This window comes from Psilocybe cubensis, chromosome 7 (genome assembly GCF_017499595.1).
Source record: "Psilocybe cubensis strain MGC-MH-2018 chromosome 7, whole genome shotgun sequence".
Taxonomy (NCBI): Eukaryota; Fungi; Basidiomycota; class Agaricomycetes; order Agaricales; family Agrocybaceae; genus Psilocybe; species Psilocybe cubensis.
This window is the reverse complement of record NC_063005.1, coordinates 3244867-3384644: the sequence shown is the minus strand read 5'-3', so window position 1 is coordinate 3384644 and position 139778 is coordinate 3244867. Positions and strand designations below refer to the sequence as shown.

Here is a 139778-nt window from a genome sequence, read left to right as displayed (position 1 = left end):
GACAGAAACACCCTCCTTTCAGGTCCCTTTCATCAAGCTTGCTCTTTCTTAACCCTGAGAGTAGCTTCTCGAGCTTACGCACGGGCTTGCTTTTAGGCGGCTCGTCATCGCGCTGCTGTTTTCCTTTTCCTTTATTTTTGGACTGGGTTGCGCTCGGAGACTGTTTGGGTTTGATTTTATCCGAAGGGAAAGATGAGGTTTGCTTTGTCCAGGGTGTCCGACTCATGGTTTAACAACAACCGCAATGGGTGTAATCGCTGTTGGATGATAAGGATGGTTGCGATAATATTAATGACATTCTGGCTTTACACGTAAATGAATCTCCGCCCCAAATATCAGCGCGAGCGGTAGGCGCCGGGATCATTGAGAGGACGGCAATTCGCATGTGTGCGTTCATCTCGCTGAGTATAGAAGGATGTTAGGTAGCTATAGATTCGCGGGTGGAGCAAGTAATAACATTATATCAATAATCAACTCCACAGAAGCTGTACAGCACCCAACAGATTACAAAGCCCAAAGGGCCCAAATTTTTTCGATTTTTTTTCATGGCGTGCACATGCTTCTATCGTAAGCCTAACTAGAGTATAGTACAGTACTACTGGTAAAGAGCAGGTGGAGGCCGGGTTATTCTAGATTTTATGGTAAACTGACAACGGGACCGAGACCGAGAAGCAGACCAAGAGCCGAAACACCAGACACAAACGGAGAAATAGAACGAGAACCGAAACACGAGGCACAAACCGAGAACGAGAACGAGACCGGGAACGAGACAGAAACACATGGAGACAAGAGCAAGAAACAGAAATCCGAGGGAGAGGGAGAGGGAGAGGGAGAGGGAGAGGGAGAGGGAGAGGGAGAGGGAGAGGGAGAGGGAGAGGGAGAGGGAGAGGGAGAGGGAGAGGGAGAGGGAGAGGGAGACCAATAGACCATTTCTACGGATGATTGGTGACCGTAAAAGCGTCCACCAAGAACAATTTCTTTCGAATTAATGGCATAACTCGTCTTCAACGAGTATGGATGATAAATAGACTGTAGTATAGCGAAAATTAGTTGTCATTCTCTCCCTTGAAGTTAAACAACTCACTGGTAAAGTCCACAATAGCATGTTGATGATGACTAGCCAGCTAGTTGAATGTACCAAGCCATCACAAAAACAACGACTCATGGAGAAGTGACCTTGAAGTAGAATCATCTCTGTGACTTTTGTGAATCGACATCATGATCAAGACGAAAATATCGTCGCTCATGACGGACTCGTCAACAGAGAATCCTCTAGGGCCAATCATTGTTTTCATGATGGTGGTGTGAAACAAACATCCAAGAAGGCTGAGGCATGGGATGGTTCTGGCGGTGGTTTGAGCTAGCATCTCGTGCATCACCCCAAGTGACATCGCAAGCCCAAGATCTGGACCGCTAGAGACATTTTGGAAGTATCCAAGATACCGCTAGCCACTGCAAAAAGCATCTAGCAAGGGGTTGTCGGACGATTCTCGCCTAATGTTACAAAAGGTCAACTAATGTACGTTGGAAACCGATGTAACAAGAATACGTACCAAAACAACGGTCAGGGCGCCAACCATTCCTCGGATGCCTATGCACACCAAGTACGAGAGAGCATTGAGCTATTTGCCTCGGATGCCTGGTCGTCCGAGGCAGGAAAATGTTATTCATCGAGCATATTAATGCCTTTTAAGAGAGAAGCGTAGTGTTATTCGAGGAAAATTGTGTGAGATAAACTGGGGCTCGCTGTGAAGCGATGGTCGTGGTATGAGGGAATGGAAGGGAAAAGGGCAATAACTTTTATACCTTCTTGATGTTCCGGCCTCCTGGTCGAATTTGAAAAGAATTAATCAGGCTCGATGAGTGCGGAACACGAAAAGACTCGATCCTAATGGGCTAGTCATAACCATACAAGTCGAGGAGTCAATATACATAGGTCAAAGCTGACGTCAAGGTAAGCCCGAACACAAATACTACTCACGTGTATACATATGCGCGTACCACAAATTTAATCCAACGCCAAGATAGAACTGTAAGAAAACATCAATTTTCTATGATCAGGTCAATTAAATGCATTCAAAGAGGTATTCCAAAGTGGTATGAATGATAATAACTGACATATATAGTGTATAAAAAGTTAAAGAACGACGGACTCAGTGTGAGTAGTGAATAAAATGAAAGTAATCGCAAAGTAATCAACTTTTACTCGATACGTCCATAACAAGTAGCACTGGAATCTAAAGGAACGGTTGTATGAAAAAGATACCTCTCACATTTCAGAAAGCATTTAGACGGAAAGAGTGATCTTGGCGTGCTTTGCGGTCTCTGCGTGGCTGTTACCATTGCTGATCTCGACGATGCGACCTTCAGAGTGGAAGCTCTCGCGAGACTCAGCGTGGCCCGCGGCGCGGAGGCTTCCATGAGCCTCGCGGCCCTCGACAAGAATATTTCCGCTAGCCTCGTAAAGGGCAGCACTGCCGTTTAATCCTCCACCGGCGTGAAGGCTTCCATGAGACTCGTAGTGAGCACGACCATTTAATCCACCCCCATAAGCATATGCATTTCCAATGGCAGACGAGTAGTATTGGCCAAGTCCATAGAGGTGGAGAGATTCAGCGGCGGTAATCGACGCACTGGCGCTAGCGTGTCCAGCAACATCTGCCACCAATGTTTCCATTTGAGCAGAGACGTGCTTCATGGCAGAGGCCGTAATGGCAGTTATAGCAGTCTCCATTGCGACAGTGAGCATCTTGTGCATCTCAACGGTGACGTGCTCGACGGTGGACTCTGCAATGCTGACGAGCGTCTGGCGCATGACGGGGTGGTTGGCAAATACGCTGAGATCAGGCTCGGCGATGACCTTGAATTTCATCCAGGGGACCTCGCTGAGCATAACAGAAAGCTTTTTGTTGAGCTCGACGACTATAAGAACACCGTTGGAGTTGCGGATGCGGGTGCGGAGGTCGATGCGAGCGACCCTGTGTTGATCACCGTGAACCTTGTATTTGACGACCAAGAAGAATCCGTCGAGGGTATAATCGAAGCAGTGGGTGCTGAATCCTTCGATGTCCCATTGAAGGTGTCCCTCAAAGAATCCAATGATGGTGTTAAGATCAATGCTAGAGTGGACGACGGACCCATCGATACGACGGCACTCGGCATGAAGGAAGGTGCCCTTGAGCTCAAGCTTGGTGCATGTCTCTTCAATCAATAAGAGTTGACTCTCACTGTGGGAATAAAACACGTTAGAGATGCCGTTGGACTGGTGAGGAATCAATGCCCACCTTCGGAACTTTGTAGAAGAAAATGCATTGTACGAGGAAGAAGACTTGGTCTCTGTGACAGAAGTTGTGGAGACAGAGGTTGAAGTCGAGGTGGCAGAAGCAGCCGAGAACATGCTGTTTGCACTGGTAGCACTAGCGACGCTGGAGACGCTAGCCATGGAGATGCCTCGAGATAAAGTAGGTGCTGCAAGATGCTTTCCAGACCTAATAGATACAATCAGTATACGGATAACATTAAATGGGGCTTGGGCTCACAGTTCAGAGACTGGAATAATTGCCAATGCACCATCCTGGTTGTGAATGTAGAGGTTCAAATCGAGCTTGCTTTCAACGACCTTGCCGCCAAACCTGACTTTGGCAGAAAGGACACCATTGTGGACGCTGATATCCTCTGCATGGTGGCTGAAGCCCCTGCCTCCCCAGGTGAGTTTGCCGTCAGTGACTCCAATGTAGTCGTTGAGGGAGATGGAAGAATGGACAGTGGTCTTCTTGTCGGCCTTCTTGCACCCAGCGGTAAGTACGCCCTTGGTGATGGTGATCTTCTCGCAGGTCTCGAAAAAGTTCATGTTGCTACCGATAATATAATTAGCAATTAACGGGAGAAGTTTGAACACTTCACTTACCTGGAGAGTGAAGCTGAGTGTGTTAAATAAAAGCTGTTTTGCGCTGTGGAGCTAAGTGTAGTACTGTAAGGTGTTGAATGTCGTCCAGAAAAGAGGGAGCTTATATACTGCTGCTCCCCAATCTCAGATCATTATTATGTTCTAAGACCACCGATGCTTAGAGACCGACCCATGCGTTACTTCGACATGGATCTCTCGGCGTACTCATACTCCCTGGCTTCATGTACACAGGAATTTCAGCTGTACGACTGGAATTCGACTGGACATAGACTTTCAAGCCTTCAAAGATAGAAAATAGTAAGAGCTCGACACGACGGCGCGCAATCTCGGTGATGTGTTGATTAATTAACAAATTGATTTCTATAATTAGGAAAGGCCTTACAGAACACCGGATACAAAGTAATGACTGTGAAGGCAGCGTGTGAGGAAAAGTACAGAGTGTTAACCTTGCATAAAATTTTTTCAACTCCCAGAATTGAAGTGCTTTATGTAGCTGATTGAGCTGTAAAGGCTCCGCTAGAGTCCACCAACATGCTAATGAAAATATTGTCAATGATATTCGAATTTTCTGAATAGTAAGGGGGAAACAACCGCGCCGTGCCTAGGGCACATCACAAAAGGTGTGTATCGGTCGACAAAGTTGTGCGGTGTAATCAAGCCCACCATTGGAGACCGGCCAGGCCCAACATACAGGACAAACCGTATGCCGACTGCAAGCATAACTGCTTGCCCGCGGTACTTCACACACTGCTTATTATAATTAGATTCTTCGCATTGGAACCTCCATGATGTTCTAATTGGAGATCTTTTACCGTCTCGCAGAGTGATTGTGCCGGAAACAAATAAACGTACGTCGGCGTCCTGTAAAGCAACCGTAAGGCAATACCTTCAGGTTTACTCTATCACTTTTTATTCCGAATTTATAAAACAATTATTGACCATTTATCATAGTCTCACAGGCGCCCATCTTGGGTGTACTGGAGAGTGTAGTTGATATTTGGGTTGGCGATTCGATTTCAAGGCGTTATACAGGTTAACTGTAGCACAAAGTATGTGTAAGAGAGTCTTTCACAGACACATCACCGCGGTTCCGAATTACGCACATGCAGCGCCTTGACATAATGATCTAACATTTCTAGATGTTGAAGTCGCGACCACTGTGTAGTTTCCACTCCATTGCATGTGGGTATAGTGCGGGTAGTAATTCTTCTAAATGTACGAGCGATGATCATTACAAAAAAGACATGAACAGCAAACTGTCGTGATACCAGACAATGCAGAGAAATTAGATAAATGCATCTGCCAGACGTCGACGTGAGCTTAAATCTTCAGCTTCGACTCCATTTTCAAGAATGAGAGACAGAATGTAACAAACCCTGAAATTTTTTTACAAAGAGGCCAGTGTCCTCAAGGTAGTCAGTGATGCATTGGTATCAAAACTTTCATGATCTTGAGTCTTGGTGGTGCTCCGGAGAGTGTTGTATCCGAAACCCAAATGATGACATTGTATCGGGTTCTCAGAAACTCAAAGTGAATGATGCTCATCGGAATAGCGGCTACGCAGCAATCCTTCTAAAGTAGAGGTGGCACGAGGGTGCGAGATACAACGCTCAAAGGTGGTCCATGGTCTCTTCTTGAAAGTTACACTCCGCCCGTACTTATGATGTTCCTTGCGCGCGGTATTGGTACACCAAAATTAGGCCCAGATTACCCTCGTGGAATGGGCACGACCTGTAGAGCAGTTTTGCCTAGATGATAAGTAGACCCAGGCCAAGAAAAAAATAACCAAGCATCCGTGCGCAGCCTAAGAATTGATCCATAGGTCACAGAATAGCGCGGATGACATGCAGATGGGAACGACACATAGGAAGGCAGATAAGAGTCTGCCGAGCCGACCTGGAAAGTGAAGTTGGATATACACGCAATTTTTCAATTAGTCGTCGTATTTTTGGAGAAGGCTTGCACAAACCGTCCCAGGGGTTTGCCCAAGCTAGAGCTGGTTCGTGTGGGGGCACAATTTCATGGACGAGAGATGTTGATGGCGAGATGTGGTATGCCTCCGTGCGCAAATTCTTCGTATTCCTTTTCATCCAGGAGTAGCAGAACGGTGACACCGTTCCATAATTAAATGACACCGTTCCATCATTAAACGAAAGCTGGGTCGTGTGTTCATCATGCTTCAGAAATACCTAGCCTGGGGAAAGATGGGGGATTGTGCAAAGCAGCGAGCCTCCGAGTAGGTAGTAACGTAGCCGCGTCTTGGATGCTTTGAACTGGGTGGTGGGATAGTGGTAAACACTGTAATATAAGAGGGGAGCAGGACAATGGTTGGTAGTTCGAAAAACTCACTCGATGTCTCGATCGCACTCGGACTTTTCTACCACCGAACACAATCCTCATGTCAATTCCTCCCTCTCCCTGCTTGCCACCTCGAATACATCTTACAGAACCTCATCAAGCGACCGAGGTATAGTACCACTGGAACCCTCACATCTAAAGGAATATGTCAACTTCAAGCAGTGTTGGGAAGAACGAGGGAGGGAACCCAGTCGGTTGGAAGATAAATAAGGCGGGGAGGGGCCACTGTTGCAAGGGTGGCCTGGTGTTGTGTCGGCGATTTAAGGTTTGCATGCATCCTGAGGCCTTGAGGAATGATCTTGAGTTTATGTGCATAACGTTGGGTTGGAAAAGAGATTTCTTCTACTGCTGGATGTGGTGGATTGGGATAATCAACGTCTGATATCTCATCGTACCCAATTGTTCCCAGTCGTTGATGTTGTGGGACAAGATTGATATGAAAGTGGATGAGGGAGAAAGGAGCAGTATGTTTGCCCTTGTTGTGTACAGACATGTGTGACTGGGCGTGGGAAGTCACGAGTCCCGGCACACTGAAAACCTCAGAAAGACTGGATAAAACTTATCTATTCGAGGTCAAACTTCCACAGTATTCTGGCCACACCTTGTATTAGTACAAACGCAATAAAATACCTAGAATATCGTTATCGTTGCCGTGACAGTGCCGTGATGGCTCGGCATCCACAATGAAATGCCGCCGTCACAACTTGGTCACAACGTTGTAAGTTGCGCGTTGGGCAAGCGTTGGGGGTCACCGGTCAATCCTCATGCCACGTTCTGCCATGATTTCTGTGTGCGTACATGCTTGTATGTGATGTTTTGCTTCTAGGGTAATACATCCGAAAATCACAATTTATTACACTGTCTAGGATAAGGTCCAAATGCCTAGGTCTACTGGTGGGTGGACCCGCCTCGCACTCTGCTAGTAGCAGACCAAACATCATCTAATATTTTGAAAAGATCTATTTGACGACTGCCTGAATAATAAAAGAATTTTCTGCGTCTGCTCGCTGGCCATCTTCGCGAAGTGGTATACTAATGTACATCCATTCCTTTGAGACTCTTCACTCAGGTCAATAAGCCGGTACTTGCCTCGGAACACATTGTGCAATATCTGTTTCCGAGCTCCATAAAAAGACGTCAATTTGATTTCGTTAGTCAATAATATAATTCATGTAGCAATTATAGCCCACGGTCTAGTGACGGAATCAATATTATTCATATCCAGGGTGGGCTTGCTCCTGGAAATTGTAGAGAATGGATTGTGGAGATCCAGGTAATGATGCTCCTACAATCTGGGGCCATCAAACATCAGTGGGTGTGTGGCTAAGTAATACACAACTACACCCCTGTCGACCGAATACTGTTTGTGAATCTCCCTTGTGCTAAAAAAATCCATATTTATCATCATCCACTATGAGATTGGTGTGGAGCAGTAGCTACCAGCTCGTCGAGAGGGATAGCCATTTCGGGGTCGACAGATAATGTCTGTGTTTGTATTATTTCAACGCTGATGTGTTGTCGAGAGGACTTCTTGGTACTATTTGCCGACAAAAGTGCCGTGGTGTTCATTGCTGGTAGGACTGCGAATGTCCATTCGAACTTCGATACGACCCCTTTTGCGTCCTTAGCGATCAACAGTCGGTTATTGAGCATCGCCAAAAATGTATTTGTGTACAGTTTTCCTAGCACGTAAGCTCTGTAGGTGGTCGTTAAAGATATTGTGCCTCAGTATGGTAGCGCATTCTTACGATGGGACATTCAATGTCGGCTGGTCCTATTCGCAGACATTAGGACAACGACGGCCTTGAGAGTTCAAAATATTTTTACCCGGAACGACAAGAAGAGTATCAGAGAAAGGACTGCAACTCCAGCTTCGGGATATCAGGCAAATTATAAAATAAAATATTTAGCGGAAGACATACCAGTGAGTGAATTTGTCTCTATTGTGATCCGTACCAGACGAAGAATTGTATGATTTGTATTGGAAAGGGTGCTTCGTGATCTCAGAAGCTGATAAAAGGTTTATCATAATCTAGAATATATTAAACGAAAGGTGTAAGAACCAGTGTCACCATGATCACCGCGATCATTGTGTCCGCCAACGCACTTCCAGCAAGCCACATCTGTTGTAAGCCAAGGTCAGTTCTCTATGTATGACCTATGTAGCAAAAATTCCACTCAACGCTCCCTGCAACGACGTGTTTCGATATATCTGATAGTTTCCCACTGACATGTGCCTAGTATACACATGAGAAATGTCAATTTAATGGCCACTTTCGAATACCTGAATTCCAACTGCCATTCCGGCCCCTGATCCAACCATTGATACCTCATATTGAACTATGAGTACATGTCTGCACTTTCAGAAACAAGGAACGTACAAGCACAACAGCGGCGACCGGAAGGTACGATCTCGTCAACACCCAGATTCTATATGCAAAAAAGAATTGAACAACCAGAGATATGATGCTGTCCAAGAAAGGGGAATCAAATGCAGAGATGTACGGCTCGTTTAAGGTAAGCACGTTTCCGAACCCAGCAGCGAACCAGTGGTATCCATCCAACGTCGCCAAAATTGTCTGGATAGCCTCAAGCACTCCCAGCCCAAACACTGCAACCAAACGATAAGTTTTTACGAGAATGCCTGAGGGTATATTGCTCACCAAGACTCTTGATAAATTTAGGATCATTTGGAAATGAATATCCATATATGTCTGCAGACCTACACTCAGTTGTAATTTTTCTAGGATATCAGCAATGCTAACACAGTTGGACGAATAGAATACCCATCAATCCCCAGTTGAGATTGATTCCTATGAGCTGCATAGAGGAGTTCAGGGCGTTTTTAGATATCATATACTGAACATTCTCTCACGGGAGGCCCAGCCCTATGACGAGATATTAGTTCTGTATAACTTCAAGGAGGTTGACAAACGTCCTGGAAAAATGGCTTACATGATGCTGATGTTAGCGGGGATTGGGGGCAATGAAGCCATGTTGACGGTTTGAACAAGTACAACGATCCTGGTATCTGACGCGATGCAGTTTAAGTACCATTCTGAGAGATTGGAAAGGATTAGCGTGATTTTATAAATGCATGCAGTGTAGAGCCATATGATGAGCATCAAAGTAGTTGCGCATTGTGTCGCAGTATTCAACAAAATAATAATAACTTTCATTATTCCTGTCAAGACCTAAATACAAAATAATATCAGTGAGAATTAATGTATATAAAGGTACAGCGATCAGAACGCGTACCAAGCGGTACTTGTCAAAATTTGGATTAACTTTCCCAGCTTTGCTTGAATCATAAGATCGCCGAGTCAGTGCAATAATTTACGCCCAGTTCCATTGATTATCATGATCGGGCACATGGCAACTCTCATGCGAGTCGATGACACTGAATGAAGATAAATATTCAATAGTGCCAAGTAACCTAGAAATAATCGTAGGTGAGCCCGCCAAAGTCCTAATTATTATTTACTGCCTGGAAATACTCTACCATAGCTCTCAGCCAGGTGCGGTGGAAATTGTACCTCAGCTAAACATCAGATCGCTACAAAGTGTTCTTGTTTTTGATGGTAGATTTCTCCATCAGATACGATTAAACTAGGCCATCATTTTCATGATGTAACGATACTTGTGAGAAGTATGAGTGAGACCCGCCAACATCAATTCTACCTCACCTCTTGGCCTTGGAGTTCCATCGTCCCACACAGGCCTGTAAACTCCTTTGTCGCCCTTCTGGAATCACACTGTCGATCTTTCCCAAAGAGACACCCATATAACCTTGAAATATATTGTGCCGATATCCCATCAGGCAAAATCATGACTATAGATGCGCGTAAGCCTGCTTTTCTAGAGGCACCATGGCGGTTGTTGTTGTATAATCGTATAAACTTGTACTAAGTATGTTTACCCAAACTTTCTATAAAATTCGAGACGTCCAACAACGTCACAAAACTTTCATGCGTATTATTCGAGCTTCAGCCTGACCTTGTTGATACCATAGAATTCTATGGCCTATGAATACGTAACGTGGCACAGGATTGCTTGAGGTGGCGGGATTCTAATTTCCCAGGACCGCTTTTCATTGGGCTCAGGGGCTCCTGACGTACCTATTTTCATCAAACACCATGGTCACGTACGACGAATGGGAGACATCCCTGACAGAAACAGTCAGCAAACTGAATGCTTCAACAGCAAGCCGGATATTCGAAGTGAGTGGTTTCCTCATTATACTTCCCGTTTCAGCTCATTCAAAAGTGTGGGCTATGCGATGAAGGTGGGAAATTCGCGTACACTCATCATCTTCGAGATTGGATCTGTTGTCGGAAGCGACCAAATGCGAGAGCTGATCACTGGAGCAGCCAGAGGAGACCGGGATGGAGTCATATATAATGCCAAACCTGGTATATGGGTACTGTTGGAGAGCTCTGGCAGTGAAGAAGCTCCGTTCTGCGCAACGTGGGTATCTGAGGGGCATATCGATTACGGCTCTTTGCCTCAAGAACCTCTCGTCTCCCCACTGAATTTGGATGGCTTAGAGTGGAGGAAGGTACACGAGGAATATTTTAATTCGACCGTTGGCTGCATCCTGGGCCTTGAAGTCGCGCAAGAGTTTGAAGAAGTGGGAATCGACAACGCCACGAGTGCATTTGCGGATCTGGGTGGTGTCATTCCCGGGGGGTTTATTTGTGAGTGGCTTTTGTTTTCAGCAAAACCAATAAAATCTCATCACAATGGTATGCTTACTTTCAGTTGGTCCACACGAAAGTGGACATGAGGTCCATGTCCGTGTAGACAGGAACCAAGTAGTTCAAATCAAGGTGTGCTGGGATGAATAGAAAGCTCGTGACTTGGTTACATATTAACGCAGTATTGATAACCCTCCATCATAACGACGCTGTAGTTTAAAACATGCATTTTCAAACGATTCAGAAAGCTGATAAATTCCCTTGTGAGCCAGTGCGATGGGTTCCCATTCAATGTCACAGATATTGAGTGATCATGCAATATAAGTCTTTTGAAGAGGCGGTTGCGGGAAAGTTGCGGGTGAAAACCACAGCTATATCTTCCATCCATCTGCGTTACTTTTCACGTGCCGATTGAGTACCGGTACCCTTATTGTCCGTCATGGAATCATCTTCTGTGGGACACTCCGTGTTTCTGAGTCGCAAAATCCATGAATTCAGATGTCCGAGCTCTGATTCAGGAAGCATCGTGGGGCTGTATTTCTGTTTCCGCGCATAAAATAAATATCTCAATACAAAACAAAAAGATTTCGTACCGTCAGGAAATCCATCGTTAGATTACAAAGTCGAGGTGGAGGTATTGGCTGATCATTGTGGTCCATTTTATGCCATAAATAATGCATCAACCTAATCATATTAAGGTTGTCCTCTGTCGGAATTGCGTGAGGCATCCACCAGATCAATTTTTGGAATGTTGTTGACGCAGTTGTTGCATAGGTTTCTTTAAATTCCGGATGCAGGATGCTGTAATAAACTCCCGAAAGGCCTTTAAGAAGGAAAGAAGAAAAATGGGGATACAAATCGGCGGGAACAATATGCCAATTCTCAGACGCAATTTTAATGAGATCAATCAGATGTATCCAAAGCCCAGGAGCCCCATACGTCGATTCGGAGACCTTTTCCTTAGACCACAAGTATGTGCCATCTGGTTTGGCAGATAAGTGAACAGAAAGGTCTTCAAAGGTAAAGCAGCAACTTCGCAGTGCAGTGCAATGCGTAGATGCTTCGATGTATAGCGGCAGGAGTGCAGAAAATGTGGCCTTCACAGCAGCCTCCATTTTTCCAATCATCGTATAATCGTTTTCCTCAAATACGAGCCTATTCGGACCTGTCTATATTCAAATGAGCATCTACAGAAAGAAAATTCAGAAACTCGATAAAAAACAAAAGCTTGCCATTTGTCTAGTAAGCCACTTCAATGAAGTGTACGCGTATTGTACCAAAAAATATGTGTCTTGAGGTAAATGCGGACCATTTAAAATATTCAGTATGGTCATCCTATTGGCGTCGTCCAGGTCATGCTGTGAACGGATGTCTGATAGTCGGGCATTGTCCAGGAATGCAGTTATGTGAATGTAGTTAACCGCTTCTATATGCAATGCCCTCTTCCCAAGGTCACTAAACTTCGAGGCTATATTAGCTAGGATTTGAGCTTCCCATGCTGATACCCGTAAAGCGTCAGTGTATTCACTCGGAATTGTGTGGATCTGGTGCTTAAAAAAATGAGGAATGATCTTCACCTGCCCAACACCATCATGTGTACAGCATAGAGTTACGACTCTATTAATTTTTTGAAGCTCAGTGAGAATGGTTTCATCATTCATGTTTGTTTCGTTGCATATTTCTGCAATGTCAAAATATTGGAAAGGACCAACCCAGCTTTGTTTAATCAAATGTCCAAAGACGGGCCCGTCCATGGGTGTGGTCACAAGGACCTGCTGCACAGATATGGTTAATGCCAATTTAACACGGTTGGAAAGTGCTTTGAATAATTTCATTCCAGGCTTGAATCGTTTCTTGGATTTCTTTTCCATCTCAAAGCGGAGTCTGAGTAAGGAATACCCGAGCTTGTCAAGGAGCAAGGAGGTATAGTCGGCATGGGAAATAGTATAAGTGTCTTCTTGAGACAAGATGTCGAGTACAGCCAGTAAATTTTTCAGCTCTTGAATCATGGTTGCGGTGCCTTCCTTCGGAGGATGCTCAAAATATTCTGGGCGCATTGTGGACGGCATGAGATCCAACCAATGGCGATATTGTGACATGCTAATACTGTGAAAATGAACCTAATCAGGAACAAACGATGGGATGTAATAAAATACATACCGTGTAACGATTCCTTCGATATCCGTGTCTCCTTGCAACAACCCCGCCAGATGCCGTATAAGCATGCACCATACAGTCATCTCTGCAGAAATTTGGGAAATGTTGAGTTCCCCTGATCTAGAACTATCGGTTATGAATTCCTTGAAGGAAAGGTGATGAAACGTCAGCCATTGTTGTTGGTATGCTGGGGCACCAAAAGTTGATTCCAATCTCTGCAAAAGTGAGGGACATTTCACTTCAGTTTTGTGAATTACGGGTCGCATAGATCTCAAAATATGGCGTAGCTCTGCAGGAGGAACATTGAAGATGTGCTCCATCACGGCTTCCGATATTGTACATCTCAATACAATGGCGGTAATAACACGTTTTAGAGTGTCCCAGCGTGGATAAGACGACAAAATGGCAGCATATAAGCTATCCAATTCGGAGAATGCAAATGCTTCATGAGGTCCCGCTGTGGTCAACAGGCGAAGCTGGTCAAGGGGATCGCAATGTGGGGTGTCTCCGACAAATTTTATGATTGTGGATGCGTATACATACTGTCCTGAAGCGGATGCGACAAAGCGTTCGATAATATGCTTCTCAGGCCATGGGAGAGGGGTGGAGTGCATCACTTCAATGTTCTCGTTGTAGATCCTGTTAAATTCCTCGCATAGATAATGTCTGATTCCCGCATCCGCTTCATGATCGTCTCTCAAAGAGAGGCGTTTAACGATAAATTTTAAACAGCCGGTTTCAAACGCGTCGGCAATCCAGTATTCTGCACGGCTGATAATCAAAAACCGTAGAGGAATGCGGTGCTGCATGATGGCATTGGAGATGGTAGACAGAATCACAACTTGCATACTGTTCCCCCCGGAGCACTCGTCAAAGCCATCGATGATAACTGTTGGATGATGTGAAGGCCAGTTGGACACCTTTCTAAGGGGTCTAATAAGCAGATTGTGAAGTTGAATGTTGACCAATTTGGTTGGGAGAGTAGGATTCTCCTGCATGACAGAGTCAAGTATGGAACGGTATGAGGGGAAGTTGACCGCGAGTTCATAGGCAATGGTACAAAACAGTTTATTCCCATCTCCACGGCCAGGAGCCCCCTTTGCAAAGAAAAAACTAGAGCCGTATTTTTGATTTCCAGACATCTCTTGCAGAATTGTGGCAATCGAGTGTCTAACTGCAGATTTCCCAGCACCTGGGGGACCATGGAGCCATAAGACCTGTTTATCTGGATTCGGTTCATTGACCCACACTATTATGGCCTCAATGATCCTCTCACGGGTGCCTGGGTGACATTGAGCTGGCGGGAAACGCTCCGCAGAATCGTATATGGCATCAGCGGCTATATGTTGTTTCAATATGTGTAGACCTAGCTCTCTCTTCCGAATCAACTTTTCTGCAAAATGTAGGATCCCGGCGCTCACCAACATCCCTCCCAGTCCCATAATTGTTCTGCGTCTGACAAAAGTTCCCTCCTGTGATCATCAAATGGTGTGCGTCAGGGAATTGCTGCATGACTGACAGACAACAGAACGTGTTCAAGGGGCTAGCTTTGCGGGCAAACACGTATGCAATTTGGTCAGAGGACAAACAGTGATGGGCGACGGAAGAAAGGTAACATGTCGGTGAAAACGCGCTGGTTATTTATAAATATAATAGAATTGATACGTCTCACATCTTTCCATTAACAGCGTGAAGAGCACAGCTATCTGGATATATACGTATTTGTTAAGCGCTATGTTGAGAGTCCCATATAACACATGGAGGGCATAGGTGTGGTCCACATCTGTACCAACATGCCCTTGGTAGAGCTCGGGAAGAGAAGGGTGATAATGCATGGGACGAACAAGAAAGACTGAGGATCTGCGAGAGACTTTGAACCCAGAGTAGGGCGGAAGTTGGGCATGGGAGTATGTCAAAGCTGACTTGAACCTTGAAACAACGATATGAGGTGGATGAGTGTGGAGAGTCTGCATTGGGTATGAGCGGCAGTGGAACTACAGAACGAAGGTAACGAAAAAAAAAATCCAAAAAGAGCTCGTTGGGGTTCACCTTATATCGTCTCGTTCTGAGAGAGAAGCGTCATATGGCATGTTCCATGAAGGGGAGGAGAAAAATAGGGCAGTTCTGGCCGTAATCTCAGAAAATTGAAGGGATTGTGCGGCCACCGCTTGTTCGAGAAAGGTTATAGGCGACGAGCAGTGACGATGTCTGGCGTTTGAGTTGCTGCAAGGAGCGAGGAGGTGAGATGTGGTATAGAAGGAATATACGCGTGTCGGGACGCGAATTGGCCGTAGGTGCCAAAGGGTCGATGATGGACGGCGGGCCTACAGTACTCAACAGGACTGTCGGTCAATCCCATCCACTTTTTAACTTCCAACAAAAAGCTCGTAGCAATTTTGAGCGTATAGATCCTTGATCATCCGTCCTGGATTCTTCTCAACGGTAAATTCGCCTCACAGTGAATACGACAGAGTACATGACACTGAGCCGACATAGCTCATGAGGTCCCTTGTTAATTCGACAATGTTAGTCCCGATGGATACTTTAACGACTCGGATGGAGAGAATTTGGGTATCGAATGAGTGGAAATGGGGTTGAGATTTACTGGATTTTGGCGCTGCGAGGGGACAGCTGGAGAGGGTCCGGCATCATGAGCGAGTGCGAATGCGCGACCCGTGATGAGTTATCAAGTTATATGGGTAGGGTAAGCATAAAAAAAGGGTAAACACACTAGGATAATACCACCGTCATCCGTGTTCATCTTGCATCCTGTTCAACTCCCTCAATGAGGATGGGAGTATCATGGATTCTATGTTTGGGCTTGAACATGGATAGCCTCAGACCCAGAATAGTTGATAGAAATTTATAGTCGACCGGATGCTGTGCCACAACTATATACGTGAAAAGCAGACCTGTCAGTAACAATTCAATAGACAGAGAAAAAGAGACGCGCTCATGCTCTTGGAGAAATCCTGCCTTACTTTCTTGCTACTCTGGTGTCTTTGGAGGCTCGAATACTATCTGCAGGCGTTCAAGTTAAAATCATGGATTAATAAGATCCGATACCAAAGCGACGCGGAAGTGGGAGAAGACGAGTCGAGAAAAAGAACGGCGATGCGTTTCGCGCATTGGTCAGCCAGTGATGCCGATGGAGTGTCTGAACGGTTTTGGAATATTATTCACGCGCTCGGACCATGCAAAGTGGTTACCCTATAACTCGTGTTGTCTCTATAGTGAACACGAAAATAACCAAAATCTCTGCAAATACTGTTATTTGGAACTATACGAAATCGACATAGAATATAGCAGTAAAGCAAGCGAATCACAGGGTAAGATAGGATCACAATTGGCGGTGGGTGTATAAAAGCGCCACTCTCTGGCTTGATACATGAGTTGTCTCGCAATGGTGAATCAAATAGTAGCTCATTAATATTTTCTACATTATTACAGACACATATCAGAAGCTTTAAACTGTCTGCACCATGAAAGGGACTTGTATAGTCTTGGATATTTTTAATTTCAACAAAGCCGTGACCAGAAAAATATCCCACGGTCAGTTTCTCTTTGATTATCTCAAGAGATATTGGCCCGACCCGATCCAAAATTTTATCTGATCTCTTATTTCACGCTGGACACTGTTCCTCTTTGCTCAAAGTCTACATCTATCAACCTATAGCAGTAAAGAGGCTCATTATTTTCAGGAATAGTATCAAGCACTGGGGTCTAAGGTATTATTTTCATGTTACATCTGAAGATTATTTATCTATTTAGTATTGGCTTTGAAGCGCCTGGATGGTGTACCGCGGGTTTCGCAAGCGGTAATCACCTGGAAACCGGTGTCCCTGCCGTTCTTGTGGTGGCGCTCCCGTTTATGCATCAACAGATGACTCTGTTGAAATGCAGTAGCCAGGCAGCTCGGCGCTGCTGGCGTAATCTGCGGGCGCGGTGCCACAGTCAGGGTCCCCGGGACCCTTTTCTTGCCCCCTCTTTCTCCCTCGGTGCACGCCACCGAGGCCATTGTCACACTGGATCCGGCCAGTGGTGACCGCATCCGTGGCCTTTTCACAACGGATGTGGGAGTTCCAAGCCTGGATGAGCGTTTGAAAGGAGTGAATGGGATGGAAAATTAACAAGGAGGTTAAGGACAATATGGTGCGTAAGACATACCCGTTGTTCTCCGGCGTGTGCTCCCTTCGCTTCCGTGTATACGCGGAAGTACTTGCGACAGATCTAATTTTGACAGATACACACAGTCAGCTGTTATGATGACTGGAGAAGTCATTAGCTCTTACATGTCGCATTCGGTGGTTCTGGAGGGAAGGTTAAGCTTCCTAAGAAAATATCAAATGGAATCAGCATTAGTTTTGCTCTCTGAAGATGAGAAAGGGAAATCAGCTATCATACCCTCCACCATGGCGTCTGAGCCGGGTATTGGGCTCTACGGGGGTGACCCCGGAGCTCTCTTCACGGATTGATTCCGCATGGTTGGATTTTTTGGTATACCTGATTTCCTTTTCTCCATTTCTGGAGCGGAAATCACTGGTAACCGAAACCTCGCCTGAGAGGTTGTGGTGCATCCTGGTCCCGAAGTATGACATGAGCTCTTCAACGCTTGAGAGCGTTGGATGTGCCTGCGCTTCTGGCCAATTGTTTTGAGTAACCGCAGGCCACATTGGGGATGGTCCAGCATTTCCGAACCAAATTCCACCGTGAGCAATGTCAATGTAACGACATTGCTCGGCTGGGATTTTTTTTGCTGCGTTTGATGACTTCGGACTCGATGTTGACAGATAATTCGTCAAGCTGAATACATTAATTAACGTTGCAATCTACATTGATCAAGATTGACGTACTGATTATCCAGGTGTAGATTTTGACTTGTCCTGCAATCGCCATTTTCAACGGGGTGTGTAAAATGCCCCGTCCTCGACGATGGTTCAAGGGGCATCGGTAGATGTTCGTGATCATTGTTCTGGAGGACATCATCATCGAAAAAATTGGGGATCAAGGGGTACGGGAAAGTGTTATCGGATTGGGACGGGATATCGAGGATACTACTGCCATGGTCGCTAGAAAATGGCTGGGCTTCAGGCTCGTAAAATGATGGAGGGGAATATCTGGTTTCAATTCCAAGGTCCACAGAGGAAAACAATTCTGACGGTGAGCTGAATAATGCTGAATTGCGCCGTCAGTAGCAATTTGTGAATGTATATAGCATCGGACGTACCATTTGTTTCCTCTGCATTATTGAGAGGATAAATAGCTGACGACAAAGCTGTAGATTCCAGACGAGGTGGAATGTTTTCTGGGTACATTTCTGTCATTTGGAGAGTGCTTGTAGAGGCACCGGGGGTCTCAGAACTGAAAGGAGCCGTTGCCGATGCTGCGGGCAACGGTGAAAATGTAAATGGTATCGTATCTTGACCACTTCCTGTTGGTAATATACCGTCTATGCAGTGATTTGGAATCGATTAGAAATCTGACTTGATCAAGAAAAAGGGAAACTATGCACCGTCAGAGGTGATCTCTGCAAACCAAAAATCTAAATCGCAGGTAAAATCAAGCCCTTGAGTTGCATCCATGTCGGTGAGCTTCGTACTGAGGGGAGGTGGGTAATGAAGGGAGGTTGATTTGGGCTTGCGAAGCAGAAGGGAAGAACAATGGTTGACAAGAGGTCTGTGGGTATTTCTTATTTTCTAGGTCCCTGTTGGGTTTAGTTTAGTATCATTCGTCGAATCCTCGTGTATAAAATGATGTCGCAGCTTTTTGACCAATAATCAGGTTCTGTTTTCCCATGAACAGGCACGATTGATGTGTTATGGCCGCAGAATATCCCTTACATCCCGGGAAACAACTCCGAGTCAGCATCCACCCGTGTAACGTTGTATATACTACCTCGAGGTTGAAAAAAATCAACCTCATGTATAAACGTTGTAGCCCTTAGCCAGACCTCGACTTTATAGTACTACGGCATTTTTTTCAGGGTGACATTCGTGGAAAATTATGTTACAATGAATCTTCCCATGAACACACACAATGGATCCCAAATCGATCCAACGCCACTCGTCGCCACTCATTTCATTAAGGGAGAGTGTCCCAACGGTAAACCTCATGGGTAGCCATTGTTTTCGGTTCGTTCCTCAACTGTCCATGCCTTGAAAGGTATATGTTCTTCGGATGATCCAGGAAAACACAAATTGCATTTATTCTGTATGTCCAATAGACGACATGTACCCAATGGCTTTGTGCTTGTTTGTGCATGCACACATCCGACACCGCAACCCGGCACACATTGGGCCGGCGTTTGTCGCTTTCAAAACTCTGTCACACTACTAACCTGCCCGGAGAGTTCTGTTGGAGCTGCTCAATGTGAAATCCGGTATAAATCACAAAAAGCAAAGGTCCATTTTTCGATATAAAAATAACAGAAAATGATCTAACATACCACCGGCACTAGCATGACCACACTCACCCTCAACCGCACCCACTCTTTCTTCTTGTAAATGTAGCAGCGTATGTGCGGTGCGAATCAAAGTTCGGAGAGCAAGTAATGTATTTCAAATTCGCCATTGAATACACTGAATAGAGGGTATCAGGTATGAACCATCCAACGTCTAACATCCATCGGTCGACAGAGGCAACAGGGGAGACGAGGAAGACTAAAGGACACGAGACACGAAAGCGTATACGAAAGAACCAAACCGGAGTATTCAAGTCAAAAAAAAAAGGAACGGAACATGAAACGAGGAGAGAAAGTGGGGCGAGACGAGTAAAGATGACAGACGAAGAGATGGCGTACGTGAAACGGAACACCAGCCTCGGGGAAATACAAGACAAGAATGGATGCCGTTCGTACTGCAGCGTAAGACGCCGAACTAGCACACAGGGGGTGCTGCCTACTGGCACATATGCTCATCGAAACACGGCGTAATATAGTCTTCAGCATGGTAACACTGGCGTCGAGATTGGAGCAAATTCTTAAAGTTTTACGGCGGATCAGTCCGGAGATGGATGGTGCAAGAGGCAGCAGTCGTTGTTCTGCAGAGTAAACCGCGTGAAGATATGATAATACAGGACCCTGAGAGAAAGCGATAGATTTTCTAGCCACACAAGCGGAATATATTCGGTGTCCCAGATAATGGTTTCATTCATCTGCAAATGAACAATGGGACATAATCAAGAAAACTGTGAATGGAGTTATAACTGACTATCCCTTTGCTGCTGACCCGCCATCATCATTTTTCACTTTCGCCTTACCCCTTCTACGCTTGGATGACGATGTTCCAGCGACGGTACCACGCTCATCGTCAACTCGCAAAGGTGGTTTGTACGTCACTGGTCCATGAACGTAATTCAGCCAGGGCCGTTCTTTGGTTGGCGGAGGCGCCACTTCCTTGGATAATGGAATGGGTGCTGGTACTCGTGGTGCTATACCCTCCTCCAGGTCATCCACGTTAGCATTGCGAGAACTAGGCCGAGAAGGCACTGGTGTGGTGACAGTAGTGTATGAGGAGACCACCACGCGACCACGCGCGTTCCCTGGTTTGGATGTGAGGGACATGACTTTGTGCGTCTGGGATTGGGGTTGGGACTGGCGTGAGGGAGGTGCCGATGCAGCAGCCATCCTGTTCGCTGCAGGTGAGGGTGACGCAGTCCCAGATCCATTTCCGCCGCGAAGCATTGGGAATGCGCCAGCCTCTATCCTGGCCTGTTCTATCTCCCGTTCTCGCGCTGCCTGTTCTGCCGCAAGAGTGGACTCCAATTCGGCCTCGATTTGTGCAACGAGAGCGTCCCGCGATATTGATCGTGATGTGGATGGTGAAGAAGAAGCGGTGATAAGAGGTTCAGTACAGTGTGGACATGCATAGTACGGCGCGTTCAGGGAACATAAAATGAGCCCGCACGAACGACACAACGGCGTGTACGGAGACAGCTCATGCGTACGAGCTGTGTGCAAGGTGTATTCGCATCAAACGTGAATGAATAGAGTTTTTCACGCACCAAGACAAAAACACCCTCCTTTCGGGTCCCTTTCATCAAGCTTACTCTTTCTTATTCCTGAGAGTAGCTTCTCAAGCTTGCGTACGGGTTTGCTTTTAGGTGGTTCGTCATCGCGCTGCTGGTTTCCTTTTCCTTTATTTTTGGACTGTGTTGGGTTCGGAGACGGTTTCGGTTTGATTCTATCCGAAGGGAAAGATGAGGTGGGTTTTGTCCAAGGTGTCCGACTCATGGATCAACAATCAGTATGGCCGTTGTAATCACTGTTGGATGATCAGCTTTGTTTGACTTTGCATTGATAGAAATGAATCTCCGCTCCAAATACCATCGTGGCCGGACATTTATGTCGGCAATTCGGCTGTGGCGATATCGGTGACTTCAAGTTGAGCGAGGTTGTAGCCAGCTATAGAGGGTGCGTTGGGCGAAGCCTCATTAACAAATTCTTCTGAAGTTCAAATACTGCCTACAACGGATTATAGAACCCAAAGGGCCCATTTTCTTGATTTTTTTTCATGGCGTGCACCTTCTATCGTAAGCCTAACTAGAGTATAGTACAGTGCTACTGGTAATAAGCAGGTGGAGGCCGGTTTATTCTAAATTTTATAGTAAAATGCAAACTAAATCGAGACCAAGACCGACAAACAGAACAGGAACGGAAACGCTAGACACAAACAAAGAAACAGGTCGAGATGCAGACACAATCCGAGAAACAGAACAAGAAGCAGTTACAATCCGAGAAACAGAACAAGAGGCAGAAACAAATCGAGAACAAACACAATAACAATACCAGGAACGAGAATGAAGACAAGAGACAAATACATGAAGACAAGCAACAAAAACACAGAAGCAACCACGCCAAACCTAAAATGGGAGAGGGAGAGGGAAAGGAAGGAGGAAGGAGGAAGGAGGAAGGAGGAAGGAGGAAGGAGGAAGGAGGAAGGAGGAAGGAGGAAGGAGGAAGGAGGAAGGAGGAAGGAGGAAGGAGGAAGGAGGAAGGAGGAAGGAGGAAGGAGGAAGGAGGAAGGAGGAAGGAGGAAGGAGGAAGGAGGAAGGAGGAAGGAGGAAGGAGGAAGGAGGAAGGAGGAAGGAGGAAGGAGGAAGGAGGAAGGAGGAAGGAGAGGGAGAGGGAATATTCATAGGAAAAGCAAAGGAGCGACGCCACGGACGATTGGTAACAATATATGCGTACGTGGAGAAAACACTAGGGGAAATTGCTTTCGAGTTGAACGTTGAAGCCGTTTTCAATGGGTGTGAACGATAAATAAACTGTAATTAAGTCGAAATTGGTCATTACTATTTACCATTAATAGCTGCTGAATGACTCACTGATACAATATAAATTGATATGTTCATGATGAACAACCAACCACAATGTACCAAACCATCACTAAAGCAATGACTCTTGAAGAGCTGACCTTGAAGTAGAATCATCTCTGTGACTTTGGTGAATCGACATCATAATCAAGACGAAAATATCGTCGCTCATGACGGACTCGTCAACAGAGAATCCTCTAGGGCCAGTCATTGTTTTTGTGGCAGCAGGGTTGGGCGAGAAACATCCCAGAGTGCAGTGAGGAATGGGATAGCACTGGCGGTAGTTTGTCATGATGTCAGAATCAGATAAAACAATGAAAGTATCTTGTGCACCAACCCAAGTGGCATTGCGAACCCGAGACCTCTAGAGATGTTTTGGAGATATCCGAGATGCTGTGTGCCAATACCGAAAATATCAACCAACGGCTTATCAAATGACTCTCGTCTGATGTTACAACAATTAGGTGTCAGCCATTGCATGTTTTGAATTTCTGCGACAACAACACTTACCAGAACAATGATCAGAGCGCCAACTAGTTGTCAGGTTCCGCATCAGCTAGCACCAGACGCATTGTAGACCGCAACCATTCCTTGGATGCCAATGCACCCTAGGTAGGAGAGAGCATTCAGCCGTTTGCCTCAGATGCGTGTGCACCCGAGGCTGGAAAATGTTATTCGTCAAGCATATCAATGCCTTTTAAAGAAGCGTAGTGTTATTCGAAGAGAATGTTTGTGAGAGTACTTGGGATTCGCTGTGAAGCGATGGTCGTGGTATGAAGGAAAGTAAAGAAACAGAGTAACTGGTTTTATACCTTCATGATGTTCCAGCCTCCTGGTCAACTTTTAAAACAATGAATCAGGCTCCCCGACGGCGGAATAAATGAGGATCGAGCCTAGTCATACTACGGGTCAGTCATAAACCCATATTTCAGACAGTGTAATGAGCTACTTTGACAACGTGAGGTTCTGGTGCACGTACAATAGGAATGTGAGAGCATGAGTGCAAGCCAGGTAATCCTGATCCAACGATGTGCACAACCACCAGCATGCACCACTCTAGTGGGCAAGTATGGACTCTGTCAGCAATCCATAAGCTGATACACGAGTTATCAATGAAACAGAAGCTGGGGCTTCTTAAGCCGAACGGCGTAACGACATCAGACAAACATACGTTGGCTTCTGGAACCCGCCATACAACTTTATCGACCGTGTGTATCAAGGCAGATTATGTTGTACACCCAATATCACATATGGTGATACTTGAAGAATGGATTTGGAATTCTTGTGGTCCACGATGACAAGTCTCCGAGAAAGATGAATACCATTACAAAAGAGAGGATACCCACAGCGGACATTTAACAGGGAGATGGTTTCTTGAAGTCCCAAAATAGAGCCAAAGGGATTAAAAGTTACCCCGTCGAGCATAGAAATACCGTTCTACACCTCAGGACACGGGACTTCAAACCGCAAGCATTCCCCTCATCGACAAGAGGTGTCATGGTAAGATAAAAATCAACCACAGAAGTCTGAAATTAGAGGCAGGAATTTGAAGTGGTGAGAACAAAGTATTGTAGTGGTTAGGAAAGCATGGAGGTAACGGGGAAGTGGGAGTTGAAGGGGACAAGTTGGAAGCGGTGTGGGAGTCAGGGAAAGGATATATGGAACTAGGCAATTGGCGAGGAAAGAAGGCCAACGAATATCCCGATAATGAACTGCGTGCCGACACAGGCCTCGGGGCGCTCCACTATTGGCATGTCCGCCTGAAAACCCGATTTTGAACCTCAAATTATTTCTTATTGGGAAGTTTTGCCCACGGGTCCAGTTTTGTACCAAATTTGGCCAAGGTTTTTACCCTAAACACGCCAAAAATGGAGAATATTTTGATCAAAATATGCCTGTGATGCACTCAAATCCACGAGACATGGACAATGAATTGAAGATTTGAGGTCTCCAATCCGCCAAAATCTAGACAACCATATAGGGCAGCCTCCTGGGGCCTACCGACACGGTTATTACCGATGAAGCTATCGAGCGTGTTGTTTGGCAGTCAATCTCGACTCTCGATTGAACTTCGTCCCGGAGAACAATTTGAGGCAGCTTATAATTTCATTTCAGTCGTATTGGGAAAATGTTTGTTTTCACGGACCGTATTCCATGTTTCAGGAGGATGATTTATACCTCCGTCTGTTAAAAGAAAGAAGGATTTCTACATCTTTTCTATGCTTCTTCATTCGGTCTGATTACCGGACTCCAATGACTGGTTTTCTAGTTGTTAAACATGCTTCCCTACGCAGTTAGATTAGATTATCTTGCACCATAGCTTCGGCTGTAAGCAAGGCGCTTCAAATACCCTTTGTCCAATAATAGAAGTTTTGGAACTGGACATCTTTTCTCATGGCTGATTCCGTGCCCGTCGCTTTTCCCTTCGTACATAGCACAGGTGCAAGGCCACAAGACAGTGAGGGACATCATTTGTGCATAATATCCTGTCGTTTGAAGCACTATGTACATTGTCTAATCTGAAAAGTAACCAAGTTTCTCAGCAGTCCAGCGCCAAACACAATGAGGATTTGGCATTACACAATGATCAAGAAGCGAAACTTAGATATCTTCGACCCGCTGATACCGCCATCTCTGCCGAGTTCACGACAGAAATACATTTTTCAAATATAGAGCTTTACACTTGTAGCAAATCTCTTGATGTAATACACCACGCGGCCTTGTAAGAAAATCACATAGTCCCACACCATACCCCACCAGTCAGCAACTGTGCAACTGTATTTGTAACGGTCATGGAATCTTAAAGGGTACCTTGACGAGGTATAAAAGACAACCAATGAATCGCAAAATATTCATCTCAGTCTCATTCTCAAACAGGAGTCAAGCCCCAATCCAACAGACACTTCGAAATGCAGAACCGCATCCTCCTCGCATTGTACACTGGCATGCTCTCTGCCATGATGGCGTTCAACGGCGTCACTGCAAGCTCCTACAGAATCGAGCTTTACTCTGACGACAATTGCCAGGACCTCCTGGCTGTCGACAGCGGCACATTTGCCACCAACGGATGCATCACCCAGAGCGGCGTGAACAGCATCCGCATCACCGACCTCGACGACGCCATGATCCACACATGGGTAAGATGTCTATCCACTGAATGTCTATTCACGCTCGATTACGATTATCGTGGTATTTCCAGGCGCATGGCGAGTGTGATCATAACGAGTGGACTGTTCCGGCTGCGTGTCCGGGAGGGAATAGCTGCATCAGGGCTCCAGGAACTGAGTCGTTTGGATTCCAAGTTGGATGCATCTGATGATGACAAACCGAGCGTCATATTATCAACAACTTTAGGAAGTGGTTGGGGGTGTAAATTGGGATGATAACTACAGAATGCCTTTCTTGAGGAGAAAAGTTGAAGAGAATTAACTACCTTTCAATTGACTTCGTATTCAACATTAAGAAAATGTCAAGGCCTGTCTTTTTGGCATGTGGCAGCATACATTGTTTACAATACCAAGTAGGTTTTCTAAATCTTTTTCCATGGATTTTCTTCAGTTATATACACATGTGTCCCGTAAGCCTCTCATATCCTCAGGCTGTATTGAGTGAGGGTGAAGGGGTAAATACGCGATTGTCAATGGCGGGGTAGAGATGTGTCTGGAGCTTCAATATTTTAGTCCTCGGATAAAAAAGGATTACAGAGGGGGAAAAGCAGTGCGTAAGACAACACAATAAGAATGGTATCCGCAGAATATTTACCAATACAACATGGCAGGAGGGACTAGTCAGCGAAGCATTTCTGAGCTGTTGTCTACAAGAATTTCTCAACTGGTTAAAATTAAAAAGAAAGATGCAGCCGACAAATTGACACCCCCAGGATGTGGCTAGGGTATACCAACACTCTAAGAGTCCTGCCCAAGGATTGTCACCAGTACAAGGCACATATATATATTCCTATGGACAACGTATCAGCCAGAATCATACCCGACACATGAAACGGTGGCATCGAACCCCTCCGCCGACGCCGACAATGTCGGTATCAGACGGTGTAGTATTACATCTGCAAGCAGATTCTAAGGGCTCAAGACATTACACATCACATAGTGGGATATGATTCTCCTGGTGGGTGTTTCTCCGATTGTAATGCATAAGTAGTCTCAATCGATAAACGATGATTAATGACGCATCCATGGTGTGCGTATGAACGATGATGGGATCCCAAGATCACGCACCTCTTGACTCGTAATGTGGATTCAACAATGGCAGCGTTGCCAATCGGCATGATTCGTGTAGAACATCATCAAGTGACTCCATCCAGTAGGCTTCGATGCGCGGTGACATGAGAGTTCTAGGAGATGAGGGCGATGAACTGGGTTCAATCTGTTCAATCAGCATTGAGCAGGTTGACGTAGCTCCGTATCTAGGTGTTACAGCACAATGCCACACGATCGACGCAACCGATCTCAGAACAAAAACATGAGGCGCAACTGAGTGGGTCATCAACAGCTCTGTGTCATGCAGATCTTGAAATCGAACAAGCCCGAGCAAGAAAGAAAGAATACATAGCACGCACTGATAAAATCTAGCCGTATTTCGCATCATTGAAGACACCTTTGATCCGCAAATCATACAAACCCCCGTAGCTTCGGTCGTCAAAGACGCTGACACAAACCGAGGTGAAGCAGAAGACTGGGTGCGTTGGGACGGTAAAAGGTGTCGGCGAGAGGGAAGCGTATGTGAGTGGCACGGTGGCTTATATACGTAGAAAGCAGGGTTGAGGGTTACCCCGGTTCCAGATATTCCGGAAAGCCCCGTCGGAGAAAGAAATCGAAGACTATCTGCACATTTGAGTCAAAATGTGCAGATGGTGGAGTTGACGGCGTGAAAGGTAGATATACAGGAAGTGTTGTCGCACGATAAGTCTTGAGTTGACTAGCAATTCTCATAGATGATGATGAGGGATCTCGAATGAAGAAGAGTCAACAATTGGGCTCTAAAGCCAAAATCAACACCACCCTTCAATGAGATAAAGATTACGAGTCCTTCCCGGGAACTTGAAGGACGAGATTTTGTTGAATGGGTGAGTATGCAAGCGCAACTTATAATCCACATCTAATAATCGACAATGAACCAATAGATTGTGCAGCCAAAGTGGATAAGTCTTCATGGGAGACCGCTTCGGTTGGCTTCGGTTGGACATAGCACAATGTATCGCAGTGGAAGTGGGCAGGATACAATGATAGTGACAGCGAGGGATGAAAGGAAAGGAATGAGAGAAGAAAGGTTTGTTTGCAATGCGCGTGGGAAAGAATCACGTCGTTTTAACGACAGACGCGTCGCGGGGTCCGCGGAGACATGGACAAAAAGGGGTCGTTATTAAACTTGTAACTAAATTTCGAACTCAAACACTATCGACTTTGAAAAAATTGCTGCTGGTAGAACTTGCATAAAATTTTTATATTTTTAAGCTAGTGGATCTACTAATGGCACTACCGGCGGCCGTTGGTACATGTATAGCGTAGGGAGATATGGTTCGGATGATGCATTTCCAATTCATATTTCTCGACAAAAAGTACAGAATAAGTGTTATATAATGAATTTTTATTTGACATATGGGCACCAGTAGATTTTTTACCGTCACTCGTTAATCATAATAATCAGTCATTGACTTGTTCGGATTTGTTAGACTTGGGCAATCATAGTTTCACTTTTCCCAGGCGCGTAGAACTCTGGGTACAAATTTTCACTCCACTTTTGCAGTGAGACCAGGAATGAGGACCACTACGGCCTTGTCAGCAAGCAATAGCAAGGCCCCCGCACAAAAACCCATTAGCGTCGGGATCATACAGACACATATTTCGTCCGCCGACCCCAAAATGGCCATTCCGCTCGATGAGCTGGTAAGTCTTCTGTATTTGGATATCGGAGAACATGATGCTAAGTATGCATTTCTATCAGCAGAAGGCGGACTCACAGACAACGTTCAGTTAATGAGGGCATTGCTAGGCTTTACTCAGCTCCGTATCTATTAGTCAATCTTATGCCATTTCATATGGAAACAAGTGATTTGAAATGTTGGTGTCTGATGGAAACATACTGTCAGTAGGAGTGTCTATCAAAAAGACCACTGAGCCAACCCACAGGCTTAATCAGACAGATGGCCAGGGGCCAACCATAATCGTACAATCAATGCTTTTGATTCCGCCACACAGTTACGGTGTACAGTTTGTTATCTAGTTTGGAACAATCAGTAGAAAAATAACACAGCGATGACTCTCTGAGGTCGTTGATAATTGTTGTGGCCGAATAAAAGAGCTTGCGGATTTACCAGTACGGTGTGCTCCATACTTAATCCAACTCAACCACCCATTGCACTGCATAACCATCCGACCGAATTAGGTGTCGACATACCCCCTCCAGTAGCACGCCTTTAGAGCAAAAAGGAGCACAATAACTGGGGGATATAGTATAGGCCACAATTCTACGGATGACCACGCAGACGGGGGCTGGAAGAGGTGGAGAGGACGATGCGCACTGCGCGGAATCAAGCGCATCGCATAATCCATAATCGATATTCAGTGATCGACAATGCATCTCCGAACCACTGGCGTTATCCTTTGTATCAATCTCGTGTTTGCTACGCGGGCACGGAGTACTGAATCCACAATGAGATACATACGTCCGCTGACCATCTTAGGCTTAGGGTGGAGTTCGACCTACCGCCCATGCGCCCGCCAAACACCGCATAAACCGTAGGTGAGCAGTGTCGCCTTGGGGCGGAGGATCAAGGCTAGCCTACGAGGGGTAGTCGACGCGAAAACTCTAGGTGGATACAATGTACATCGCTGAGATGGTTATCCGTGCGTAGATATGATGTACTACACCACAGACGAGTTTGGGAGAGTAGGAGTGTCCGGAGTGGAGATGGCGACGGTGAGGGGCAGGTGAGGGAAGAAAGGAAAGGAAAGGAAAGGAAGAAAAAAAGAAAGGTTCCATGGCGTATCCATGGCCATTCGTCACAGTAAGATGTCCCACGGTCACTGCGCCTTTGATTATCACGGAGACATTAGCTCAATGAAAACCAAAGTGTTATCTGATCTCTTACCTCGCTCTGACACAACGATGCCTTTGATGTGCGACGTTTATATTATCCCACCTACATAATGGTCCCTCCGTCCTTTTTTCGGTGACGCTCACAATTATGAATCACCAGACGCCTCTGCGAGAACCCATCGGCTAGACAGCGCGGTGGTGCCTCGACCCTGCTTACACCTCCCTCTTGGTCCTGTAGAACCTCGGTCTGCGCCCAGATGCTCGTTCCACTTCCACATACCAGTGGTAAGCCTGTTAGTGGACATTTAAGTGCTGGCGCGGATGCGCCCCTGAATAATATTAAGAGAGGGAGGGAGAAGATGGAATGTTAGATACTGGGAAGAACAATAAAAGGTGCGTTGTACATAATAATCTTCGTTTGCTGTCAACAGTCTTCGCTTCGGAGTATGTCTGGAAGCGCTAATTTCGAAATGTATAGCCAGTTTTTTTGTTGTGTTCGTTGACTAGACAATGGGTTGACTCCGATTCGTACCTGTTGCCGTCCCGCATTTCTGAGCGATGGTAGTAGTCATCCTACAGAACCAACACGAATCGTCAGATACGGTTTTTACATTCTGAAGATGAGAAAAGGAAATTGTTTATCATACCCCATTGCCGGCATGTTCGAGCTTGGCGAGAGGCTTGCCAGGGTTAACCCCCGGTGCCCTCTTCACAGTTCAGTTCCATGTGAATGGATCCTTTTCGATGATTAGCTTCAATTTCTCCAATATAGAAGTGGGAACTGTGGGTAAATATCGCTGGAATGCTAGCATAACTCTCAGGATAATAATATGAAGTCCGTGTGCAAACTAGTGCGGGTTTGTGCCGCCTGTCCTGATGGTTCTGAATAAATGAACCAAACTCCGCCATGAATGATGCCAATATAGCAATTCTGCTTCCCAAGTTTGGACGCAGCACTCATGGAGGTGGTGGATGGCTCATTCAGGTACCTGAGGACGATAAGTTACGAGGTCAGAAGAGGTACAATTTTATTCAGTGAGGAGCTCATTGAGACAAACGGTCTAGTTGGGATGAGGATGATGCCTGTACCTGACATACAAAGCTAATTGGCGGGGTCGAGAAAGTTCATACCCTCCGGATTAGATGAGAATTATTCTAAGTCGTCTGTGGCCTGTTAGTAACAACAATAACAATATATCAATAACGAAACCTCCCACCTGGAACTTGCATGCATGTTGATATGACGCATGAAAGCTGGGGGGGGGGGGGGGCGGGGGGTATTTGGCTACTGTTATATTTCTTTCTTAATTCATCAGATGGGCAGATATCCGGTCAGAAATAAAGAAGGAAGTGTATAAGTCGTAAATCGTCACAAAATCCAAAATCCAAAATCCAAGATGAAAGAGTCGACGCTCGAGGACATCTGAATCGTCGCTTGTAGACTTACGAGTCGGTGATACCCGCCGAACAATCCATCTCCGCTCTAACTTACACTAGTGACTGAACCCAGATCACGGGTTCGCACAAACCCTAACCCTCCCTCCTTCTTGCCACCCCTCCACTCCGCTCAAACTAACCGCCGGGTCTTTGTCTTGAACTCCCGGATCCCTTCGCCCATACCCACCCTCACATCCATCTTGCTCTCCTCTCCCTGAAACCGTGAAACCGTGAAATCGTGAAATCTTGTACGTTGAATCTCTTGGAGGCGAAGCTAAATCTGTGGTTGGAGTACTGGATGCTGTTACACTGTATACCCGGATCGTCAGCGTCAGCGTCAACGCTCAGCTTCTGAATCGCCTTCGCCGGCAGTGATCGTCGAAGTGCCCCCCGCGAAGGCGAAGTCTCGCGCTCATCGTCATTGAATTGTCAAGGTTCTGGAATCTGTATACAGCGATACAGTACAGAGTATCTGATTCCGTCCGCTTTTCTTACTTACATCTTCGGTTCACAGTTCACGGTTCACGGTCCACGGGGAACGGGGAACGGGGAGTAGGAGTTAATCTAGCTTCATCACTCAAATCGCTCCGACAAACTACAAACTACAAACTACATTACTCACTCGAGAAACGATGGGTCCACCCAAGCCTAGCGCATCGAGGGCGAAACCGAAAGCTTCGCACATCCAGCAGCAGCAGCAGCAACACCAACAACAACAACAGAAGACGCACGCAGATACAGAAGCGACAGCGATAGTAGAAAAGAATGTAGAGAATGGAAAGAATGCAAAGTTCCAAACTTATGGTCAAGTTCAAGAAGTATGTACGTTCCGCGTTTCGTCTACCAGGTGTCTGGTTCTCATCGATATCTCTGGTTCTCGTTTGCTCGGTGTGTCGATTGTTTGTTTGTTGGCTGTTGGATATTTGGTGTTGGATGTCGGATGTCGGATGTTGGATGTATCAGCGTTATCCACCACCCAGCCATTCGCCCCCACCGCCATCTAAATCCAAATCTACACCCGCACCCGCACACCCCTCTAAATCCAAACCCCTACCCCCATCCCCATCCAAATCCAAACCTGCACCCGCACCCGCACCCGCTCCCGCTCCCGCACCCGCACCCAACCCAACAAAACCAACCCCCCAAACCCTAAAACTCACACACATCCACACCCGCCTCCTCCGCACCCTCGACGCGCTCGACACCCTCCATACGACATACACACACGACACCGCCGCGCTCCAGCGCGCATTGCTTGGCGAGCGGCGGCGGCGCGCGGAGGCTGAACGCAGGGAGATGGAGGTGCGCGGGGAGGTTGAGGGGATGAGGGTGGTTGTTGGGGGGTTGGTTGAGAGAGGTGGGTGGGTTTCGTTTTTTTTGTTTTTTTTTGTGTTTTTTTGTTTTGTGTTTTCTGTTTGTTTTGGGGTGCCTTTTTTTATTTTTGAGGAGCTGGTTGATGGATGATAATAACATTCCTTACGCTTTCTTTCTTTCTTTCTTTTTTCAAGTCGAGCTCGAACACGATTACAAAAAGTGGCCTGTAGCGCGGATGCGGCTCTCCGAATTGGCTGGTACGTCCCCTCCCCTTTTCTTGACCTGCTTTTCTTCAGCTACTTACCTGTACCTCGCACTCACGTTGTCATTGACGTTTCCATTTCCTTCCACCTCGCAATCTCGCTGTATTCACACGCGTGTAAACCCATACATTTGTACGCAACCCTAGACGATATATCCATACCCGTCCCCGGTCCACTCTCCTGTGTACCAGTACCAGCGTCGTATAACACTAAATCCCACAATCCATCGAAGCACCAGCACCACTCCATACCCAGCACAACCCACCCCTCCCAGCGCACCTCACCACACCACCCCCCCTCCCTCACCCACTCCCACTCCCACAACCAACCACCGCCCACATCATCATACACCCCATCGCTAACCCAGCACCTCAGCACGCAGCTCGCGCACGAGCGCGCCGCGCATGCGCGGACGCAGGCGCGGGTGAGGGTGTTGGAGGCCAAGGTTGCGAGGAGGGAGGTTGAGCTTGAGAGGTTGTGTGGTTGGGCTGGGGGTGCGGGTGCGGGTGGGGATGAAACGGAGCCGGAGGAGGAGGGAGAGGAGGGAGAGGAGGGAGGGGAGGGAGAGGAGGGAGGGGATGCGGATGTGGATGCGGAAGAGGAGATCATCGCGATGCTTGATGTGACGGTTACGCGCAACCGCATGCTCGAAGCTGAGATCCACGAGCTGAGCGAACGGGTGCGTCGATTTCTTTCTTTACTTCATTCTTATTCTTATGCTTATGCTTATTCTATGATCTGATGTCTTGTCGTGTCGTGTTGCCGATGCGTTTTCTTTGATTTATTTTATTTTGGATTTTTGGTTATGATAATTGTGGTGATGGTGATGATTATGGATGTGTTCATATACAATACGGGTGGGTGGATATACTAGCTGGCAAAAGCCCGCGCGTCCTCTTCCACCACCTCCGCCTCTGGCTCTGGCTCTGCGTCATCGACAATCAAATCAAACACCACCACCCCCTCCTCAAATTCAACCACCACGCCCACACCCACACCCACGCCCACGCCAACACACGCATCACCTCTTCCGCCCCGCCGACATCCGACATCGCCTTCTCCTGGTTATCCCGCTTATCCCTCTTATCCCGCTTCTCCCCTATCCCCCGCATCTCCCGCATCTCCCGCTCGCCCACCGCACGCGCACGCGCACTCGGAGTGGGAGTTGGAGGATAAGTATGATGGGGATAGAGAGCCTATCCCGCGTCCGCGGCCTTTACCGATGCCGCCTCCCGACCCGAATCCTAATCCGCCCACGCAGCAGACGCAGACGCAGACACAGAAACAAAAACCGGCGTCTTCCTATATCCACCGCGAAACTAAACCTGAAAAATCAGAACAATTGGAACCGTCGTTACACCTCGACGAGCTCGAAGCGGAGATTGGCGAGCTTGGGCGGCAGGTGGATAGGTTTCGCGCGGAGAGGGGTGCGTGGGAGGATGTTGTTTTTCGCGGAGGTGGTGGTGGTGGTGGGCAGGCGAGCGAGGATGAGTATGAAGGTCGTGGTATGGAGCTACGCGTGGATGGACAAGGAGGAGGAGGAGGAGGAGGAGGGGGAGAGGAAAGGACGGTGGAGGATTTGAGGATGAGGGTGGAGGTGCTGGAAAGGGTTTGTGCGCGGTACGTCCTGCCTCTCTTTCTTTCTTTCTTTCTTTTTTTTTTAAAAAAAAGAGAAACCCGTTCTTGTGTATTCCTTTCTCTGTTGTCTTCGTTCCTTCGTTCCTTCGTTCGCTTGTGTTCTTTTTTTCTTTCCTTTTTTTTCCTTCACGTTTTTATTTTTATTTTTATTTTTACTTTTATTTTCATTTTTCATTTTTTTATTTCTTCTTCCCCTTCCTCCTTTTTTTTCACGTCCTTTGGGTAAACACTTCATTTGCGATATCGTTTATCCCTCAACTCATCCTCCCACTCACATTTGTGCTTTTCGTTTTCCCTCTTGGGAAGTCATTATCGTTGTCGTTTTACTTTGCATTTCCCGATATGTTCCTCGTCCAACGACCTCTTCCTTCTGCCCTCTTCCCTCTTCCCTTAACATTTAACATTCCCTTTCCTTTTCCATCAACTGTGGGATACACGAAAACTTGCTGACTGTTCATCCGTTATATTGCTCTTAACAGACTGCGAAAGGAAGTGGAAGATATGCGATTATATCGGTACGCGCGGGATATTTCGTCTCCACGCGCACGCCAGCGCGAGCGCGAAAGCGGCGCCTCAAGGTCAAGGTCAAGGTCGAGGACAAATCCAAGTCCAAGTCCAAATCCAAATCCAAATCCAACTTCGAAAGCACCACCAGCACAACAGCATATACCATCCAATACCGAGCATCAGCGCGCACACGAGGTTCAACCTCGCCACCCCGAGACGCAAGTGGAACTTGAACCTCTGCCTGCATCGTCGACGACGACGACGGCAGTGGTGGTTGGAACGAACGAGGTGCGTACCGCGTTGTTGATCTCTGTTTTTTTCGGGTGGTTTTTATATTTGTTGGGTTGGGATGGTCGTCCGTTGTCCGTTGTGTACTGTGTTGTACCGCTCGTTTTGGGATGGTGTGTACCTCGCCTCGCAATCCGCGATACCTTTCCGTTCGGTCGTGATGGAGGGTGTGTTGTGTGGACGTATGCGCATGCGCATGCGCATGATCTTACTTCGTTTCTTTCACTCCGATCCAATCCAATTTTCCATTTCTTTTTGATTGTATATTGCCTTTTTTCTTATATGACACTAACACTTTTCACCTTTTTACTCTCATCCTCATCCTCCTCTTCTTTTTTTTTCTTTGTAGAATTTACCTGCGCCGTCGCAATCATCCGCAAATCTTCCCTCACATCCACATCCACATCCACATCCACATCCACATCCACATCCACATCCACATCCACATCCACCTCGATCCGCACCTTTACCGACACCCCTGCCCGGACTGCCACTGCCGTCCAAGCGCGCGCGTGGCTCGTCCCACTACCACTACCACTCACCACCACCCCCACCCCCACCCCCTCCTGCGACGGAAAACGCGGATGCAAACTCAGATAGAAACGAGCGCGAGCATGCATACGCGCACACGAACGTAAATGCGAATGCGAATACCGATGCGAATACCGATGCGAGCTTGTTCGGCAGTACGTCCGACATGGTCCTCTCCACCCCATTCGAAGGCGGTGTCGTGCTCGCGGCGTTACCACCTTGTTCTCCTCCTCCTCCGTCACCTCTTTCACCTCCTTCATCTTCACCTCCACTGCGAATTTGTGCTGTTGTTCCTCCGCCACCCTCATCTTCATCTTTATTACCTCTTCCTCATGCACCACATTCCCCAATAACAACGCCTCAAGCTCTACCTCTACATCCGGCACCCGGTCCTTTGTCTTCCGCGTGGACGTGGACGTGGACGCCAACTCCCTCCCTCCCCCTTCACCCCCTTCACCCTCCTGCTGCTCCTCCTCCTGCTGCTTCTCCCGCGCAGCCGCCCATTTCCCCAGCTACACTCCCCCCTCTCACATCTTCCTCTGCGATTTTGGCGCTTGATAGTGTTGTCCCGGCTCTGGATTATGGCGCTTCGGATGTACCTGTACATGTACCTGCGCCAGCGCCTATTTTTGAGGCTTCGGTGCCTGTGCCTGTGTTTGAGGCTTCGGTGCCAGCGCCTATGCCTGTCCCCGTGCCTTCGGCTGTGGCTACGGCTGCGGCTGTGTTCGAGGCTCTGGCGCCTGTGCCTATCTCTGATGTGTTGGATGGCGGTGCAGCTGGAGCTCGAAGTGGTGTTGAATATTTGGAGAGGGGTGGGAATGGATATGGTCAAGGAGATGGCGAAGGAGAAATCAAAAGAGAAATCAAAAGAGTCAGAGAGGGCAAAGGCGAAAATGAAAACGAAGGTGAAAACGGTGGGGGCAACGACGAAGACGAAGGCGAAAACGAAGGTGAAGGCGAAACGTCAATGGAACTCGCGACGCCGCTTATGCCCACGAGCATGCTCGTATCTGCATCGGTATCTTCGACGCCGCCCCCGCCCCCGTCCCCGCCGTCTGTGGGTATGGGTATGGGTGTTAGTGTTGTCGACAGGCAAGGTGAATGGGTAAGTGGAAGTGGAAGTGGAAGGGACACGGGGGGACGAGATCGGAAAGCGCATGAGAATGAGAATGAGGATCAGCATGGGGATGATGGTGAGAGCGAAGATGAGGCGGACAAGATCTGGAATTGGGCGGTGGACGTTGGGAAGCAGCAGCACCAGCAGCAGCGGCAGGATCAGCATGCATTCACGTTTAACGAGCACAGCCACGGGTACCCGCACCTACACACTTACCAAGAAGACGGCGACGGCGACGGTGATGGTGATGGTGATGGCCACGGTAAATGTGCGGACGAACGTGGAGAGGGAGAGTACGAGCGGCGTATCCAGAACCAGGGCGAGAGCGAAAGTGAAAGTGAAAATGAAAGTGAAAATGAGAACGAGAGCGAGAGCGACGTCCCGCGCGACGTGACGCTGCGCTCGCCATTATCGATGCCGTCGCCTGTGCTACTCCTCTTTGAGCAGCGCGAGTTGCAAGGAGAAGGCGAGGCTGGTGGTGTGGGTAGTGTGGTACCGAGGATGAGTCCGGACCCCGTCCCGCCTTCATCTGTCCCGGAATCCGCCCCGATACCTGCGTTACAACCTAAAAATGCGAATCAGAGTGGGAGTGTCCCGCTAATAACGCTCGCTGCGTCCCCCTTCGTCGTCCCGGCAAATCCCACAGTAGGACCAGGACCAGGACCAACAACATCGCATGTCCAACCATCTTCGTCGGCGTTCACCTTTGAGCCCGTCTCATCCACATCCACATCCACGTCAACATCCACATCCTCTTCGAATCCATTCCCATTCCCGGCGCCATCGGCGCGTGGAACGGGGATACCGCACTCGCCTCTATCGCCTACACCGTCAAGTTCGAGGGTGTCCATCGCTCACAGGATACACGCACAGGCACAGGCACATGCGCGGGGTGGATCTGTGGGACAACGCGCGTGTGCGTCTTCAAGGTCTCGGTCTGGGTCGAGGTCGAGATCCGCACTCCAGACGCAATCACACACGCCAGCGCGTACACCAGCACGCACACCGGCGCGTACACCAGCACGTACACCAGCACGCACACCGCCCCCCGCGTCCGCGCGCGCAGCCGCCGCGCAGAGCGGGAGCACGCTGCCGTCGCCTAGTATCCTCCACCTCGATCTCCCGCTCGACCTCGACTTTGATGTAGATGTAGATCGTGACCTCGCCCTCGACCGTAACCGCGACCCCCTCATCGGTGATCTTTCTCGTCACCGTATGCACATGCGCGATAGCTTGACGGATAGCACTGGTACGGACCGGAGCGTCGATGCAGAGATGGAGGTGGAGATGGATAGTGGAAGAGAGTCGTTCGAGGCTGCGTATGAAGCTGAAGCTGCAGTTGAGGGTGGTGCACTAGTTAGCGCGCAAGTGGATTCCGAAGCGGATGCGGAAACGGATGCGGATGCGGATGCGGAGAGGGAGAGGGAGAGGCAACGCGCGGTATACGCCGAGCTTGCACTTGCGCGGTCCACCTAATCTCTGTTCTCTGTGCTCTGTGGATGTGGATATGGAACGTTGAGCGTTGAGTGTTGAGTGTTGCGAGTTGAAGGTGGAGTGGGAGGGCGGAAATCAGGTTGTATGATGTGGATGAACAAGAGAACATGAGCTGGGTATGAGTGGGATTTTTTCTTGGAACGTTTGATTTTTTTGTATATCTGTTGCGCGGTGAGAATGAGATTGAGTTGAGGGGTAGTCGTTGTTTTTTGGTGTATTTTTTTCTGTTTTTGTTGTTTATATGTTTTTGGTTTCTTTTCTTTTGGTTTATGGTTTATGGTTTTGTGATCTGTGATTTTGGTTTCGGTTTCGGTTTTGGTTTTGATTTTGATTTTCATCTCAGGTTTTCTGAATTTTCGTCATTTTATTCCGAAATGTATGTAACAAGCTACCTCATGTTATTCCTAGCGTTTTGTCACGTATCTCATCTACTGTGGATTCATGAATTATTTTTTTCATTGAATGTTGACAACAGCACTTCTGAATCGTTGGCTTGACAAACAGGTGGTGGCATCATGTACATAATGACTAGGCTATCCTAGACAGACTTCGATATAAGAGATGCTTCGCAATTTGCATGTCAACCCGCCAGAAGTTATGGACTATGGACCTTTATGGATTAATGAATTGTAGGTTAAGAGATAAACATGAACCCTACTTAGTAACGGTGGCACCAATTTTTCAATTTCTAAGGCCACCGCAAGTATGAAACCTGAATAAAAAGCAAAAAGTCAAGACGATGCGCTGAGACTCTTCAAAACTGCTCAAACCAAGCTCAAACCCACATATTCAATTTGCGTGACATTCATTAGCTGTGAGAACTGAAGAAGACCCACTAATCGCTACCAATGTCTTTTTGAAACTGAAAAAAAAAACATACGGATGACATACGCTGCCATATAACTGCAATGCCGGATGACATTTACACTGTCACAGCTAACGCAGTACTTAATATTAATGTGCAGCGGTGCCAAAGACCCCAGGTGTAACCCTTAAAATCTACAAATCGATGCTGATTTAGACCTGAGCTGTCTCGCCAACCGTACGCCAGGGATAATTAGATCCATGAAAGAAAACCCGAAATTTGTGGTGCACATCCGCACATAATGGGAAAGCAGCCTTGAAATAAGCATCTAACTGTTCCTTCCAACGAGGCGGGTCCGGGTTGCTGGACGTTCCCATCAAACTGCACATCTCGACTTCGACATCTACCTTCGTCGTGCTCCTCAGCGGCAACGCAGCCAAATGCTCATCCCAGACATTCCTCCGCCACGGGGTAAACAAACGCACTTGTTCAAACATCGGATATTCCCACATATCGTAATGTTGGATCGTTGAGATAATGGATACAGTGAGTGATTCGAGCAGTGGTGGGGGTGTAAAGCCGCCGAGCATCTTGATTGGCACGGATTCTTGGGTTATACTGTAGACTGTGTCGTAGCGACACTTTATGTGGAGGTTCTTGAGGAATGGTAATGAATGGTATGGAATAAATGGCTCGTCGTCAACGCCCTCTGTGGTGCGATTACATCACATTTAGAAGGTGTCAAGAGAAGTAGGACAGTGTAAAGATGGCACTTACTTTTAGAAAAATGGACCCCGACCGTCAACGTCTCCAGACACTTCGTCATGCCCAAAATCGTAGCGATGAGCTCATTTGACGCATAGAATACAGTGAGAGTGGTTAAGCACGAGAATATTGTAGGCGGTGCTTCTTTTTTACCACAAATAAATTTGATATATACCTCGAGATCATATCCCGCCCAGAACTCTATCCACAGAGATTTCAAAGTCACCGGACGAGCGCTTCCCTTGGGAAGACGGTTCCCGAACTGCGCCCATGATCCGAAACGTAGATGCTCAACATTGGAGCCAAGAACAAGGTCGACTGGTAGGCCACCTCCTTTCAAGAGGTGAAGTTCGTTAAGATAAGATGTTCTGAGAAGTGAAAGTAGGGATTGAAGCAGAGGGCCATTCCAATTGCTCAATTTCTGGTCGCGTCCGATGTCAATCGATAGAATACGTTTGGGTGCATCCAGTATCGCAGGATCCCTGAAGAGGTTATCAAAAATGACACATAAAGCATCCGCATTCCTGAAGAAAGCAAAACTGTGTCCTCCCCTCTCTCTCAAGCTAAGCGATGTAATGAAGGTGCGTGTTGCCCGCATGTTCAGTGGTCGCCCACCTCTCTGCATAAGCCTCGAAAGCCTTACGATACGTTTCTCCTCCTTCCGGTTGTGTCTTCCTTCTTCAAAGCATATAAAGGAGATAGAAGAGAATCTTTGAGTGTTTGCCAGTACTCGATGGTGCTGTGATGTAAGCGCCACGGAGGAGAGTGAATGTGGATCAAGTTCGGGTACAGCGAATCTGATAATGAGATCGACAATCTCTGGTGGTAACTGGGAACCAAGGGATTCAGTAAAGGTACGATCATCTGAGTCCATTGCGAAGGATTGCTCGTCAAGGTCACTGATTGTAGTACAGACAGTTGAAGGCGGTGGCGTATACCAAAATCGTGGGATTTGATGGATTTTTGTTTGACAAGTTCAAAGTTCATTCAATCTCCGATTGAATTACACGTGACTTTAAAGTTTAAGGGAATCGTTTTTTGCAAACTGAGTCACCTCGTTTGCTTGTTCTTTTATGGGCTTTGCCATATCCTCACTATATTGTGCTCTGGACTTAGCCTTTATGGATCAATATCAAATTTGTATTATTCTTCGTCTACAGACACTGTATATTACACCCCACACCCCCTGTCACAGATCTATCCACGTGTCCCTGCCCATTTGCAACCTCATATGTGCACTTGTTTTAGTGGGCCACCGCAAAGCATGGCATGACAAGACTTTACATTTCACATTTGTATAAATATTTTTAATCTAGATTTATATAATATAGTTAATATATTAATATGTTCTAAATGCACAGCCGGATACTGGGCAAGGTCATAATTAAGTTATTATGACTTAGGTCTACTATAAGCTCAGTTGTGTTGGACACAAAAAAGAGCTGTACAGGTTATAAGGCCTGATTGTAAGGAAGGACTTGTTTATTATAATCTGTATATCTGCTAAATATTCAAGAGCTCCAAATCTGCTGGGAGGATCTTATAGGGGAAACTGATGGGAGAATGCTTATGTGTATGGCTGCCTAAGTAGAAAAATATTTCCCGTAAATATAATTTTCTTATTTTTGAAAAGTGCATCAAGAATAAAATAAAATTTGTATGCAGAAACATTTGTTTGGTGTGCAGATTGCTTTTTGGCCTAGTTTAATGCTACTGTGAACACAATTGGCTGTGCGGAAACATATTTCAAGCATAATTTGCAAGTGCTAGTGCATTATTTCTTCCCTAAAATATATTTGATGTGTAAATTACATGTATGTAAGTACATTTTGTGTGCTGAACAAACCTTTTAATGCGCAGAAAACTATCTTTAAAATGACCATCTTTTGACCAAAGTGGCCAGCTGCAGAAGTTCAAGTTGCTCAATGCAAAGTAAGTATGGTGACTGTGGAAATATTCTGTGCACACTGTACACAGGATATTCCCACAACCTGCTTATTAATTTACAGCCAGTATAAACACCATAGCAAGTCAGATATAATAAGATTATCTAAAATGGGATTGAAAATAATTACTATTGCCAAAGATACTTGTATTCTACCTAAAATATATACAATACACTGCAGTAATATATTAATAATTATTAAAGAAGTTCAACTTGCTTAAGACACACTGGAATGACTGTGGAAATAACTTGCATACAGTATATGCAAGTTATTCCCACAATCTGCTTATTAATTCCAAAAGGTTTGTGTCAGGGCAACACTATAATCAGTGTGACAAGGCCACCAACAAAGATCAAGCAAGAGAGAGAGAGAGAGAGCAGAAGGAGAGTAAGAGAGCAGAGAGAGAATAAGAGAGTGAGAGAGACTCAATGATTCTAAGAGATCACACCAATGATAGTGGATATCCTAAGAGATTGAAGCTGAAGCTACAGCTACCTACAAGTCCAGTATTTATACTCTATAGCTATTCTAGAATATTCCCTACATTACATCATAAAGGAAGGTTAAAGAATAAAAGTGACATCATATAGAAAAAGGACGAGTAAGACTGGGAATCATATAGAATTTACTAGAAAGAAGTGGAGCAAGAAGGCTGTGATGAAAGAAATAAACTATCTAATCAGATAATTGATAAGATAATGAAAGGATAAGATAATTCTGTGAAGATAAAGAGGAGAAACTGGAGAAACCCTGACAGTTTGGAAGTCCAAAAATCTAGGTGTGCCAGAAGTATCAAATCTGTAAGCCCCAGATTTGGCAGTTACCATAGGTTTCCTACTACCTACTATATTGCCACCACTAAGTACTAACTTAAACACTACAATATAGCAATGCAGGATTATTGGAAATTGCAGGTGTTTCTTGAATATTGGTGCTGCATTAACAGAATTCTCCTATTATTCATGCATTCCATATTGACTGTTGGATACAGTAACAAGGCTTTTTGTAAAAAAAACTTGTATCAACTACACCTGTTATTTTCAAGAAATTGTGTTGCTGCTGCAACCTCCTACCCCTTCCTGGACAAACACTGTTGGCTCTACTGGTTGTCTCCTGCCCTGCTCCGCCTCTGCCTAATGACCAGCCACCCTACCTTCCTTAACAATTAGCAGTGCAAACTGCCAGTCTGTGTTTTTATTCCCTCTACCAGCACCTTCTTTGCCAAACAATAGAAATTGTTGTTTGTTTTTATGCATACCCATCCACCCTATTGCCTTGCTACTGCCGCCTTCTGGTTGACAGCCACCACTGCCTCCCTCAATAACCAGCAGCCTCATGCTGCTCATTCATGCCATTTTTCCCCCACTTCCTGCCTTCCTTGATAACTAGCAGTGCAAAGCTGCTAGTCTGCATCCCTGCTGCCCAATTTTCTATGTTGTACCTACAGAATGACAAGCAGCAATCTAACTACTGCTCCATGCCACATCCTCCATTGACTTTGTCAGTTCCTACCAACTTTCCCACCTCTTACAAACCAGCACAAAGCTGCTGGCTTGTGCTGCTTCATGAATTATTAGAGAAGTTCAACTTGCTTAAGCCACACTGGAATGACCATGAGAATAACTTGCATACACTGTATGCAAGTTATTCCCACAATCTGCTTATTAATTCACAGCCAGTACAAACAGCACAACAAGTTTAATATGGCAAGATTATCTGAAGTGGCATTGAAGGTAATTACTATTGCCACAGATACTTGAATTTTACCTGAAACATATGCAATGCATTTCAGTAATGTATCAGCAATTATGAGAGAAGTTCAAGTTGCTCAAGGCAAAGTGTGGTGACCGTGGGAATATCCTGTGTACAGTGTGTGCAGGATATTCCCACAAGCTGCTTATTAATTCACAGCCAGTATGAATACCACAACAAGTTTAATATGAGAATAACTTGCATACACTGTATGCAAGTTATTCCCACAATCTGCTTATTAATTCACAGCCAGTACAAACAGCACAACAAGTTTAATATGGCAAGATTATCTGAAGTGGCATTGAAGGTAATTACTATTGCCACAGATACTTGAATTTTACCTGAAACATATGCAATGCATTTCAGTAATGTATCAGCAATTATGAGAGAAGTTCAAGTTGCTCAAGGCAAAGTGTGGTGACCGTGGGAATATCCTGTGTACAGTGTGTGCAGGATATTCCCACAAGCTGCTTATTAATTCACAGCCAGTATGAATACCACAACAAGTTTAATATGACAAGTTATCTGAAGTAGCATTAAGGATGATAGCTAGATATATAATGTTTATTATTTTTTATTCTATTCCATCACAGTTTGCTAATCATTCATACTAACTTTATTTAGTTACAACAAAGCATTCTATTCACCTCTACTTGCTGTTAGAGGTGTAGGAAGCATACAAAACACTTAGTATGGAATTGATTGTGACTAATTAATGGCCTCAAATCAATTAAATAAGGCCATTATCATAAAATTTTTGGTCTTGAGCAATGACTATCTGCTTTAAAATATTTAATTTGTGACTAAAAAGTCATGATGTAATGGTATTTAATTTTGTTTTTTACCACATGGCAGCCAACCTATCTACCTAGCTAAGAACCCCCGGTAATGACAGAAAAGGCTTGATCCCAAGACTGAGAATTTGTCCAGACAGATTTTGTGAATTTTTGTCCGTGTCAGGGTACGTATTGGTGCCACCCCTATCCATTATTGTTATCTGTTATGGTCCCACGCTGTCATGCCTTGTTCTATCTTTGTGTTCGGTCCCACGTCTATCGTTTTCCTGTTTCATCTATTGATAGTTGTCATATGTCAAGTACTCTGGTCCGGGAAGTAGTTACTCCGGTCTCCATGTATATATAGGGTCCTGGGGTCAGTAGTCAGACCCCAGCTTTGATATCAACTTGGTCTTTGGGCACTCTTCTCTCTTGACTTAAGTCGATTCCTAACAGCATATCAAAGCTACCCAATATTGCCCTGGTATTATATCCACTGCAGCGCTTGTCTACTCCACTCTACCTTGCCCCCATCTACTATACTCTATGGCCGACCCTCCTTCGCCTTACGATGGGTTCATGACGATGTCCCTCAAGGACCGTTTCGCCCTCCTCTTTAGGGCACAGCAAGTCCGGTTTGATGCCGATAAAAAGGTTGATGACCGACTGTCTGCCATTGAGTCTAAACTCGAACGCCTCACGGCCTCCCTACCCAAACCGCCTGCCGCTCCCACTCCCTCTGCTCGAGCACCTCGCGCTCGACGCACCTCTAGGAAGGAACGCCCGGCTGCACCTACCTCTACCCCTACTACAGGGCCCCCACACTCCCAATCCATCCGCTCTACTACTACCAAAGCCGCCCTTGAGAAGATTGTTGCTATCCTGTCTATTGCGGACGAACAGGCTGGCCACGTCATAGGGCACGCGGGAACTGGCTTACGCCAAATCCACGACATCTCGCATGCAATGATCTCGGTCTCCCCCGTTGTCACCTCCGGTTTGCGTGCCGTCACTATCAGGGGCACCGCTCGTGAAGTTGGTGATGCTCTCTCTGCTATCGGCAAGCGGATTGCCTGTCGTCGCATCCGCAACCCTAGGTCCAAGAAGCCTAAACAGCCTCCTGCGCCTACTGCCGCCCCTCCTACCCTTGTCATTGAACCTCCTTCTCCTACTCCAACCTCAAGCTCTACCCCAACTACGCGGACATCCCGTTCCGGGACGGCTTCTCCGCATTTGCCCACTCCTACGGCTGTTGACACTCGCTCCAGCCCATCCTTGCCGCTTGCCCCTGGTTCGCCTATGGAGGTGGACACTCTCAGGGCTCCGCAGCAACACTCTGACGGTTACTCTCGCCCCGGGCCTGTTCAGCCTAGGGAGGGAATTCAGACCGCGCGTCGTGGCGGTGGACTGCCTTGTGTCTTTGGTGCAAACTGTCCACAGTGAAGACCAGGTCATTGGGACACCGACCTTTAGAGGGGAGGTGATGTCAGGGTATGTATTGGTGCCACCCCTATCCGTTATTGTTATCTGTTACGGTCCCATGCTGTCATGCCTTGTTCTATCTTTGTGTTTGGTCCCACGTCTATTGTTCTCCTGTTTTATCTATTGATAGTTGTCATATGTCAAGTACTCTGGTCCGAGAAGTAGTTACTCCGGTCTCCATGTATATATAGGGTCCTGGGGTCAGTAGTCAAACCCCAGCTTCGATATCAACTTGGTCTTTGGGCACTCTTCTCTCTTGACTTAAGTTGATTCCTAACAATTGTGGTGCTTTCTATTGGATGGCAAAACGTTTAACCAAATCATCTTTGGCCAATCCTAAATTTGGAATGTGTTGTTTTGATGGAAAAATTATTTTGCCTCAAATAGAAAATGCTCCATCTGAGTTGGATGCTTTGCTTTCTAATTCTGATATGCAATCAAAGAATTTCTGAGAACATATTTGCCAATATAATAATGCTCTTGCAATGACTTCTCTGGGTGTTACTATTGATCATGCAATTAATAATGGCAATGATCCTTATGTTTTCAAGGTCTAAGGAAAGCTTTCACATCAAGCTGGCTCTTTATTACCGGCAGAAGGAGAATTACCAATATATGTACAGCTATATATTCATGATCCTGCAGATGCACTTCATCATCACATGAATTATCAGGCAAATTCTGGCCTGGATTGCAATACAATGAGTATTCTTCAAGATATGCTATATTGTTGACATAGTGGAATGCAGCTATATAAGCAGGCTTATGAGCTTACCCATAATTTGCCGCTTCATGAACAACATACTATTGCTCTTCAATATGATTGTGAATCAGATTGAAGACACTATAATCTTCCTACCAATGGAGCATCAAATGAAATTGCTGTATTGCTACCTGGAGATGGTGAAGATATACATTCTAATGAAAGGGATATTATTTTGAGATGTAGAGTAGGTGAAGGCCTAGAGCGGATTAGTGCATGTCATCCTCTCTACCTACCTCTTCATTATGTTCTATTATTTTCTACTGGCCAATTAGGCTGGCATCCGTCTATTCCTTTCTGAGGTGGTGAAGAGGTTAATGATGTTCAACCTGCTGTTCAACAAGCTCAGAATAACAATTTGGATGAAGATGCTCCCCCTGAAAATGTTTCCAAAAAACGCAAATATGTGTCTCAAACAGAATATTTCCACCACTATGCACATCCACGTTCTATTGAATATGGAAGTCAACATATTTTTAAAGCAGGAAAGCTTTTGCAGGAGTTTTTAGTTGACTGTTGCGCAGCTTCTGAGCAAAGTCATTTGAGCTGGGTTAGACATAATCAATGACTATTTTGTTGTGATTCATGGCGTGGCTTAATGGATGCTGTTATAGCAAATCTAGATGCAGATGGTGCTGATTTGGGCAGCGTACAATTCTTCCTTCTTCTTTTGCTGGAAGTCCACGCAACATGATTCAAAATTGTCAGGATGCTTTAGCTATAAACCACTACTATCATGGTGCCGATTTATTTATTACTGCTACAGCCAATCCAAACTGGCCTAAAATCAAAGAAGCACTTCTTCCTGGCCAACAGGCTTCAGACCGTCCAGATTTAGTTGTTTGGGTATTTTGTGCAGAAATGAAGGAAATGATCAAAGATATATGTGAAAAGGGAATATGGGACATACAGTAGCCAGTGTATGGACAATTGAGTTTCAAAAATGTGGGCTACCCCTCATATGCATTTGATTGTTTTTCTGCATCCGGATGACAAGCTACGCACACCTGAAGACATTGATAGTGTTATATCAGCTGAATTTCCAGATGAAAATGAAGAACCAGAACTTTTTGAATTAGTGAAAAAATTCATGGTCCATACACCCTGTGATGATCCTCTTCTTCCTGGACAAAAATCTCCTCAAGGCCTCAGATTGTTAGTGCATGCATGCAACACTCTTCTTTAGTATGGAAACACATCAAAGTTCTTAAACTTACAGAAAATATGCGCCTAAATACTAGAAGACTGGAAGAGTAAGAATTTGCTCAATAGCAGCTGGACATTGAATTAGGCAAACATACAGATGATTCTGATAATATAAATCTTCCTAATCATTTCAAATGCCCTGAAAACACAATCCCCTCACTTATAGAGACTATTTATCCTGGAATCCATCGACCTACTGGCCATGAAGATCACTACTTTGCTGAACGTACAATTCTCTGTAGTCAGAATGATGATGTTGATGATATCAACCAACTTATTCTCAACAAGTTTCCTGGAGAAGAAAAAGTTTTCCACAGTGCTAATACTATTCTCAATAATCGAGGTCACGGTGAAGAAGGTGTTTTAATGTATCCTGTTGAATATCTCAACACTATCAATTGTTCTGGTCTTCCTTTGGTTAAATTAAAGCTCAAAATTGGATGTCCTGTTATAATTTTGCGCAATCTCAATGCAAGTGAAGGTGTTTGCAATGGGTCCAGAGGAATTATTACACGAATTGCCAACTGTGTTTTAGAAGTCCGTCTATTGACTGGAGATAAAGCTGGGGAGACTGTTTTTATTCCACATATTGGTATTACGCCAACTGATACACAAGTCCCATTGGAATTTTGCCGACACCAATTTCCTATCAAGTTGGCATTTGCCATGACAATCAATAAAGCCCAAGGACAATCAGTTTTACATGTTGGACTTAATCTTATTTCATCACCTTTTGCCCATGGTCAACTTTATGTAGCAATTTCACGAGTCACATCAGTACATAACATTAAAGCAATATGGGATTCTTCTTTGGGGGAAAATGCTTCAACAAAAAATATAGTTTATCTAGAAGTTTTGTCTATTGATCTCAATAATAATTAAATTAAACTATCCTTTTGTATTTATTCAAAAAGTACATAATTTCTCTATGTAATAAATATCAATACTATATGCATTATATGCAAAATATCTTAGCAACTTAGTACGGAGGCGCAAGGCGCCAACTGCGGGGTCCAGGGGCACAGCCCCGCGAGCTGTGGCCCGTCAGCGAAGCAAGTGGGTGAGCAAAGCAAACCCCACGGCGCGTAGCGACGGGTCATAAAGCTCGTACCGGTTAAGTAAAAGCTGGTATTAATCACGCAATTTTGATGGCATCAATGATTTACTGATGGGGACAATTGGCGAGGACATTTTTTTGCACAGTGGGTTGTGGGGATAAAAGAACTCGCTTTACTTACGTAAAGTCTCATAATACAACTCAGTTTGTTTTAGTCGCAAATTATGACTTTATTTCTTGGCATATGTACTGTACCCGACCCTGAAACCGGCCAACCCCGGAAAATGGCCACTGAGCAATTTTGACGAGTTGTATAGCAATTTCTTTCAATCTTTTTGTGTATTACTTCTCTTGTGGTACTTCTACACCACATCAGAAACTTTTAGAGCAAGGGAGTAATTATTGCTGCCACAATCTTGCCAATACACCGTGAGATTTCACCATCACCATTGATTTGCTAATCATTCTCACGTCTGATCCATAATTATCGACTTGGTCAAACACAACAACTGCGCTGAGCAGACACAAAAACAGTATACATTGGTCATATATAACCCTGGCTACAATATACATTCAATTCCAAGTAGATATCTCTAGAGAATATTCCGAGAATTGGAAATTAAGTGCATGACTTGACTGATTTGCCTATTTAAACATATGCATATTGTATGCAGTATTCGGAGAAGATGAGGAAAAATTGCGGCAAACAATGACTTGATCTACAGTGATAACACTTCAAGGTACCACAATCTCGCTTCTCTTATTTTTTGCGATTTTTTTAGGCTTGAAATATGACAATCAGTAAAAAGTAGCTAATTTTGAACACCTTCAACTGTCAAGGTTTCTCCAGTTTCCCCTCTTTATCTTCACAGAATTATCTTATCCTTTCATTATCTTATCAATTATCTGATTAGATAGTTTATTTCTTTCATCACAGCCTTCTTGCTCCACTTCTTTCTAGTAAATTCTATATGATTCCTAGCCTTACTCATCCTTTTTCTATATGATGTCACTTTTATTCTTTAACCTTCCTTTATGATGTAATGTAGGGAATATTCTAGAATAGCTGTAGAGTATAAATACTGGACTTGTAGGTAGCTGTAGCTTCAGCTTCAATCTCTTAGGATATCCACTATCATTGGTGTGATCTCTTAGAATCATTGAGTCTCTCTCACTCTCTTATTCTCTCTTTGCTCTCTTACTCTCCCTCTGCTCTCTCTCTCTCTCCCTTGCTTGATCTTTGTTGGTGGCCTTGTCACACTGATTATAGTGTTGCCCTGACATCAACATTGAAAGAAGTTCTTCAGAACGGCTAAAGATCGGCAAAAATTGAAGGCGCGTTTGTGTTTTGCAATGTCCTATGACATTGAATACCAATTTTTGAATGATAGAACCACCATCTCACCAAGTTATAGCACTCGGAAAAGTAGAAGAATCATGCAAAATGCCATAAAAAGTCCGAAGTATGTCCTCCTTTAATTCCACCCCTAGTATATAATAACTAATTAGAATACACTGTCAATAGCTACTAGAAATCAGCTGTACTCGCTTTTCTACCTCAACTACTCACAGAATGTCTACAACCTCTCCTGTTTCTCCATATGATTTTACCAATGATGACATCCCAGATCTTATCAATAATACTATGGAAAATCGGATTCAAGAAGCTATTCAAGCCATTATGTCCTCACCTTTAAAGTCTAATGGTCAGCACACACTGTCAATCCGGGAGGCGTGTCGCATTTACAGTGTCAAGCGTGGAATGTTGACTAATCGGCTAAATGGAGTCAAAACCAAACGTGATGCACATGCAGGCGAACATGCACTTTCAGATGCCGAAGAAAGTATTCTAGTTGATTGGGCAAAGACATTAGGACGACGGGGGTTTCCTGTAACTCAGGACATGCTTCAGGAATATGCTTCAGTAAGTGCTATTTTGTTATATTGTATGTGCTATGATTGGTAATCTGTTACTTATACTGTACTATTTTTCAGGAAATATCACAACAGAAAATTGGTATCAACTGGCCCCGGAAGTTTTTGGAACGACATACTGATCTTAAAATCAAAAAAACCTCTGTACTTGAGGAATGTCGGGCCCGCTCTTTGAATCCGACAGTTGTTGGAGAGTTTTTTGTGATGATCAAAGATCTAATCGAGGCATGTAAAAATATCATCCCTAGATATGACATAATTCAAAGATCTCCTTAATTTAGGAATATGATATCATACCAAGCAACATCTATAACTCAGATGAAAAAGGAATACAACTTGGCGTTGGAAAAGCTGTTTCTGCAATTGTTGACAAAACACAGAAAAATGTACAACAAGTTGAAAATGGGAACCGTGAAATGGTGACTATTATTGAAACCATTTGTGCTGATGGCACATCACTTTCGCCATCAGTTATCTATCAAGCAAAGCGGCGTATATTAGAATGGGGAAAGGATAATCCATCTAACGCTAGGTAGACTTTCTGTTATATTGTATATAATGCAAACTCAGATATTTTATACATTTAATACAGTTTATCTATTTCAGAAAATGGGTGGACTGATAAAGAGCTTGGAAGCATGTGGCTAGAGCGGGATTTTCATCCAAAATCAGAAGAGCGCAACACATCTGGAGGGTACCGGTTGCTTATACTTGATGGTCACAACTCACACTGCACTTTCAAGCTTTGCCGCTTTGCAGAACGGAACAAGATTGTCATTGTTTGCCTCCCTCCCATACTACCCATGTGTTGCAGCCTTGTGATGTTGGTGCTTTCAGCCCGCTATCCAATAGCTGGAAATCACTGGTAAACCGGTTAACACGCAACGGCATTCCTGTTACCAAGTTTAACTTTCTCCGACATTACCACACTGCACAAGAAAAGGCATTCAAAAGGTCTACAATTATTTCTGCATTTGCAAAAACCGGCATCTGGCCTATCAATCCGGGAATTATTCCATTAGAAGCATACGAGCCATCCAAAAACACAACAACTCAGGCTGCTCTACCCGTTACATCTAATCTTACTCCACTTCTCGAGATTGTGCCAGGTAAGTCAATGTCTCATTTTTTTACATACAATTAATCAGACACTACATCAGATACAACACAGTCTATACCAAGTGAGCACAGTATAGGCACACAGTCTGAGGCGGCACCTACTATACTCTCGACTATGTCTTCAGCATCATCTGTTTCGAGTCGATATCGCTTAATTGGATTACCTCCTTCACTCTCTCATACGGCCGGACGCCCTGAACTACGATTACAAATATCACAACTGCGAAAACTACTCGATGATATGCAAATCCAAATTGAACGGGACCATGCAACAAAAACAATTATGGTAAAGGAGAATGAGCGCCTCCGACAACTCTTATATCACCGGGATACTACTAGAAAGAAGACTTACTCATCATCAAATCCCCGCCATATGACTAGTACCAAGAACCTCGATGAACTTGCAGAGGCTGAGTGGCGACAGGGCTGGAAAGCAATGTTAAAAGAAGCAAATAAAATACTAAAGGCAAGGCGGAAGGCAATTGATGATGCGGAGAAGGAGGCTGCACTAGAGGTTAGAATGGCAGAACAGGCTTCAAAGCGAGCAGAGCGAGAGGCAGAGAAGCAGAGGCAAAATACTGAAAAGGAAGTAGAGAAAGAGAAAAAGAAAAAGGAGCGAGAGGCAAAGGCTGCAGAAAAGGTAAAGTGGGCTGAAGAAATAGCTGCAGCAAAAGTCCGAGCACAAGTTCATATACGTGGAAGGGGAGGGGGCAGGAAAAGGGTGACCAGACGAGCTGTTACTGAGACTCACATTGATGATGATGCTGATTCGGATCAGGGACTGGCAACAGTGGCTTTTGATGAAGAGTGGAAAAGAATAAGGATGATTGTATATATCGCACCTGAAGAACCTCAGCCTCCACCAGCCCATCATCAACCAAATCCAACATCCCTTCGCAACAACAACAATGCTCAAGCTGAGCCCCAACGGTTGAGGCAGCTGACCCACCACTTATCAACCTTGAAGATGTTGGTGCAAGACGGTATCCTAGACGTAAAACTCGTAAATAGTGGCTATTTCATATGAAAAATGTACAAACAAAGTGTTACCTTTAGCCGATTGGTGTTAAATGGACGAGGGAGCAAGAATGTTGATGATGACTGCGTAGAAAAGGTGAGAATCCTTATCGCGAGCATCGACTGCGGTCAATAATGCCGAGATTCCCACGCCTGGCTGGTTGCCGTGTAAAGCCATATTTTGGGGTTTCGGTAGAAAAATATTCATTGCCCTTCCTCAAAACACTCAAAAAATCTGAAAATTTTATATGTTAAAGTTAAGATGTACGCCGACGTTTTTCAAAAAGAATTGTAGCAAAGGGTTTGCATAGGCGCTCGCAATTTGAAGAACATTCCGAAATGGCCATATTCAGGGTCGGGTACAGTAGTGCTTACCAACAGCTGGAACATTTGAGAGGTCAGTATTCATAAAGACAATCTCTTGTAAATGCTGTGCCAGTCCCGTGAGGGACCTTGATTGGTGTCCTCCGGCATGTGCAACGGATATGTATGGGCAAATAGAAAAATAAGTGCACGCAAGTGCATGCAAGTGCAATGCAAGTGCAACTCTGCACTTGCATCGCGCGTGACAGTGTGTGAATATGTCACAATTATTTCCTCGGGACAAAGGTGCCGGTGCATGCCGAGTGAGGAGAACATGCCATGTTTTGCTCGTACAACTGAGGTCTGAGGCAAATAAACAATTTTGGCTTCTAGCATGAGTTTTGAATACTACCTCTGTTAGACTATTTATTCTAAAATTTGCTTCAGACAGTTTGTACGCTATTTTCTGGCACATTTCACTGCCAGGGATGTGTTGTCACGGACTTGTGATTTGTTGTCACAAGAACCAATGAACTCGTTGTAAATACACCTTCTGCCTTGGAGTATGGGAAAATAAAACAAAAAACTTATATATTTCGGTCTGTGTGGTATACCCATTCTCCCAATAGTGTTTTTTACTCTCTCCGGGCACCTTGGGGCGAAATAAATCAAAAATAAGTTTGAATATTCTCTCTACAATGATGAGGTACTACATCAAGCAAAACAATGTCTGCCTGCTAAACCTTCCTCTATTCGGATTAAGAAATCGGGTAACATTAAAAATTATGCTTATAGCTGGGAATTCTGCTGGCAATTATACAATAATTGACTTGTCTCCGATAACCTTCTAATTTATGTCACATTTATGTCACATGCACTTGCTTTACACTGCACTTGCACTGCACTGCACTTGCGTGCACTTGCACTGCACTCGCATGCACTCATGTGCACTTGCGCGCACTTTCATGCACTCGCACTGCACTTGCATGCACTGGCATTGCACTGGCATTGCACTTGCATTGTACTTGCGTGCACTTGCATACACTTACATTGCACTTGAATGCACTTATATTTACTTCATAGTACTCGAGTGTCACCGTGCCTATGGAAGGCTTTTTGGGGGTTGACGCTTGACATGTCTAGAATCAGAGACCGTGACAATGACTTAGTTCAATCCCTTCGTCAATTGATAGCTGTCTGAGAACAAAAGAGTTGGATTGGGAATACTTCATCCATAATTTTTACAGCAGATATACTATCAAAGGTAAGTATATACTATTATTTGATATTTTTCACGGCAGTTGACTGATAATATTCATTCATGTAACACTGGCAGACAACTTTATTATAAAGTGGAAAAGGGTGGCCCTTCACGGAGGTCTCACTCTACTTATTAAGACGATACATGGCTTTTCTATCATTCCTACCAACCCAAACTCTGTCAAAATTATACGACCCACCGAGCCTAGTAGGAGAGAAGAGAAACCTTAGGCCACGGCCTATCCCTGAAAATAGGACTGCAGCGAAGGCAGTGAAGTCAAAAACAAAGAAATAATATTCAATCTCCTAGGTACAACATTGATTAGCTATGTAAATATCATGTATATCAAGTATATGACGCTGTGTACTATAACGGACTGTGCATTTGCGTTTTTTTTATGTTTGCACTTGCGCGCGCACTGCACTGCACTTGAGCACAGCCACCGTGCACTCGCATGCACTCGCAATGCACTTCACTGCGGGCGCCGACCGCTGTAAGTTAAACATACAGCAGAAAACTTACATGTCTTATGTAAGTTTCGCTGTAAGTTCGACATACAGCACATGTGTAAGATTGGGCTCATCAGGAACCAGCACTCTTATGTAATCAATGGGCTTGGCGCCAAGAGCGGCCAAAATCCAGCTCGAAAAAAAAAATCAAAAGTTATGTTGACAGAAAATGTTTTCAGACAAAAAGTTTTTAAAAAAAAATTTCATAAATGTGCATATACATTTCTTACTGCTAGCCTTTATGCCCACAATAATAGAAATAGACCTCAGAGGTCAAATTGTATTTTCTGCAAGTCCATAATGAGTCTGAGAGGTATTACTTAGGCGTGACTTTCTGTCACGTGTAGTCACGTGCTCCATTATATAAGCGGCCAAAAGAACATTGTCAAATTTTCGAAAATCTCCTAAACTCGAGAAAACACCATTTCTGACGTGTTAGAGTAAAAAAAAGGGAAAAAAATTAAAATCTTTATAACTTCTTGAGATCAAAATTTTTTGGAAAAAAAAAAACCACAGATGTGTTCAAAAAAGCATAATCTACATATCTGTGGTTCAAAAATGTAGAATAGTGTGAGTGCAGAAGGGCTGAAAAGGTTCGGAGGTAAGCCAACTTTTGCTTACCTAAGGGGGTGCTGGTTCCTGATGAGCCCAATCTTATGAAAAACAAACACTCGGCAAAGACATATTGTGTTTGGTGGCTGTATGCCGACCAAACACAATTGCTGTAAGTAGACTGTAAATAGAATAAACACCTAAATTACACAAATTGTGTTTGTCCAGTGTTAGTAAAACATACACATTTTCTGTAAATGACACAAACAGCACTTTCTGTAAGTAAAATTTACACACAAAGAACACTATTTGTGTATGTCAGACTTACACCATTAAATGAATTGAAAAACTTGTGTAAGTATAACATACACAAATTGTTTTCTTTGTGTGTAAATTTTACTTACAGAAAGTGCTGTTTGTGTCATTTACAGAAAATGTGTATGTTTTACTAACACCGGACAAACACAATTTGTGTAATTTAGGTGTTTATTCTATTTACAGTCTACTTACAGCAATTGTGTTTGGTCGGCATACAGCCACCAAACACAATATGTCTTTGTTAAATTTTTGTTTTCCCGACACATATGCTGTAAGTTGAACATACACCTAAACTTACATAAGACATGTAAGTTTACTGCTGTATGTTTAACTTACAGCGGTCGGCGCCCGCAGTGAGCTTGCACTGCACTGCAGCACAGCCACCGTGCACTTGCATTTGCACGTTTTGCACTTGCGCACTTGCGCTGCACTTATTTTTTCCTATGCCCGATATGTACACTCTGAAATCTCTGTATTGTAGACCAATCACAATGTTCTGTGTAGGTGTAACCTTTTGTTAATTGATACAAGAATTTTATACTGTGATACCTAGTAGGCAGATAAGACATACATTACAAATAATTATAACTGATTTCAGAAGGCCGCCATATAATAACCTGCAATTGAAAATCTATCATCCTTTTTTATGGAGTAATGAAACGATACCCGAAAATTGCGATAGGTGGCCGCGCATTGAGAGAAAGACGTGATAAAATGCTCCTTCCACTGATCCCCCCACAGATGCCCGTTCGATATCAGTGGAGAGCCATTCAAATGGGTTAAATGCAATGCAACCTCTACCGCTGTCGTATCCTTTAGTGGAAGGGAAGCCAAATGTTTATCCCAAACATTTCCCCTCTTATGGTCGAATAGATGCCCTCCTGTCTCGTCGGAGTATAACCATCTGCCGTTTCTACGATACAATAGGTCGGTATCCTTAATAGTTGAAATGAGGGATATCGTGAGTGTTTCCAAGAGGGGTGTCATTCCAAAGCAGCCAAGCATTTTGAGTGGCTCGGATTCGTTAGTAATATTACTGAAATGGTCGGATTCAGACTTGATGTGGAGGCTTTTTAGAAAAGGTAGCCTATTGCATGGAATGGACATTTTGGCTGACGGACCGCCTACAGTGAAAGTATTGAATACTCAGGTTAAGACAAGAAGGGTAATCTAAGAATTGCACTGACTTGGATTGTAACGGTGACCAAGTGTCAACGTCTTCAAGGACTTCGTCAGGCCCAGGATTCTCGATATAAAAACGTTCGACCCGTTATATACAACAAGGTCTGTCAGATCCGAAAATCTTTCAGGCGGTGGATCCGAAGTGTCACATATGAGCTGTAAATAATTTTCCAGGTCCGAGTCAGGCCAGACATCCAACCATAACGACTTCAATTCCACTGGTCTACTGACTTGCTTGAGCTCAACAATTTCATCGTCGAACATCACCAAGTCTCCGACATGGAGATTCTCGATGTTAGAACCCAGTATGAGATTCAGGGGTATGCCTGATCCTCTCAGTATCCGTAGTTCGTTGAGGTATGGTGTTCTGATCAGTGACCAGAGAGATTCCAGCAAAGTGTTACCGTCCTTCTTCCAATCACGAAATGGTTGGTCGGGTGCGATATTGAGAGATAACATGCGAACTGGCTCACACGTTATTGCTGGGTCCCTAAACAGGTTGTCGAAAATAACAGACAAATACCCCAGCTTCGTGAAATTCAAAAAATCGCTTCCGATCCCGACCTCCAAAGTAAAGGATGAAATGAATGTCTGTATCCCGCGCATTGTCGTTATCTGCCTGCCAGTTTGGATCAGCTCTGCAAACTTGCAAATACGCATCTTCACGTTTGTGGGGATTCTTTTTGTGTCATTGTATACGAAAGATATTGAAGAGAATCGTTGATGGTTTGCTAGCGCTCGAAAATGGTGCGATGCATGTGCCACGGAGGAGATAGAACGTGGATCAAGCCCTGGCAGGGCGAAGTCGAAGATGAGGTCCGTTATCTCTGATGGAAAATGAGGATCTGAGGAGGTAATGGAGGTTTGGGTGTCCGAAATCATTAGGATGATGACTAGAGAAGAATGCTGGCCGGACAGAACTGAGCGCGAGCTTGGTAAAGGGTCAAGGCAGAAAACAACGCTGATCTCACGCTCAGTAAGTATTTGAAGTATCGAGCGTGGGATAAGGGGATTATTTTGGGATTATTTGAAGGTCTCTTCTGATGGATCAATACATGGCTATATGATTTCTGAAAAGTAATGCTGAATAGGATCGTCGGTATGTTCGTGGCAGTTGAGGTGTAGTAAAATTCAAGATCATTTGTTGTGTATCTTTGTCATTTTTTCTCAGATTACCCGACGCTTTTCCAGTCTCCTGACATGACCTCGGATCGAGCTTAACCTCTCCATTGCATTAGCATAAACACATCCTACTTTATCCACGGTGATTCCTCCAGTAAGTAGTCGTAGATTAATGACTCTTGATGTCTCATTTCTAGCGTAGTGCAATAATCGGACGTCATACCGATAGTTCTGCTATCGACGTCATCAGACTTCGACCCGGGAACACTCACATGTCTACAATTTTCTTCCAACAACACTTCTGTTCTGAATGTAGTACGCAATAAGGCAGGGAGGATCAGATCGACAATGCCCAGTTTCGGCTAAGCAGACGAGAACGCTCAACCATGTCATGCTAGTATAGCATCAATGGCTTTAAAAAACTATGAACTAGTACATCGTGGTGAACTCGGTCCTAAGTGCCGGTCTGGAAATAGGGATTGTGTTTCCTTCCTTGGAATGCCGTCTGACTTTGCTCGATTGGGAAATATATGGGGAACCGACTGGCTATGTATCACATTTTTTACTGAAATCCATGGCATTGTTGTTTCTCCTGAAGGAGCATAAGTACTCAAAGTTAAGATGACCGACCTACGACGTTCTATGCTTGATATTCATACCAATGTTGTGATATGCATACTCACAGGCTTGCAATGCAGAGTGCCAACAATTTGAACGAATTAAATTTAAGTACCGTTAATTTCTCACATCAGCCTCGATCGGATGAATGCTTTATTCCTTGTGAAGTGGCTCCAAGTGTACGAAAAAAGATAAAAAAAAGAGTTAAAATTTATGGATGTTTGAGCCTCTTTGTTGGATCCGGCACTCCTGAGAAATGCTTAGAAGTGGGCTTTAAAAAGCTATACAAAATCTGACATACTGTTTCGTGTGCATAATGCAGAACCCCTTTTGAGCTCAACGTCGATGGTGATGAGGAGTTCAATAACGCCACTTCGCAGATCATCGCCATACGCTCCTCCAACAAGACCCTGGATCACCGAAAAACGCCATTACCGTTTACGCATTTGACGCATTCCAATCCAAACTTCCATTTTTTCCACTTCAGCGTGTCTGTAAATCTGTATCGCCTAAACTCGGAGCTCGACAAAATTTTCAGACGCAATGATTGAGGACGAGACTCGGCCCAAAATTCATAATATTCCATCGACTCACCGTCTGTGCCAGTGATAGATTAATAGCTCTTGCAGCTTCTCGAACCAACTTTGATTCCAACAGTGCCACATTGCGGGGGTCGAGGTACGTCAACAGGGCTTATTTACGCGTTTATACTGGATCTCATGAAACACGCGTCTTCAACGAGGTGGCGATGTCAGTCCATTTATAAGTCACGGAGATTATGACCTCTACGCTTCTTTGAGGGCATGCTCGACGCCTTTCCGTCCAGGAGCACCGTGCACGAGGCGCGAGAAGGTGAGTGGATATGTACCTAGCTGCTCATAGGGTCCTTCATCTCCAACTCTAGGCGTAGCCTATACGATGTCTAAAAGTGTAATGCGTCATGTCGAGCGCCCGTGGCTGCGGATTATTTAATCTTCCCAGGTCATGCTGCGATTCATAACATCTTCATAGAAAACTGGTTGCTGGTCTGTTCGTTCCATTTGTTCCAGATTAAACCAGAAGCTCTCAGCTCGAGTTAGATTGTCAGTGGCGCCTTTCGCGTTGCTTTGAGCCACTTTGTAGGATCCTTCAGCGTGCAACTCAAGCTCACCCGTCACCTGAGGTTTCCCACAGTAGGAAAACGCACGAGTCGCAGAGTATGTCACTGAACCTTTCCGAGTCATTCATGAATCAAAAATGCACCACGCCCGTCTCTGGGAGCGAAGTGGATTATATGAACGGCCTGTCTGTACAACCGACAACTCATGTTAAAATTTTATATGTCGCTTGTTATTAATATAGCAACTGCACCCATATATCCGAGATTTGAGTGAGAGTTTTCCAGTAATGAACATGTTTGCTGAGCATGGACTTCGCCTATTGATTGCTGCTACGCGCTGGTGATATGGCGTGCGTGTGGGATGTCGAGTCACCTGCTCATCCTGACCCTTCATCTATGGCTCCATGCATTATCTCAGAGGCAAGGCACAGCGTGCGGAGTCCAGACATATCATCCGTCAGGGTCTGTCACAAGATTAAACAAACACACATCTGGGGATGACAAAGTTCGACTCGCACTAAAAAAGTCCTTCGAGATCCGGATGCATATCATCATCAAGCAGTGAAACTGATAGTTATATGCGGATTGAATGCATATGTCACCTTATTGAGTTGTTATCTAAATCGCCGAGTTAATCGACTCACTCGGATACTGTCAGACATCTTCGTCGGGAGACGCAGAGAATGGAGTATAAATAATACTAGGGTGCAAAATTTCGGACTCCGTATGATTTCTCTAGTCACCAATAATACAACAATACTCTCAGCTAAACATATGTATCATTTTACTATACTGTCAGAAATCTATCGTACTGAGGACTGGATAAATTAGTGAACACGTATGTCTCTTTTGCTCACTAACCAACGGCCATGATACACCCATAATACGGAATCTCTTCAGTGACTATCTCAGCAGTCCTGTATAGAGTACCGTTTAAAAGAAGTGGGTATATCGTCACTCCTGACGCCTCGACCCGAGCCATTCCTAAAACATATCATCTCCGTCATGGTGTTTAAACCTTCCACCTGTTTATTCTGTTCTCCAAACCGAAATTTCTGCGTTCTATGGTGCGCAGCCTGAATGCTAAAGTATCTCCAGAAATTAATGAACGGTGCCAATGATTATCCTTCAGCTACCTGAGCGACCGGCTCGCGGTAAATGCATGACTTGACACATGAGCCTACGCCATCGGGCGCCCTGATCCTTTTGCTCCCTTAAGGCAGTGAGGTAACACAATGCAGTAGACGCACTCCTGAAAGCAGTTCTGTCTCTGTCCTCGATATGTACAGCATCAGGCAAAGTTTAATCCTTGTCCGTACCACGGACCGTCAGTGACACCAATGCATTCAGCCTAGATTGGAGCTGGCATGTCTCCGGATACCATCCACGCCATCAGTGACAATTGGGCGCAGAGAGCTGCAAGCATATATGTAATAATAATCGCGCGATATTCGGGGAGATCTAGGTGCTTGGGCGTTGTGGGCTATTCATTGATGGCCGATGCCACAACCTCTGTTGCCGCCTTGTTTAGCATTTGTTCCACAGCTGTCTACAAAGCTGCAAATCTTTGCCACAAACAAGTGGTTAAACAAAGTGAGTCTAGCGTATTATGTACGCTACCTTTTGAGTAAGCTTTCGTAATAATTGGAGATTCCAGTGGCAGAAAATTCGGTAGCAGAAATGCTCAACGGACTTGTGAATATTAGCCACAAAACGAATAAAACGGTAAGAATAGAAATTCAATCTTTGTAAATACAACCTGTGTTGTTGAGAAAACTCTAATTCCACTTAACAAATTTCTGATACTTCTACCATCATTCGCTTTGATCCTTCAAGTAGATTTGTTGTCGTGTACGTGATTAATCTATGGCCTAAACATCCCGTCTAAATTATGACAAGAGCCTCGAAGTTCACTCATATAGGCGTTATTTGATAACTCTGGTTAGTGGTACGAGTGTCCAGCAACCCGACAACAGCCGCTCGGCAACCATGACGAAATCACCCAGAAGCAACCCCCAATAACCCAAAGCGGGAGACGTGAGACGATCGTTAAAAATGTCGATGCTATTCTGAGGAGCTCTGGATACTAGTGCCGGAGTTTGGATAGATTAATGTCGTTGACGTCGAAACATAACACGGGTGGCAAGGCCGCGTCGTCAATGGCGGGATTCTTCTAGGATCGATCTTTCGGTGATGTTACAACATACCTAGGGTCGATCTAAATTAAACATTAGGCGCGATTCCATGAGATATGGGTCGCTCCAGTTGTGGTGTTGTATGAATTGTTCACCCAAGGATCAATCCAGTTGGAGGACTACTTTCACACTAAATTCTTACCTTGAACGTTACCAAAAGCTCACAGTAACAGAAAATTCTCTTCAAAATGGTCAACAATTACTACTGTTTCGGATGTTCATTAATTATTAATGAAACGGAATCTGGAATGGTTTGAGAAGATTCATTTCAAAAAAAAAAAAGACATATACTTAAATCCAGGAAAGACTATTAAACGAACAAAAGGTGTATCTTCCATACGGGCCACTACTAGCATCGAAGAGCCAGCGTGATCTTAGGTGAAAGAAGTTGTTCTCCCTCGCGACAAAGTTCAAGTTCCCCAGAGTGATAAGCCACCAGGCAACCCAAATATCTTCCCACGAGGTGAACTTTCGATAAAGTTGAGCAAACAACGCGCGGCGCTATTTGTATGGTGTCCCGCGCACGGACCAGGCTTCGGGGTATATATTCGGAGCTCCAATTGGTAATTTCCTCTCTTTACAGTCACCTCGCCAGTCCATATTTTCGCATTGCTTCGTATTGAGGGAGCATTTGTATTCGGCAAAACGAGAAGACAGACCTTCGGGGCACCATTTCTGGGCATGCCGTTCATCGTTCATTCTCACTGATAGAGTGGCTAATCAGATTTGGGTACAATACAAATTGTAGTATGTAGAGGGCTCGAATCCAGCTATTCAGGAATCACCTTTTCTCTCGGTTGCTTTCTTTTTAAACACTTATTTGCAAATACTCCCACTCAAGCTATCTTTAACGGTGAATATCCTCATTTTCCGAGGCGATGGCTATTCTTACACTCCGGCCAGCTTTTGTTACCGTAAGTTTGTGCTACCTGTGAACATTTTGAAGGCGTGCGACAACTGCTTATCTTACACACGCTATCTCTGCCACTTTCAAGCGCTCAAGTCGCTGATATCGATAGATAACATACAGGCACTTGGCCCATTAGGGCTTGTGGATTTTCGTAAGACCTTGACCAAGTTCCAACGTGTACAAAGTGCTGGCCGCTTCTGCTCCCCATATACACGCCCAAAGTATGCTCAGTGACGCATTCAAACATAGAAATGTCAAGGATTCGGCTATACTTTTTGATATTTCCGAAATGTGGTCACGGCCACACTGATGTGCCTGGCTTCCTACAGACGTCATTGTGCCTTCCCTTTGTGAAAGGCTCTGGCAGAGTTGCTCACAGTTCAGTGTTCTATGATACTTCTCGAATTCCTGTAACCTAGAACGAAATGTAACCTCGAAGATCGCCTGACAACATGGAATTAAAACTATTGGCCGTTTTAGAAGCGTCGAAATTGGAGTGAATGTCAGATATCACTCTCGCGAACAGGATCATTTGATCAAGCATATACGACGCCGTAAGGGCAGAATAGAACACCACTTTACACGGAGATAGCCTGTTTGATGGTGTTATTTATTTCTGTTCATGAAAGTGTGCGGTGAGGAGGAAACGAGGAAAGATCTCCGATGAGGTAATCATGCCCATAGGATAGAGTACATAATTTCCCATTTTGTTATAACGCCCCGGACCTCGAGGTATATCTCATTTGCGACTGTCTGAACTCGTGGACACCTTGAGGATTGCCACTATCGCTAAAGGTTCTCCATGTATTTCGGAGACTCAGGTGACGTCTTCAAATCCAAAATAAGGACTCCCAAGCTCGGTTTACAACTTTCACTGGTGCAATCGTTTCAGAAGATTAAGTGAATGAGCTCTGAGTTAAGCTCTTATCATGTCGGAACGCTATTGCCGAACTTTACGAGGTCATGTATACCGATTCGTACATGTCAAGTATATCGACATCCTTAACAACGGGTCAATGTCCTGAATAAGATACGATGAGTTGGACTGTACCCCTCGCGCCACCGAAAACCAGAGCTAGCAGAGCATGAAATTTTACTTTACACTCTCATTGAACGACCGACATGTACCATCCCTTAACAGGCACGATCTTCATCCAAGTGCGTCGACAATTTCACATCGTGAGTTCGTTTCGCCGGATCTCCGCCATGTATCACGCCAAAAATTTACAGGGCAGTACAGGTGAGGTTTGAGTGAGGACACGACATTATTGCACAACCCCCGTTATTTTGATAATTTCCGCAACCCCCCTGTTGTCGAAGTTTGGCAGGATGAAAGCGGAATGCCGGACATAACACGGAACATCCGCTTACGGCATGGCGTCCAAAAACAGAATTCAAGGTTATTTTGACACCGATGCGGTGGCTGGTAGAAGTGGTTCTTTTCATGCTGCGTGCAACTCATGATTCCTACTCGCTCTCAGATATGTTAGAGTCACGAAGCTGACGCCCGATAAAGATGGGAATATGGCGCAAGGGTGAGTTTAAAATAGCGGCACACCAAATGTCATATGTCGGGTGAAACTCTGTCTTTTGATTGAAATGTATCGGTCCCAATCGCCAAGCGCAATTTTAGTCCGCAATTCGCTATATCACCGGGATTCTTGTTAGGTTACTGTCCCAATATTGTCTATAGATCACGTTCTAACGATCCTGGCATGCCGGAATTTCTTCAGAGCTCCCCCACTAGCCCTTCTTCGACCAGACGATGGTGCCTTTTTCGGACAGGGTAGCCACGAGATGTCTCTAACACGTTAACTAATTCTGCCCCATAAGAGTCGCCCAACACACTTCCAGAACTCGGTTAGTCTCATGCCCACACCCAGCCCAATCCACAGCTTTCACTGCCAGCAATTGGGTCGACGTTGACCTCCATCCCCGACACGGCATGGATACCTCCAGGACACCTCCTGGGAGTAACAAACGCCGCCGTAGTCCGCCTTCAGGCCAGCTATCAATGGGCTCACAGGGTCAACAGGGCCAGACGTCGCTTCCGTCGATACACCAGCTCGGTGCATACCTCCCTCCAACCTCGTCAATATCCCAACATGTCTCCACTGAACCGTCGGCGTACGCGTATCCTCCTTCCCACTTTCACTCCAACGTCAGCCAGCTCGATTCCGGAACGTCACATGCCATGGGGTCCGCTGCAGCGCGAGACTTGATGTACTCAGTTGACTCTGACCCTGATGATTTGGAACAGCGCGGTCCGCCCAAGAAGAAGCGGCGAAGGCAAGCCTTGAGTTGCACCGGTGATTACATTCAACTCTTCGTAATACGTGTCGTTCCATTAATGCTCACTGTTGACTCTATTCGCGGTTCTCTTATCGATTTCGTTTGACCTTTTTTTGTTCCATCACATTCCCCGTCCGTCTCTGAACCTCAACTCCATCGACATGCATCATCTGCCATCTCTCTGCCCGTGTGATGATATAAACCATGCGGTCTGGGCCTATGACTTTAGAATGCAAGAGGCGGAAGATCAAGTGCGATAGGTAGGCTGACAGATTGCGGCGCGTAATATCTATGGCTGACAGTTTTCTGCTAAATTATTAGGACACAACCATGCGCGCCATGTACGCGCCGAGGAGAAGAGGCAGGGTGTCAATGGCATATTGTTGAACCAGTGTAAGCTTTTCTATTATAACCCCTCAACGCCCAGTTTAACTCCCCAATGATGACTTTTTAGGGAGAAGTATGCCACGAAAGCTGAATTTGACGAGTTGAAAGCGCGTTTTGAGCAGTTGGCAGCCTTTGTGCAGAGGCTTATGCCGCCTCCGGGCGGTCAACCATTCTTTCCTTTGGGCGTCCAAGCAGCTATGCCAGGGGTAGCAGGAGAGGCGGTGCAATTATTTAATTCCCCGGCGACGTCAAACCCAATGGGTTACCCGACGTTGATGCCTCCACCGCAACCTCCGCAACAACAGCAAACATACTCTCAACATATGGAGACTTCATCCCTTGCGTCTAGTCGTTACGTGAAACCTGAAGGAGCTCAGTCACCGACGCGCCACCAACAACATCAATCAGTGAGCGGTCCAGTGCCATCTGCCGGCTCTGCATCTTCTGGATTGCACAGTAACCCGCCATCTCACCCCCGCCACCGCGCAGAAACGTCACCATCAACAGCAGCTGCGACCCTGAAGAGTTCCCCGCTTTCGCTTTCCGTCATCACATCTCCGTTCAACCGCCCCGAGCCTACATCATCCGCATCATCATCACAACCTACAGCTACCGAGATCCAGTCAAAAAACTTCCACGCGCAGACGCTCATGCTGGGCGAGCGTCTGCGCCCCGGATCCGAAGACCCAGTGATATTTTTCGTCAAGACTCGAGCTCGAATGTTGGCGGAGGTACGGCCTCGTCAGGCATTGGTGAACATTCCTCTTCTAGTGCAGATATGTTCCACGATAACACCGCTACAGCGCCGTCGGGGACAGTCTCGCCATCGGCGTATAATCCCCAACAGAGTATGCTCGCGCGCCGGACCTCTGATCACGAACCGCTCGCGCGCCCGTTGCTTCTCCCTGCTAGAGAAGACGAGAGGACTCGGAAGAGTATGTACCACTCCGCTAACCGCGACCGATGACGAGCTTGGTACTTTAGTTGATCTTCTCGGCCACGGCGGCGGATGATCGATGTTCTTTCAACATGATACCCAAGGCCACCAAGTCCTTCGGTACACTCTACGACTATACTCCGGACGACGCATCAGATGGTCCCGAAGGCTCATGTGGTTACAAATTTACCCGCAACTCAAATGCACCGTGCAACCTGACTGGTCTAGCGTCATATTCCTCGCATCGCCATCATCAAAGTTATCAACGTTCTGTTCTCAATATCGTATTCCATTCAGTTTCACTATATCCGTCACTCCTATTTGTTCTGCCGTTGCGCGTCGCCGCCCACCACTTATCGCATTTATAACCTGGAAATCTGCCGACATTTCACCACTTTGTTGATATGTGCGTAGGGATCTATCTCTATCTGCATCACATACTGCCTTCCCGAACTAAATGCAATGTGCCCAATTACAGCTAAACCCTCACTAGCCGCTCATTAGCCTGCTGATCAGTTTCATTAATCGGAAAGCGCTTCGAAACTCAGTCCAACGCATTACACTATAGCCCACCTCACCTTGTCGCTCCTTGCAGCTATTCATTCCCGGAATTCATGGACATTCTTTTATTTTTAGGGTAGCAAGGCATTTGTACGCATTTGATTCTCATAACCTCTGTTTTTTCGTTATCCTCGTGATCGCGTGGGCACTCACGTCCACACCAACACCCGTTGCATCATATCATTTTACCCTCCAGTACCAAATTTAAAGTCCCAATAATATTTAATATCGTCTATCTACTCGACTCAAAGGCCCGCATATATTATTATCACCACATTAATCCCATACCATATTACCTTTGACCCTTGGACTTGTGGCCAAGCTGTTCTGCGATTCTCGCTCTTTCCCTTTCGCGTTCGTATTGCGCAAGAGTTGCTAACCTAGCCGCCTCGCTTTCCTCTTTCTGGGCCTTCTTAGCTGCGTTTCTCTCCGCGTTCTGTTTCTGCCGTTTAGTCATTGTCTCGGGGGCCTTCTGGGTATGAGATTGCGAAGAGGTCGACGGTAAGGTCCGTTCTATTTACAAAAGAAATGTGACAAAATGTGAGTTCACCGATAAAGGATACAGAAATAGAGAAAAAAAATTCACTGGATCGTTTGCTTGTTACCACACCCCATCCCTCTTCTTCTCCATCCGCGTCATTCTCCCCACCGTCTGTGCCCACACGAACGTCTTCATAATCTCCCCACGAGAAGCCCGTAGCCGGTTTCTCATTTGGCAATGGTTGAACTCGCATGACCCGTGATAGAGTCGGGAAGTCCGAGGTCTCGAGCATACTACAGGAAATAAGAGAAAAGTACGAGGTCAGCAGGGCAAGCGATGGCTACCAAGAATAAAATAAACGCAACTCGTCGACACCTGTCTTCCTAGGTTTCGGTAGTAATTTTTCGGCCAATGTCCTTCGGTTTTCGCCAGAGCCTCGGGAAGACACATTTGAGTTTAAGAGGAAAGTTTCGTCTTCGGTGCTGCTGCTCGCCCTTCGGTCTGCTACTGGCGAAGAATTACCGGTGACAGAAGGCGTTATCCCCGCATCGCTAGTTGTGGGGTCAGCTTCTGCGGAGAGTTGGCTACTATCAGCGTCGGTAGCCTTGGGCCCGCGCCGGGGCGGACCAACACGCGTCCAGGACCCATCTGTCTCAATTGACGCCGTCGATTGTTGAGAGGGTCGAGTGAGCTGGGAAGATGATGACGCGGGAGGAGACTGTTTTTTAGATTGTTGCGTTGATGTTTGTCGTTTCGCGGTCTTGGGAGGGGTTGCCTGAGCCGACGTTTCAGAGAGATAATCGATTGACGATGATATTGGTTGAGCATTCTTCGAATCCGCTGTACTGTCAGCCTGGGCCTTTCCTTTGGCCTTTTTCTTGGATTTCTTGGACTTGGGTTTAGCAGACGGTTCAGACTGATCCTGGACAGGCGTTTGTGTTGGAGTAGGGTCGAATTGACCAGGTATAACCTCTTGAGAAGCTGCGACGCGTTGAAGGGGAGGTGATGGTACTTTGGACTCGGATTTGCTGGCAGAAAGTGCCTCCGAGATATCGCCAGCAGCAGAAAGACCAGCTTTTGACTGCTTCTTCTTCTTTCCCTTCTTTGACGCCGTTGCTTGGCCTTCTGTAGCAATGACAGCAGGCGTGTTGGGGGTGGCTCCAGAAGTCGCGCCCATTTGGGAATATCCAATACCGATAGCTCCAGCAACAACCAAAGCGGTGAGCGCCGCTTCCGAAGATAAGTAGCTCTGTGTTCCACCCATGTTTGAATATAATAAAATAAAAAGAAGGTGAAGAAAGGATGTTTGGTGGGAATGTATACGGAACAAGAATGAGTACAACTCCAGCGACAGACGACGTGGAGTCGGTCTCGACTAATTCGGCCGAGACCACGTGCTACCCCGACGCCGTGTGAAATATACATCTCAAAATAGCGCGTATTTTTAGATCACGATCATTTCGTCGCGTTTCTTCGCTTCAAAGCTATCTCTCGAAATCGTGGGTCCAATGTATCATGTCAGAACAAACTTGTAACTTATATATCCTGCAGTAGAGCTGAAGTCCACTCGTAGAAAATTTAACGTTGTTTGGTGAATTCACAGTTCAGGAATATCAAAAGAACTGGGCAACGCGACGAACGACTCGGAGTCATCAGGAGAAATAGAATCATTCGGCTTCAACAATTCAGATTTGCTGAGACCGCAAATTGCGGGAATATATCTACTACTTTTGGATGAAAACGTTTTTAAAGTCTATTATATCCGTATAATTGATCCCACGGACACGTCTTTCCATTCCGGACGAACGATCGCTTGTTATCAACTATTACCATGACGGTGACAATTTCAGCTTCTATTTTAGCGCGTGACGAATTCCATACGCCTGATAATATGCATATCCCGAGAAGACTTCTCTCGATGTCATATGAAGGTATTTTTTTGCAATCTGCATATTGTTTCTAAGGCTTGTCCGCGGCTTCTAACCAAAATCGAACGTCTTTTTAGGTATTCTGGACTATGAACTTGCTTGAATGCTTCCGCCCAATACAGAACCGGCAACGGGAGCTTGCATACCCTCTTCCCACTCTCAAGAAATTCCATAATAGTGCAGCTACCATCGCTTGTCAGACAATCTGAAGCAGGGATAATTTCATATCTCGATGTCTCCGAGGACAAATGAATATTAAAAGCTTCAATTTCTCAAGTATCAAGCTTCGAAGCTCTTCTATGAGCGTTGGGAACAATAGTTTATCACTCCGGCCCACACCTGACCGGGCTGAAGGAAGGATTGTTATTCTCTTTGTCAAGAGATTCGTAAACGTGGCAGCAGTATGGAGTAACTGAAATGGATTCCTTCACTGTGCTGCCGGCTTGAACTAGACTGCCGAAGAAGCGGGAAATTTAGAAAATAAAAATATGCTTCAAGTTTCGTGAGCCATAAGTATTCTATGGTTAAGAGCGATCCATGAGTGATAGACTAAACTCGCCAATAAGCTTTGATGAATCAGAAGTTCAATTTAACCTTCTCGAAAATCATGGATTTAAAGTCTACAATGAAGGTAACAAAGGTATTGAACAGTGACCTAGTTTATGTTATACAGGTCTGATACAGCTCCTACATCTTTGCACAATTACAAATGAAATTATCACAAGAACTTCATAAACCAACACAGATTGAGCTAGGTATGACTGAGAATATAATATTTGAGCATTTTGTACGTTGAATGTCGCATTCATCGAACAGTGCATCCGGTACTTGAAACACAGTCGAGCCTGCACACTAAAAGAATGAGACTATATAGGCGCCCTGCTGCCGATCTGCAGTGCACCCCATAGCCGATTGTTACGCGCACCTACTGCCAATAGAATAACCATCATTTACTAATTTGCATATCTCAACCGCAAATCTCGACGTTGGACTATTTAGGTAGTCTCGCTAAATTACACAGCCTACTTAACGTCCTGTTTAAGGTATGGATATCGTTTTGCTCAGGCGCTTGCTTCAATCTTCATGAGTCTGTGATCGGATATAGGTACAGTAAACAGATTCCTAGATTATTGGCACGAGACTATTTATTGATTTTCGTGCTCGCTTTCCCTTTTCGTAATGCTTGAGATACAATAAGGAGAAAATATATGATATCGTTATTGGACATCACCAACAAACAAGTTTCCTGAAATAAATTGTTTTATTACTGTGTCAAAACTTACAAGCTGCAGAGTACATTAGCGCATAAAGAGTATCGTCTGGCAAACCCACTGACATTCTTACGCTAAGCCACTGAGGTATAACCTACAAACAGTTTAACGCTCTCATCTTATCATTCGAACAAACATAGGCAGTCATTGGAACAGTGCAAACAAATATATTTCTCTACGTTGCTGCGTCTGATCCTGAGGAATCTGGATTAGACGTTGTAGCGAGCGTTGAACTGTGTTCCCCACCATTACAGTGACGTCGGCCCCATACTTGATCATTGACCTGCTACCCGTCGTTCCCAGCTGTAGTATATGGGGGTCTAGCAACGTGTCAACAGCGATGTTCGCGATTTGTGCGAACGTTGGGGTGATGCCTGACGTGGTGCTGCCTGAGTCCCAAAGTGTCCAGGCATCCACACCGCCCACATTTGTGTAGGTAGCCAGGCAAACCTTGTGTTCTGTCTTGACCCGCGGGCGTACGCGGCTCTTAGAGGTGAGTTTCATTCTCACTTTACTATGACACGATTTTCCGTTGAAAATGCGAACACTCAGAAATAGAGTTGTACTCACTAGTTTCGGGCCTTTTCTTACGTTGTAGTACTTACATTTTGAGTGTGCGAACAGCCTATTGCCCAGGATTCTGATAAAATTAGCACAGACCGTGGTAAATATAATCTCGTGTCGTGTAGTGGTCAAGTCGTGGTTTTATCAAAACCAACAGTGTACATGTTGGTATTACCCTAGGGTTGTTTCTCTGAAGATGGCTTCCCTAAAGCAGGTATTTCAATAGATATTTAAGGCCAAAATTATTGCAGAAAATTGAACATTAAACTGATTTTATATTGGCCTATCCATGGCAAAGCATAATACCACAGTATATGTCTTGCTGTGGGTGTTTCCGGTACATTTATACGAATTATTCTAAAGCCGAAGCAGCCGGGATAAGTTGGAAACGAAGAAATTTGAGAAATGATTATAACGGTTTTGTGAAAGGGAATTAGACTTGGTATACATGTTCATGTAATCCGGGTAGTACTACATTACTTACAAGAAAACCATCTGATACTAAAGTATGCCTAGGGCGCAGTACAACCACACCAAAGTATGTTGTTTGACTCAGGGTGTATGCACTAACGACCAAGTAGTTCATTATGAAACCTGACACCGATTTACGTACTAAGGTTCTAACCTTGCTATTTTTGTAGTGACCGAAATCTCAAGCCAGACACTTCGCATTTTCAACGGAAAATCGTGTCATAGTTAACGTCAAGATATATTTCGATGGTTCAACTTGCTGAACGAGAGACTGGTACATTTGTTTTCAGGCAACAAATATGACCATATCGGTGGCCGTTATTGGTGATGGCTCGAAAACCAGAGGCTTACCGTCAACAGCGTCAATTCTCTATTTTGATTTTGAAACGTAAATGATCGAGAGAAAGCGGGCTGCAGGGGAAATGATATCCGGATTGTTTCCTAACAGAGCCTTGTGGTCAGAAATCATTGTGTATTTAAGCGCGAAAGTTACGTACCTATAATGTTGTCTTGCTTGAGACGTATACGTAAGATGGATAGGGTCAAGTCGAGAAAAGCTGTACTTCACTGTATGACAAATGTTGTGAAATCGTCTAGTTTTCCATATTGATTCGTACTACACCACAAACCGTGTCGGCCGAGCATTGCATTCAGAATGAACCAATGGGGTAGAGCGGTAGCGGTAGCTTCGATGGTAGAGTCTAATAAGTCCACATTTCGCTTAATTCTACCATATGAAGAGTAAAAGACTGTGCGTAACCACAAGGTTACCTTATGGTAGTTGAATGATGCGATGAAACTTGAAGGTTCATTGGTATTCGAACAAGAAACTGAAGATTCATGGCATTGTAACCAGAAAATGCCAACACACATCGATTGTATTTGAGGTTACTTGGACGCAACGCAATGTGCATGGAGTGAGGAAAAACTGACGAGGTCGGAAACCCGGACACGATCATCCCATTCATTTAGCATTTGTTCAAGTTGAAGGGGTCCAGATCAAGAGCGACAACGACGCACCTCGATCATGGCAATCATGATCAAGGGCGGTAAAGTGGATTTGTCTACTTTACCCCAACATTCCAGCAGGGCGGTTACTAAGCAGGTGACCTTGCCCTTGAAACACCTGCGCAATTGGGTGGTGGCTTAGCGCTTAAGGCTTGTAGTGTATCATGATGCGATGGTCTGTGCTCATTTGAGGCATAAACCCTGACGCTGAACGAGTATAAAAGGTGCAGTCTTTTCAAGCAAACCATCAACACACAAACTACTTGCTTATCGCCTTCAACCAAACCTTTAAATCCGCTTTAAATTGACGTGAAAGCTATTCGCCATGAAGATTACTTCCGTCCTATCGTATTTTTCTTTCTTCGCCGGTCTTGCCTTGATGGTTCAGGCGCATGTTGTATGTTAAATTTTGCATGGTATATTGTACTTGTCAATTTTTCTTACCGCTTATTTCTATGCAGGACTATAATGAATATGAAGCTCGTGATTACATCGACGAACTCGCCGCACGCGATCTAGTTCTGGACTATCACGCGCGTTCCTCTTTGCTCGCGGAACTCGACACACGCGAACTCGTTGAAGAACTCGAGAACAGACTTCAACGTCGAGGCCCCAAGCCCCCCGGCCTCAAACCATCCAAGGTCTCACGCAAGGTCAAGGGAGTTGGAGGAAACATTGTGTCGAAGGATAAATATAAGTGTCCTTACTGTGGATCTGAATGGGACACAGTACAAGACACTGCCGGCGACGACTACTGTAAGTTAAACAAACAGCTGTTGTTTTACATGTTTTATGTATGTTCAGCTGTAAGTTCGACATACATCATGACTTACACTCAAATAATTTCCATAAAAGGCGATTATTTGAGTGTAAGTAGACTGTATGTTGAACTTACAGCTGAACTTACATAAAACATGTAAAACAATGGCTGTTTGTTCAACTTACAGCAGTCATCGCCCGCAGTGAGAGGTATGTTGTACCCGGTGTTTAAGTGTCCTGTTTGCCAACCTAATTCGCATTGTAGGCCGTCGACTGCAGCAAATTCTGCAAAGCCAAATAAGGCTACATTATTTACTGCATCGTCTTGTCATAGGATGGATTATACTTACCTTCGTCTATCTTATTTATATATATCATCCTTTCACGAACGTCATTTCCTTATTTTCTCATTGAAACTTTGAATAAGTAAGAAACTAAGGGTAAACGCAGTAAATCAGATAAGTAATGTGTCGATTGGCAGGGATACAGAACGATCAGGAACATTACGAAGAACCCTGTAATGGTTTTTGTCTCTTCTTCTTCTTCTTCTTCTTCTTCTTCGATATATGCCTGTCGGTGTCGGGAGTTAATTGCATTTCTGAGACCTGAGCCTTCCACAAGTCCAACATCTCCAAACCTCCTACCACGCCGGTTTTCCAGTCTTGATAGGTCATTTTGGATATGCCTTCAATTTCGCGACCGCAGTAATGAGCTCCAATGCTATATACCACTTCTCGACGAATCTTTTCGCGGGTGACTCTAGTGAACACAACGTTGAGCCAAGAATCATCGTACGGTGGTGCACCCAGGGCGAGGACGCCCCTCTCATACTCTTGGAGTTCCGTGCGCAAGCGCAACAGGTCCAGTGAGTCGCGACGGATATCTGAATTGATTTTTCTGGGAAGGAATTAATAAATTGAAGACGAAGAATAGAGATACACTTACTCAATTAATGTATCAAAAGAAAGGTTGCGAATAGTCTCGAATGTAATTCGATTTATGTGAGTCTCAATGATGAGCGGTACCATCTCCTTCGCACGTCTTATAGCCGTACCCGAAATTGTGATGCATTGCGACACAATCCCCATCCGAAAACAGTGACCAACAGTTGGCATACGAAATTTGAATCGAAGGTAGCCTGCAATTGGCTTATCTGAATTGTGAATGGGCAGATCGCCTTCTAGCGGGGAAAGTGGGCATTTTATCGGGGGTGTAATAATAATCCACGACGTACTTGACTTAGCTTCTTCGAGTTCGTCCCTCCATATCAGTGTGTCTCGGACAGAAAAGTCTTTTTCCACGACCACATTGGCAATTTTTGGCATTCCAAGAATAGGACCTTTCGTATCATAGATAGACGCACGTCGATAAAGACGGAAGAAGTCTACAATATTGGCAGGTTCTTGCTGAAGGAATATCCCTACTGCGAATGGTTTATCTTGAAAATTTATCAATTCGGACTCGTTCATGAGGTGCAGTTTGAACAGGAAGACTGTCATTATTTGAAAATTCATCGCGAGGTAAGGATTCGATGCCAAGTATTTGACTATCGTCGCAAACCTTCGGCCCTCCTCAGGCAAAGTAGTGTAATTTTCTTTGTGTCTAGGCCTACAGATAATGTGAATGAAGCCATTAATAAAAGACAAAGAGACTCACCAATCCATCTTTTGGCACTGAAGAATGATTTTTCCTGTGAGTATGTCGCTTGACTTTCCATGAAATTGCTACTCACATGTCTAGAGCAATATTTCACGACACACTGGCGAACTCAGGGATGTGAGACATGGCGTAGGTGAATAAAGGTTGCAGAATACCTTGCCGCAGCGTTTGAATGTCGGATTTTTTTCGTTATCGAACTGCATGCAATCCATTCGTCCACAACTCATCTCAGCGCGGCGTTTTGCTTCCTTGACTTCCGATTTAATGACTTTGACTTTGTCCTCTGAGTCAGAAGCCACGACTTCAGACATATCGCGTAAACTCCGAAATAGACGAGTCGCTTCGGCGGTCTAAAATGTGTCCGACCTCGAAGCGAACAACAGAGGGTATCCAGGGAATATCAGAAGTCAGTAGAAATGATGATGTTTTGGCCTTCCAGCACGTCGAGACGAGCTCTGGTATGGCGCACTCCGGGTGAAGAACGGCGGGAAAACGTAACCATTTCACACGGTTTGGCTTGTGTCCGCGTGACCTCGGAGGCGACCGCTCAGGGGCATGGCGAATCGCGATACTTTGCCTCGAAATGCAAGTAGCAAACATTTCACTCCTTCAAGCACTCAATATTCAATATCCAAGCTTCTACATTAATAGCGTCACCTCGGGCAGGTATGACCCGAGGCTCGGAAACTCGTGCGATAAGAGTTTCGTTGTGTCCGGTCAGAGGTGACGCACTATTCCCCGATCTCCGCGTTTGATATCACACTAACCATATCGTTCATTATACTCTTCTCAAAAGCATGAAATAGTCACCAGCATCGCTGCTGTCGATACCGGAAGCCGTCAAGGATGCCCCAACTCCCATTCGAGATTCTTGACGGCATATTGGAGGAAGGTCTCAAAGTTTTACCTCTTTCTTCCCTTTCTTCACTTGCACTGACTTCACGAGGCTTTCGAATTTACGCCAACGAGGCCAGATTTTCGACACTTCTTCCTTACAAAGGACACGTTGGCCATGATTGTGATGGGACCATTCGCCGGCTGGATAGTCTCGCAGATGTGATACGAACTGGCCACTCAATACCAACGCTACCGGGAGTTGGTGACTTCGTAACCTCATTCCAACTGAAAGTAACAGGATACGCTACTGCCCTTCAAAGGGTACTTGACAGCCAATCCATCCCATTTATCTTCGCCAATATCTTTCGCCCTTCACCTCTATACACTTCAGTGAATAAACCCCGGTCACTTATGCTATCCCTGCACCCATTTGAGTGGGGCTACTCAAGCGATGTGCGAATTCATTGGAGTATGCTGCACGATGGATTTCGTGGAGAATTTGCCAACTTATTATGCCTCTCCGATTTAGACGAACTGCATCTGCGCCAAATAAAGGGTGTACCATCATCTTTTCTCCAAGGATCTAAAGTCAAGCACCTCAATTTTCGAGGCGTCTCTCTGCAGTCTTCTGTTTCAGGCAAATCCGCGCCAATAAATCTGCAGTCGCTTTCTATTGATCACTTTATATCGTTTCAAGATCTAGTTCAGCTGTGCTTCAATAGCTCGTTTTCACCACCACCACAGTCGTTCAGGAGCCTTACAAATGCATCGCTACAAGTCAACCACGCTGAGGATATGGACACCTTGAATGACATTCTTGGCAACGCACCTCACATTCAGCACCTGGGGATTTTGCTTCACTACATGGGACCCAGTGAGTAGGTTTACTTCAATATTGGACGTATTTTGAGCAAAAGAGAGCAGACGATAGCTTTAATCAGTGGGCACCAATCCAGTATCAAGAACATAGTGTACTGAAGGAAATCTCAATTTCCAGCAGCATGTTCACAGCTCTTTCCGTCATAATCCACTTACTTGGCGATCACATTCCCCAATCTCTTGAACAAATTCAGATATCCAGGGTATACAGATACGACAGACATATGCGGAGTGCACAGCAGATTCTCACTAACAACAGTGTACCATTGCTAGCGAACCATCTTGTCCTGGACTCTTTTGATAGTCTTATGTCCCTTGTCGTCGCTTTCGAGATGTGTGTGGGACCACGCTATATCACGGAGTTCGATGCCAACAACTTTGAACGGCAATGTCGCGACTTTCTCGTCACCGAAACCTTGTTGTCCAAAAGAGAAGATATACTTCAGGTCCGCGTTTCCGTGAGCGAAGAAGTACGTCACATTAAAATTGTTGATCAATCACGCATTTTCAAAACTATTCAACAGATTTAGAATGCACTACATACATCTTTTCGGATGTTTATTGCAGTTGTTTGAAGCACGAATAGCATTACCCCTTTGTTTCTGTCTTGTTTTGAGTTGCTTACACCTGGATAATGCCGAAAAAGTCGAACTAAGGAGTCCTCCACGGTTGGTTGACAAACTCCAACCTTTTTTTTTCAATCATTCGCCGATAAAAGGCGGTACATCTCATGGATCTCCCTTCTCTTACCTCCCTTCCCCTGCAGTCTGAAACAAGAATCAACTCCCCGTCTACAAGTCGTATGCCTGTCTCGACGTCGCCAGGACCCCCATTCCATGGGTTAGATCAGTCCCTCTTTTGGTACATACTAACGATCAACGCCAACATGGACGAGGAAAGGTTTGTATATTGCGATTGTAGACATCGTGATATCAGAAATAAGATGTCTCCAGCTGTTGCCACGCTCCTTCATCTTTCTCAAGTTTGCTCGAGTTGGAGGAGGAGCCCGGTCATTCCAATCTTTAACGACCTTCCTATTTTATTGGTCAATTCTTTCCATGGGCTGTGGACTGCCCAAGATGAATGACACTGAGTACAAATGTCGCCTTTCATTGAAGGCATCTGGATAGTGGGTGGAAAAGATCTGAGTGTCAAGTGATCTTCTATTCCAAGATTACTCGTGAGGAGGACGATGATAATGCAACGATCGGTGGTTTACAAAAGATATTGAAAAGTTTGGTCGAGATATAGTTGTAGACAGAAAGAAATTGCGGGGTATCTGATGGAATTGCTGCTATAAACAGTATAAGAATACACTACACCCGATCTTGTAGAATCTTCAAGACGATTCTCTCATTTTCTTTTAATATAAGTTTCTTACGCGAATCAAAATCTTCTTTCGTACGTACCCACCCCTCACGCACAAATTCTTGCACGGCTTGACGAATCCGTGAATGAGATCCTAGAGTGACACCTGACGATGACGGATCGCTGTCGAGAAAGTCTGATGCATCTCCCGTCCGAAGCACCTTGATGGCTTGGAACTCGCTCATCACAGCCGGTCGATTGATTGTGACTTTGTCGTCATCAATGTGAACGTACGATTCCCGTAGCTCACGTACTGCCAGAATCGGAACCTTAAAAATAACAGAACAAGGATTTTAGCAATTGGGACAACAAAGCCAACAGTAAGTAAACATACGTTGGTTTCCAGGCACATTACAATACTCGAACTCGCCTGGTATTTGAAGTTCGTATCGTCAGCTGCGAGGAATGCAGGTATACATGTATCCATCCCGCTCATGAGCTGGTAATACTCGGTATAGTTGAGATTTGTGTGGAACACAACGAGCTGCTTGAGTTCAATGGGAACGTCAATCCACCCGCTTCCAACGAGATGTAGTTTGAATGGGATTTGATCGATGCTGGTGTCTTGGACGAACGATGGTCCATCACCCAGTGGTAGATATCCCCATGATTCGGGTTCGACTAGAGGGTGGTAAGTGAGGTTAGATTCTGTGATAAAAGAACTTTCGGCATACCATGAAGAGAATGATTGAGATCAGCGAAAATTCGAGTGTAATCCCGACGATCAGCAGAGAAGGACCCTTGAATTACAGCGTTCGAAAAAGGACGATTAATCGAGGTCCTCTCTGGAAGACCTTGGAGGTCCAGTATTGGGATGTGAGCATCAACTGGGATATATTCGTAACCAGCAGATTTGATAGCAACATCAGTGCTCCTAGCAAGGTCTTCAAATTTTCTCAAGAAAGTGTTACCGACGCTGGCATAAAAATATTACATTGAGAACCGGACGACGAAAGACAATACGACACATACTGTTGTGAAATTGGGATCAGCCTAATGGCATTCCTACGTGACCATTCTTGAATTGTTGGCTGCCAGGCTTCATCCTGGACGTTGTGAACGATACACACGATCTGAAATTTGTGAGCCGTGTCACGAGCATCCCATGCTGCCAGTAGCTTTTCACTCCAATGCTTCATACTTTCAATCCATGTGAACAAAGAACAAGAAGACAAATATCCATTCAACTCACTCGATTTCACAAGTCCCAAGAATTATCAAGTCGATACTTCCATCCCCTTCAACACTTGTCACATCCTCCATTAATGTATCGGAAGATTTGTACGTCCCATTGTACAGGTTGTACGTTTCCACTATCCTTTGAAAGTCAAAGTAGAATGGTCCAGGTGTATACACTTGTACCTTTCCCTCCCTCATCACACGCTGCAGTGTCCACACTACGGCCATATACACGTCGAAATGGAATCCAAACGTCGATGCCACAGCAACATTTTTTCGTATCTGAGGGGAATCAAGCACAACCTCCTCGGAAAGCTGATTATTGGACAGAGTATATTGGCCCGCGTCGTGCGATTGGAACTGGCGGATGGTGAATAGGAGGATGATGAGAGCGACAATTGCGCCTAAGATTCGATACTTCGACGCGTTGCCCGAATTTGCTCGCCAGGTCCCGGGCGACGTCGAAGACAGCAAGGTGTACTCTGCCATCGTGGTGGTGGTTGAAAGTCAAGGAGGCAGCGATCCCTCCACTGTTACGTTTCTCAACTAGAAACCCTATGAATACAAATCGTTGTACTAGTCACAGCATGCCAAGAAATCTTGTTCAAGTTTATTTTAGTCAAGGGCCCATCGGGAAGACCAAATGATGGCGGACAGGCCCGAGTCTTTCGCCGGGGCGCCAAAGTGCAATTTAAAATTCGGCAAAACCCACATGGATTCTGTCGCCGACGCCGTCGATGTTAGAAATGAGCAATTAGGGATCTCACTGGTATTCTAACGCCTTTTGAGGTAGTATAGTACTGCACTGAAAAGTGAGCTTACATTGATGTGATAGAAGTGTCAAGTAACATATAAAAATATGTGAAGCATGGATTGGCAATGCACGGATCCCGACTCGGATCAGTCTGCCTTATGCGCTTACACCGGGCGTCAAAAGGCTCTGACCGTATATTTTAAGCACCCATATGCAACCTAATCCTTTTCCTTAGCATCGCAACGAGCGATTTGCCGAAGATATCGCTGCCGCACTGAACCAGATAATGCCCATCCGTCAAGCTCCTCCAGCGTCATCCTGGGTTCCCTGATCACCTGGACCGATCCATCATCTGAATGGCCAACTATCGTTACTGAGTAATGCCATGAAAACATGTATCTCAACCTTACTATCCAGCACACATCGGGACGAAGAAAAGCAATCGCTGAAAGCCCAAGCCTATCCCATGGAAGGCATGTACCAGCCGGCTGCATACTATCCGACACAAGCTCCTCCCATCACGCATACCACATCCATGATCCCAATTTGAACCTAGTAGCCAATCCAACGTATTCAATATTCAATCGCCAACACACACACCATTGGTATTCACTATCACTATTACATTATCAATACAGTTATCATATCTCGGTACAGTGCTATGCGGGACGGCCCCCCCTTTCAACTTTCACGTTTCAAGGTTTCAAGTTTCAATTAACATAGAGTAAGTACCGAGTGAGACCAATATATCACAATCAATCAATCGAACCGCACCGCACCTCTCCTAATTCACAATCCACTGTACCACTGGACCACTATACAACGCAAGCATAAGCAAGAAAAAAGAAGCTTCCTCGACATCGACATCGGCGTCTGTCTGTCAACTGTCATTAATACCTGTCATTACCTGGTCAGTAGACACCATGTAGAAAATGAAAATGAAAATTGAATTTGGATATAGATATAAAAAAAATATGCAGGTATATCATCAGAAAATTAACCAACCACCAAAACCAACGAACCAACCTCCAAAACCTCCAAAACCAACCTCCAAAACCAACCACCGAAACGAACGAACGAACGAACGAACGAAAAAAATAGAAAAATAAAAAAAAAGCCATGTACTACCTAAATATATTCTTACTGTACTTGTGTGTGCCTGTACTTGTGTGTGCCTGTACTTGTGCCTGTACTTGTACTTGTACTTGTAATACTTGTACTTGTAATACTCGTAATACCGTACTTATGTGTATGGTGTATATGTGTGTAGTAGGTGTGATGTGTGTGTAGGTGTGTATGTGCGTAAAAGGGGTATCAATCCTGAAAATAAAACGAGCGTGAAGTGAAGTGTATGCGACAGAACGACGACGAGAAAAAGATGAAAGGGAGAATGGGTAGTAAAAAAAGAGACCATAATAAACCAACTACAAATCAAATCAAATCAAATCAAATGAACGGAATGGGATCGTTAAAATTTAAACGTTAAGCAAACGATGTTAGAATAGAAAGTTTAGAACCTTGAGAAAACCGATAAGATAGCGATGTCAACATTATTGATAACAAACAATAGGCGTGTCATGAAAATTGGAAAAAACGAAAAAACGAAAAAAAGAAAGAGTGTGTGTCATTATCCCTCCCCTCCCCTCCTCTCCACATTCGCACATCGCACACGTCACTAAAAACATTAAAACGAACCCTCGCTCAACCCAACTCCAAGCTCAATATGCAGTGTCCCGCCCGCCCGATCGCTCCTTTCCAAAAGATCAGCCCACCGCTCCGCCTTTTCCTGCTCCGTCAACGCAAACTTGTCCTTCTCCTTTTCCCTATCTCGTTCCTTGCCACTGCTCTCACTTTCATCAGTACGATCAGTCCCCGTCACCTGTTTAGCCGACGTCGAGGGACGCTGCAAACCCTGTGATGTCCGAGGTGGGGATTTCGATCTAGCCGCAGCCGTAGCAGCAGCAGCAGCAGCAGCAGCAGCAGCAGCATTCGAAGTTGCAGCTGAAGTTGACGTTGAACCCGAAGCCGAAGCCGAAGTAGAAGGCACAATAATCGAGCTCGAGCGCCGCTTCCCACCAAGTGTAAACGAAGGCCGGATCGTCAGCGTGCTGAAGCCGCCAGAGGAGCGGCGGTGGTGCGCTTTCGCATTCGAATTGCTATTGCTGCTCGTTGAGACTGAGGTCGAGGTCGAGGTCGAGTTTGAGGTTGTGCTGGAGGCGTTGGTGGTTGAGGAAGGTAATACGGTAGATGAAGTCGCATGAGATTCGGATTTGCGTCCTGCAGGAATAGAGGTCGCCGGACGATTACCACCACCACTGCTCGGCGGTGTATGCGGTAACGAAGCCGACGAAGACCACGCCGCCGATGTGAGCGGGGGTAACGACGCGCTCCAGTTCATGCCTTGAGACTTTGGAGGACTCGAGCTAGGACTTGGGATCGGGCTGCTTGCACTAGGAGCGCCACGCTGTGCACTCCGTGGTGGGCGCGGAGGGGGCGTGGTAACTGGGCTACTACCTGTAGTTGGATGTACTGCAGACGAGGAAGACGGGAAAGATGAAGACATAGCCGCTGCAACAGGATGATACGCATAAGTATCACATCAACATCAAGTAACAAAAAAAAGCAAACATACCAGAGGACGGAGACGCAACGCCGCTCAGAGTACTAGTTCTCCTCGACGGCAATGACACAGCAGAGTGAGGGGCATGTGATGAAGAGGGTGAAGGCGTGTCTTTTCCGCCTGATATATGCGACAGCGCCGTCGATGCTCGGCGGGAAGGGAACGAGTTCACAGCAAACGTCGTACTGAACGAAGGAATGATCGGCGAGTCTGCGCGGTCGCTCCGCTTGTCCTCCTCATCATCATCGTCCTCGTTGGTCGCTGCATTCCGGTCATTATCATTGTCGGACATGCTCCAGCTCGCAGCGGCTGATGCGGGCACCCCAGTTGCAGATGTCGGCGGGACCACACTTGCAACTTTAGCAGCAGCGGCAGAAGCCTTCGTATGCGACTGTGTAGCACTCATGAATCTCCTCGGGGGCAAAGGCAACGACGACAGCTCCACAGAAGGCGAACGCACAATCATCCAGTCCTCATCCGCCGGGCTAACCGGCTCGCGGAGCGTCAGTGGTGGCATATTCGTAATACGCAGTGCAGGAGTATTCGTGCCGGGCTTGTCCGCGGCGGATGCAGCGTTCATAGTCGAGGCGTCAGCCGAGGTGCGGCGCAGCTCGCTGGGTGTCAGGATGTGCTGTCCAAGCATAATGCTAGCTTTTGACATGGGCAACGGCAACGGCGGCGGCGGCGGCGGAGGGGCGGAAGTGAAGTCGCCCGCACTGACAGACGACATTGACGAGCGAGTCGATTGAGCGCGATGGAAGTCGGAGCTGCGTCGTGAAAGTGGGGAGGAAGAACGTGTGGTGGCAGTCGTTGCTGTAGTCGTGCTCTGACGTGGGAACTGGGTGGGATTTTTGGTAGATGTCGGCGTGGTGCTGGTGCTCATACTTGGACGTGAGGCAGGCGAGGATGAGATCGTAGGTGAGGAAAGCTTCCCGCTGGCATTCTTTATCGACGAGTCAATGGATCGCGAGGGATGGAGTGTGCGTTTGGCCGGCATCGCAATAGGTGTGGCAGGGATAGGAGGTACTGGAGGAGGAGGAAGAGGCGGAGGGGGGACCGGATCCGGATTGGACTCTACAAACTTGTCTCTCAACCCACTTCCGATACTAATCCTCTTCATCAGCTTCCAAAACTTCCCACCACCACTCGAAGAGTTGCCAGTGCCAGCCGGACTGTTGTTGTGCGACACAGAAGCCAGTTCTTCCTTCGCCTTTACATTTTTCGGTGCAACCTCCGGCCCGTCATCTTCAGACGCGTATTTATCAATGGACAACGTCAACGACCGCCGATGCTTCGCCTTTGCTCTCCTGTCCTCCTCCTCATCCACCGTTCCCGACGTGCCTGTACCCGCCTTGCGCGACAAAACCTTCCTTCGTTCCTGCATGCTCGCCCGCCCGACCGGACTCCGCCCCTCAGAATCACTAAACACGCCCACAACACTTCCACCCTGTTTCTTCCACCGCTCCGACACCTTCTTGCTCAGTGTTCGACTCAGGCTGGGGCGACCGCTATCCTTCTCCTTGTCGCGCGCTGTCTGGCGTTCCTTGCCCTTGCCAGAATAGATGTCGGACGAAGTCACACCCGCCCAAGCATCCTCTCGACTTCCTACCGCAACAACGCGACCAGACGAGCTTCCAAACACGGTGTAATACGGCGTAGCATCGCCTTCACCTTCAGCTACCTCCGTTTCCTGGACCTCTTCACCCTTCGCCTGCCTCTCATTCACCTTCACCTTCTCCATATCCACCTTCTTCTCAACTCCCTTCTTCGCCCCTACCTCTTCCTCTTTACCACTCTCCACCGAAGTCCGAAACTCCAAACCCAAATCAAAATCCAAACTCAACTTCAAATCCAACGAAGGCGCCACACTCTCGCTGCGCCCATCAACCCCGGAACCTGAAGCAACTGCACCATCTCCACCACCCACGACACGCTGTATCACATCCCAACCACGCTCCCGCTGCCCCTCCATCTGCACATACGAGTACGAATCGAGCTCCATCGACCCCGACGCCGCGCGCGGTCCAAGGTCCAGCCCGCTGTCCTGCGTCACCCCGCTCGCAAACGAATACACCGACTTGCGCTGTTGCTGCAGCAGAGACGACTGTGAATTCTGCGAGCGCTGCAGCTGGTGGTGCTGGTGATGATGATGATGTGTTGAATGAGGCTGACTTTGCTGATGTTGTGGTGGATGGTGATAATTAGTATGATGATGGTGGTGATGGGAATGGCTCGCTCCGTCCACGGTCAAGTTCCTCCGCACGGACACTGTCGGCGTTGGCGTCCTTCTATCCGGATCTTTGTCGCCTCTTGCCGCACTCCGACTCCGACCAGCGCTCGAACCAGGGCGTGAAGCGTTGTCAGTGGATGTATTTACATCCAGAGCGTCCAGCAGCGAGAGACTGTATCTCCGCCTCATACCCGCTTCTCTCTCCTTCTCCTTAGCAGCCTGTCGCTCAGCCTCAGCCTCAGCCTCAGCCTCAGCTTGCATCCTCGCCCTTGCCTCTGCTTCGGCCTTCACCCGCTCCTCCTCCTCCGCTTTCGCTTTCGCTTTCGCAGCCTTGGCCTCCTCCAGCGCCGCCCTGCGCACTTTCAAATCTTCCTCTAGCCGCTCTGCAATAACCCGCTGCCGCTGCTTTTCTTCATTCTTGCCATAAATCTGCCCACGGCTCTGATACTCATACACATCCTCCTGTTCCTCCTCCAATGTTTCGATTACACCGTTGCTCTCACCACCGCCGCCAGATGCTATTCTCGCCAGCATCTCCCGCTCCCGTTCCTGCCGTTTGTATGCCTCAACAAGCGATGATGCAGGTGTGACCGACGTCCGCCCGCGCTCCTTTTCCTTTTCTTTCATTTTTTCCTTATCCTTTTCCTTCTCCTTCGCCTTGGATTTCTCGCTTTCCTTCTCTCGCTTCTTCTCCTTCCCATGTTCCTTCTCAGCCAATGCACTCACGCTCCCACTTCCACCCCGCCCAAAGAACCGAATGCCAACTGGACTCTTTGCCGCAGCCGCCCCTACCGCCGGGCTCTTAATCGCATTCCCCTCCACTGGGGGTGGCGACTGCGACTGTACAGGAGAAAACGCCCGCGACGGCGCACGAAGTGCAGATGGTGAGGGCGACGGCAGCGGTGATGGCAAGGGAGACGCGCTCCCTCGTGAACTCACGCTCGATCCCGATCCCGGGTTCGGGTTCGTCACAAACAGCGGCGCGGGTGGGCGCAGCGCTCCTCCTCCTCCTCCTCCTCCTCCGCTACTACCGCTCCGCCCACTGCCGGGTGTACCGGGTACCCGAGAGTACGCAAACGATGAAGATTGGGCCTGCGTGCCGATCGGAGTTGGGGACGGGATAGGCAGGGGGACGAGGGTGGGCATCGGGATAGGCGAGCGTGGCGAGCGCGGTGGGTCCTTGGAGGTGCCGTTGCCGCTGCCACTGGCGATGGGGCGGATGTGAATGTCGGTGTGTGTGCGTGTATGTGTGCGGGGTGCGTCGCTCTGTCTGCTGACGTTTCTGAACGTCGATGATGAAGGTGACGGAGACGGGAGACCCGAGGATCGCTGCACAGACGAAGAGGAGTCATACCGCGGGGTCGGGTTCAGACTGGCGAGGACAGCGGAGGCCGATGCAGCGCGGTGTACACCTGTGGCTTTGCCTGCGCCCGATGATTTACCTGTCGACTTGCCAAGGCTCTTTACCACATTGCCAGGGACAGAGCCAGTGACTGGCGACGTTGCGCTGGCACCAGGCGTACTCTTCGTCTTACCCGTGCTGGAAGATCCTCCTAGGAAACGCATATCGGTTGAAAGCGAAGTATGTGCGTCGCTCGCAGGCGACGTCGAAGGCGTAGTCGAATTCGTGAAATCGTGAAGCTCCTGCGGGTGCTGCACACCCAACGCAAACCCCGCGACTGCGTTAGGACGCAAAGAATCTACAAATGCAGTGTAGAATAGACGTACCTCTCGTTCTCGTTCCTGATCCTGTTCTCTTAGACTTAAACCTTCCCGCTGGTGCTCGAGTTGCTGCAGCTGCTGATGTTGATGGTATGCGTCTTCTTCTCCCTCCCTCTCGCCCCACCTCTCACTTTCGCTCTGATCGTGATGTTGATGGCGATGCTGTTCCTGATGTTGATACAAACCCCGTTTCTGATCGTGATATACTGGCCTCAGTTGCTGCTGCGGTTGTAGGAATGGCTCGTCGAACTCGGACCCTGGCGAAAAAAAGGAGGGAGAGACAAGAGAGGAGAATGCAAGGCGTGGGTAAGTAAGGTTAACAAGCAAGCAACGCCCCGAAAATACGAAAAAGCGACCGTATGTGATACGATACGATACGACAAACTCGGCTTGATGCGACGATGTCCTTCAGTCCATTACTATGTCCGTCCAAAAGCCCCTCACTCTAAATCTCCCAGTGTAGCGGGGCAACAGAAGCACAAACACGCAAATGCGCAAACAAACACCACCACCAACCCACCCAACAAATAAGCAAGCAGCCGGGGAAAGAAGGTGTGAATGAGAAAAAAAAAACAGTGGATAACTCACCATGCATACCCGGTCCGTGAGGTCCGGCCCCATTGACGGTATAGCCTCCGCTCGCGTACCCCGGTCCCTCTTGTGCATGACCTTGTGCTACTTGTGCTTGACCTCGCTCTTGACCTTGTCGGTATCCGTGTGCTTGACCTCGTCCGAGCGCTTGGTCTCCGTTCCCACTCCCCCTATATTCCTGAGAAGGCGACGAAGACATGACGCCAAACTCTGAATAGTGAGGATGTGGGGGTGGGGACACATATGAGCTTGTCCTGTAGTTCTGGTTCTGGGTTGAAGGTGGAGGAGGATTTTGTGATTGAGGGTGTGGGTACGCGTACGGGTGTGGATATTGTTGTAGAGTATGCGGATGTGAATGCGATGGATTGTGGTGACTCGAGTGCGAGTTTGGTTGAGAGTACGAATGCAAATGACCCTGCGACGACGAACCGCTTGATGCCGACACATAATGTTTGCTCTCTTTTTCCCTCTCCCTCTCCTTTTCCTTGTTTTTTGCAGATCGTGTGTGCATAGGTGCTCCGGCGGCCGCAGCGCTGCTATTCTTCCGCCTCAGGAGGTTTGGCTTGCGCTTCTCCTCCTTCTCCTTCTCTTTCTCTGTCTCTTTTTCTTTCTCTGCGAATGTGGTCGAGGAGGGTATGGTCGCTCCATTCGAGAGCTGATACGGTTGCTGCTCGGAATACCGCGCATACTGCTGCTGCTTCGCCTGCTGGTAATAGTAGTCTTGATGCTGCTGTTGCTCCTGGCGGGGTTTGGCCTGATGATATCCTGCCGCACCAGCACCGAGACTGACACTGCGCCCAAGCTCCTTCTTCCCATTCCCAATACCGATCCCACTGCCACTGCCAACAGGATACCTCCCGTCCTTATCCCAACCTTTCCCCAACCCCAAATCCAACCCACCGTCGTTGAAAAACGCAAGATCGGCAACGCCGCGCGCCATCGCGCGTTCCTTCTCTTCGGGTGTCTTTTTTAGCTTGTTCCTGGCTTGTGGTTGCTGCTGAGACTGGGGTTGGGATTGAGTTGGTGGTTGGCGCCGAACCGGCTGTAATTGAGTCGTTGGCTTTCCCGTTGCCTCTTCAATCGCTCGAGGAGACCCAGGCCACCCCGAATCACTCTCACTCCCGCTCAAATACGCTAGACCCGTGCCTCGGCGTCTCTCCGTCCCACTGTTTCCTCCACCGGGGCTCGTATAGCCATCGCTATTGTAAACATGCGATGGAGACGATGACCCCACAGGTGCTGGCTTGGCAAGCAGGCGCCGCATCATGGCAGCAGTAGAGGGTGACTCGGGGCGCATTGACGACGCGTTTCCGTTCATGGCCGACCCAGGACTCGACGACGTACTGGCGTTACCATTTGCAGTGGTGGCTGCATAGGAATTGGAACTAGGATTCGAAGAAACATGGCCACGCGCATGCACACGCGATGAAGGCAGCGTAACGTACTGAGCATGCGCCCATCCTTGTACTGACGGTCGTTGTACATGACCCTGCCCACTTGCATGCACTTCTGCCGGGTATCCTTCACCCATAGGCCCCGAACGCAAACTCGGATTGGATTTATGCCTTCCGTGAACCATTCTTCCTGCTGCCACTCCTGACGACGAAGAAGATGGTAACGGAGATTCGCGTGACGAGGGAAAGTGGACTTGTGCGTGTGCTGAGGGTGACAACGTATGGGATGACGAGGTCAGTGTCGTATATCGCTTGTTGCCTGGAGTTGTCGGGGTCGAGTGTGGGTGACTGTGCGCGTGTGGATGCGGCAATGTATGCGAAGGCGGGACAAGAGGCGAGGGTGGAAGTGGTGATGCGAGTGATGGGCGGCGGATTGCGTTCGAGTTCGCATGACCATGAGCTGTTGGACTGGATGAAGGGGAGGATGGAGATGCCGTGGTGGGTGGAGAGGATGTGTGGGTCAGCGACTTTGTCGGTATTCGAGTCGAAGGTGCAGTGGTGGACGAGGATGTATGCGCTGCAGCTGAGATGGTGTATGGCGGAGGAGGAGTAGGAGTCGCTGCAGCGCGCTGTACCTGCATGGTACTACTTCTGCTGCCAGTTGACACCGAGCGCGGCCGCTCGCCCACCATAGTACCGGTCCTTCTTCCCAATCCTGATGGTGATGTCGATCCTGATGTTGATGCTGTAGAATTAGCGTTGGCTGTGGGATTAGGATTGGCGTGGGTGTGGGTATCTTTTTGCAATAGTTGGCGTCCGTTCCGCGCGGTTGCGGGTGATGTTGGTGTGCTAGGCAGCGGTCCAGCTGTACTCCTATTCTCACTCCCATTCCCAATGCGTTTCTTTCCATCCGACGAAGACGACGCAGACGACTTTGTTGATGACCTGGTCGACAGTGCAGGTGAGGAGCGTGTACGCGCGCGGTCGAGGGATGATTGCGAGATCGAGTTGTCATTGGTGCTGGAGTAGGGGTGTAAATGTAGTTTTGCCTTCCTCCCATCCACCGAGGACGATGCGGACGACTGTGTAAGAGGAGAACGACGGGGCGAGGACAATTGTGGATACGAAGGTGGTTGTGTGTCGTGGTCGTTATTCTGCGCAGGAGAAGGGTTCATATCTCTTCCTGGCGGACGAAAAACGTCAGACCGCCTCTAACAAGGTAGAGCAGTCAAAAGTGAAAATGATTGTGTACGTACAAGACTCCAATATGCAAGAAACCAACCTTGACGAAAGATCTATAGGACTGAACCGGTCTAGTGTGTCCGAATTGAGCTATATCAACCTATATGCATGTATGCACGTCAGTGAATTGCACTAGCTCGCTCGAAAAATGGACTGACATGATAGTAGCAACCGAGAAGAGTGGAAGGGGGAGAGAAAGCCAAAATGAGGTCCAGCACGTGTTGCAGGCGCAGAAAAGCGTGGCGACGCTGACACTGTGCACGGTGTGGGTCGCAAGTGGGGCAACGGAAATACGCGCCGGGCAAGATAAAAATCAAACTGGGCTGTCGGTCGAAAGTATTGACAGCTCGGACTTGTGGTAACCACGAGGGTCAAAATAGATTCACAAGCGCCAATTTGGGTGGTTTTACGGGATAGCTGGCATGATATGTATTCGAAGTGGTGTTAGGTCAAATCTCTTGTCTAGGTAGAACAACATGGCCAAAAATCACAGTGACTCACAAATGACGACGAGCTTTGCCATCTCCATGGCGCATATATGCGCATATACTCACCCACCAATCAAAAAATTCCCGATCCAGGACCGTATCCGCCGATTCGACGCCATTTGATTTCGCCTATGGCTACGGCGCAATAGATGCCGTGTGCCGCACAATGCCGCACGACGCGATTACTGCTGCCGCGTTACGGCAACTGCAGTATCTTGTTGTGAGCGAGGCGCTTCAGGCCGCAAAATTCCATAGATTGCAAGGCGAAGATTCGGGAGTGCAGAGACGACAGAGAAATGTGTGGTGATAGTTGGGGGTCAAGATGTGGGGTGCGTTATATGAAGAGGAGGCCGCCTTATATAGGGCCAGGCGGTCCAAAATAAGCAGCTCTCGAAGAAGCAAGTAGCTGCTGAGAAAGGAAAGGCCATGTACATATGTGGAAAAAGGTGACAGGAAAGCATCTGGTATATGGATATGGTTATTCTAACAATGACGTATTCATAAAAACCGTCTTTCAAAGATGCAGTCTGACTCTCTATCGACCCAGACGACATCCAAGTCCCATACTAAGTGAATACTCAAACTCACGCTCATTGACATTCCCAGTCAAACTTGTATGGTGTAAATGTTATCTTCCCCCAATGGCGCTATAACCCAAAGGCTCCAGAAGATCCGCAATATCTCCTCACTTTACCCGCCCCCCGCAATAGAGCGCTTTTAGTTTCATGTTTTCCGCTGTTCCCGATGGCGTGCATGATTATATTCCTGCCGCCACTGGCCTATATACTCCTCCACGGGGTCTACTCCGACCAGTGTAGATCCAAGTGAGTCCAGTCAATATACATCTTTTTAAAATCCTTGATACATGCGCAACGTCCACACATTTATGTCTGGATTCGCTAACTTACCACGCACAAGATCTAGGAAGAACTCCACACCAGCGGTTGAGCAGTATCCTTACTGACGAAAATGCATCTAAATTCTAATATGACTGCGTCAGCAAGTACCATTCTAACAACGACCCTACGATAAATGTCAAGTTGTTCATGTCTCGAATGCTAATAAAATGACGGCGCGTTCACTAGTTAACAGAAAATATCAGATCACTTCGTTCCATAGAAACAGACACATTCAATCAGTTTTTCTAAGCTTATCCATTGTCTGCCAAACAGGTACCAGTTACCAAGCAAATTGAAAATCTGTTTCGCACGCAGTCGCTAGCACCCTCACAATCCGCCGGCGAGAATTAATAATCTCACGGCTGTCTATTCGCACCGTAACACCTTCCCATCCTCCCCTCGATCGAATCGCTTCGCGTCATTTCTCTTCTTCGCTCCATATACCATGTCTGAATCATTCATATTTATCTGGCTGTTCTCATGTAAGTGTCGCATCAATGGAGGGAATGAGTCCCAGGAAATATTTGATAAGGTTCTCAATCTCTTCATCCCATTCTCACTGGTACCGGCGGAGTCGAGAAAATACAGCCCACTATGCGATGTATCCCAATCAAGATAGGATAGCAAACGTTGCCACCCGGCCCGTAATCCATGCTGAATGCAATCTCGAGTACCGAATCACCGAACGGCGAAGACCGGCAATATGGGTTCTTTGAACGAAGAAAGGGGGAAGGCAGAGGATCTGACTCAAGCGCGTGTTATCGTCTTGCAATTTCTCGACGTTTACCCTGGGGACCCAGGGAGAAGAAGGTGCCAATTAGCAGCAGCACAGTTAAATAAGCAGCTCGGAGTTCACAAATCCCACGCAGACTCTATTTCCCAGTCCGTGACTAAATCTAGAGCGCCTAACTGGTCATTAGTAAATTCTCCACACATCCATCCTAGCCCAGCCGCCATCGACCATTGACCATTGACACAAAACCAAGGCCTATGGGGATCATCGGGTAGTCGTGCAATAATTAAATGAGTACGTGTACCCGCGCCTACCCGCACTCACGACTTCGACATGGCATGACATCACGGCGCTTAGTAACTCTGGTCTGTAAAGTCCTCGAGTTCTCGATGCAATTATCGCGTGCTACTTTATTTATAAACTCCCTCGGAGCTCGTCGCTTATAAACACAATACGGAAAAGCAGAAGGGAAACGAGGTGGGTCCTGTTCGGCCACCAATATAACGCGTGCCCCACTTCTAGCAGAACTCTCGTGTCATTGGTCATGGGTGGAGAGGTTTTTAACCTCACGTATTGAACGAAAGCAACGACTTCTATCACTACAACATTTGAAATTGAAAATGTGATTTAGAACAAGGGTTATGATTAAGAGACGAAAACGCAATGAGGAAAACGTGAATTCGGGAGCAATGAAATTAAGTGTGTAAAAGAAGATAATAGAGGAGATGTATGGGCGTCAAGTCGTGATAGATCATGGAACATAAATGGAAGGGTTGTATGCAAGAGTTGAGCAGGGTCAAAATGAAGAACCAAGGGCGAATGAAAAGGTGAATATTCCAGTGAGCAAGGAGAACGAGAACGAGGATGAGGCATGGTTCCGGGATACAGGAAAGCACAGACAATCGAATATCCGTGCCATCTCCATGAACCACACATGCACACCGAGCTCTTATCTTAGACAGAACGCGTGTGCGATCCATAGAACCCTCCGGGTGTCGCCCGCAAGCTAATCCTGAACATATACATCAAGCAGCCGATAAGCATGAAAATATACAATCCCCCTAGTAATTAAAACCAACAATAGTATGATGTCAGCCTCCGGGACAGAGTAAAGAAGTCATATTTGAAGGGAAATAACGCACAAAGAGACCAAGCGACAGCTTCTATTGAGACAATGCGCGAGCACTCATGTGCGAAGCGTTGCCACTTTTCCGGGTACGCATCCGCTGGGCGCCCACAGCTCGTTCCACGGAAGGGCGTCGCGGTGCGAATCACGCCTGCGCCCGTACCAAAGAATACCGCAAGAACCAGAGAAAAGAACGCAACGACTATAATGGTGTGCAAGCAATGAAGAATTTAATGTATGAGTTGTAAATCAGGTTTCAGAAAATATGCGAAGGATGGTGCTGAAGGAGTACGTACAGCCAACGTTGAGGAATAAATGGAATATGGTGACGAGCAGAGAGACGAGACACGCGCAGAGAAGGAGGCCGAGCACGTTCTTGTACTGGAGCGATGCGTAGTTCTCAGCGAAGCGCCCATATTTGTGAATCTGCTGTGAGACAAGCCCAAGCTCCGCGCACGCTAGTAAAAAAGTAGAGATTACGATGAACAAGGAGCTGAGATGCATATCAAACAGAGAGGCAGACGTACTAAGGGCGAAGATGAGCACAAATCCAATGAGATACAGGATACTTCTAATTGACGGAACAAACTTCCTGTTATCCGCCTCGACTTTTTGATCTGAGCAACTCTTGTAAGTGAACTGTTACACTGCCGTGAACAGTCTAGATCATCCGAAACATACTATAGTTTGCCATGTTTCTCCAACAATGAACTTGGAATGGAAAACGAAAACCCTAAGGCGCCTTGTCAATGAGAAGTAGAAGGTGCAGTGGAGGTGAGGATGAATGCCACACTAGTCAAATGACGACAAAGAGAAGGAAGTCTCCGAGTCTTTCACTCTTCGCTTTATATGTGCGCGCCGAAGAAGAAGGTCTTGGAACAAGGAAAACGCGCTAGCTAGATAAGATCGGAGAAAGCTAAGGGTTGTGGCTGATTGAGGAAAGTGACGGCCTGGCGGTACTCTGGGTTACTCAGCTGACGAAATAAGCTGAGCGAGGGCGATAGCGATGACGCATAAATAGAGCGGACCATCCGACGGCATCCGAACGAGCGAACCGCACCCTCTCGAGATCTCAGTCTGTGACCGCACTCTTACACTGGGAGGATGACATCAATTTCCGTTTTGCCTGGACGTTGACATCAGCCGCTCCGAATACGCACTTTGTTCTTCGCTGTGGGACTAGTCTAGCGTGGTACTCTGGCTCGTACAGACGCAGAGCAGTTGCCAGCCTATAATTGACTAGTGGTGGTCGATGCTTGCGTTCTTCTTGGTTTTTCCTGTCTGGTCGCGTCTGTGATCCGTGTGTCCAAAAAGGAAAGTGCGCGCTGCCGTGAGACATGCAAATGCGGCATCGGACTATGGCGGGCGCGGCGGGCGGACTCAGTGCCATGCGGTATCATATCTATACAAATCTTCTGCTGTCCGGTTCATCAACTAGAGCTAGGTAGACTGCGTATATCAAACGCCGTGGTACGGGTTGGGCGTCATACAAAAGGGTTCATCAGTAAATAATTACTAACACTATAAAAGATGCCTAACAATGGAATTGAGCCGACAATTTTTTAAAATTCAGTTAATGGCCGAAATCGACGGTAATTTTTCTAATATGAAGTGAAAGAATGATGAATGGACGTATGATGTGCATTCGTGTGGATGAGTGTTGAAATCTTGGTTGAGTCAGAGAGCTAAGTCGGGACACAAGAACACCATAAACGCTTCATCATGCAACAAGACAAAGTGAAAGAAGAAAATGCTCAAAAGATCATATGTGATTTGTATTGGGGCATAATAGTTAATCGTTGAACATATGTAAATCAACGGAAAGTTCGAGTACTGGGCAATCACTCAAGGTCTGTCGTGGCTGTATGAACGAAATTCAAACTCTCAGAGATTTCAGTCGAATAATAGGTCTAGTAGTAGCGTCTAGCCAGGTACAATTTCGCAGGGCGCAACACGTTGAACTTAGGCTCGGCAATCAAGCCGACCAAAGCATTTTTCTGACATTTGAGTCTTGGCTGATCTTCGTTATATAAAAATACATCCATCACAGCGGAAAACGAAGAACCATCTCCAATCAATATTCACGCGCTCAATAACGTCGACGGCTGAATAGCGCGATGGCTCGTGTGATTCATCTTGACCTGCATCAACCGACATGTCAGGGTACACCTTGCTATCCTCGACTTCTCCTGGAACCTGGCGAGCGAACACTGGCAAGGCTCTCAGATACCGGATCCTCGGTGTTGTCATTGCTCTCGTCCTCCTCATATTCACCCTGCGCCAGTTCCAATCGAATTACCCAGGCCGGTACAACCTAATCGATAATCAAGTTGGCGAAGAAGTGGTACCAGAATCTCCTCAGAAACGAAGGAATGTTGCTGTGGCATCGACGTTTGGATACCATTTCGACGTGTACATGGCAGTAGTGTGGACACTGCAGCGTGTGATGAAAGAGGGAAAGGTGCAGGTATATACTCCTGGGCCATTCTACTTTGATTTTCAAAGAATAGTCGACACGTATAAGCTATACAACGGGACCTACAAAGACTACAATACACTAGTCGATGACGTGACGAGTGTTGGCGGTGATGGAGGTATTGACTTGATAGTCTTGGGGACATGCGAACTTGAGTGAGTTGTATAATCCTATTTCGGACCTTGTGTATAGCTCACCGAGATTCAAAGTATGAGGCACTGGAGTGAAAAGCTGCTGGCGGCATGGGATGCTCGTGATTCAGCGCACAAATTTCAGATCGTTTGCATCGTGCACGATGTCCGAGACGAAGCATGGCAGCCAACAATCCAGGAATGGTCACGTAGGAATGCCATTAGGCTGCTCCCAATTTCACAACAGTATGTGTCCTATTGTTCTTCGTCGTCCTGTTTTCAATGTAATGTTTCTTGCCAGCGTCGGTAACACTTTCTTGAGAAAATTTGAAGACCTTGCAAGGAGCACTGATGTTGCTATCAAATCCGCTGGTTACGAATATATCCCAGTTGATGCTCATATCCCAATACTGGACCTCCAAGGTCTTCCAGAGAGGACCTCGACTAATCGACCTTTTTCAAACGCTGTAATTCAAGGCTCATTCTCTACTGATCGTCGAGATTACACTCGGATTTTCGCTGACCTCAATCATTCTCTTCATGGTATGCCGAAAGGTCTTTTATCACAGAATCTAACCTCACTTATCACCATATAGTCGAACCTGAATCATGGGGATATCTACCACTTGGTGATGGACCATCGTTCGTCCAAGACACCAGCATCGATCAAATCCCATTTAAGCTACATCTCGTTGGAAGCGGGTGGATTGACGTTCCCATTGAACTCAAGCAGCTCGTTGTGTTCCACACGAATCTCAACTATACCGAGTATTACCAGCTCATGAGCGGGATGGATGCATGTATTCCTGCTTTTCTTGCAGCTGACGATAAGAACTTCAAATACCAGGCGAGTTCGAGCATTGTAATGTGCCTGGAAACCAATGTATGTTTCTGTAATATTTTGTCTTTGTTGTCCAATTGCTAAAACCCTTGTTCTGTTGTCTTCAAGGTTCCGATCCTGGCAGTACGTGAGCTGCGGGAATCGTACATTTACATTGATGACGACAGAGTCACAATCAATCGACCTGCTGTGATGAGCGAGTTCCAAGCCATCAAGGTGCTTCGGACGGGAGATGCGTCAGACTTTCTCGAAAGCGACCCGTCATCGTCAGGTGTCACTCTAGGATTTCATTCGCGGATTCGTCAAGCAGTGCACAGATTTGTGAATGAGGGGTGGGTACGTACGAAAGAAGATTTTGATTTGCGTAAGAAACTTATATTAAAAGAAAACGAGAGAATCGTCTTGAAGATTCTACAAGATCGTGTGTAGTGTATTTTACCGTTGCGCTCAGAGATCTATACATTCTTTCGTCTGTATATTTATCCAAAGGCATTATTATATTGAATCAGGTGCGCTCCAGTAATGTTCAACTCAATAAGCAGCGACATCGTGGTCGTCGACTGGCTGGGTGGATGTGATGAACGTGATCCACGCAATCAGGCCCCCGCTGTGGTGATGCTTCAAGGGGAAATATAAGGGTACCAACGCGACAATAGTGACCTTGCGATATGTCAGTCTTCGAGCTTAGAAGCACATTTTTGTTATACCGAACCGAAATGAACCTAAACTATGCATATGTGCTACATTCCGACCACCCATGTCTGGCAAATATATGTAACTTAGAGCGTTTTCACGTAAGTAAACTAATGTTTCTTATATTGCCAACCTGGCAACATTTCATCCCTTTGAAAATACAGCAGGCGGTATGATCAAATAGCATTTATGATCACAATTCTTGGGAAGTGGCTACTTACTTTGAAGCTAGAGCCTCTGTTTCAAATTCTGTCGTCACCTACAGGTATTGTAGATTGACAACCAGGGGAAGGACGGTTGGGACCAACATTCCCATTTCTTTCCGTCTGAAGACATATCTGGATACCTCGGAATCGTTGTCACCCCCATTCCCATCCCAACTATATTTCACCACTATTGTTTCTAGTTTCGGGAAAGCGGAAACAAAGCGCTGCTCGGACAGATCGGCCATATACAGGAAAAACCTTTCCGGTGCTGATAACTTCTTGACAGACATAAATACGGGCGCTAATGTTTCGAAAACAGAAGAATAGAAGTTGGTGTCGACTTGAAGTATAAGATAAACTTCTCGAACGCAATTACCACCAGGTATAGGGAAACGTCGAAGCAGTGAAAGGGAAAATGAGTGTTGTGGAGCAGGGTCGGAGATTTGAATGTTGTATTCACTCCCAGGTCCTTTCCAAAATATCTGAAAAGTTTGATTCTCTATCCACAGTGTGGATTCTATTGCCGCCGCAATCGATTTGCTTGCCAGTGATGCGTACCTGTATAGAATGTCCCCGATTTGTGCGACCTGGGCCTCTGTGTTCTGCGCTGCGAGAGCCTGGCAGCAATGAATGATTAAGGAATGGTTTTCCGCTGGTTCGATAGAACTGAGTAGGATGATGTAGGCATTGTGGTTCATTGGTTCCATTAGCTCGATACGTTGGAGTTTGGTATGAAATACTCTACTGTCTTTGGTCCTGCGTGGAAGGGTTAAATTCTCGCTGGAGTCAAGGTGGGAAACAGAGAGCGTTACGAGTGTTGGTATGCAGATTATTGTATTCAATATCTCATTAGCATTAGACGGTTGTTCCAGTCTGAGGTGTTGAAGACGACTTGTCAAAATTCCAGGCGAAGTGTCGAAGCGGATATTAGGGGAATCATATCGGCTCAAGCAAGGTGCATATCCTCCAAACAACCGAAAGCTCCTGGGTGATATGATCTGATCTCTGGGTCCCAGCTCAATCATTTTATTCTCTCTAGACGCATAATTGAAGAACCAGAGCGCAAAAACTTCGATAGATGGTGAGCAACTTCCCAGGGTTTCCCAAAGTCGCTCGTTGTTTCGGATTTTGTCATGGTAGGTAAATCCGACTAACCGCAACTCGAGACGACAAATCCTTTGCCAGTTATTGATCAAGATAGTGGATATTTCTCCATCTCCATCGTCAACAACATCACCATACAGGAAGAGTGATGCATCTCTTGTGCGACGGAGAACTTCATTCCTCCACTCCGGGTGTCCGAGTCGATTGAAGTTCACGACCTGGCCCCAGAGATTTGGTGACAACAGGATAGAGTTCCTCCAGCTCGAGCACACCTGCGACATGTATCTGAGAGTATCCACGGCGCATTTCTCTCTCTTGGTAAATTTCCCCTCGTCCATGACCGCGTTGAACGATGAAATGTAGAGAAAAAGTGATTGATCCAAGTGATTAATTGGGGGGCCTGCCGGGCAGTCCTTTACATCTTGCTGGTTCAAGAAAATAGTTCCATATACTTCTGATATTGAACTAGCAATTATAGGAGAGCTTGACATTGATCGTGCACTGAAATTGTCGCCTTGCTGAAAGTAAGGGCTCTCCACCCTCATATTTACGTAATAAGTTCAACCAATGTTTGCCAATGTTTGTAGTGCTTCCGCATCAGATGACCTGGAGAGCAATAGACACTGATTTGGATCTCGCTATACTGTGCCCTGTTCCTCATAAAAATTGGTACATACATTCTAATATAAAATATATGCATGAAAATATCAAAAAGGTTACAGAGAACGAATAATAAATAGGTAGAAAGAATGTATTGTCCCAAGCAACTTCCCATCACTGCCGTCAATCTGAGTTAACAAGCGGCATCGCGTGGCTATGGGCGGGTCTACAGTCGGCACAAGTCCGAGTTATAATTTTTGCTGATGACCATTGGTACTAAGCGGCCATGATAGGAGCCGCACCTTGCCTGGCTAGGCGTAATGGTATGACTTATGATAGTATGAATGTGTAGCAATTTTCCGACTTATCGAGGATAACAACTACATTCAACACCCACAATGTTGCATATGAAACGCTTTATATAAATTTGTTGAGGAGTTTTAGCAATGCGCGATTGATCAACGATTTTATGTGATGTACCTATTCGCTCACTGAAACGCGGACATGGCAAGGACATGGGAGTTCTCTTTTTTTTAGTTTTAGCGGAGATTCAAGTCGGAGATTTGAACTCCGCCCGTTGTTCGGTCTGCGCCGCGGAGGCTTTTTCATGCTTTTTCGGTTCAGTGGCTAATGACGCACGACCTTAACATCCAGGCCGACAGGGTACCCTCCAATCCTCCCTCCGTGTCCCTGAGGAATCGATTGCAGTTACAGGGTATGAGGGTTTTGCATGTTTTTTATTTTCCTGACAACTCGTTGAGAATCTATCAACCTTCACCCACCCAGATTGGCCGCAACGTGGTGCCTTGTGTAAGGAAAGGAGACGAGAGTTGCCAACATGACCGCAGAGTTATTGATCATCGATCATGGCTCACTTGGATCGACGTGCTGGCGTTGGTGAATCCAGAGCTATTTTCTTGTTGCAAACCATTTCCAAATGTTCGAGGAATGGGAGATTGGATCTGGTTGGGTGTATCGTGTGATTGGGTGAGTCTTACCATTTTTGAAACGATCACTAACTTGTTGGGTCGGCTGTTTCTTCACGTCGAATTAGCAGCGTAGTGTACAGGACACGTATATTGGCGCTCATGGTATCATTGTGCCATGTGATTTCGTTGGACGTGTTGACCAATCACCGTCTGACGATGTGAGTATTCTCACAAGTGTGAGCGATAACTTACCTTGGCCTTGCTTCGTGGAGCTTAGCGTTGACAGAACAAAGGTTATGTCATGAACTATGCTTATTTGTCTGCATGCTGCATCCACGCTCATGATCCACGGTGGTTTGTTGTCGTACACCCCTTGCATATTCTTCGGGGAATTCTACCGCTCGTTTACCTTGCTTGTGAGTCCATCTCCTTTTTGTTTTGTCTATAAGTGGACTCTACATCGATCTTTCTAGACTGATGTGGCTCAAAATTGGTCGGAAACATCCAAAAAAGGCTTTCTATAGCATTGATCAAGGCTGATAAGTCCGCGATTATCACACGAAATCGGTATAGATTCAGCCACTACTCCCCATTTGCATCACTTTCAATTGTACATGCCTTAGCAGCATGGCGTCCGCGAGCAATCTAAGTCCTGAATACGTTCTGATCGTGGGTAGCCGGACACCCACAACACAATCAGCGGTAGATTTTCATGGTTTTTGACCCAAACTGGCGACGCTGACAGTACGCGCAAAAAGCTTATGGTGAAACATTCGAGACGTTATCATTATCCTGGAACTCCGAATCGGTGTCTACCACATCAGTCGTACACATGCCCTTGTTAACCAACTTCTTGACGAGGAGCCTGTCTTCTGAACATAAAGATATGTTCATGACTTTTACCCGAGGTGGCTCGGGAACTGCCTCGTTTCGGCGATCCGCAGAATAAAAGGAGACAATATTATCTGATTTTGTTGTCCTAGTTCCATCTACATTTCTCTGCTTAACTGCTCTGAGCTGCGTTGTTTCCTTGATCGAAACAGTGATACACAAGAGAAGACATACTATGCCGGATCGCGACTCTCCTTCAATTGTCCCAAAACTTCCTTCAGAACTCATTGATGACATTGTAGACCGAGCTCTTACTGTCCTGGATGACCAATCGCTGTCCTCCATGGCCCTGACCACTCAGCATTTTCGGGTTAAAGTCAATCAGAAGCGATTCTCGGCCGTCATTCTGGACTCAATCTTCGGTCGCAATTGTAGCGATCTGTCTAATCGTCTAAATTGCTTCGCCATTCTCGTTGACGGACAGCGACGCCTAACTCCTCGAATGATTAACGTGGCGTCGTTTGTTAATTCTTTTGAATTTAGCATGGTTCCTCAAGAAGGCGAAAATCCTCCATTCATTGATGCAGCAATGACAGTGCTCTGTAACAACCTGTTCCGGGAAACACCAGGCTATCGACCTCGCACTGACGAGTTTACATTCAAATTTGAACCATGGAATCATTCATACTCTGACAAACACTACCACTGGGAAACATTCCGTATGGCTATGAGACATGCATTCGTGGATCTCGTCCGCAGGTCTAAGCTCACATCACTACAAATTGCCGCAATATGTTCCATGCCTGTGGGAGCTCTACAAGGATCGAAGATCAAACATCTCCACCTCCGCCAGGTGTCCATCAATCCCTCACTTGATCTTTCGTCACCATTACTAAGTCCAGTCATTCTCGAGTCGCTCTTCCTGGATGGGTTGGTATCCTATAGAACATTATGTGGGCTCTTCTGTGGGCGTTACGATTCAGCTTCTAACCTGTTCACACGCTTAACAAATCTGAAAGTAACACTACGTGCTATTGATGACGTCGATACCGCGAACCAAATTTTGACCAATGCTACATCCCTGGACACTCTTGTTTTTAGTCTACCTACTTTTTTGAGAGGCGAGTCAATCCACCCCTGCATAAGTTATGCTGCTGAATATGAACTTTGACTTAGCACGTACTGTAGAGGAGGCTCAAGAAGGTCGAATGGTCCACTACGGCCATCTTCAGCGCTTGAGAAGGCTTTGCATATTTCCGACTTCCGTCAATTGCTTCCCTATGGATAGGTTACTCGGGGACGAGGTCCCTGAGAGCCTTCTAGAAATCCAAGTGCTCTTTTCGTACTACCTCACTAGCGCGGAGGTGCACGACAACATGTTTCCTCTCATTGACTTCTCCTACGTCGACACCCATCTTTCTCATCGACGTTACGGGTCGATAAGACGTTTTGTAATCACTCTGCATACCGTTCTCGGGACAGGATTCAACCTTACTGGACTCGATTTAGCGACCTTCGGGGGAATATGTCGTGACTCAGTCAGAGACTCGCTTCCTCGCCTTTGTCGGGCATTCTCCGAGTCTTTAAACATACGCATCGACTTCATACCATCCTCATCGGTTTCTTAACATATTTCTTAACATATTCTCAACTCATCCTTGATAACTTGAACAGTGGATATTTTCAGTAGGAAGTATAACTTGTAATTCTTTAGCTTTCTGATCTCCGTTCCCCTGGGTGAGTTACAGTCTGAGCAGGGAAACCGAGAGTCTAGATCGACGCCGGTGTCTTCTAGTACCATATTGTAGTAATGGCACAAGACAACAGTTAAACACAGCTCGGAATTTGGTCGGAAGCAACTCAATTCATATTACTTTAAAGTCATGATAAAAATCACTGCTTGTCGTTCGTTTGACTTCAATACATAGCAAAGTCAAGCCCTCAACCAATATGACATCCGTCAGCCCACAGCTATTTATGCTATCACTGTCATTGAAAGTAGGCCTTATAGAGTAAGATCCTAACAAAAGGAACAAAAGTAGCAGTACATAAAGATAGTAAGTCTTTAGGCTAGCGATCTTCTTCTACCGATCAGTAAGTAGAGAGGAGATTTCAAAGCGCATCCTTATCTCCCACATCTTCCTTTACTTGATTACTTAGATTATTCAGTGCATAACGTTACCTCAAAAACATCGCGGTCGCACCGAAGTCGCTTATTGACTCCGAGATCCCGAGCCCCTTCAATTCATGTAGGCTCCTATTTCGAAATCCTCTTCAATGTATTTGTGCTCCTATTATTTGAGCAACTTTTAGAATGTACATTTTTGTAAATAGTACTAGTAGTAGCTAGTACTTTCCAGCACTTTCTTTGCGAGCATGGACTTGAATGCTTGGCCAGCCTCGAGGGGACCGTCAATCGGAGAGGTCGATCGGAATTTTCCATAGGCAAGAAGACATCATACCTTTACCAATATGGGGTTTGTTTTCTATTTTCATAAGTCGTTTGTTGTGCTCGCGAGGTGAGTAGTAAGCTAGAGTCCTCCCATGTATCTTAATAAAGCCTGAATAAAGCTCTGAGTCTCTGACAAAGGCTGCCAAGGTCTGTGGGAATTTCTTTGCTTACATCATTGTCCCAATTGACAGCCAATCACCTGATACCGACGCTTACCGACGCCGAGGACATTGAGATTCGTCATCCGTTACCTCTCTGAGACACCCATGCCCTGCGGGTACTATCATATCAGTTTACCCGGTGATGTCAGATGGATACAGGCAGTTCAGGGGGATATAAAATCGGTCTGAGAATTTGCGTATTCTCAGACACCATACTCTTTTTCCCCCTCGTATCTCATCGTGCATAATGGCTCCAGTTACAAACGGGCGTGTTCTATTCAATGCAATTCCAGAAGGTTTAGCCTTCCCGTTTGTTATTCAGTTCTATGTGTGTTGATCCCATTGTGTTACGTCTATTTAGGGTTTCCGGTACCAGGAGAAACGACTGTTTATGATACATCGGAGACCATCGACATCGAGACGGTGGCTCTGAATGGCGGTTTCGTGCTGAAGACCTTGGAACTCTCTGTGGACCCGTATATGAGGGGGCGAATGCGGGAACCCTCTAAGAAATCGTACTCAGATCCATTCTTCATTGGCAAACCGTGAGTCATTTCGTTCTACTCCTAATGTAACACCTTCCGAACCTATTCTTAGTCTAAATGGTTACGGCGTTGGTGTGGTCATTCGTTCAGAAAATGCTGAGGTCCAAGTAGGAGATCACTTGTACGGCATTCTCGGTGAGCTTTTATCGTGTTGGGTACGATCCTTGCATACCGACGCAAGATGAACAGAACACCAGCATTATTCCATAAGAAAAGACCTTTCGGGTCTCGAAAAGATACAAAATCCCGATAAGCTTCCGTGGTCAGCATATATTGGTGTTCTAGGCATGCCTGGTGAGTGTCATTGAAAAGATATCTTACAATTAGCTAAATGACGTCATCTAGGCAAAACTGCTTATATGGCATGGAAGGAATATTCTCATGCGAAGAAGGTGTTATTTCCCGGTCGCATCATTGTAGAACCTTCACTAATCTTGTACTGCATAGGGCGAAGTTGCTTTTGTCAGTACAGGCGCTGGCCCTGTTGGATCGTAAGTTATACAATAGTTTGCGGGAGTGATATAGTGTTGATACAATGCAGGCTTGTAATCCAACTCGCGAAGAGGGATGGATTAAAAGTCATCGCTTCTGCGGGATCGGACGAAAAGGTCAAGTTTATGAAGGAAATAGGAGCTGACGTAGCCTTCAACTACAAAACCACCAAAACTGCCGAGGTTCTCGAGAAGGAGGGACCAATTGATATGTGAGCATTATTACCTCCTTTTCACCATCCCATATCTTCAACTATCGCTCGACAGTTTCTGGGATAATGTTGGTGGAGAGACCTTGGATGCCGCCCTCGAAGCAGCTAATAACTACGGCCGATTCATTGTGAGATGATTTATTTCTGTCGAGACAATGATTACTAACATCAGGTTAAGGAATGTGGGATGATATCAGGCTACAACAACGGCCATAGCACGGGAATCAAGGTAGGATACCTTCATCCTTAAGCGTTCCGTCTAGTTCTCTGACAATTTCAATTAATTTCTTCAGAATCTCTTCCATGTTGTCGCCAAATCATTGACTATCAGCGGTTTCATCATCTTCCGTCTTGAAGCCAAGTACAGGGAAGAATTTTATAAAGTCCTGCCCCCTCTGGTGGCCTCAGGAGAAATTAAGTACTCAGAGGATGTCTACAACGGCTTGGACAAAGTCGGTGACGTTATTTTGGCGGTTCAAAAAGGTACCAACAAGGCAAAGGCTGTAGTTCATGTTGCGGATGAGTGATACAACCCCTCATCCATAAATATCTAGTAATGCAAGATATATTAAATATTGCTCTTAATCAATATTGTGCCGTTTGGAATGTCTTGTGCGAATTCGTTTTTATGTATTTGATACTGGAGCTTCATCGCTGAATAAAGCATGCCATTTTCACAGTGTTCACAATTAAATGTGATTTCTTATCCATCATGGTCTTGTGCAACTGAAGCATGACATTAACAGGCGGAAACTAATCGAATGCTGATAGGTGTAATGAAGCTAAAAAATCATGGCATATTCGCTGAGGAGAGAGAAAGAGGGAACTAGATCTGTACGCGAACGAGCAAAACAAGGAGTCAGTATCGTTTTACAACAAAACGGCAAACAAGATATGTATCGTACAATCAAGGGGTGGGCGCTAAAAGCGCCACTGTCGCGCAAGCAGCGGAACAGGTACCGAGGGCGGCGTTATATGCGATAGCGGCGGCTGGAGCCGCAGGAGCGGCCACTACTGTTCCAAATGTTAGGCCTGCAGCTGCATAGCAAGCAACTGCGACAGTGTTGCACCCTGAGTGACATCAATGAGCATCATTCAGTGCCACCTTGAGAAAATCAAGAAATTATACCTGTCTGGCATATTCCATACGCAATTGGACCCGCGGATGCAATGGGGAGAAGTCCGATACCAGATAGTGCAAAAAGTTGAAGGAATCGCATAATAGTGAAGGTTGTGGTTCTTGAGATACCTGGACGTTTGGAAGATTGGAAGATTTAAGCCTCTGGGGTCCGGATTTTAGGGCAAGGAGGGGAAGGGGTCTTATACGCCTGTGGACTGTAAATATTTGGCTCTCTGCCATTTATGCTTTGTTCCTTGCGGTTCAATTCCCATCGATGGGCGAGACCCTTCCCACTTTCCGAACAAAAATAGGCCACCTCAAGGTTACCTACCGGTTTGCATAGCATGAAACTATACTACTGCGCAAAGAACTTCTTGTACCTCTTCTCTAGGGTGTGGTATGCTCGGTGATTGGGAGGGTGTTGCTGATCGTAACGTATTTTACACAAATCAATCTCAAATGTCTATTGGATTGTAAGTTTGATCATCTGTGATATGATCACACTCGCGGCATTCAAGTCTGATGCATTTAGTTGCAAGGACAGATCTTCTATGTAGCTTTCTTATTATGGCTTTCGGATCCGTGCACAGTCATTCCACAAATGCAATGACTCTGCTGGCTCGTTTTTGCGTGAATATTTTCCCTGACTCATAGATATGTGAAACTGATGTGGCAGAGCCTTACTAGTATATTTACAAATTAAGTACATGCCCTAGGATATGAGCCCAAGTGTGCATAACTTCGTCGATGATCGAACCGAACACTCGCTTCTGGGAAGCCTCAGTGACTCCCGAATCAGTGCCAAGTTATTTACACTGTTTCTAATTTCAACGAGATATTCTCAAGGATTGTACATCAGCCGTCTGAGGCTAGACAATGCTTTGGCAGAGATTTGACGGCCTAGTAACATAAATATCAAGAAAATCAGGCAAAGACTTCATTACTAGCACCTTCCCTTCCCTTGGCTAGTATTAACGCAAGCGAAGCCGAGTTCAATCAAACTTATACGTGAAAAGAACCTCTCTCCTACTCTTTGCAGAACATTTTCAAGTTATTCTCGATGAGCGTCGTAGATGTGGATGATGCAGATACAGTTATCATATACAAAGGATCATGGCAAGTTCTTAAAGGGACTGCACAGGAGCCAGCGTTCCAAGGCACGTTACATTCAACTGTCGACAACAGAGCATCTGCATCCATGATATTTGAAGGCATGTTAGCGATTCGAGCATTTAAAAGAATACCGGTTCTGAAGAAACACATAGGAACTCGCTTAACAATACTGTGTGTACTCCCCAGTAGTACCTCCGATGCCAGCAGCATCCATACCATTATTAACATTAATGGGAATAGTTCGACAGTTTCTCACTCAACAAATGCCACATACATTTTTAATTTCGTTCTTTACGACACGGGGAAAATTCCAGAAAATATTTACACAGTCACTCTTTCAAACGCTGGCAATGCGGCTGATAGCCCACTACAGTTGGATAGGTTTATCGTCGAGGGAAAACTTTTAAGGATCGACCCTTTAACGACTGGCTCCACAAGTCCAAGATTTCCCTTCACTCCACTGCAGACAAAAGAGATCCCACCGAAGGCTACCCCGATATCACGAACTGTAGAGACTTCTAAAACAGCGGAAGCCGTCCGAAACTTGTTGTCTGCTAAAACAACATTTGTGCAGCCAACAGCATCGTCGTCACCACCTGCAGGTATACTTGCCTTTAATAGCTCAAACATGGATTCCAGCACCGGTATGATGACCTGTAAGTCTCACGGTGTCTACATGCCTACACATCAGTGATTGACTGTTATGATTTATCCGTCTAACTGAAGTTTCACCGTCAAACAGCGTTAAATTTTATAGCAGGACATTATCCACAGATTTTCATATCACAACGACTGAGGGGAATGTAGTAACAGAAGTAACACTTCCGTCTAGCACATCATCATCGTCGTCGTCTATAGAAATCCCAGTTGTGCCGATAATAGGAACCGCCGCTGGAATCGTTTTTGTTATAATTCTGGTTATATTTATTTATCTTCGCCTTCGCATATATTTGAGTCACACAGAGCTACGTGATGACGCTAATGATTGTAGGTGTTCTTTTGTATTTCAGAAGAAGGGAATGGTCTGATCAGGTTTAATAGCTGGATCGTTATCAAGCGTGTCGAACATTTCCACTTTATCCTTACCGAATCTGGCACAATATCCACAGGCTAATTCATGCGGGAAACTTGAACCACATAATACATCACCAAATGAACTATCTGCATTACAGAATGACCCTGGAAGAACTTTAGACAAAGTCCCACTCACCGGTGAAGGACACGGCGGATATGGCCACTGATATGGCCACTGATAATTTTTTATCACCCACTCATCATTCAAGAGATATACTACTTCGAATTTCATGTATCAACTGACAACTGGACCTCATGTAATTTTTCCTTGGAGTGTCCTAAATTCACGTGGTGATGCGCCAAACTATTGGAGAAGGCAACACTGAGGGGATGGTGGAAGTGCGGAAGAAGGAAGGATGCCATTGCTGATCTGCTTCGGTACAGATTTTAGTGTAGTGTGTCGGAATTTTCAAAATTGCCTTATAAACCTAAAAATACGTCACGCTCACATGACAAGACAGGGGCTTGAATTTTTAAAGTTCATCTGGAGTGCTCATTGTAGCAATAAATTCCAAATTTATGACATACTAAAGTACATACACTCCAGTAAATTTCATATACACAGTATTTGTAAAGGGAGAGTCTGTGTATCAGAATTTCGAGCATCTTATAAAGGATACCTTTCGGTTTATAAGGCTTTATAAGGATCAAAATGACTAAAAGGTTCCGTGTGACACATTTGTGACACCAATTTCTTGAACTTCGATTTTTTCACTGCTACCCATTATAATGTCCTTAGAAATACTATGAACAGTAATATTCAGCGCATACCTCTCTTAATCTTACTTTTTTGTGAGGTAAAATGTTGAATTTCTAACCGTGCCTTCGTAATGCACGCCCTTTTCTTGACTGATTATATTTTCTTGTTGTCTTATTTCTCCGTGATGACCTCAGTTTTAGTCTAGACCGTACGTAGACGGGTGCACGCATGGACAATACGTACACCGAGTAGGTCCGCATGGCTTGGGCATTTGCCCAGCCATTTTCGTATCACATATACCAGAACAATTTCGTCTCAACTCCCCTCAGTCTATTCTACATTGACTGAGGTGAGTTGACCATCGTATTTACTGTTTCCCTTCGTATATTGACTTCGTGTAGCCATTATATTTGTTCAATAGGTACTATACACGAATATCAGTCTATTCTACATTGACTGAGCCATTATATTTGTTCAATAGGTTATGGGCCCCGACCTCAGCCTATAATCAACGAGTAGACTCATTTCCCTTCACACCAACTTCACAATGCTCTCTACAACGAAGCTAGGCGATGATTTCTTGCGCATTCCCAAGCTCGAGGCCACGGGCGCTAATTGGGTGGTCTATCGAGACCGTTTCTTGATTTCCATCGATGCACGCGGACTGGGAGATCACATCGACGGCACAGCACCTATGCCAGTTGCTCCATCGTTCTCCTCGTCCTCTGCACCGGCTCCCGCTGCCACAGGCTCGTCTACCACTCCTGCAACGACCCAGCCACCGCCGGCCCCGACAGTGGAACAAACAGCTGCGCTTGAGGAGTACTACAAGAAGTTGAAGGTGTGGAAGCAGGAGGAGGCCGTGGTGAAGCAGCAGATCGCTGGCACGATCCCGGACAGCCTCTTCTTGAAGATTCGCATGCTACCTACTGCAGAGATGATGTGGGCGGCGTTGGGAGCGAATTTCCAGAACAAATCTCGCATGGTTTCGATTGACCTTCGTCGACGATTGCAAGAGGAGCGGTGTGGAGATAAGGGCGACGTGCGAGCGCATTTTGCGAAGATGCGCCTCATGCGCGAAGATCTCTCGTCCATGGGCTATCCCCTCGATGACCTCGAATTCTACACTATCCTCATGGGCTCCCTACCCGCTTCCTACGACTCTTTTGTCTCTGTCATCGATGCATCATACACAACAGTTATTGCTGCGCAGTATGCGAATACGGAAGACCCCCCACCACCGCCATCACCCGAAAACTTTATTTTAAGCGTCACCGACGAGTACGAGCGCCGGCTCCTTCGTGCGAAGGGCAGTAGCGGCAAGAAGGACAGCGAGAACGTTGCCTTTTACTCCAACGACTCAGAGAGAGGTCAAAAAGGAGGCTCGCGTCGGGACAACGTCGAATGCTTCAATTGCAAGAAGCGCGGTCACTATAAATCGGAGTGCTGGGCGAAGGGAGGCGGCAGAGAAGGTCAACGCCCTGGAAAGGGCAAGGGGAAAGGCAAGGGGAAGGGGAAAGCGAAGGAGAATGGGGAGAGCAAGGGCAAGGACAATTCATTGACGGGCGCTTCTTCGAGCGCTAAACACACGGCTGGAGCTGCCAATGCTGATTCTGACTCGGATGAGGCTTGGATGGCGAATGCTTTCGATGACGATTCGTATTTCGAGACCTCAGACACACCCTCCTCCTTCAACGACTTCGATTCCGATTTTATTCAGGAATTATTCGATGAAGCTGTTCCCGTAAGCGACACCGAAGCGTCTACCGTATTGGACGATAGCAGCGACGAAATGCCAGGTCTCCAAAGCGTTTCTGAATCGTCTGACGACTCTGACGGTGATATCCCCACGCTTGACTCAGTATCTGACTCCGACGACAATTTTTCGGATGATGACTTGAGCTCTGAGTCTGATGACGACGAGTTTATTATTCCCCCGCCATCGTTGAATCCTATCTTTGTCCAAGCGAACGCTCTTCAGGAAGACGCAGCGTTTACAAGCAAGACACATGAGGAGCTGACCACTCCAATAGATGTGGAGCTTTATGATTCGGGAGCTACCCGACACATGTCTGGTCTTCGACACCGTTTTATCAACTTCGTCGACACTCCAGAGAAGCCCATTTCCGCCGCTGATAACCGAACTTTCACGGCGACTGGCAAGGGAGACATTTGGATCACTATTCCCAATGGTGAGCAAGAGTCTCGGGTCCTCTTGAAGGACGTCCTCTATGCGCCGTCGATGCGCGTCACTCTCGTATCCATCAGTCGTATTGCTCTTGCCGGATCAACCTTGATTTTTCACGGTGAATTTTGCAAGATTTACGATCGCCATCGTTGACCGATTGGAAGGGTGTCTGTAAAGGGAGGACTGTATCGGGTCTTTACGCCACGCTCAGTTGAGCCAGAGGTTGAGACCGCGACCGCCGCGAAGGTGGAGGAGGTAATCTCACTTGATGAACTTCATCGTCGACTGGGACATGTTTCGCACGAGCGAGCGAAGCGTTTGGTGGATAAGGGACTCGTCACTGGTGTTCTATTAGACCCAGAAAGTGTCTCAACAATTTGCGAGTCCTGCGAGTGGGCGAAAGGCGAGCGTAGAGCTATCCGACGCGAACGCGAACGAGAACGCACCAAGGCTGTTGGCGACGAGATTCATTCGGATCTGTGGGGTCCAGCGCCAGTCGAAACGATTAATCGCAAGAAGTACTACATTAGCTTCACGGACGATTACAGCCGCTATTCTCAGCTCTATTTTTTGCGCAAAAAGAGCGAGGCGTTCGATGCGTATCGGTCATACGAGGCATGGCTGAAAACGCAAAAGGATATCCAAATCAAATCGCTTCGTACGGATCGTGGAGGCGAATACCTCAACGATGCGTTTACTGCCCATCTTGCACTCGCTGGAACCGAACGGCACCTCACAACCCACGATACACCCGAGTATAATGGCGTTTCGGAGCGCCTAAACCGCACCATTATTGCTAAAGTCCGTGCCATGCTTCATGAGAGCGGACTGCCCGATTTTTTGTGGGCTGAAGCAGCCCGCCACTCTGTGCATCTCAAGAACTGTTCCTGGACGCGCAGTCTTGGAAACACGACCCCCTTCGAAATATTTCATGGCAAGAAGCCAAACCTTGCGAATTTACACCCCTGGGGATGCAGAGTGCGAGTTTACGACGACGACAACAATAAACTTGCAGCGCGATCGAAAATCGGCCGCTGGGTTGGTTTTGACGATGAGAGCTTTGCCCATCGCATATATTGGACCGAGAAGCATTCAATTACTGTCGAACGAAACGTTAAGTTCAATTTTGATGAAGAAATATTCGTCGAGGCTGCACCACTCGAGGGGGAGCGTAAACCATTTGTCGCGTGGACTCCGCCCGACGAACCACTTGCTTCCAACGATTCTCAACGCCCCAAGGTCGAGGAAGTCGACGAGGATGACGAGGACAAGCCAGAGCCCAGAGGTCCTTCGGATCATACTGAAAATCGATTCCAGAATGAAGAACCCGAGCCAGAAGGTCCACGACGAAGCTTACGCATTCGCAAAGCTTCCTCGTATGTGGAACGATTGAGAAGTGGTGTGGGAGTGCTCAGCGCAAGACGCAGCGATGGTGTACTGCCTGTAGGCATACAAGAAGCGCCAGAGCCTTCGGAGACGGGTGGAGTTGCGGATGGCGAGGAGGATGCTTGGGAATTGGTCGAGGCGGCGGAGTATGCAATGGCAGCGGTTATGGAGGGAGCAGAAGGTTTAACACCTACATTTGAGGAGGCGAGGAAGCGTGCAGACTGGCCTAAATGGGAGATCGCAATCAAGGAGGAGCTCGATTCGTTGAAGCGAAACGGCACTTACGAGCTTGTACAGCGACCCAAGGATGCCAACGTCACCAAATGTCGATGGGTTTTGCGTATCAAGAAGAATGCAGCCGGCGAAATCGAAAAATACAAGGCACGTCTAGTCGCTAAAGGTTTTACTCAAATTCATGGCGTAGATTATTACGAGACGTATGCACCTGTTGCTCGTTTCGCATCTTTTCGACTCCTTCTTGCTCTTGCTGCGCGGAACGACTGGATTGCAGATATCATTGACTTCGATTCAGCGTACCTTAACAGCAAATTGGGTCCAAACGAGAAGGTATTTCTTGAACAACCACCCGAGTTCGCCGTCCGCAACAGTCGTGACTGGGTTTGGCGCTTAAACAAGACGTTATACGGCTTGAAACAGGGCGCTAAAAACTGGTACGACGCACTTTGTAAAGCTCTTGCTGATTTGGGGTTCGTAAGAACGGATGCAGACCATGGAGTCTTCGTAAAGAAGATTGGCTCCGATATCATTATCCTTGCGGTACACGTCGACGATTGCCTGCTTGTTGGGAGCTCTAGGAAGCAGATTAACGAATTCAAGAAGCGAATGAATCGTATCTACAAGCTCACCGACTTAGGCGCCGTGAACTGGCTCTTGGGGATCAAGATCACTCGAGATTTCGTCAACCACACCATTTCCCTATCCCAGGACGCATACATCGACTCTATCATTGCGCGATTCAATTTTAACGACTTGAAACCGTCGTCTATCCCTATGGATCACACAGTTACGCTCTCAAAATCGCAATCCCCCACGAAGATCGCAGACATCATCAAGATGCAGCAAATTCCGTACCGTGAGGCGGTCGGATCCCTGATGTATGCAGCGATGGGCACTCGCCCTGATATCGCATTTGCAGTGTCCACAGTGGCACAATTCTCCGAGAACCCAGGTTGGGCTCATTGGGAGGCCGTAAAGCGAATCTTTCGCTATTTATTGGGCACTCGCTCATTGCAGTTGACGTACGGCGGCGAGAAGCGAGGAGTGGAAGGGTTCGTTGATGCTGACGGAGCATCCCAGGAGCACAGGCGTGCAATTTCCGGGTATGTTTTCATGGTTGACGGGGGAGCCGTTAGCTGGTCATCGAAGAAACAAGAGCTCGTTACACTGTCAACCACCGAGGCGGAATATGTCGCACAAACTCACGCTGCGAAGGAAGCCATTTGGCTTCGTGAACTCATTACTCAACTTTTCGGACCTCTCGACGGTCCAACCATTTTATTTTCTGACAGCAAATCGGCCATTGCACTCGCACAAGACGGACACTATCATGCACGCACAAAACATATCGATATTCGCTACCATTTTATCCGCTACGTCATAGAGAAGGGCACGATCAAGTTGATCTACTGCCCCACAAATGACATGACGGCTGACATTCTCACCAAGGCGCTTCCTAGCGTGAAGGCCAAACATTTCGCTACCGCCCTCGGACTCAGCACGGTTTGAGGGGGAGTGTTGAATTTCTAACCGTGCCTTCGTAATGCACGCCCTTTTCTTGACTGATTATATTTTCTTGTTGTCTTATTTCTCCGTGATGACCTCAGTTTTAGTCTAGACCGTACGTAGACGGGTGCACGCATGGACAATACGTACACCGAGTAGGTCCGCATGGCTTGGGCATTTGCCCAGCCATTTTCGTATCACATATACCAGAACAATTTCGTCTCAACTCCCCTCAGTCTATTCTACATTGACTGAGGTGAGTTGACCATCGTATTTACTGTTTCCCTTCGTATATTGACTTCGTGTAGCCATTATATTTGTTCAATAGGTACTATACACGAATATCAGTCTATTCTACATTGACTGAGCCATTATATTTGTTCAATATAAAACGCCCTGGAGAGCGAGATATCAACTTTTGTGTTGCCCTTATAAGGTAAAATTATTATAAGGCTATTTTAAAAATTCCGACATGTAATCTAATCTAATCTAACGCGGCTGTGCCGTCTGTACGCGTGCGCCGGGTGCACTATATGCTCCATCTTCTGAGCTTAATAATATATATTATATCATCTATGAGACTCCCCCCTCTTCCAACAAAAATACTACATTACATAAATGTAGAACCGCTGTTTAGAGAACTTGTTTTCAACCGTGTCAAGTTTCATCATTTTCTTGCGACAATTATCATTGAATATATTAAGTATCAAGTATCCTATGTATTTACAATTTAGTATTCTGAGTTATTCCAATTCTACAAAACAACACAAATCCTTCGTCTGCTTGTTACCCGATAATACACAGATTCTACAATTCAAGGCCTACTCAGTCCTACTGAATGATAATGGAACACCGTGCGAATAATCATGTGCTTTTTTGGCCTGATGGGGATGAAATTCTGATTTACCGGTTGCCGGCGTGGGAGAAACAATACGCCCATCTTAATTCTCGATGATTTTAATCGTTGCTTTTCAAGAATTGTACATGAATATAGTAGCCAATGATAGATGCGAACCGAATCTCAACAGCCTTTACTCTGTTACACAATACATACATTTTGGCAGACTCTCACATCGAGTCCCTCTTAGCTCAGTTGGTAGAGCGCGTCACTAGTACTGCCTCCGAGAGTGCACACTATATATGACGAGGTCAGTCGTTCAAGTCGGCTAGAGGGAATAGTTTATTTTTGTTGCTTCTCTCCATGAATTTCTCGGTTCAATCAAATCATTGATATATAGAGAGATACGCGAATCCAAACATCCATTGAATAAACATTTCTCCGTATGTAGGTTTACACCGCTAATATCAACTTGAATCTCACCTAGGCGTTAGTCCCAGAGCGTATGCAGACAATTTGTCTTTCCTTTCGTTGGAAGAACTGGATGGGACTTTTTTATGCGTGCTATTATCTCCTATATATTCCCCAGGAGTATCGGTAAGCAATCTCTCCTTATTGTATGGTGTAGGCGGGCGCCGGATGTGACGATCCGTTGATGGTTTTGGGGTTGACACCCAATGATAATGGTTTCCTTTGTTATAACAAGTGGAGATTCCTTCCACTCCTATATCGTTATTTGGTCAAAAATGTGTAGTAGGAACGACTGCTAATAGCTTACCGTTAATGTTGCGTGGTATAACCGCCACCTTTTTCATATCGGGGGAAATTGTTCCCCAATCTGACGCTTGAGTTGTCGATGAAGCATCGTCGTCATTGCCATACCCTGATTTACAATCGCTTCCCTTCGTCTTCAAGGATGACAACGAGTTATCCTGATTTCCACTCCGCGGTGGATTATGTTTACCTATCACAGCAGAAAGCTGAGCCTTGAGCTCAAGGACGTCGTCAGTCTGTGGATCTTTTACTTTAGGGTGGCCATGCGTTTTTGGAGACACCGTGGTTCCTTTCCGAGGAGGAGTAGGTATTGAAGGGGGAGCATGCGAGGTCTTTAATATCGACTTCAGAGGACCACGCTCCCGTGCCTCTTGTAGCTCCTCATTGGTCCTATATTTACCAGAAGGAGGAGCACCATCGGGTGAAGGCGGAGGACGGCCATTGGTAGGAAAGACTGGACCATTTGAAGCAGACGTACTGGGAAGGCCTGACGGCGCCTCACAGACTTGTCCATGCGACCACAAGGGCGTCGGTGATGGCGTCCGTGATTTTGGTCTTGGGACATAATAACGAGGGTCATCTGGTGTAATTGTATTCATATCCACTACTGAAGCTCGCGCCGTTGGTTGAGGGAAATTCCCTTGATATGAATTATTCCACGATGGATGTGGATGGTAAGATGCGTGTGATGTGTGCTTTCCGCTGCTACTTCCACTTGGATAAGGTCCATGAGGATGAAGAGAGCGATAGGGATGGGTTTGGGATGCATGAGGTGCGTGGGATTGAAGATATGGATATGATGGATGCGGCGGGTATGGGTGATGTTGCTGTCCTGCTGTGGATTGCATCATAATGTACGGAACTGGATGAGGCGTCTGTGTGCCATGCCCCTGGCTACGGCTGTGTGGATACTGCGCGCGATACTGTTGTGTGGGCAATTGTGAAGGTCCCGGAGCGTACGGTGGTCCTATACATACAGAAATACACGAAATTAGAGTCGCAACACGAAATGCGATTAATTATAAAAGAACACACCACTTGAATTTGTTGTAGACTTCATTGCAGGAGGTACTGGTACGGAACGTGACGTTTGCGGGTGCGGGAAATAATTAGACACTAAGGACCGATTGTATCCACTTCCACCACTTCCACCAGCCTTGGGATAGTTAGGCGGAGCAAGATAAGGAACCTGCTTCGATTGCTTAGAGGCGGCGGTCTGGCCATAGACAGGATGAAACATCGTGATTTGTGGCTTGGTGAAGTAGCGTGAATTAGACGCAAAGCTTTTCGGAGACAACACCGAAATGAAGCAAATATGAATGGACTAAAATGAACCCCAAGGTCAAAGAAGGGTGGGGTATTCGATCAGGACCTTGGAACGAGAATGGCCACCGTTATATAGCACTCCTTTCAGTCCCTGGCTTAGAGTCTATAACCTCCACCGATCAAAGGTCATCGATTAACATTAATTGAGCGTGGTAAGATTAAACCTACCTTGCGATATTCTGGAAATCTTTAGTTTGAGGGTGGATCTGCTGATCAGGTTCCGTGGTTCTTCCCGTGAGGTGCGTGGTTCAGAGCCGGGGAGGCAAAACGCTTCTTTGGGAAACGACCGTGCTCGGGTTGCCTCCACTGTTTCTGGCCCAGCTGCCGTCACACCCGATGAGGTTTGTAACTGAACCATCGGATCGAAACGACAGTAACGGCTGCAGGATGGAAGTACTTCCCAGTAGATCCGTTATCGCTGTTTGTTTTTAGTGGTGACAACAAGCGCCCACAATAATTTTATATCGGAATATCTAGTTTTTCCGATGCCCGAGAGGCGCCGCTGTGTTATCCAGGATTATCCAAGATGTATTTCTTTTCGAAAAATGACAAGAAAGGCGGAAAAAACGTTGTGCAGAATGAGAACACGGACCATGGGTGTTGATAATAAGGTGGCGGCGGAGACAAGCCGGCCTAGCGCAAGATAAGAAAGTAACGTGGAGAGGCATTCACACAGTAGGTTTTTGCTTCACTTTACAGCCAAGGTGCATAAGAATAACCCGTTCGAAAATATCATTCACGCCACCTCCCCGGTCAATTTCAGACTCTCTAATTCTATCGTGCAGCCGATACCAAGTTGTGGGCACGGACCTTCCTATTCTTGGTGAGTCCAGGGTTATCGCACTCAATCTCTTCATCGATTAGAAATTTAGAACGAAGCAATTTGGTTCAATTTGGACATGAAAGCACATCAGGGGCATGAGATATGGATGACAAGAAAGCGAGGACAGAGCAAGGATGCAATGCAGTTTGAGGGCTGAAATCCACGTTTTTTCTGGGATAGAGTGCAAACTCCGTAGGTCCGGTAGTGATGGTATCCAATCGGAGAAGATATGCAAAGGAAAAACACACAGACGTCAAGAAGGGCAATTGGTTATGCATATAAACGGCGTTACTCTGTTCAATTATAATGAATTCAGTGCAGTGGAGAAATCAGGCAAGATTATCAACGAGGCAGGAGCATAAGCACACTATCGGTACTATGATATCTGAGCCTCGCGACTGTCGTGCGGATTATCAATTGAATATTGAATGTTGTCAACACATTCATGATGTCATCCGCACCAACCTTCCATTCGGGATGGCCAGCATGCAATTCTGGACAGTGACCCACGGGTTTGCCAAAGCGATATAGTATTTCTACAGTTTCAGTTGGTTGTTATTTGGGCCCGACTGAATGGAATAATGATCAATGCAAATCGATACCGATTGATGGTAGTATCTCCAGTCCGGGTCCCCCTATTTTTGCAAGTCCGAAGCGACAGTAAGCGCCCACACACAACCTTCAGGATGAAACACTACGGTACACCAATTCCACCGCTTATATCTGAACTTTCTTCCTTTCTTGATATTGGCAAGTTTCTGAATCAATCACAATTAAATTTGGGTACTAAACCGGCTATATGAATAAATACCTGTAAAACCCATCCAAATAGAATCTACGCAGAGACGAACTTAATCCAATTAATCACGACTTACAAATTCACTTGAATCTCGAGGACATATTTGCTCCTCAAATATTAATTCACCCTACCAGATATATTAGTATATGATCCTCAATATATCAATTAGATTAGTGAGGAACGGTAGAAATTACACAGAAATTGACTACAAGTACACTGAAAATGGTGATTTACATTCATGTTTCAATAACTTATTTGGATTAGGCGCTCGAAATCAGTGCAAGCGCACAGAGAAACAAAACAAAAGCATATCAAAATCAGGCCAAGACGAGGTCGGTCAGGAATAGGTAATAAGGATAGCGAAAAGACAGAAAGCAAGAAAGCAAAAAGGTGAAGGAACGACGCACTTTCAAAGGCAGAAACGTCAGTGGCATTAATACTCAAACCTTGTTCAGCTCATCCCACTCAATGCGTCCCAAAGGTTATCATCCACCCACCAGCATTAATCGTCGGTTCGATTCCCCTAAACCACATAACGCCTCCAAGTGCATCGCATCGGCGCATGCAATCTTCAAAATCTTCCCGCATCACATTTCCCTGTGCATCTCTACCAACCTTCACCGGAGCACAAATGTGGCACCTCTCCTCCAGCGCACGCATCGCAGCATCTTGGCGGGTCATAGGCCAGCTCTCCTTCTCCTCCCTTCGCACTGGCACCCAAAACGCCTCATACACAGCACCCAACACATCACCAACTCGGATCCCGCGTGCGTTGTGGATGGTAAACGGCCATGGGAAGGTCGGTGCGGAGTCGCCCGCGACGGCGTTGACGTACATGTGCGTCAAGAATGGCCACGTCGCGGGCTGTGCAAGATCTTGGTGTGATACAAATACAGGGAGCGGCGTGCGCCCAAAGCGTACACTGCGGTGCGTCAGTGGGTCGTCAAAGAGCCTCCAGGTTAAGGGTGATGGGCCCCATAGAAAATGCTGTAGCAAGGGGTTGAGCTGCACCTCCCAAGGGAAGGGCAGAGGCTGGCCTGGGATAGGCGGTGTCCAGCGCTCTGGTCTGGGAGGAAGCGCACGATGTTTGGATCCTGGAATAAAGCGTTTGTGGGGAGGTGTGCGCCGTCCCGAGTCGGGCGAATCGTCGCCCATGTCGGTAATCATTTTGCGGAGGGTAATTGTATCAATAGATGTTTCGCTGGACACGGCTTTGTATTCGTGTGCTCAGTTTAGGGGACGCTAGAAGTGGATATGACGTACGGGAATTAATACCGGTTACGTTGTTGAGTATCGGACGGGCCCAGTAACCGTACTGCTTCCATTCGTGTAACCCGACTTTCGATACGGTTGGTGGTGACGGTTTGCTTTCCAGCATATCAAATGCTGGTGCAGACAACACTTCGCCGTCGTCCAAAGGGAAAACTACAATCATTAGGAAAGGAGCCAACAATACAACGAACCGCGCTTACCAAGTCTCAACCAATTCCTGATACGACCCCATACGCTCTGCTTCTTCCGCTTCTTTTTGTGCTTCCCGATGCTGCCCAGCACCGTGTGCGAGGTCGCCGTTGACACTGGTGACGATGCATTAGTGTCTCCCACCGCGATTGACGATACGTGTGTGTCGAACATGGGTTTGAGTGGTTCGGGCGGGAGATCAGCGTTATCAGAGATCGGACTGTTTTCCCATGGCTTGGAGAGGTCATCCGTCAGCTCAATGGAGCGGTAGAAACCCGCATGATGGTTGTATGACGGTCGGTGGTATGCAGGACGGTGGGGGCGTTTGTGATGCGACATTCCTCAGGGATAGGAGAGAGAGATAAGATGCGCTGGCGGCGCCTTGTCTATTACTTTACCATCGAGATTATAGTCGAGAGAAAGGCTCAGAGTACACGAGGCAAGTCAATGGCAACTTCCTATTTTCCCATCCGCCTCGAGGCCTGTGTCCGTATCTGTGTAGTCATAATGACCTGTTTTGACAGAACAATGAGCTATACCTGTATCAGGAAGGCGACGATTATAACGTCGGCTCATCTTTGGTCCAGAGTATTTGCATCTGAACATTGTGTGCGATAGAAATATACAACAGAGTTACTCCGAGGAAACGTGTTGAAGGCGGTCATCCTAGTAGTTTTCACTGCTGGCGGTCATTGATAGATGTCAAATCAAAACAAATCAGATACACGTATAAAATAGATCGCTTGCAGATAAAATTCACTTGTGACACCATAGACGAGGAAGAGAAAGAGGTGAGGATCGAGGTCAAGAATATTCGGGTGATCCTGACTTAGATCATATTCAATATTCGGGTCACGTGATACAGCATGACAGTCGACGCGAGAAAAAACGCGAAAAGGCAAGACGCGAAGAGAGAGAAAACGAGAAGGGGCCGCCAAAGGCCTGAGCGGATTCAGTCTTGAATGATATGTTTCTCTTAAAATCAGCAGCAAATATACTGCATTCGATACTTCAATTAAATGAAATTACTATACATACCATGTAAGTTGAAAATTGCTGAAACCAGTCTTGCTATTCTGCTGAATCGGAACTTGAATGTGCGTGAAGCCAGTTTTATCCAGTGGGGGGAGACAGAGTGAATCGCGCTTCGGAAGATTTTGATCCCAGAATCGGTCAGGAATCCTGACATGAATCGTGTCGGAATCTCCTCTGAATCTTCTACTCTGACCTCTAGGCATACAGAAAAAACCATATTTTGACAAGGTGCTAACGTTTTACGATTTAAGAAAGCAACTCGATTGCGTTTTAGGAGACTTGGTTGAGGTGATGAAAGGAGCACAGTAGTTTATCTCTAGACTATTCAATTTCTCGCGCTGATTTCTTGTATCTTGTTGTTGTACTAAGGCAACTCTACGATTTAAAGTCATTTGATTATGTTTTTAAAATTATTGTGAGTGATATTCTTACTAATATTGAGAACAAACAATATAGCAATAATGAAATTATGAAATATTGCCTTTCAGCTTTTTTCCCAAAAACTAATTCAGATTGTCAATAATCCCATTCCATCCTGACTTCTTTCATCTTTCTAAACTTCTTCATCTCCTCAGGCAATAATCGATGAACACACACCGTTTCCCACCCTACTGCATGGGCCACTAGCCCCCTCCGTTTATAATCATGCCAGCCAATTTTATCGTCTACGACTGTTGTGTTAACTTGGTATGGCAGGTACGGCGGCAGGTGCATACTGCCGGAAATATCAGAAGACTTTGAAGGCTTGGGATAGAATGTTGCAGAGGAGTCATGTAGAATCTTGAGCCCTGCTACCCAGGAGCCGATCATAACATCGTCGTATGGGTAGTGGATATGGTGCGGGAGCTCAGGGTCTGCACTCAGCATTGTCGCTGTTAAATGTGAGCTGGTGTATTTTATTAGCATTGTATTTTTATGAGATATGAGTTTCGACCATACCTAAGCATGTAACCAATTCCGATAGGATAAGGATACGATGGACCCGTCATCCATCTATCCTCCTCTACATCTTTTTTCCCATTTCCATTTGTATTCCTATTTGCATGTCTGCTGTTGTCGGTGACAGTATTTTCCCAGTATAGCCGATGCTCAGACATACGCCCAATTAATATGTTATCCTCGCGCGGCCGTAGTCCGACATACATTGGGTCATAACGCATCCTCCGTGCGAGCGTGCTGAATCGACAAAAAGTGTCGGAGTCCATCGTCATAGCATAGTCGTACATCTCCTTCGGGGTATCGTTTGCCTATAAGTGATAAGTTTGATGAAATTCTAAGTCGGAAATGACCATGTAAATAGGGGTGAAAGCAGTGCGAACTTACCCACTTTAGGGCAGCGAACCGCTTCTCTGCCACCCGTTCCGGGATGTCCTCCACATCCTCTACAACTAACACGTCTCCATAGACCTCATTTTCCCTATCTATTCTCCTCATTATCCTCCTAGTTTCCTCATCATGCGCTTTTTGTCTTGAAACTGAGACGGAATGGTTTTTGAGAGGCAAAGGAACCCGGCCCACAAAAAATTTGTACTCCAGAGTCACATCTTCTTGCGGGACACCATCAAGCACACTCTCCCTAATTGCTTGGCGCCGCTCAAACGCGTCCACGCGGGATATTATTGCGAGCTTTATCACAAGCGGCGAGGTCCCATTTACAGTATTTGCATCTACACCGATGTAAGATGGTTTGAGAGTATTTTCAAACACAAAATCAGGTCCTATGAACGGGTCCAGGGCTCCGCTTGCAAGGATGATACATGCTACACATGCGAGTATCAGCAACGCGAATGCGGAGAGGCGATAAAATATTCGTGGACGTTTGGAGGTTATAACTGGTTGGGGTAGTGAAGGCCATACAGACGATATATATCGATGGTCTGGGGCGGATGCCTGAATGAATAGTGAGCGGAATAGGGTGGCAACTTTATTGTATACTGAATGTTTTGAATTGATTACATGGTGTGTATATGGTGACGGGGACGGCGGGGATTCGGGATCAACCTCGTCGAGATTTGGGTTGTGGTTGGGTAAGTGGTGATATGAAACTTCAGATGGCCTTAGATATCCATTCCAGAACAGATACATTGAGTGGCCAATGATGGTTTTAATACTGTGCAATTATACCTAAGAAAATAAAGTCAACGTGATGAAAAAAAAAATCCGCCAATCCTATGTTCAGATTAACTCACTGATTTTCGCTTGTAATAACCTGACCACAATGTATAAGAAATAAAGTTGGATGGGCGAGATTGGATGCGATACAATCGATACACACTTTTATAAACTTACTGAGCACCTCTTTTATATACCGTTGCCAGCTCATGGTGCCCCGATATCTCAATACCGCATCGCAAATCACTGACAATACAGGTACAAGATGCATCATAGATTCCCTAATCCCTAAAATAAGTTCTAGCACAGTGAGCGCTCGCGCTCAGCGCTCAACTCCCATTTTTGATTCTGTTCACTGTTGAACTAACAACCGATTGAACACTAAGTATACTATATGTCGCGTAACCATCTACATCTTTGTTCTGTTTCTTGGATCTACTGTGCTTTATGCTGTGCTGTAGAAACGAATAGTTTAAAGTGGAGATCGCGTTAAAACTACTTCTGACTTTGATTCTAAATCAAGGATCCAATACGAACAAATCGAAGTTATCGTCACCCTCACAAAATAAGCAAACATGTTAAGGGTGACATCTGCGTGAGTGAACAATTATGTTACTGCTCAATGCTGACGCAAAATCACCGTCGATGACGTGTTTCGGTGTATTTTGGGAAATTCAGTGCGTCGTGGACCTACATTTATACTTCAGAGTGTACAAAATTGAACGTTAAGCGTCCGGCGGGCGTTTTTTCCATCATTTTGAACTGAAGTGCCAGTCGTCCCTCCATCCGTCATGAGCAAATGTGAGACGGACAAACAACGCACGAATATGATCACCGAGTAAAACTGTAAACTTGGTGCTATACATGGCATTTGGGTGCACCCCGCCCGTCAGTCTCAGAGGAGCTGTCGGCCTTCGGCATATCAGTAGCAAAATATCATTGTTACAGAAAGCGATTGCTGCCCAAAGGTAACCAACATTTCATGATGAAGATTAAATCAGCAAAATCACATTCCATCTTGCTACATCAACACCTTCCTTGGTGCATGGATCCGTGGTGGCCTTTAGATTGAAATGAGTAAGCACATTGATGTATTGGACCGATGCGACTCCAAGCGTTCTGATCGAACAGTATGGGGCTAGCGACATTTGCGACCCCGCTGATCAAGAACTATGATGTAAATGAGCGTGCGGAAGGCGGGTGAGGCGCAAACCAACTGAGGCCCTAATGGGCCTAATCTCACCTCCAGATCTTCGGGAGCGGTTGGCGGAGAATGAAATCGGAGTCAAAATTTCTGGGAAAAACCGCTGTAAGAAACCATCAAACTTTACCTGTTTTTTGCCTCCAACTTTAAACTCAGATTATTAATACCGGGCTTCCGTAGTGGGCCTCTCGGAGTGAGATCGTGCTCGAAAACGGCTGGGAACGAGACTATCGATACTTAGGCCTAACGTGAAGATATATACACACACAGCCGGACTTTGAAACCTTTGTAAGCAAATCCTTTCGCCGTTCGGCTGTATTTATATTTTAAGTTGATTTCGAACCAATTTTGAAAGTGAGTGGTACAATTTTTTAACGCTGCGTCGACAACTCAGTGGTACGTCTCTCCTCTCTATTCTGTTGCCAGCTGCGCTAATTACTGTTAGAAAAATCCCATACCACCTCTTATTTCTTATACAATTATGCTATACAGACAGAAATTTGCCTGACACCGTAGCATTGCCCTATAATTGACTCCGAAAAAATCATGAACTTACATTATGTCAAACACCAGACAAGATTTCAACTCGTCTCTAACTGCATCCTTTATTGATAGAAATGTCAATCCCTAAATTGTGTTCTATATGCATGCCAAACACCTTGACATGTGGCCGGAAACTAAGTCTAAGCTCCACCTATTTTGAATACAACAGAGTTTCTGATCACCCTAGTATGAGCTGACCTATTAACCTGTGTACCACCCTGTGTCAGTGAAATTTATCTTGAATTCAATGGTTACTTGGCCTACTAACTTATTTAGCTATCTACATTCAGGGCAGTGAAAACCTTTCTTCTGTGTATAGTCTATAGTACCCTACTGTTGACTCACAAGTTAGACATTCCAACTCTCTTTCCTGACAACAATTGTGATAATATGATAAAAATTCTTACTATATGTCTTATAGTAGATGCTAATAATACAAGCAGTAAGAATAGACTGAGGAGTTGGAATCAGGGGGACTTGCACATTCCATGCATAGCAACAGCCCACTTTACAAGTTCTAAATACACTTCTGTGAATCAAAAGTTGCTGTGCACAAACTCAACTAAAATGGGTTACAGTCAAAGACATACCTATTTATTTTATTTTATTTTATTTTATTTTTTCATTTTGTCACAAGTGGAAGCTGTCATTTCTATATTAACACTGATTGTTCTACAGTTCCCAACTGACAATCCACATCTTCTAATTTATTTTAACAGTAAAGAAAGCCTGAGATATAACCCTAAAGTCTTGCAATGTTTCCGCTCTGATATCCCGTCGATCATCACACCATCAACGGCCACCATTTTGTCCTCCTTCCAACTCAGTCTGAGTTCCGCACCATTGTAGCAGGCGCAAGCCTTATTCTACACCTAGAATTTCTCCGACCGCCGTGACAGTGACACTTTAGATGAATAGACTTGAGTTGGATGACACGGACTCACAGATTGGATATGTAGGGGCTTGGATTCTTCTCAAGGGATCTTCCAGACAATGGCAAAGCACGACACACACGACCACTGAGACTGGAGCATCTGCATCGGTTAACTTCCAAGGTACGCCAGCGTTCTGATTAATACCACTACAACCTACTTTATTTGCGACAGGTACTAGAGTGGTGGTGTATATCACAGTCCCTATTGGGTCAGGGACAGGCGTCCACGCAACAGTAACACTCGACGGAGCGCAAACAGCTATATCGCACCAGACAAACACCACGGCGATATACAATGTTATCCTCTTCGACTCAGGCCCCATTTCAGATACACCCCATACGATCTCATTGACAAATGCTGGCTCGGCGCTCGACAGTCCGCTCCAGTTTGACCGGTTCCATCTGGAGGGAGAAAACTTCAATGTCAGTCCAGGGATTGTGCCAACCTCTATAGCGCCAAGCGCCAATACATCGCCGGGGAGTACGTCCACTGTGTCGTCAACTTCTGGGAACAGTCAACTGCCCGGTACTCTTAGACCCATTTTCAGCGGAAATTCATTAGATCCATTAATTGCACCCACTGCAGCGATATTTACAGCTTTGCAGTCAACCTCTGCGAGTACAGCAATTGGTGAAACTGACGAACCGCAGAATTTTGCTGTGCCCGAATCTGCAAAGGGCATTACAACAGGTAGATGTTTCGAAATCAACATGTACCCAGTTATTAATTCCTGTGTCAGCCTTACCTTTTCAGACAAATCTTTTGGGCTCCCCTACAGAGTCAATTTCAGTCACTTTCATCACAACTACAGAGGCGAACGGGACGGTGGTCACTAATACGGTGGCATCGCTTCCCACTGCATCTGTTTCTCCTGCTCGAGCTTCTGTTGGTGCTGCCACAATTGCTGGAAGTATTCTTGGCGGTATTATATTCATCTCTTTACTGGCACTGCTTATGTTACGCCTACTCCGGAGGCGGGACAAGAAACAGCATGTACTTGTATATGAAAACGGTCAGTCATTGAGATTCACATATTCTGGTGGCTCACATAGAAGCATATTTAGCGGAGCCTCCGGATCTACAGAGCAGACCATCTGCATCAACTATAACCCCATTCCATCACGACGTACTTCATCAATTAACTGTCGATGTCAAAAGTCAAGGCGTCCAAGGTACCCACCTACCTATGAGTCCTCGTTCAAGGTCAGAGACGGCCTCGAGCGTTGTGGTCTCTCCCAGTTCAATCGCACCAACAATCTTTTCGGGTCACCAAAACTCACCACTGAATGAACGTTATTCCCATATTGAATCCAATGGCAGGCCATATATCTATCTTCCACGGCTTGACCAGATAACAGACACAGGATCTGTACCGATTGGATCATCTGTCATGTTGTTATTGATGGACTCTGAATTGAACCATGTCAATGCCGGATTGCCACCTTCATACCAAGCCGCCGTGTAATAAATGCAAAGGTTATAACTCAGGTGTCCTCAAAGACTTTTTAACAATTAATTTGTTCGCGATACATTCCAAATAGTGGAATAACACTGCATTAGATATCAAAAATAGTCGTAAGTGGCATGTGTAATAGTTGGCACAAAATATCCGCGTTCTCACCCTACTCCGTAAGATTCAGTACACCTGTTGTTTTTTGACAATCACATCCTCCCATTCGCCCTTCAGCTCTTCCCTCGCCCTCAGAGCCCTCATCTCGGGAGCCTTCATTCGATGCACACACACCGTCTCCCAGCCAATTCGTCCCTCAGTACCACTTTCCCGTGCGCTTTTGATATCATGCCATCCGTTTACGTCGTTCACCACCTCCGTATCTATCCGGTAAGGCAAATATGGCGTCGGCTTCACGGGCGTCAGTGGTGGTGGGTTCGACGAGCGCTCCGTCGTCTCAAATTTAATCGTGGGGTCGTGGAAGTTGCGTAGTCCCGCTATCCAGGAACCAATCATGACGTCGTCAGAGGGGTAGATAACGTGGTGCGGGAGGGGAGGGGAGATGTTCATGAGCGTGTGCGTGATATTCGAGCTGCAGGGGAAACATCAAAACCGCAAGCAGTGACATACTACACCACTTACCTCAGCATGTACCCAATACCTAGAGGGTATGGATACCATGGGCCCCTGACATAGTCGTCCTCGTCCTTCTCGTTTATGTTTCCATCTGGGACAGTGTTTTTGAAGTATGTGACATGGTCGCCCATGCGCCCGATGAGGATGGGTTGGGTGCGCGGTGCCAGCTTTGGCTGGGTGTGAGTGATCCGCCGCGCGAGGGCTTGGAAACGACAGAAGGTGTCCGAGTCCATGGTCATCGAGTAGTCGTATTCTGTATGTGGGACACTGTCGGCCTGGTAGATATCATGAGTCATTAGTATGGAACAGCATGCTTCGAACAAGTAAAAAAACACGTACCCACTTCAACGCACCAAAGCGCTTTTCTGACAGCCTCTCCGGAATATCCGTCACCGGCACCGTATGCACATCACCATACACCCAATCCTCCTTCGTTCGCTGCAACCACGTCGTCCAATTTCCCAACCCCTCCTTCGGGTTCCCGATGATGAATTTGTATTCGATATGAACGTCGCTCTCTGGTACTCCACGTAGCACGGTGTCACGCAGGACCTGCCGGCGCTCGAATTCAAAGACATGCGAGATGATAGCAAGACGTATGACCATTGGCTCCACGAGAGGCGTGTCGAGGTATGCGGGTCGTGGGGGGTCGAAGGAGATGGTTTCTGGTCCCCAGGGTATCGATGGTCTATTTTCCTCTTCTTTTACATTTTCTTCACCTTTCCCCAGCTGTAGCTGCAGTTCCGAACCATCGGACAGATAAAACAGGCGCAGCACGTACAAAAACACTACCGCGCAGAGGAATAACAGAATGCGCCTGTTTAACAACCGCGGGAGAGAGATAGATTTGACTCCGAATCTAGACATCGAAGAGCTGGGGGTATGGAACTGAATGCCTTCTTCCAGTATTGCGGAGGACGTGCTGGAATTCCGTCTGGCATGATGTTGGTGGTGGTGGTGGGGTGCTGGCGGATACGACATTGTCTTTCCTGATACTAGAGCAAGAGTTGAAAATAGTATACAGATACCATAGTATCAATTACCTTCAGAAGAGACAAGCTATAGGTAATACATGAACGAGAACAAAAAAAAAGCAAGAACGATTAATTTGCTATGCCAGTACACAAACGTCGGCAGGTCTTGCTGGTAAGTTCGCACGGGGTGACGATCGAAACACTTGTGGATCACGTGCGCTTAAGCATTTTGGGTCCCCACCAGTACAAAGGGGAGCAAGCTCCCCAATAAACAAAAATCCTCCTAAAGGAGGACTCGTAGCTACCATATACTTACATATGGACTGCAGGTGCATACTTATGCATACTTGTCAGTATGACATCATGATCAAACTTGACCGTAATCGCCGGGCGCCAGCGCTCAGATAAGATAGCATTTTGGCATCAATGCATCGATCAACTTGGCCTGGTTGAATATTGAATCCTTGGATCCAAATCAATCAAAACCATGCAAAAACAGTTCAAACAGAATAATAATCTTAGCATGGTTACGATGCTCGTAGTTTCTCTTTTCTCTTCCACTTCTTACATACTGCTTTGATACCCCGTTGCCCTCTTGCTCAAGGCATACATTATATTTGCACCAAATTGTAATTATTACACATACCTGGCTCCCGTTCACATATCATGTACCCGCCGAGAAAAGACGACGACCTAGGACGATATTCTGGCTTGCCAACGGAACGCCCGCGCGACGACCACGACACTGCGTCCACTCAACCCTATGACAATTCATACTCTTCCTCTGCCTCCCTTCGCGCAAAATTATCATCCCTAACCCGAAGACGACGACGGATAAGGCCGACAACTATTGTCCTCCTTCTCTTAATTTTTATTTTGCTCTGTGTCTTCCTCAACAATATAAGCCTGCAATATGGCTCTGACGAGCCGGTTATGTGGAATGAAGGGGACTTCACGTTTAACGACCAATCCCGGCCTGCCTATCTGGACAAGCCATTATCTACCCCACTGCGCATCCGCCTCGCAGTAATGTCCCGCGTGGATGAATTTGAGCGGCGTCAGGTTACGCGCGACGCCGTGCTGTATGGTGTGCCGGAGAGCGATGTGAAGCTGGAATACAAGTTCTTCGTCGGGCGACGAGTGGCGAAGGATAATCTCGACACGGTGAAAGGCTGGTTGTGGAAGATTCGGCTGTTAATGGAGAGCTGGATTTATGGAGACATCATAATGCTCCATGACCTGAATGATGTACCTCAGCGGCTCTCCGAGAAACGGTACGCAGCAATACAATGGGTATGTTTATGTTCTGTATTTTAACTTCAAGGTTGAATGGGACATTGATGTGCAGCTACCATATTCAACAGACAGCTTCGGTTCCACAAAGTGAATACGATTATTCGATGACTATGGATTCAGATACCTTCTGCCGCTTTCAGACGCTCGCACGAAGATTACGGCACGCATACCCAGAGCTCAGACCTCATATGGAGCCCATCTTGATTGGAAGAATGGGCGGCCACCTAGTTTATCTCCAAAATACCGTCCCTGACGGAAATATAAACGATTCGGATGAAGACTTTATTTTGAAAGGCCCGTGGTATTCCTATCCTCTGGGGATCGGGTACATGTTAAGGTGCGTCAATCTCTTCTCAGGTCTGGTGCATGTGTTGTTGGTTTCCTTACCCCGAAACTTCAAATCCGCAGCTCAAATCTTACGGACACAATTTTCACGGCTGATCCTCCTTTCCCACACCACATCAACTACCCTTCAGATGACGTGATGATAGGCTCCTGGGTCGCAGCTCTTAAGCTCTTCCATGACCCCAATGTTCTCTTCGAGACGACGATCGAACACTCACCTCCCCCACAGCACCGAGTCTACCCGAAACCATACCTCCCCTACGCAGTTGACACAAAGGTCGTGGATGATACCGTCGGATGGCACGATTTTAAAAACCGCGGCGGGAATGAAGGACCCATTGGCTGGGAGACCGCCTGCGTGCATCGACTGTCGCCGAAGGAGATGAAGGATTTGCGACAAATGGCGGAAATTCGGATGGAATGGGATCCGAGGTGATGCCAAGGTTAAATTATTTCTGCTAATATTTTTTTCGCAATTTCCAGCTGGGCACTCGGCTGCATTCGGTCACAAAGAACCTAGAGGATTTTTTTGGCCGTCTCGGGAACAAGACGATATATTACATATCATAAAGTTGCAGTGATGGACAATCAGGCGCCTACCACTTGGTCTCGAGTCCTGGCCTACACAATGTAGTTAACCAACTCGACGTAGAAAGTGCACGATAGTCTCCTGAACTGTTTAAAGTTGATGGTTAATTTGTTGAACAGAGATACGTGAGCTCATCTTTCTCCAGAGACATTTTTATATATCATCGGGGCACTTCATTGAAACGAGTTTGTTGGCTAGTAAATTGCATTAACATATGGATATCAGTATAATTACACTCTCAGCCCCTTTTTGGGTATGTGGGCATTCTCATTTGTTTATTCTTTAACATCTGCTACTGGTCTTAGTCATTCCAGCCCAATTTATTTGCTGCACACTCGTCTTCACGCTTAACGCAACTCGCAGGTTGTTCAATCTGAGCAGTAACAATGCTATTTCATTGTTCTTTTGGAATATCATTGAAATGTCCAGGTTACAACGTGCTACGGATTTGCTGCTGTTGTCGTACCTTTTCCAAAGCCGCAGTTAGGATATTATACGTGTGTAAAAAGGAAATTTGGGCTCTCTAACAGATGCAAATCCTGTTTCTGTTGTCAACCCTCTCTTCTTGTCAACACTCCCCAATTTACATGCATCATTTAAATGTAACTGGGTGCGACTTAGTTTAAACATTATATCTACTCAATATGTTTGTACGAAAAGGGTTAGTCGAAGCGGTTTCGCAATCCCATGTGGAGCTGCCCAGCCATCGCTCGGCATATCTGCCGGACAATGTTTGGTACTATGGCTGTCTGGGCACTTCGTTCTTAACTTTTGAATATCTCCCTTGGCATTGCCTTCACGAAACGTAAAACCGCAGGGATTCGTGGGTATTCAATGACCGCCAACATAGACTTCACCCTATTTCTACCATTGTCTACTTTTCCTTATAATTTCAGTTACTAATAATCTCCAGGCTTTGAATCCAAATGTATCCCCCCAATGGTGGCCAGGCAGCCTACTCCCCTCTTCCAGATTCCGAGGTGCATCAGCCTAGTTTCGACATACATGACACATTCGACGCCTCGCCTCCTCTCAAAAACCGTCTCCAAGCAGCGCTGCGACATCCGCTCTTTAGACCTATAGCCATCGTGTTTTCCTTTCTCTTCGCCGTTGCGATATTCAAGATATTCTTCTCTGGTCAGACTACACCCTCCATCATCGAGACCCCGGATCCACGCCCCATTTTGACACCTGAACCCGACTCACCCTCGAAACCAAAGGACATGTCTATGTGGCGCTCCGACTCGTTTGGTTTTTCAACCTCCGAGCGACCCGCCTACCTCGACAAGCCTCTAACCAGGCCGCTCGTCCTCCGCCTCGCGATAATCACCCGGGTAGACGCGTTTGAGCGGCGACAGACGATCCGGGAGTCAGTGTTAGCCGGTGTCAAACCTAACGAGGTTCAAATTGACTACAGGTTTTTCGTGGGGCGGGCCAAAGACGGTGTGGAGGGCTTGAACACAAAGTTGAAGTTGGTGAAGGAGAACAAGGTGTACAATGATGTGGTAATTCTGGATCAGTTTCCTGATGTGGCAGAAAAGCTGTCGGTGAAGCGGTTCGAAGCTTTCAAATGGGTGCGTTAAACTGCTCTTCTTCTTCTCCTTCGCAATGCATACCTTTGACATGCAGACCAACTCGATACCTTACGACCAGTACGACTACTCCATGACGATCGACTCTGACACTTTCTGTCGCTTCTCGGCGCTTGCCCGCCGGTTACAGCACACCCACCCCAACTTGAATCCCCGCAAAGAACCCATCATGGTGGGACGCATGGGCAACCACAAAGTATACTACCAAAATACCGGTTCCGACGATAACGAGGACTTTTACATCGCGGGGCCGTGGTACAAGTATCCAATCGGAGTCGGGTACATGCTAAGGTGCGTCGTGTTCCTTTCCTTTTTTTGTTTTTAATGACTCACAGTCGTTATAGTTCGAATGTTACCCAAACACTCCTCAGCCTCGACCCGCCAGTTGCTCACCACGTCAACTATCCCTCGGACGACGTCATGATCGGATCGTGGATTGCTGCCCTGCGTTACTACCCCGACTCCAACGCCACCTTCCTAACCACTGAGCACTCGTCTGCTCCCTCTTCGACACCAGGGCTACCCGTGGAACCAAAACCACTCCTCCCTTACATAGTCAATACCACTGTGGTAGACGACCAGGGCGGATGGCACGACATCAGGGAGGAGAGTACCAAGGACACAGAGCGGCCAATCAGCTGGGATTCGGTGTGCATACACCGAATGAAGATCCCGCAGATGAAGTCGTTGAGGCAGATGGACGAGATCAAGGCGGAGTGGGATGAAGTTTGAGGCTGAGGATATACCAGATAGGCGCGTATATACCCTCATCGTACTAATTTGCGTTCTATCCACATACTATTAGCTTGGAAAAATTGTCGCGGTCACCTTTGGGAATGATCCCCTCTGTTCAAGAAATATTACCCTCGGGAAGTAGGCGTACACCACATGGTTTTTGCACAGACATGGTGTGGCCAAGAGCATAAGCTGCCGATACGTGGCAAAGAGAGAGTCAGCAGCGGAAAAGGACGTGGGCCTGGATGATTTCATTAAATACCCCGTCCAACTTTTAGATCTGTCAGACATCTAACACGGGCATTGAATGCCGCTCAAAGGTATCCTTCCAAAGATATAATTTAGGAACACATTTGACATGGCTCTGAATTTCAGACTCCAGAGGGACGGAGTTCTCAATTAAAAATAGCCTGCAGATTGTAATTTCTGCGTTACGAAAGCAAAAATCATGCGCGACGGTCTCGTTCCCTGTGGCTGGAAAGTACTCCCAGCCAGCCCTCTTATCGCCCATGCGTCCATTAGAACGGTGCCCCACCCTAGAACCCAGAGATGAGTCCATAACCACCCCCAAAATCCCTGCACACGCATTCCAGTGGCTTTTTTGAACACAGACTCCAGTATGACCCCAACGCCCATCATCAGAAAATACCCGACTGCGGCGCGGAAGTCTGTACCTCTGCCCATCCCCCACAGACCGAAATAGTGCAACATTCCTGAAACCCAAAATGCACCCAATACAGCACCGGGACGGCCTGCGATGTAAAATCCAGGATAACCGCCGACTGTGATGAAGTTGTGGCGGAAAAGCTGATGCCACCCTGACGACCAGAAATGGTTGAGCGAGGTCGAGAACCAAGGCCGGTTGAATAACGGAGGCCACTGTTCGGGCATTTGTCCCAGAAAGAGAATTGAGAATAAAGTACCGAAGAGGTATAACACAGTGAATGCATAACACATGGCCAATCCCGCCAGAATGCTGATAACAAATGAGAAAAAGTAGCGCGGAGCCGGTGATAGAGTGTTATCGAAGATGGAGGCGCCAGTGGGAGAGTTTAACGAACCAAAGGACTGGACAGCAAGGAGAGAGCAGTCGAATAACAGATAGTTGAGTATAAGTGAAAACAACGTTGAAACGCAAAAGCTGGTCATATTTTTCACATTTCGGTGGTCTTTTGGGATCTTTAAACCGTCAGACCAGGACCAGCCTATGCCCCTATAATTGAATACAAGGTCTGCGGCGTCGAAGGCAACGTTTCCTTTGGAATTGATGCGTTTATATGGAGTTCGCTGAAATGCCCAGATGGATACACGAATGGCTATTGTCACCGTTGCAAGCTGCCAAATCAATTAGATCAACATGTACACAATGCAAAGGTATACGAACTATAAGGGCATGATTGAAATAAGCTAGTCGTTGCTCATCAGCGAGACCTTTTGCAAGGTCTATCTTCGTAGACATTCGAAACAAAGCGTAGAGGTTGACGGGTAGTAATGCAAGACGAAGAAACATGGTATCAGGTATCAGAACAAGCAATGCGATGACATAGTATAGCACGAGTGCAGGTAGTAAATCAAAGGTAACTGTTGTTGGGGTAAGTAGTCCTCTGGTGGAAGCGTCCTGTGTCCTGTGTGCAAATTTAAAATCAGACGGTGGCCATTTAAATCGCGCTTTTCGGACTGACCAATACATGAGTCCCTGTGCCGCAGGCTGCGCACTCAATGATATTAGTTCTTTGTATTCTGGCCTTCTTATACATTCTAAGGACCGATTTGAGGCGTCGAACAATCATAGCGGCGTCAACTACAATGAGTTAAGAATAGGACATCCGATGTGTTCCTTATCATTGACACTGGCGGGTGTTAATTTGCCTTTAAAAGCGAACAGTGTCTGAGCTGAAAATTTTTTCCAGTCAGAATTCGCGATGTGCAATGTGAAAGAGTGGAACAATTGTAATTATATGATTACAGTATTGGTCAGCCTTCCTGCAAGACATGAAGCAGGCGTACCCGGCGTGGTGTTGGCAGAACGGCTGTAGAATCTATGTCATCGCGAGCGAACGATCGAAGCAATGGCTGTCTATAGTTAGCATGACCTTAAAGTATTCGCTAATGTAGAAGTGTTCCGCCACCCACTATACAGAAGAATGGCGCACATGAGCGTTCAGGAGGGAAGCACTCTGACAGATATGGAGGATTTAGTTTAGCTAGGCAAACAGTAAATGCGCAGGAGTGAATATAAAACAGTGACTTGTAAGGTGGACTGTTGCCACGCACGGCAGTTACAAGTCCTTGTCATCAATTCCTTTGTAATTTATAAGAAGTGTCTTATAGGTGGTGCATATTCCAATGCATTATAATGTAGTAATACATAATTCCATCTGACTTGAAGACAAATATTAGACTGAAAAGAATGAAATCATTGATGTTCATTGTTCAAGTTGTGTGTAGCTAATAAATAAGTGAGCCGTGAATGCTAGGGTGATGAGATGCTACGGAAATGAATAGAAATTTAGTTGTATAGGTAACTAAGTTGGCCCTCCCATACGGAAGCAACAAGAAACCTTTCAGACAGATTTTCATTGATGTCGAGTGGTAAGATTTGAAGTTCCGGTCTTTTTGCCGACCCATTTCCGGCAAAAAAGCGTTTCATTCCCTGCGAAAAGCTAGGAATGTGAGGTTTGTGATAGCAGGTGAACTTTAAAGACCGACGTTCAAGCTTGCAAGCTTCAAGCTTCAAGTTCAAGCCGAACGGCGAAAACAGAACATTTAAATCTCCGATAGAAAAATGCCGATTGATCGCCGGCTCATTATGGCAGGGTTTCGATGATATAAAACGAATCCTCCTAAAGAAGGACTGTTAATTAACGATCTGGCCGCCCCAAGAAGTAAACTTGGGACTAAAGCGCCGGCGCGCTGCACACCAAAAAATTGTACGCAATAAAAGAAAAACATTTGCTCTGCTAAGTACATGGGGCGGATGCGGCAATGCAATAATTAGGGGCAAAAAATGTAAATTTGGTAAAAAGATACAGTGGGGAAGGGGATATGGATAATGGAACGTCTGCAATGGCAACACAACAACGATGGGGGGTCACTCCGTGCCAGACCACTGCATTGACACCCTTGCCGACCTCCTGAAGTCCCCAGCGACGCCAACATTGGTATCAAGAAATAGCAAAGTTCAACAAGAATTTGCCACCGTTACATCCTACGCTATCTAGTTTGATGTTAATTCTGGATGTTAAGACACGATGGTAAAGCTTTGCACTGGTAAGGGCAGATCGTGGTCTGTCTACGAGAGACTAGGCAGGCACAACCTTCCGGCTCTACATCCGGAGTGAGCTGGAGTGAGTCCCCTAGGGGTCGCAAAGTTTCAGAACCTTGGAAGACGGCCGGGGCAAGGCAGGCATCCTTTTAGGGTCCGACAATCTGCTTCGCCCGCGAGCAGAGAACAATTTGACATCGAAATTTTGAAGCCAGTTACACGCCAAGAGAATAGACGGATTTTGCGTATGTATGGAGTCTTGAAGCTTGACTATGACTCTTGACACTCGTCCATATATATTCATCTTCCCATTCGTTCAACGTCATCTTCCTCCACAATCAAACGGTGGTACACTGCACATTTTTACCTCTCTAGCTCTGAAGAGCATCTAATTTTTATCCCAATTTAACGATGTACGCATTGCCCAGAACACGAGATTAGGGGTACGGGCCGCCTCCAGACCAAGATGCTCATTTCCTGTCAAGTTGGTGAGTAAAAAAAGAGGCAAGAATTACACTGTCCATCTCGCTTCTTCACTACTCCACAGTCTTCTAGACCAAATGTCATGAAATGTCGCCTTAGAAGACATACTAGTCAATAGAACAACGCGCAGGAGGACTTATAGTATGAGTCTCTCTTTCATAGCTACTCCCATCAACCACGATTCATACTTGCAGTATGTGCTCACTGTACACCTAGGAAGATTGTAGTGGTGTATCTTCTCAGCGATAAGTAAGACAGGTCGTAGCACTCCAAAAATACACTGTAATGTACGCATGCATCATGAATCTCGGCAAAGGACGGCATACTAAAATCTTCTTCTCAGTCCATCCATTTATACCTGACGGCGCGTCATCCAGCGTATCACATTTTGCCAGCAGTTCAGAGCGACAAAAGCATGTCGTCTGGCATTGAGCAATGATAAAATTTCCGGCTCACATGTTCCCCACCGTTACAAAGGACATCAACGTATGTTAAACATGTTATAAGAACCGGAAGTGCTGACCTTGCTGCAAGCAATCATCAGACCATGTTTATTGGACCAATTTCTTATGGCCGCAATGACTTGACTGCTGAAAACTGCGATAAAGGTATCAGAAGCACTCTTCTTTTTCCGAAGAAGGTCATGCCAACGTTTCTGAACGTTATCTCGGAGATTTACTTACTCTGTGGCTTCAAGTAAACGTCGTATAAAAGACTAAAACATTTACAAGTTCGGCACCCTTCTCCCGCTACTGCCATGATATTTTTCAAGGCTATCTTAACCTGTGCGATCTTAGCTCTTTCTGTACTCGGCAGGTTGTCAAGTTCCACCGATGCAGTTCGTTATGCTTACTATTCAATCTTTTAATCTTCTGCTAATTGTTGAAATATAGGAAGAGATGGTGATGACTCCTGGAGGACTAGTTCCAAAATCTAGTGTTCACAGAGTTCCTGAGGGTGCTCGTGTTCACCATACCGCAGCTGAAGTTCACCTCATCGCCGCAGATGGCACTATCATCCACTCCGCCCCGGTTTCTAAAACAATTTCCACTAAATCCAAAATATCAGGCACACCCACCTCATTTGCCCCTCGAGAACTGAGCTCAGGGTACGTTGCCTACTCCTATTGGAAGAACAACGCCACCAGCGACATCGGCTCCTTCTCTACCACCTGGTCGGTACCACCTACCCCAGCGAAAAAGGATGGACAAATTCTTTACATTTTCAATGCCCTTATTCCCAGCTCCTTCGACGGTATTTTCCAACCTGTCCTGCAATTCGGCTCTACGCCAGCTGGAGGAGGAAATTACTGGGCGGTAGCGTCATGGTATCTGATTGGATCAAACACCTACTATACTGTCCCGGCCCAGGTCAAAGCAGGGCAGAGTCTTACGGGTGTTATGTCGCTTAAAAGCACTACGGTTTCCGGAAACACAACAACCTTCCACTGGAATTCCGTCTTCACTAGCGTTCCGAGCACCTCTCTCTCCATTTCCACAACCGAAGTTTTTAACTATGCATATGAAGCGTTGGAGATCTACACTGCATCCGGTGCCTCCGATCTTCCTACCGGAAAAACTATGATGACGAACATCAACATCGCCACTCAGGATGGTCTACATCCACCCCTCAACTGGACATCGATTAGTGATTCCACTGAAGGCTTCCAGATGGCCGTTCTGTCCAGTGCCTCCACCAACGGAACCATGCAGATTACCTATCCGTGATAACACTGCAATGCTCGATAGTACGAGACGCTGAATAGTATGAGACAAACTTCAAGTATAAGTACTGTATATTCTCGGTCAATAAATATTTTTCTTGTCAGGGACTTACTTTGCTCAGTTTATATATGTATAGGATTAGAGGCTTTTATGTCCGAAATAATTGCAAAATGACAAACTGCTAAAGCGCATAGTTGACGGCGTCGGATGTGGCACTACAAGTTAACTTATTGACAACATATGGGTCACCTAGGTACTTCTGAGGCAGATACTGCAAGGGCCATAGTTAATGGTGGTAACATGGGCCCGTTTTATCAACCGATGTTGATGGATGTGGCCGAGTGGAGGACATCTGGAAGCGGGCCGGACATCAACAGTATGAAAACATACCTCAGAGTAGCTTACCATCTGGTGACCGACTGGTACCACTGAATTTGAATGAACGGACACCATAACTATAACGTCCCAATTATCTTGAACGGAAACCTAACAAAAATAAAGAATCTAAGCGGAAGTGCTTTTATCGACACAGTGACGATTTCGGATTAGGATATTATATGTTCTATTTTTAGGTTAGATGGCGCCTAACGACCAGCGGCTGAATGTGGCCACAGTGCCACTTGAGGCCGTGTTGAATTTTGAATATATAGTAAATCAAAAGGTTAATCGATATCCAGTGGTACGATAGACATAGT

At 46.1% G+C, this 139778-nt stretch overlaps 36 protein-coding genes and 1 non-coding gene across 37 annotated transcripts in view; 17 read left to right on the top strand and 20 right to left on the bottom strand.

The window, feature by feature from the left end:
• The window catches only part of JR316_0008559 (uncharacterized protein), a gene marked incomplete at both ends in the record, with an annotated part of 1026 nt that extends 800 nt beyond the window's left edge, over positions 1-226 (bottom strand). Inside the window, one exon of the mRNA XM_047894272.1 lies at positions 1-226. This exon is cut by the window's left edge and continues 3 nt beyond it. Coding sequence (XP_047747587.1) covers positions 1-226 — 226 coding nt within the window.
• A 2061-nt stretch (positions 227-2287) lies between these two features.
• JR316_0008558 (Cyanovirin-N) lies at positions 2288-3850 on the bottom strand (the record flags this gene model as incomplete). Its single annotated transcript, XM_047894271.1, has 3 exons — positions 2288-3227; positions 3285-3488; positions 3540-3850. 3 exons carry the CDS (start codon positions 3848-3850, stop codon positions 2288-2290), a joined length of 1455 nt encoding a protein of 484 aa, XP_047747586.1.
• A 3819-nt stretch (positions 3851-7669) lies between these two features.
• JR316_0008557 (uncharacterized protein) lies at positions 7670-9091 on the bottom strand (the record flags this gene model as incomplete). The annotated part of the gene is made up of 9 exons (XM_047894270.1): positions 7670-7961; positions 8014-8039; positions 8093-8136; positions 8188-8275; positions 8373-8388; positions 8550-8575; positions 8647-8876; positions 8929-8979; positions 9031-9091. The coding sequence occupies 9 exons, from the start codon at positions 9089-9091 to the stop codon at positions 7670-7672; spliced, it is 834 nt and encodes a 277-aa protein (XP_047747585.1).
• Positions 9092-10401: 1310 nt separating this feature from the next.
• JR316_0008556 (uncharacterized protein) lies at positions 10402-11454 on the top strand (the record flags this gene model as incomplete). The annotated part of the gene is made up of 6 exons (XM_047894269.1): positions 10402-10443; positions 10469-10485; positions 10520-10962; positions 11027-11094; positions 11207-11225; positions 11300-11454. The coding sequence occupies 6 exons, from the start codon at positions 10402-10404 to the stop codon at positions 11452-11454; spliced, it is 744 nt and encodes a 247-aa protein (XP_047747584.1).
• A 74-nt stretch (positions 11455-11528) lies between these two features.
• JR316_0008555 (uncharacterized protein) lies at positions 11529-14561 on the bottom strand (the record flags this gene model as incomplete). Its single annotated transcript, XM_047894268.1, has 3 exons — positions 11529-12127; positions 12272-13068; positions 13123-14561. 3 exons carry the CDS (start codon positions 14559-14561, stop codon positions 11529-11531), a joined length of 2835 nt encoding a protein of 944 aa, XP_047747583.1.
• A 2321-nt stretch (positions 14562-16882) lies between these two features.
• On the bottom strand, positions 16883-18701 carry JR316_0008554 (uncharacterized protein; the record flags this gene model as incomplete). Its single annotated transcript, XM_047894267.1, has 7 exons — positions 16883-17207; positions 17287-17349; positions 17412-17450; positions 17524-17922; positions 17973-18294; positions 18347-18568; positions 18632-18701. 7 exons carry the CDS (start codon positions 18699-18701, stop codon positions 16883-16885), a joined length of 1440 nt encoding a protein of 479 aa, XP_047747582.1.
• A 1625-nt stretch (positions 18702-20326) lies between these two features.
• JR316_0008553 (uncharacterized protein) lies at positions 20327-21349 on the bottom strand (the record flags this gene model as incomplete). The annotated part of the gene is made up of 2 exons (XM_047894266.1): positions 20327-21066; positions 21121-21349. The coding sequence occupies 2 exons, from the start codon at positions 21347-21349 to the stop codon at positions 20327-20329; spliced, it is 969 nt and encodes a 322-aa protein (XP_047747581.1).
• Positions 21350-25340: 3991 nt separating this feature from the next.
• Positions 25341-25747, top strand: JR316_0008552 (uncharacterized protein; the record flags this gene model as incomplete). The annotated part of the gene is made up of 2 exons (XM_047894265.1): positions 25341-25568; positions 25631-25747. The coding sequence occupies 2 exons, from the start codon at positions 25341-25343 to the stop codon at positions 25745-25747; spliced, it is 345 nt and encodes a 114-aa protein (XP_047747580.1).
• Positions 25748-31556: 5809 nt separating this feature from the next.
• JR316_0008551 (uncharacterized protein) lies at positions 31557-38058 on the top strand (the record flags this gene model as incomplete). The annotated part of the gene is made up of 7 exons (XM_047894264.1): positions 31557-31742; positions 31888-32281; positions 32433-32495; positions 32648-33180; positions 33376-34121; positions 34619-34934; positions 35284-38058. 7 exons carry the CDS (start codon positions 31557-31559, stop codon positions 38056-38058), a joined length of 5013 nt encoding a protein of 1670 aa, XP_047747579.1.
• A 1035-nt stretch (positions 38059-39093) lies between these two features.
• JR316_0008550 (uncharacterized protein) lies at positions 39094-40520 on the bottom strand (the record flags this gene model as incomplete). Its single annotated transcript, XM_047894263.1, has 2 exons — positions 39094-39590; positions 39659-40520. 2 exons carry the CDS (start codon positions 40518-40520, stop codon positions 39094-39096), a joined length of 1359 nt encoding a protein of 452 aa, XP_047747578.1.
• Positions 40521-44666: 4146 nt separating this feature from the next.
• JR316_0008549 (uncharacterized protein) lies at positions 44667-45563 on the top strand (the record flags this gene model as incomplete). The annotated part of the gene is made up of 1 exon (XM_047894262.1): positions 44667-45563. The coding sequence occupies one exon, from the start codon at positions 44667-44669 to the stop codon at positions 45561-45563; it is 897 nt and encodes a 298-aa protein (XP_047747577.1).
• An 11249-nt stretch (positions 45564-56812) lies between these two features.
• On the bottom strand, positions 56813-57706 carry JR316_0008548 (uncharacterized protein; the record flags this gene model as incomplete). Its single annotated transcript, XM_047894261.1, has 1 exon — positions 56813-57706. The coding sequence occupies one exon, from the start codon at positions 57704-57706 to the stop codon at positions 56813-56815; it is 894 nt and encodes a 297-aa protein (XP_047747576.1).
• Positions 57707-61156: 3450 nt separating this feature from the next.
• Positions 61157-61753, top strand: JR316_0008547 (uncharacterized protein; the record flags this gene model as incomplete). The annotated part of the gene is made up of 3 exons (XM_047894260.1): positions 61157-61256; positions 61321-61388; positions 61610-61753. The coding sequence occupies 3 exons, from the start codon at positions 61157-61159 to the stop codon at positions 61751-61753; spliced, it is 312 nt and encodes a 103-aa protein (XP_047747575.1).
• A 2960-nt stretch (positions 61754-64713) lies between these two features.
• On the top strand, positions 64714-65166 carry JR316_0008546 (uncharacterized protein; the record flags this gene model as incomplete). Its single annotated transcript, XM_047894259.1, has 1 exon — positions 64714-65166. One exon carries the CDS (start codon positions 64714-64716, stop codon positions 65164-65166), a length of 453 nt encoding a protein of 150 aa, XP_047747574.1.
• A 98-nt stretch (positions 65167-65264) lies between these two features.
• Positions 65265-66414, top strand: JR316_0008545 (uncharacterized protein; the record flags this gene model as incomplete). The annotated part of the gene is made up of 4 exons (XM_047894258.1): positions 65265-65320; positions 65382-65453; positions 65515-66168; positions 66219-66414. The coding sequence occupies 4 exons, from the start codon at positions 65265-65267 to the stop codon at positions 66412-66414; spliced, it is 978 nt and encodes a 325-aa protein (XP_047747573.1).
• An 823-nt stretch (positions 66415-67237) lies between these two features.
• On the bottom strand, positions 67238-67718 carry JR316_0008544 (uncharacterized protein; the record flags this gene model as incomplete). The annotated part of the gene is made up of 2 exons (XM_047894257.1): positions 67238-67458; positions 67532-67718. 2 exons carry the CDS (start codon positions 67716-67718, stop codon positions 67238-67240), a joined length of 408 nt encoding a protein of 135 aa, XP_047747572.1.
• A 48-nt stretch (positions 67719-67766) lies between these two features.
• On the bottom strand, positions 67767-68690 carry JR316_0008543 (uncharacterized protein; the record flags this gene model as incomplete). Its single annotated transcript, XM_047894256.1, has 1 exon — positions 67767-68690. The coding sequence occupies one exon, from the start codon at positions 68688-68690 to the stop codon at positions 67767-67769; it is 924 nt and encodes a 307-aa protein (XP_047747571.1).
• Positions 68691-72993: 4303 nt separating this feature from the next.
• Positions 72994-73728, top strand: JR316_0008542 (uncharacterized protein; the record flags this gene model as incomplete). Its single annotated transcript, XM_047894255.1, has 4 exons — positions 72994-73065; positions 73130-73424; positions 73524-73537; positions 73693-73728. The coding sequence occupies 4 exons, from the start codon at positions 72994-72996 to the stop codon at positions 73726-73728; spliced, it is 417 nt and encodes a 138-aa protein (XP_047747570.1).
• Positions 73729-73930: 202 nt separating this feature from the next.
• Positions 73931-75397, bottom strand: JR316_0008541 (uncharacterized protein; the record flags this gene model as incomplete). Its single annotated transcript, XM_047894254.1, has 5 exons — positions 73931-74310; positions 74662-75035; positions 75084-75100; positions 75160-75186; positions 75242-75397. 5 exons carry the CDS (start codon positions 75395-75397, stop codon positions 73931-73933), a joined length of 954 nt encoding a protein of 317 aa, XP_047747569.1.
• Positions 75398-75932: 535 nt separating this feature from the next.
• Positions 75933-76805, top strand: JR316_0008540 (uncharacterized protein; the record flags this gene model as incomplete). The annotated part of the gene is made up of 1 exon (XM_047894253.1): positions 75933-76805. The coding sequence occupies one exon, from the start codon at positions 75933-75935 to the stop codon at positions 76803-76805; it is 873 nt and encodes a 290-aa protein (XP_047747568.1).
• Positions 76806-78118: 1313 nt separating this feature from the next.
• JR316_0008539 (uncharacterized protein) lies at positions 78119-79838 on the bottom strand (the record flags this gene model as incomplete). The annotated part of the gene is made up of 5 exons (XM_047894252.1): positions 78119-78439; positions 78505-78791; positions 78845-79086; positions 79143-79310; positions 79363-79838. The coding sequence occupies 5 exons, from the start codon at positions 79836-79838 to the stop codon at positions 78119-78121; spliced, it is 1494 nt and encodes a 497-aa protein (XP_047747567.1).
• Positions 79839-81787: 1949 nt separating this feature from the next.
• Positions 81788-89835, bottom strand: JR316_0008538 (uncharacterized protein; the record flags this gene model as incomplete). The annotated part of the gene is made up of 4 exons (XM_047894251.1): positions 81788-82671; positions 82736-86606; positions 86682-86932; positions 87264-89835. 4 exons carry the CDS (start codon positions 89833-89835, stop codon positions 81788-81790), a joined length of 7578 nt encoding a protein of 2525 aa, XP_047747566.1.
• A 3141-nt stretch (positions 89836-92976) lies between these two features.
• JR316_0008537 (uncharacterized protein) lies at positions 92977-93842 on the bottom strand (the record flags this gene model as incomplete). Its single annotated transcript, XM_047894250.1, has 6 exons — positions 92977-93028; positions 93077-93083; positions 93165-93350; positions 93445-93606; positions 93676-93765; positions 93830-93842. 6 exons carry the CDS (start codon positions 93840-93842, stop codon positions 92977-92979), a joined length of 510 nt encoding a protein of 169 aa, XP_047747565.1.
• A 1461-nt stretch (positions 93843-95303) lies between these two features.
• On the top strand, positions 95304-97025 carry JR316_0008536 (uncharacterized protein; the record flags this gene model as incomplete). The annotated part of the gene is made up of 5 exons (XM_047894249.1): positions 95304-95779; positions 95834-96001; positions 96057-96298; positions 96352-96638; positions 96705-97025. 5 exons carry the CDS (start codon positions 95304-95306, stop codon positions 97023-97025), a joined length of 1494 nt encoding a protein of 497 aa, XP_047747564.1.
• Positions 97026-97548: 523 nt separating this feature from the next.
• Positions 97549-98880, bottom strand: JR316_0008535 (uncharacterized protein; the record flags this gene model as incomplete). The annotated part of the gene is made up of 1 exon (XM_047894248.1): positions 97549-98880. One exon carries the CDS (start codon positions 98878-98880, stop codon positions 97549-97551), a length of 1332 nt encoding a protein of 443 aa, XP_047747563.1.
• Positions 98881-101194: 2314 nt separating this feature from the next.
• On the top strand, positions 101195-102587 carry JR316_0008534 (uncharacterized protein; the record flags this gene model as incomplete). The annotated part of the gene is made up of 2 exons (XM_047894247.1): positions 101195-102059; positions 102136-102587. The coding sequence occupies 2 exons, from the start codon at positions 101195-101197 to the stop codon at positions 102585-102587; spliced, it is 1317 nt and encodes a 438-aa protein (XP_047747562.1).
• A 1232-nt stretch (positions 102588-103819) lies between these two features.
• On the top strand, positions 103820-105347 carry JR316_0008533 (Zinc-type alcohol dehydrogenase-like protein PB24D3.08c; the record flags this gene model as incomplete). The annotated part of the gene is made up of 10 exons (XM_047894246.1): positions 103820-103868; positions 103934-104117; positions 104170-104252; positions 104307-104411; positions 104463-104509; positions 104565-104608; positions 104659-104820; positions 104876-104948; positions 104999-105049; positions 105114-105347. 10 exons carry the CDS (start codon positions 103820-103822, stop codon positions 105345-105347), a joined length of 1032 nt encoding a protein of 343 aa, XP_047747561.1.
• A 380-nt stretch (positions 105348-105727) lies between these two features.
• Positions 105728-106040, bottom strand: JR316_0008532 (uncharacterized protein; the record flags this gene model as incomplete). Its single annotated transcript, XM_047894245.1, has 2 exons — positions 105728-105891; positions 105950-106040. 2 exons carry the CDS (start codon positions 106038-106040, stop codon positions 105728-105730), a joined length of 255 nt encoding a protein of 84 aa, XP_047747560.1.
• A 960-nt stretch (positions 106041-107000) lies between these two features.
• On the top strand, positions 107001-108294 carry JR316_0008531 (uncharacterized protein; the record flags this gene model as incomplete). The annotated part of the gene is made up of 3 exons (XM_047894244.1): positions 107001-107709; positions 107780-108040; positions 108095-108294. The coding sequence occupies 3 exons, from the start codon at positions 107001-107003 to the stop codon at positions 108292-108294; spliced, it is 1170 nt and encodes a 389-aa protein (XP_047747559.1).
• A 6928-nt stretch (positions 108295-115222) lies between these two features.
• Positions 115223-115320, top strand: JR316_0008530. Its single transcript has one exon. It is a non-coding gene; the product is annotated as a tRNA-Thr (tRNA).
• A 141-nt stretch (positions 115321-115461) lies between these two features.
• JR316_0008529 (uncharacterized protein) lies at positions 115462-116996 on the bottom strand (the record flags this gene model as incomplete). Its single annotated transcript, XM_047894243.1, has 3 exons — positions 115462-115706; positions 115761-116723; positions 116792-116996. The coding sequence occupies 3 exons, from the start codon at positions 116994-116996 to the stop codon at positions 115462-115464; spliced, it is 1413 nt and encodes a 470-aa protein (XP_047747558.1).
• A 2173-nt stretch (positions 116997-119169) lies between these two features.
• On the bottom strand, positions 119170-120504 carry JR316_0008528 (uncharacterized protein; the record flags this gene model as incomplete). The annotated part of the gene is made up of 3 exons (XM_047894242.1): positions 119170-119915; positions 119980-120129; positions 120177-120504. The coding sequence occupies 3 exons, from the start codon at positions 120502-120504 to the stop codon at positions 119170-119172; spliced, it is 1224 nt and encodes a 407-aa protein (XP_047747557.1).
• Positions 120505-121716: 1212 nt separating this feature from the next.
• JR316_0008527 (Beta-1,3-galactosyltransferase sqv-2) lies at positions 121717-123523 on the bottom strand (the record flags this gene model as incomplete). Its single annotated transcript, XM_047894241.1, has 4 exons — positions 121717-122086; positions 122140-122447; positions 122524-122960; positions 123490-123523. The coding sequence occupies 4 exons, from the start codon at positions 123521-123523 to the stop codon at positions 121717-121719; spliced, it is 1149 nt and encodes a 382-aa protein (XP_047747556.1).
• Positions 123524-127630: 4107 nt separating this feature from the next.
• On the bottom strand, positions 127631-128947 carry JR316_0008526 (Beta-1,3-galactosyltransferase 6; the record flags this gene model as incomplete). Its single annotated transcript, XM_047894240.1, has 3 exons — positions 127631-128036; positions 128087-128355; positions 128420-128947. 3 exons carry the CDS (start codon positions 128945-128947, stop codon positions 127631-127633), a joined length of 1203 nt encoding a protein of 400 aa, XP_047747555.1.
• Positions 128948-129720: 773 nt separating this feature from the next.
• On the top strand, positions 129721-131131 carry JR316_0008525 (uncharacterized protein; the record flags this gene model as incomplete). Its single annotated transcript, XM_047894239.1, has 3 exons — positions 129721-130347; positions 130419-130687; positions 130759-131131. 3 exons carry the CDS (start codon positions 129721-129723, stop codon positions 131129-131131), a joined length of 1269 nt encoding a protein of 422 aa, XP_047747554.1.
• A 1079-nt stretch (positions 131132-132210) lies between these two features.
• Positions 132211-133608, top strand: JR316_0008524 (uncharacterized protein; the record flags this gene model as incomplete). Its single annotated transcript, XM_047894238.1, has 3 exons — positions 132211-132858; positions 132914-133167; positions 133221-133608. The coding sequence occupies 3 exons, from the start codon at positions 132211-132213 to the stop codon at positions 133606-133608; spliced, it is 1290 nt and encodes a 429-aa protein (XP_047747553.1).
• A 4508-nt stretch (positions 133609-138116) lies between these two features.
• On the top strand, positions 138117-139086 carry JR316_0008523 (uncharacterized protein; the record flags this gene model as incomplete). The annotated part of the gene is made up of 2 exons (XM_047894237.1): positions 138117-138197; positions 138253-139086. The coding sequence occupies 2 exons, from the start codon at positions 138117-138119 to the stop codon at positions 139084-139086; spliced, it is 915 nt and encodes a 304-aa protein (XP_047747552.1).
• Between the last annotated feature and the right edge of the window lie 692 nt (positions 139087-139778).